We start from the raw sequence: 144,179 nt of genomic DNA on the forward strand, positions 1-144,179 counted from the left end.
TGCATTCTCCCCTATCACTTCTCTGGAGGAATACAATTGCCATGTCATAAGGGCACTTACATGGCATGTGGAGAGGCCCATGGGTGAGAAATTGAAGACTTTGGCTGGCAACAAAATACAGTAAGCTGCCTACTACATAAGCAAGTTTGGAAATGAAACTTGTAACCTTTGGTTGGTTACAGCCCTGAACAACAGCTGAGCTACAACCATGTGAGAAACCCTGCATTGGAATCAAATAGAAAGTGCTCCCAGATTCCTAGTAAAGAAAGAGTACAATGACATGTTTGATTCTTTGAACTGCAAAGGTTGTCACACAGCCACAGTAATTAACATTCTTCCTTTCACACAAAAATAACTGAGCCAATATTATAGTTTTAGCTAACATTAAACAAGGGGTTCATGACTATTTAACAAGGAAATCTGTTCTAAAATCTGAGAACAGTAAGACTTTTTAAAGTAGTACATGTGAAATTGTGTCATGACAGACATAATAAACACCTACTGCTAAAATAATAAAAACGCAGGGTTCTGAAGATTCAATGCCTATTCTCATGTGTCTAGAGAAACCCTCTAACACAAAAGGAAAAGAATAAAAAAATGCAAATTCTCTTCACTTCTAAATTCTAATACATGTTGTCAAAAATGTTTAAATTTCACACAGCAATTCTTTTAAAGCTTAATGGGTATAGCTTCTAAACAGTCCTTTTGAATTTGGAAGCAAGAATAGGGCTTCTATTGAGGTTGAGTGCTATTTATGATTATGGGATCTATAAATTTTTATTATATGTAGTAATAACATCATTAATCTCATTTTGGAACTCCTGACATTGTACTTTAGAAAGCAAGGATGGACCTATTGAAGATGAGGGAACTAACAGAATATACTTTCGATCTGAACTACAGTAGCCCTGAAATAGATTTAATTAGTGAACTATAACACTCATATCACAACATTATTGGGGGCGAAATTTATCTTCTTCTTATGTTGAGCCAAGAGATTACAAAAGAGGAGCAATGGTCCCTCTTCGAAAGAGCAATAATAAATCGCCTTGTAAGTTGGCAGCTAGCCTGTCTTAGGATCTGGATCTCTCATCAGGGAGACGTAATTTTGGTCTTACATGCTATTCTCAGTAAGAAAAGAGAGACTATTAGAAGGGATGCTGAAATTGTCTTCCTACACAAGCATGTTATTCCTGACAAACAGACTTTCTACCTCTTTCTTCTCTGGAGAATCAGTGATTTATCTGGTGAACAAATTTCAAAAGAAAGAACTATTGTATTAGTTACTTTTATGATGTCTTGACAAAATATCTGATAAAAACAACTTTGGAGAAGTAAGATTCATTTTGATTCATGCTTTTATAAAGTCTCGATCTATTATAGTCGGGAGAACATAGCTGTTGCAGTATGAGGTAGAGATGCAAAAGCAGGAGGCAGTATGGTTCAACCACCATATATCTATAATCTACAAGGGTTACTCTAGTAATATCAGGTATCCTGCTTATAAGACATTTACATTATGATTCATAACTGTAGCAAAATTACAGTTATGAAGTAATAATTTTATGGTTGGGGGTCACCACAACATGAAGAATATTAAAGAGCCACAGCATTAGGAAGGGTAAAAACCACTGTCTTAAAGGATGTGTAGTTTTCTGAACTAGTAACACTAGCTGAGAAACAAGTATTTAAAACATACCAACACTCTTCATAGACACTGACTCTTGTTTCCAGGGACGGGGTGTATTTTCTCTCAACATTCATGTGCCATTATGCCTTACCTGGATGGGGACATCTAATTCTGTGGTCCATTTACTAAGCTAATTTGGCTTTTACAATGTACTTTGATCCAATTAAAAACCCAATACTTTTATTTTCTACATACATTACTCTCTTGCTTATCTCTGAGTTTATTTAGAATCTAGAAGAGAAGAAATGCATTACAGCCCCTCAGGGAAATTCATGCTTCCATCAAAATTCAAATAACTGAAAGGATTTGCTCTGAAATGTTCAAAGGTAATGATGCAAAATATCATTTTAATTGTACACTTTTATCATGATCAACTTGATAAGTGATTCAAGCATTAAGAGAATGCTCCTTGAAGCATGGTTTTTGTAGCAAGAATAACATGGGCAAAGCTGTAATTAATGACGCTATCTATCCTGTGCTCAAAAGTCAGGCATATATGGCTTCTAATCCTAGTTTTAGAAAATTGTTTAATCTTATTGAAGCCTGTTTGTTCTTGTTTCTTCAACTTTATCTGCATAATGAGAAAAAGCAGCTGCTCTGGAGGGCTAATGAGTAGATAAATAGGATAATATAAGCAAAGTCAGGTCCAGTGTCTAATATTAGTGAGCACCCAAATGATGAAAGCTGGTATTATTAGAACATGAAGTTTATCTTGCTACATGGCATAATAATTCATTAGTCACAAAACCTTACACCAGCTTTTACCCAGAGGGTTTTTAACATTATACATTTCTTGAAGCTATAATTTTCTGAAGATATTTTCACTCTCATGAACAATTTCATTTCTATCTAGGTTATGATTAGTGAGTATGTTACTTTTGGCAAGTGTCAAGGCATGTTCTTTCCCTCTACTTTAAATTCATGATGTGCCATTTCAAGCTAATTCAAACATTTAGTCAGCCTCCACCACTTAATTTGTATGGATTTTGGATCTAGGAGGCAAATGGGGTCAAGGAATGGGAGACCTTATGGATGTCACCATAAAAAGTCTTTTAATGTGTTTAATATTAGGTTTGCTTGTAGAATGCCCATGGTGCACTTTAATGAATTCTAGTTTGTTGCCTTAGAAAAAGCTTACTATTTTAAAAATCCTAATCCCTGAGGATTTGGGGAAGAAGATTTCTTGGTTAAATTATCTTATTAACTGACCTGTCGGTCATTGAGAAACCTGCTTTGAAAATGAAATGTTTATGATTTTGAACTTCTAAAATGGCTTTCTCTCCTCCTCAGTTTAGATCTACTTTTGTTAAGGTATTGAAGGATCCATATTCTGTATTTTGTGCCCAAGGGGATTCTTGTTCACTCAACTTTTCTGAGTGGCTCATATGTATTGCATAAGAAACTTTACTGGGCTCATACGTTTTCATTTTCCAGTGTTGCAGACTGAAATTTTTAGATTGTTCTCACCTTAGCACCTGTTCTCTTCCTTCCCATAGATCTCCATGTCTTTCTGTTATGGTCCACAAATCTTTAAGCAGCACAAATAACTCCTAAGACTAGGTCATATTTCACAGCTTTCCAGGGTCCCAAATATAAACTGAATTTATTATAGAAACTACATATGAAATTATATAGTGATAGAAAGTTGTACATTCAGTGTAACTATTTCAAAATGGCACCTGATAACAATCAAATATGGACAATATTTTAATTGAGCATCTTTTTGCATTATTTTTAATTTCAAAAGCTACTATGTAGACTATAACTATAGATTCATTATTAATAAATGGACATTCTTAAGAAAACTAAAGGGAGCCATTGGAGGTAGCTTCAAAGGAAAGAGAATAGTAGAGCACAGATGACATGAAAACGGCAAACTGAATAATGAGGCAGAAATCATTAAGTGAGATGGAAACAGAAAGACAGGAAAGAGAAAGAAATACAAGAAGGGATAATTGAAACAAGATTTTTTAAAGCCATATTGGAAAATACTATCTTAGAAGCCACTGCATGTGTGTGTTTATATGTGTGTGTGAGAGAGAGGACAGAGACAGAGATTGTGTGTGTGTGTGTGTGTGTGTGTGTGTGTGTGTGTGTGTGTGTGTGTCGAGAGAGACAGAGAGACAGTGTTGGGCCTCATAAGGCCTGGGCATGAGGCCAAGTGTAACTTCTTGAGCCTAGCTTGAATTTGGCGAACTGTCTTGGGACACGACTTCTACATATGAGTGACTCAGCTCAACCCGACCTAGAATTGCCTCTGCCTAGTAACTGCTGAGATGGCATCATCTCATTGACCTGCTCTCCTCACCCCATCCCTTGTCACCCCAACCTATATAAGTCCACTCCTGACGCAATAAAATGAGTTCCTGCTTTAACAAGACTCCTGGCTCAGTGTACTTCTCTCTAGTGAACAGGGGAGGTCTGGGCCATCAACACTCACCATCCCGCTCAGCACCAGGGAGAGACCAGCTGGATTGGTCCTGCCTTAGCCCTACCTGTCAGTCAGCCTGACAAGACAGAGAGACAGCAAGACAGAGACAGAAAGACAGGGAGAGAGAGTTTTAATGGAGTTATCTTGCAACAGGGAAACAATACCCCAACTAGACTCTCCATACAAATTTTTATTTGTTATTCTCAGTCCCAGGAATGTATTACCTCTTCTTGAATTGTTTACCAATAGTCCCATAGACCCATAAGCATTACATGCTATTGTAATAATCTTTGTTTCCCTCTATAATTTTATGACTATAACCCTATTCATGAAGACACCTTACACTTGAGCTAAACGACACAGAGAAATCAAAGTGTTACTGACCTGAAAACTCCACCCTTACTGACTAGCTTTCATAGTGCTAGAAGATTCTGTACATACTTCAAGGGAGAAAAGCAATCAACTCTACTATCCAATTGTAAACTCTATGAGCAATGATAATGACCACCCTGGCAAGATATGCCCTCTAGTACACTAGTGGCATGAATGTTATTGGAAAAACCAAACACATTCTGATTGGATTAAAGCCCTGTTCTATAATATGAAACTCATACCTGGTAATTCCTATTGGACCATGAACCTGTGGGGGTTCTATTACTATTACTCTGCTAAAGGGACATGGTATTAAACTATCCCCTGAATAAATACCTTTACACACATCGATCTTAGCCATCATCAGTGAAACTTCTTTTTGCAGTAGATGACGAGCCCCATCACTGGTAAACATGAGGAAAATAAAAGACTGTGGAATATTCAGACCAAAGGGGACATCTATATCTCTTTGTTCTAATGTTTAGGGATCATCATGGGAAGTGGGGAGATTGTAAGAGTCAGAGGTAGTGGAAGACTGCTTTGGAAACTGTTTTCCCTGCATGACAGGGTCATTTTACACATGGACTCACAGTTACTATGACTGTGTGTACAAGATTTGCACAAGATCAAGCCAACTACAGTGCCAACAGGGATAGATGAGGGAATTACAAAGTCCTACCACTAGCTGAAGAATTATTGACAATTGATGGCTTCTTTAAGGGGATGGGAAGTTCCAGATTGCTTGGGAAATAGTACCTTTGATGGGCAGCCTATTCTCCAGTGGATGGTCCTATGCACATAATGGCAGCATGGAATGGACTCAATAGAAACATGAAATTGGGAGAGTAAATCAATGAGGCAAATATAGAAGGATTTGGGGGGGGTAAATTTGATCAAATACATTATATATGCTGGTATGCATTTCTCAGACAGTAAATAAAAATATAAAACAATAAGTAGGCATTCTTGCTTTAAAGAAAGAAAACCAAGTGAAAGATATCCTCATTAACCATTAAGCCAAATATATGAGAGGAAGTACATTTGAATATTATAATCTCTCCCTTTCTTAAACTCTTTGATACATTTTAACATAGAACTGATTTTTATATTTCTTTGATAAAATAAACAAAATCCTTTCAAACTCCAATAACAATTCATTGCAGTAGATAAACATATTCATTGATAAGAAATAACTTTGAGAGAATAAGGATATAGTCAACATTTAAAGGAAGCTTTTGTCTCTGGTTTATCCTCCTCCTCTCTCTCTCTCTCTCTCTCTCTCTCTCTCTCTCTCTCTCTCTCTCTCCTCCCTCCTCCTCCATCTCTTTCTTCCTCTTCTTTCTTTTACATAAATAGAGCTGAGAATGCTTACATAATGGTTTGCCTTATCGATAAGAGCTAAAATAATGTCTGGTCTGTCATGTGATAACAGATTTTTAAAAATGGTACATGTACATATACATACAATTTATAATACTATTTTGCAATTAAAGGGATGAAACTCATTTGTGACAATATGGCTTAGGACTAGATTATGTTAAGCAAAATAAGCCAGACACATAAAGACTATTATTACAAAATCTCATGCATATCTGAAATATTTAAAAAATGATATGAAAATTTAATGGTGGTGAGCAGAGGCCTTTAGAGAATAAAGAGAAGATCTGGGGAAACTTAAGTGGCATTTAAATATAAATAAGAAGTTCTAGGGAGATACTTTATAGTACTCCCACATATTTCAAAAAGCTAGAAGAAAAGTAGTGTTTTAATTCTTTTTTTCCATAAGAAGTGATATATTTGAAGAGTCGTAAGTTCAATCTGATTGTGTGTGAATAGAAATACCACATGATATCTCCTTAATATATAAACTTTCGTGATTTTGCATATGAGTTAAAAATAACTCTCACTGGGGCCTACAGAGATGGCTGGTGTTAAGAGTACAGGCTGCTCTTCTGGAGGATAGAGGTTCAATTCCCATTCTACAAAGTGGCTCACAACCATAAAATACAACACGTAGAAAATAATAAACTTAAAAATAACTTTAATTAATAAAATGAATGTAAAGTCACAGGTAGCAATAACAGGGGGATGCTCATCTTTCAAGTTCTGCTTTTTTGGTTTTGTTTGTTTGTTTGTTTACCAACTAGGTCATCTAGATACCAAGAACAGCAGGCTGTGTATAGAATACAGCTAACAATGAGAAAGAGTCTTCAGTGTGATCTTAATATTCCACTTACTGTGAGGATGCAAGCAGATAATAAACCCTCAGTTTATTTCCACTAGTTGAGGTAAAGATGTAGTTTGTTACTCATTGGGTTAAAATTAAAGAAGGAAGTGTGTGATGTCATTGGCACAGTAGCTGACATACAGTAATTGCTCAAGAAACATCATGTCTCAACATCATAGAAGGAAATGAACACTACTTACACAGTAAGAATTGTAACACGAATCTTAATTGGTATTATAATAAAAACCCATAGCCAGATATTGGGGTAAATGCTGAACGATCAGAGAGACAAAGGAACAAGCCACAGCCACCACCTCTTACCTCACCAACTCCTCAGCCTAAAAAGGCTTTCTAGCCAAAAGCCTCTAGCCGAAAGGGGTTCCTCAGCCGAAAAGGCTTCAGTCAAAAAAAAACTCTAGCTGAAAGGGATGCTTCTGCCAAAAAGCCTTTAGTTCCTGTCTCCTCACACCTTCTATACCTTTCCCCACCCAGCCATCACTTCCTGAGATTAAAGGTGTGTGTGCTTGCCAGTACTGTGATTAAAGGTGTGTGCCTTCACTGCCTCGCTCTGTTTTCTATCCTAGACTGAGTCAATCTCATGTAGTCCAGGATGGCTTTGAATCCACAGAGATCCAGAGGGATCTCTGCCTCATGAGTGCTAGGGTTAAAGGTGTATGCCACCGTGCCTAGTCTCTATGTTTCATCTAGTGGCTTGTTCTGTTCTCTGATCTTCAGGCAAATTTATTAGGGTACACAATATATCACCACAAATGATTTCTGATAAATACATTGAAAAAAAAAACTACATGGGTTGTCTAGTTTACCCATGCCTAGTAATGTTTTTCCTGGTTTAATTTACACTTAGCCTCTGTCTACTCAGAAAGCTCGAATATGTACAATGAATTTTTCCTTATATTTCATTTCCTATTACATTCTGTGGCTAACACAGCAGGTCTTTAATCTAAGATTTTCATGCTTCAAGCAATTTAATGTATTAGTTGAGACAAGATTTAAAAAAACAAAAACTAATGCTGCAACACAAACAAGCTTTAGATCAAGGTTTTCATTTCACACAATATGGGGATATTTTTTCATCAGACTGTTTTCAACCGAAAGTAAACTCCAAAGCATACTGGCTTATTGTCAAGCTCCTTTAACAGATTAATACAAATTCAATCTGTGCTCTGTTTCTGAAGCTAATCAAAGGTTCTCTCATTTTTCAACCAGTGCTTTAAATTTTTCTTTTCTTTCTTTTCTTTTTTTATTTTTAACTATGTTTTACTTTGCAAGATCTTGGGTCCCATGTGTTTTTTTTTCTTCATCTAATCCAAGTTTTCCTTCGTCCACGTGGATCTGCCATCTCCTTTTAACTTCAGCATTTCTTGTCTCTTCAAAGGAGAATCATTTCGCTTCAAAAAAGAAGCTTTTCTGTGTATTTTTTTTTAATTGTTCAATGCTGAGCACACCACTCTTGTCACTGTTCCCAGAAGATTCCTTCACTTCCCTGTTCTCTGACTTCAGAACACAAGCAATTACTTGGTGTAGTATTCAGCTATCATTGTAAGCTTTTAACACCGTAGACATGGATCCTTTCTTCTCTAATTTCTTTGACTTTTTTTTTTCAATCTCCCACTAATTGTCTTCACTTTATATTTCTGGGAACTTCATTTGGACTTCCAATTATGCTCTTAGTTTATGGGGTCTAGTATTGTTGGCTAGATTCAAGTTTGCCTGATTATTTGAATATAATGACCTCATCTGTAGAATCACAGCCTGTCTTGGGTGACACAGATATCTGGTAATGATGAGGAAGCAGCTGAAACTTTCAGGATAGCTAGGCATTGCTCATGGCTGCCCAACTCTGGACTTCCAGTTATGTTAAGAAACAAAACCCTTAAAGGCTTTGGCTATACATTTGCAAGTTGGATATTCCTCCTTCACCAGAAGGCATTGTTATCCTCTCTTTTAACAAATGTCAAAGTGACTCTGAGAAGCTGGTGTGCCCAAGGGAAGAAATCTGCTATGTGGCACAGTGGTGAGGCTCATTAATAACTGCAAAGCCTGACTGCCATATAAGCCTCTATTTAGTTTTCCAGATGATAATTTTGGCAGCAACAAAACTCTACACACAAGTTGAGACATTTTGTAGATAGTAGTCCTTCTTTCTGCTCTATTTTAAGTTGTTTCTTGATTTTTTTTTTTTTTTTTTTTTTTAGTAACTTGGCTAAGTAGGGAGTGATGGCAATGACTTTGTTTCTCTTTGTTTGTTGTTGACCCGAACTAAAATAAAGACAATGCAGAATCCCAGTCGCCTAAAGTCATGCTGCTTATTCTGGAACCTGCCCATAAGTGAATATTTTGAAACAAAAGGTGGACATAACTACTGCAGATAAGGCATGCTATACAAAATACTGTGAACTAATTGTCTGCAGCCCAAACGTTGATTTTTCCCTCTTAAAATTCTGCCCCAATTCCAGTCTTCTGAAAAACAATTAACCTGTCAGGCATAGGCCTTCTCATTCAGAATTTGGACCATATCCTGCCATTGATATTTATTTTAATCTCCTATTGATTTCTGTGGGAATTCTTCACGGATACAACCTTAAAGGAATTTCTGCAAAGAAGGTTCCCGCTTTCATCTCTTTGTGTTTGATTTTTATGAAGTTGAGGTCATGACGCCGTGTATCTAAAAATAGCTTCACAGACTCAACCTCTGATGAAGTCTTCTATTTCTGCATGCAGGCTGCAAGGTCAATGAGAGGGCTAAAGTCTCACAGGGAACAACTGCATGGTAAATAATGTTTACTCTCATGGTTTTGGTCAGTTTTCTCAAAAAAAAAATGGAAGAAAAAAACTACTTGTGTATCTTTTGGAAATGTGACTTTAACTTTATTATCAAATGGCTACCAACCACTAGATTTGATTATAAAATGTCTATCTGGGCTGTGAATAAAATATAAGGTCTAAATTAGTACAGTCACTTAAAGTTATAGTGTTTCCACCTGTGTAATTATGATCTTGAACTTTTTGTTGTTGTTTTGGAAGATGTCAAGTTTTTTTTTCAAAAAGCAGGCTAGATACAATTAACCACCTTAAACTTCTGTAGCTCAGGAGAATTCTCTTCCACTCCATCTACTCTCAGTATCTTAGAATCTTGGGCTCTCACTGCAGGTTTTTGTTTGTTTATTTTGACTTGAGATTAGGTCTTATTACATAGCCTTGGCTGGCCTGGCGCTAACTACATAGACCAAGCTGAACTCAAACCTAGATAGATCTGCTTGTCAATGTCTCTTGAATGTTTGGGATTAAAAGTGTGTACCACCATGCCTGGCTGGTTTTGTATGTGTATTTTCCTTATCCCCTTTCCAAGTGTTTCTGGATTGAAGAGTCAAGTTGACAAATCAAGAATAAAAAAATAAATATCAAAAAGGCAAAGGAGAAATGTACACACACACACACACACACACACACACACACACACACACACACACATATATATATATACATACAAGTAGTGTTCCTCTGAAGAACAAATTCTCCTGTCTGTTATAAATGCTACAGATCAACCTTATGCCTGTATATTTAACTACCTAAATTGATTGTATACATGGTGTGGCAGAAGTAGAATTCAGTGTCTTACTGATTGCTCTTGCACCAGAGTCCCCACTGATGACTGACAAGTCTCTGGTCGTCTTCTCTACCTATGTCAGAATTTCATCATCGAGTAGACAGTGATCTGGAGCTCCCCATTGGAGCAGCAGAGACTGCAACAAGCATGCATCACCTCCTGCAGTGATCTTGCTTCCTTGTCATTCACTATAATTATTTTCAATCCTATCTCCAGGCCAGCATCTACTTTCTGGAGATCTCAAGACAGGCCTTCAGAGGGTAGTTCTCCTGAGAGGATTACAAAAGCCTTTTTTTTCCTATTCAGGTTGTCCTACTTTCTTATATGGAGATGTATTGCAGGTTTCCATATGCATTATGAGCTATGTGAGCCCGTTTTCTATTTCTAGCCTATGTCTAGTTGTTGTTGTTGTGGTGGTGGTGGTGGTGGTGGTGGTAGGAAAAAGCTAAGGAAAATAAGTGCAAAACTCATAATGAGATTTTGACCTACTTACTAATTACCTCAAAGTCCAAGTAAGAAATAAAACATGGCACATGTCAGAAAGAATGACATAGATTACTGATACTCTTAAATAACTACAAATGAAGCAAATGCTGAGGTCTAGTCCAGATGCCTTTTATTTGTCAATCTGGACATAGAGAAACCCTGTCTCAAAAGGACCAAAAAAAAAAAAAAAAGCTCATGGAAGTGGTAGGTCTCTGTACCTGAGGTAATTTTTATCTAGGTGGTGTTATTGTGCATATGTTAAACATAATAGGAACTATCATAGGTTTCATGATACTGCTAGCATAGTGGTCTGTGTGATGTTCTGAGCATTCATGAGATAGACTTTTCCCTGAAGAATGGCAGGAAAGACCAAACTGGAAAGTTGGTATAGTCTTGTGGCTCCACAATGAAGGTGTACTATTTTCCCTACCAAACGAAGAATAAACCTCTGCTGCTGTCAGCTTTGGAAAACAGAAGTAAAAGCATTTGTCAAATCAGTGCCTACTTACCAAGTTCTGCATTTTGTAGCAATGAAAAAACTACATTTTGTGCAAAATTGTGATATTAAGTTCCCACTTACTTAAACTTTTGAGAGTATATTCCATTCTGTATGCTGAATTTGACTTTTGATATAGCCAAGCTGACTATTTGACTATTAAATGGATAGGTGTTTCTACTCATACATTTTTAAGTCTTTAATGATACTGAAAACTTCTATGACATGAACAGCCATCTGGTCCTGCTTTTCAGGAACTTTCACATGAGCCAGAGGTGGTGGTCCATTCCTGAAATACCAGCCCCCGATAGGCTACCCAGGAAACACAAGACCAACCTGGGATGTACAGCGTAATCCTGTGACAAAAACAAAAGGAAACATGACAAAATTTGGTTCCCTACTCAACTCTCATCACAGAAGCTTTTTCTTTAAGTAGATGGGAATTAACACAGAGACCCACAACTCGACAATGTTCAGAGAATGAGAGACTTTTGAATACTCAGTCCTAAATGGGTTGTCTTCATCAAAACCTTCCCTTCAAGGCTCAGGGGTCTATGTGGAAGAAAGATTGTAAGATCCAGAGGTAATAGATGATTCCAAAGGAATGATGTCTTCCAGACATAACAGGACTAATGCACATATAAACTTACAAATGCACAAAACCTGTACACGTTCCAGCCAGATGGGGTCCTAGCACTGAGAGGAAGAAGTGGACATGGTGTCACACGCTTCACTAAGAAGCTATTTGTAATTGCTACCTTCAAAGGAAAAAAATCAATTTTATCCCATGGAGTGTCATTGGGTATAACAATCACACTCCGAGGCAGGCTCTGTGTCCAGAACTAGTTGGCAAACAAAACACATTTCATGTTTTATTTTGCATTTTTCTGTGTGTAGGCCTCTGTTATGCTTTGTCATTTTTTTGGTCCTATTGTTTTTTTGTTTGATTTGATTTTTGTTTTGGGGGGATTTTCTTGGGAGAGAGAGAGAAAAAAAACATGAAGTTGAGTGGGTAGGAATGTGGGGAGACTCTGGAAGGAGTTGGGGGGGACATGATCCAAACATATTGCATGAAAAAAAAGTTAAATAAAAAAGCAGAAAAAAAAAACAACAGAACAAACAAATTAATACAGAAAGTTCCATTGATACTGAACAGAAACGCATTTCAGCATTTTACAAATACAGCATTCCCTTTTCTTACCATGTAACTGTCAAGGAGCCAAGGTCTTTATCTGTTGTTCAAAAAAACTATAGTTGTTTATTATCATCATCATCATCATCATCATCATCATCATCATCATCATCATTTGTGGTAGATATGTCTTGCAAAGTTGACTCAACATTGATTCAGCAAGTATTGAACTATCCTTGAAGAAATATGAGCATATTTACAAATATCTTACTTAGATTATAATATTAAATCTAAAATTTCAAGCACCGTGGTAGTGTCTGTTTTCTTTGTTCATAGAAGAAAAAAATGTAACAAAATAAAAAATGGTTGAAATGTTAAGTGAGGGGGTTGGGGAGATTTTTCAGGGAATAAATGGTTTGCTGCCCAGCTCAAAGACTTGAACTTAAATACCAGCATCCAAATAAAAAGACTGGCATGGTGGCATAACCCTGTAACCTCAGTGCTGGTAGAGAAAAGGGAATCCGGGGAGCTTGTTGAAAAACCAATATAGCCTAAGCAGTGAGCTCCAGGCTGGAGAGATATATAAGCTGAAGAAAGCAGCATAGGAAGACACTTGGTATCAGCTTCTGTCTTCCACACACAAAGCTACATGCACCCACCTCTGACACACATTTGTGAACACATGCATATAACACACACACACACACACACACACACACACACACACACACACACCCTTTAAATGCTAAATAACTTAACTAAGGATGCCCATTTACAGGCTGCAGATTTGTGGTTTAAAGCTCACACAATTTGCCCCAGTATTGGAGTGTCTTACATAAAACTAGATTGCCTCCTGCCATTTCTATCCACTGTCAGCTCATATGAAATTTGCGATTTTGCAGCACATATATTTTGGATTTCCTCTAGAGTCCTGGATCACAATTCTCTTCCTAAGCTATGTCATAGGAACTACAATGTCATTTTCTTCAAGGTTAGTCATAGAAATGCTAATGTGAGAGTAAAGCAAAATACTTTCCTTATTCCAGGGAATCCTGCCCCATACCTGGGAGACAGGAGCTCTGTACAGAGAGGTCAAGAAGGACCTGAGTAGAATTGTCTTGTTGCTATTGAGTTTCTCCATGAAATACATTCTGCAATGAATTCTCCATAATAAATCCTTAGGGTAAAGTTCTAAGAGCTTCTAAGGACTGAATATATAGCAGGACCTGGAGGATGGAGCACAGGATTGGTTTGTAAGCCTTGCTCATCTCCTCTGGTACTTCATCCTATATAACTTCCCATTGCATTCTGCTGTAATATCATAAATAATAACCTGTAAATGTCTGCCCCTGAGGTTCCACCAGTCACTTGAGAAAATGCATCAAATATGTACTGGCAGTTGTGGCAATTTCAAATTATAGTTGGTATTCAGAAGTATTTTAAAAGCACCCCAAAGCTTGTGACTGTCATTTGGGTAGGGGAAGCTGGCTTCTTCCAGACCGAGTCTACATCTTTGATATCTAATGCTGTTCCTGGGTGGATAATGTCCAAATCGAGTTCTATTATAGACCCATAAGCTGTGTTGTGGATGCTTAGTAGTAGAAACTGATATTGACTTTGACATTGGTTTTCATAGACATACAATCCTGAAACTAGGAGGCAAGTCCAGGAAATGTCTTTGTAAATTCCACCAGTATAGAATTTAGAGTTAGAAATATATCTAGAAAGTAGGAAATTTATATATATATATATATATATATATATATATATATATATGAATATAGAGACCAACTGCTTTCAGTAACTGGGGGAATACTCATATGCTTGATTGTAGCCTTTTAGTCAAACAAAATGCCCGGCCTGCACTGGGCCCACTCTTGGTAGACTTAAAGTCATTTGAATTCCATACCTCAGGAATTCATTGAAAGAATGAATTGGATAACAGTATTGTCAGACAAATAAGGGTCCAGATTCCAAGAATGTACACTGCAGTCTTCTGAAACAGCATTATCGGAAATTTCCCAGGCATGAAATCAATAGCAAGTATATGATCCTCTCTGACCTTCTGAACTCTTCAGTACCCCAGATGTATCTTAAAAGACCCCAGATCTAACCCTGTGTTACTCCAGATTTCAAGATTGGGGATCTTTAAGTTGTATGATAAGAAAACACTTGTTCTTCTTATAACATGATCAAAGTCTGGACCCAAATGTTTTTGTAGAAAAGCAAGGTACATTCTTGGCCTCCAAGTTACTTTCTTGGTGTTTCAGGAGCTCAAGGTAATAATGAAAGCCAAGTCTACTCTCTTGGACTCTACTGTCTCGGGAGTCTGCACGCTTTGATTGTTATAAACATGTAGCTATACACGCTTCTGCAGAAATGTGAAGTAGGGGGCCAGAGATATAGTTCAGTACATCAGGACACTTGCTGCTAAGACTGATGACCCCAGTTTAATAACCAGAACCCTCATTGTGAAAGGATAGAACCAGCTCGTACAAGTTGTTCTCTAATTCTCTGACCCTCAAATACACACACACACACACACACACACACACACACACACACACACACACACACACACACTACATAAATAAATATTTTAAAATGAAATGATGATGTGCAGTAAGCTGACTATCAGGAATCAGTTTTAGGTGTGTTAAGGTTGTCCTTTTGCCGTAAGGACTTTGTTAATACTTTTTGCAAGGTTATTCTTTAAAGTAACCATAGAGCCTTTGAGAACTTCTCATAGAAGGATTCTTAGACCATTATTAAGCAGCTATTGAAATCTTTTGTATGTCTCTAGTCTCCTTCCCTACAGAAGGCTCTGGGAATTTAATGAGAGGTTACAGGATTATTGTGTCTCAAGCAGATATATCACCTGACCTGTCCTTTCTCAGATGTACAAATCAAAAGTCAGGCAGTAATGGGCTCACCATCTGTTTTCACCACAGGAATCCCACGTTATCTAACTAGCACCAATAGATCTTACAGACCTCTTTGATTATCACATGGTGCCTGATGCCAATCATTGCAATCACATGCATCTTACTCCTGATGATTGAGTGTGATCACTTGGTTTCTGTCACCCCAGGAACTTCCATTACCCATTGAAATTAGGGAGTATTTTCACTTGCAACATCTTCCTGCAGCTTTGACTGCAATCAGTCAGGAGAGGTCACTGCTTTCAGCAGTATAGTTACCATGGCAGTGATGGATGGATGCTCTTTCTTCATAACTTTCTCGGGATCAAAGTGCAGTGAGGAGAAGCCAGCCACCCATGTTCAATATACTCTGTTTTACCTACTGATGTTTTGGGGCTCCTTTACTGATGTAACTCCAAATGGTTTGTCTTCTCAGTGTGATTTAGCAAGAGCTGATTGACACCAAACAAATATAATTATTTCCAGCTGTTGAGGTCATGTCAGATCTAGAATTCTGGCACTCATATGGATAAATTTAACCCAATCTAAATCCATGCTTTTCCCTCTTTGCCAGATAAATTTCCCTCAAGTCCTGATAAATTCCCCAAGTTTTTTGCTGGTATGAATTTGAAAGCCGTTTTAATTTCTTTGGTGGGTAAGTCACATCCTTCTAGTCATTACTGTAAGTTCTCCTCCCCATCTTCACTCCTACTCCTAGGCAATGACTGGATATAATATAGTTGTAGATCTCTTTCAGCTTGGTGTGATAGGATTAACTGCTTCCTACTGAAATGAAATCCCCTGCAGCCAGTGGGATTCTGCATCTTTAAGCAAGATATAAGAGCCTCATATAAAGTGGAAATGTTTTTTCTTTCAACTAATAGGGGAAGTTCATTGGGGTTAGGCAACCTGAACTGCTTTTATCTCTAGATACTTCCCTTTTCAAGTCTAGTTAGAAGTTCTATTATTATTAGCTATTGACCTAATATTCCCACAACCATTTTGTTAAATCCATAAATTCAACATTTGTGCAAATTGGCAGTAAAAATTATATATAGTGTATTGTAGTGTGTATGTGCAAGAAATAAAAACCTGCAGAACCCTAGTTCACACAATTTCTTACATATGTAGAATTGTGAGCCTCAGAGTCATATAATCACACAAAGCAGGCATGCCACAACTCACATCATCAAAACATTTCTATTTTCCCCCTTTTTTTTCACAGTGATATCTATATTCTAAAACTATTTCACCTCAAGGCTCTAGGAAAGACATCAATTGTAACAAACACAGGTAAAGTGGGAGAAATAAAGTATGTCTCCTCAGACTGTTTATATATGCCATGTGGACGTGTTGGATAACATGCCTTAGCAATCATGGATTCTGCTTAACTTGTCTTGTGCATTTGAACCATCACTCTGCAATAGGAATTTCTGATTTTTCTCTGGATCCTTTACTTTGTTTTGGCTGAGTTAGGATAAGTTCTTTTAAGGCAGGCATGTGGCTTTACAACTCTTCACTGTTGTCCTTCTATACCCTGGTTCTCAAAATCTATGGGTAAAGTAAGTGAGAAAAACTACTGCTTAGAAATATACACTGTAGCAATGAAAACCAGAAAGAGCCTGGATGGTCTATTAGTGAATAACTTCCAATCTTACAATGTAAAATCTCTTGGTATAGCATCATCCAAGTTAACTATCCCTTGGTACAATTTTGGTAGGCTTATTTTCCTTTGCATCTTATGGTCTAAGAGTCTTCTTAGTGGCCAAAGCTTAGATGTGATTGAAAAAGAAGGAAATAAGTTTATTTTTAATCTAAATGTTCCAACTGCTTACTCTATGTAAATGAAGTCACCCTTTCTGGGATGCTTTCAGCAAATGAGAAGGTGATTGCATACAAGAGACCTATTAAGATGGAAGTGCTAAGAATATGTATATCCTGATTCTGGCCTTGGCCAGCCATATATCCTCCTCATAATGCACAGTGTGCACACTCCTGGCAGAGTAGGAAGTGCGGTACTTTCTTAATAGCTGCATTTTGTGCCAAAGTTAAACTCCAGTGAGTTAGGTCGAATCATGTGGTTGTACTTTATTTTTCCCACATTTGCCAAGATCTACATACTCTTGAACAAAAGGACCTCTAAGGCCTACTCCTTTTTTCTTATCCAAATCTTAAGCCCAAGTCTCTAAAGTGACATAATAGTGAAGTGCAAAGCCACACTTGCTTAGACCAGAAACAGAAAGGATGCTTCCTCTGCAGGTAAGCTGCTACGGCCTTTGCAAACGTGACCAATTACTGCCTTGGCATCCAGACAATTCAAAACCTTGTCTTCCCTCAGATAAAGAGGAGTGAGAAAAGAAATGGGTTTCTCTCCGCAGGTTCAGCACAGCTCAGTTCACAAGACACATTATCTCTATCCTGAGTGCAGGAAGCCAGAGACTTACAGTAATTAACATGATTTGGTTTGGATAGTGTCTCCTTTCTGCAACATTCCATACCCCCAAATAACAAAGGAGGTGTGGATTCAGGGATTCAGGATTCCAGTCATCAGCTCTTTTCTTCTATACTTGGACACATGTAAACAGGAGACAGAATAATTGAAGCGCATATAAAATACATTGATATGTATGTGGAAGTACAATATCAAAGCTTAAGACAAAAGTTAAATGCATGCAGTTCTTAAAACCAACATGCCTCTATTCTTCAAATTAACGTCATTGTTAGGTGGTTGGGGTATTTGGGAAGAAGACAATGCCTTGCTTTAGAATTTCTGTGAGAAAAAGATGCTATAATTACGATGGAAGAACAAGCGGTCAGTTTGAGATCTTGAAGAAGAATGGTAAAGAATGTTACATAACATGGAAGCAGAGTATCCTAATACGGGTACTTCCCAGCAGGTTACGGTCGGAGACATAGAGAAGCGATTCTGTCCATAGGTGAGACACTTGGGTCTTCACCATGGGAAACATGGTCCATCACTGCCTGGGGACTATCTCGGGAGACAGGGAGGGGAGGGGTGCAGCTTCTCATACTGAGGAATACCAGAGAAAAGTCTCAGGACTAAGGCCTCAGAAGACCGTATTTAGAAGACTTAGGCAGGCTGAGAACCCGTGCCACAAACCTGTAAACTTTCGGTAAAGTTACTCTGGATTAACTAATACCCTTGACCAAAAGAACACCACCTTAGAGGCTAACCAGTCCCTTTTGGTAACTTTTATAAAATTTCTGATGTCCATATAAGACTACAAATGTGTATTTTAATCTACAGAATAGAAGTAGTACTATCTCTTTATATATAACTCTTACTCGGTGTCTTAAGGTGTGTCCTCCTCCTTCATGGAAACACTTCAAAGGGAGGTAATGAAGACTGTGCTTGCGTTACACCTACATTGTTGTGCTGTCAGTCTGGCAATCTGCCATATTTCATGCCCGTTTCCTGGAAAGGGAGCATTGCATAATATTTATTGAAAGTTGATTAGGTCCCAGGCATTGTTTTAAGTGTGTAAATGTTTTAAATCACAAAATCCTAAAAATAATCCTGTCAAATCAACATTATTATTATTACTATGGTTTGTTTACAGAGGAGGAAATATGGGGTATAAGCACACACGCGCAAGCCCCCTTCTCTCTCTCTCTCTCTCTCTCTCTCTCTCTCTCTCTCTCTCTCTCTCTCTCTCTCTCTCTCTGTGTGTGTGTGTGTGTGTGTGTGTGTGTCTCAGCCTTTCTTTATGCATGAGACACAGAGACTCCGTCTTTCCCTGTGACTTAGAAAAGCCAGCCTTTCATGACTGTATTTGTGCAGACTGGCTCCTCTTTGGTCATTTGGTCCTCTCCATTACATTCTCTTTATATCAGAAAAGGTTATCAGTACTCACTCTCTTTTTACTGACTTTGGTTTTTTTTTTCCTTGGGGGGGGTGCATGCCTTTAATCCCAACATTTGGGAGGCAGAGCCAGGCAGATTTCTGTGAGTTCGAGGCCAGCCTGGTCTACAGAGTGAGTTCCAGGACAGGCTCCAAAAGCTACACAGAGAAATCTTGAAAAGAAAAAAAAAAAAAAAAAGAGAGTGAGAGAGTATCTGGAACAGAGGTGACCCAAGTTCATCCTCTCTGTAGAGAAACCCATTCCCTTCAGTCCAAGCTCAGATATCCAGTCTGAAAGATGTGTGTGTGTCTTCTTCTTTTTTTTCTTTTTGCTTCATTATTAAGAAATTTTCTATTCACTTTACATACCAACCACAGATCTCCTGCCTCTTCCTGCTACCCTGTCATCATAGAGCCTTCATCCAGTTACTGATGAAAGCAGATGCAGAGATCCAGGAATCCAATCAATGAAAGAGAGGAGGGATTCTGTGGGTAGGGGACATTGAGATCATGATGGGAAAACGTGCAGAGACAACCACCCACACTAGTGGAAACCCATGAACTGTGGACCAATAGCCAATAGGACTGGACTAGGCCCTCTGGATGTGTGTGTGTGTGTGTGTGTGTGTGTGTGTGTGTGTGTGTGTGTGTGTGTGTGTGTGTTAATGCAGCACCATTCCACAGCTTCTGGCCTGGACAGTTCCACTAGCCTTCTGCCTGTCCTGAGGCTCAGTAGAAAGCCTTAAGCAATACTTTTGTTCAGAAACTCACCAGACTGTGACCTTCCCAGCTTAAAAGATAACCAGTTGTTCCCTACAAGAGCATCCATGACTTTCAGGTGGCACCAAGAGTCCTGCACTTCCTGTCTCTAACTTCCTGCCTGCAGTCCCCACACTGTGGACACTGGCTTGACCTCAATGGCCGCTAACTTTCCACACCTTGTGTCTCTATTAGATCAAGCTTTTTTCCTTGGATAGCCCTTCCTCCCCCAATTGGTAGAACCTTCTTTATATGTTGTTTTCAAGACAATCTCACTATATAACCCAAGCTGGCTTTGTACTCAAAATTATTCTCCTGCCTCAGCCTCCTGAGTGCTGGGAATGAAGGCATATGCTCCCATACTTGTCTCCTTCCTTAGGACCTTTAGGACCTTCCATTCCCTCTGTCCATCACATTCGAGACAGAGTCTCATGTAGCCTAGGCTGGCCTCAAATTCACTATATATTCGAGGGTGACCCTGAACTTGTGATCCTCCTGTTTCTGCATCCTAAATGTTGGGATGCAGGTATGTGCTGTGGGAGATGGGTTTACATATTGCTGGGATCGAATCCAGAGCCTCCTGCACGTGAGGCAAGTGTTCCGCCAACCGAGCTACATCCCTGGCCCACCTTCCTTAGATCTTAATTTGAACAGTTGTTTGTGCACCTTTTCCAGGCATGGAGTTTTCTTTCTCTTGGCTCTGTGCTCCCTGGAGGAAGAACAAATAGTCATCGAGGTCCTTTGGCACCTGACAGGACTCTTGGTGGCACTCTGTCCTAGAGTGGGCTACAGATAGACAGAAGGGTCCTCCGCTCCGGTTAGAGGCTGTCCTTGGAGTCAGAGTAGGTTCAGAGGAAGTGGGCCTGAGCTGCTGCCCCAAAGGAGAAAGCACTCTTTCCTTTTCACTTCCTCCCTGGTCCTGGTGCCCATATAGCTGTTGAGACTATGGTATGTGCTAGCTGGCAGGTGGGATTCTTAGCTACTCTGAGTTGCAGGTACAGCTGGAGGCAGATGTACCTTTAAACGCAGCAGGTCCTGGACTCAGATGAGCTTAGCTACTTCAGAAGCTGTGGCAAGACACAGACCTGAACCACCACAGGGAGGGTTCTGCATCAGAAAAACTTCCTCGGAACCTCATCTGTCTGTTGGGCTGGGGCAGGGCCTTTGTGAAAGCAGGATATGCTCAGATCGCCTCTGGGCCCTTCCTTGAGTCCCGAGGCAGATTTACTTGAAGGCAAAGCTGCATCCTAGCTTCAGGCCTTCTGAGCTCCAGGCTCTTCTCAGGGCCTCATCTTGTGTTCCAGGACTCAGAGCCTGCCTAAACCATTATCCCAGCACCAGGGAAGCTGAGGCAGGAGATCAGTTCAAGACCATCTTCAACTACATGGTGAGTCCAAGGCTGGCTCTGGCTATATGAGACCTCATCTTTCTTTCATTCTGTGTGTCCGACTCCCTCCATGCCTCCATGGCGTCTCCCCTGCACCTCGATTTGGTTTTGGTTTTTAAACAAGCTCCACATTGGGTCTTTCTGTTCTGTGGCAATGATAAAAAAAAGTCAACGGAAGATTACACTCCTCCTCCAACGGATCTTAGAATGCATGCTGCTGATATCTTAGGGCATTGCGTTTAGATGGTCAGAGAGGTGGAGCATTTACCAAATTGCTCTGTTTCTTATAGATAAATCAATCCTCAGGATTATGACAAGTTTAGAGGATTCATGAGAAATAATTATTACAAATCCTTGCCTCCAAAGAAAGATAATTAGTGCAAGAAGTAATAACCTAATATAAAATGTCTTTAAACTACTACATAATTAAAAAAACATCACCAATAACATACATAGAATTACTCATTAGGTATCAAATGTCCTTTATATTTTTTAAATTGCATTTTTTTAGCTTCAACCAAACTACCTGTACTATATTGAACAGCGAAGTTGGAAGTTTACAAAAATCAAGCCTAATTTAAAATATATAAAATCATATCCACTAATCTATTTCTATAATCTAATAATAAAATGTTTAAACATTTTAGGAGATGTCAAGTATTTTCAAATTTCAAAATATATTTTTGCAAATATATTTTGAAATAACAAATACTGTCATTTCAATTCTGAATTTTTTTATTCTTCTCAGTTTAGACTAAGGAGACATTAAAATTAGTGATATTCTTGACTGTTTTTAACAAAGCAAGGAAGTTTTAAAAGTTTCTACAGTTGCCAGGTGGTGGTGGTGCACACCTTTATTCCCATCACTCGGGAGGCAGAGCCAGGTGGATCTCTATGAGTTCTAGACCAGCCTGGTCTACAGAGCGAGATCCAGGACAGGCTCCAAAGCTACACAGAGAAACCCTGTCTCAAACAAACAAACAAACAAAGCTTCTACAGTTAGAGAAGAGCAGCAACAGAGAATTTTAACTTTTGTTTTTGTTTTCTAACTAGTGACTAGATTCAAAGTTCTGTGCACTAAGGAGAAGGTAATATTCCAATAATGATTGGTAAAATTTTTCTTGGGAGGAATGAAGTAATAAATCGTTAAATACTGCAAAACTTACAAATTTAGAATACATAGACTGATTTGGTTTTTTAGCAATTTCATTCAGAGATCCTCTCAGAAATGTACATGAAAAACTGTATGATAGTGACCAAGTCTCCAGCTGCAAACGGCTGGCGGATCAGTGTACAGGCTGGATTCATTTTCACAACTGTCTTTAGTGTAGCTCAACTTTTCAAAATTGCTAGCAATTCTTCAGCTGCTCACCAATTATAAGCTGTAAATTATCATTTGTAAGGTATAATATGCTGCCATTGCCTTTTTTCTGTGCATGTGTGTACATGCATACAAGATCTCATTTAGCACAGGCTATCTTGAAAACTCACTATATAGCCAAGACTGACTTGTATTCCTAATCTTCCTGCCTCTACTTCCCCCATGCTGAGATTATAGACATGATCTAGCACACTCTGTCATACTTTGTTCTATTTCTAGTAAATATTTTGTTTTTCATTTCAATTTTACTACTCATCAGAATATTTTCTGATATTTAAGATAATAAATACACTTAAAATATGTTATTAATAATAACAATTTTTAGGAGGCAGATGCAGTTTAGAAGACTAGAATAACCGAAAATAACTCTCCAAATCCCAAGACAATGAGCCAGCCACACCAAGGAATGTTTACCAGTGTATCTAGACACAGTCAGCAGCCTCCACCTACTAGTGTTTGACAGCCACGGGTGAATACATGGGCCAATGGACAGAAGGAAATGAAACCTGAAAACCAGACAGATTTTATAACCCTTGCAAGCAAGAATGTGGGAAGGAATGCAAGGAGAAAGAACATCACTCCCGCATCCACTTTGATCATGCTGTAATTATTGCGGCCTGTGCCTCATATACTGTTTAGTTTATTTTTTATACCCAGAGGACAAAAAGAGATTTTGTAGTGTTATATTCTGTTCATAGAAGATATCAAAACCTCAGTAATTCATCTGCAAACTAGTGACATGTACAGAAAAGGCTAACTTGTTTTCTTCTTGATGATTCTTCTCAATAAAACTAAATTGACTCATCTATCTAACTGTCTGCATTGCTTAGCACTTCGGTATTCCAATCATTTCACATTCATTTTAGTTAGGTTTTCTTGGGGGTGAGAGATAACTTATATATTTCCTTTTGCCTTTATTAATTTGTAAAATATTATATAGTTCTGAAGCCAAGATAAAAATATAATTATATTTAGAGTACTTTTACCGCTAGCCCAGCCTCTGCTCCCTGATCACACCCTCTCCATAATGAGAGAACTCCATTTGCTTTTTCATTAGCCTCCCATTATTTCTTTCCGACAGTATGAGCAAGTATATGCATAAACACAGAGAGATGTGTCTATCTGCACATATACAACACGATTCTTTTGTGAACACTTGTGAAGCTTACATGCACCCTGTGGCTGTACATGGCACTCTATAAAGAGATACATTTCATTTCACTTTTATAACTGTGTGAATGCATCATAATGTACCCCATACATTTCCTAGTAGGGACATTTGAGTTGTTTCTGGTATTTGCTATTACAAATATTGCTGCAAGGAATGATCTATTAAGATACAACATTTTGTTAGTTTTCTGCTAGTTCTACACAACTTACTTTAAAGAGTAAAACCACAGCTATCATATAATCCATGCAGTTTGCAATTTATCTATGATGATGATCTTTTCACACCTAGAGGGGATATTTCATGATTCAACGCAGATCCGTCATGAGGAGCCTCACAAGACCTATCCTGAGTGGGAAAGCGGGAAAGTAAACGGAGTATGGAAAAGTAAGCAAGACTCTGTGTGATATTCGTCCCTGGATAATAAATCCTATGAAAGATGGATCATTGGTGGCAGGCTGAAGACGCGAGAGAGCCAATAATTGTTAAATAACAATTATTACAGCACAGATGCTGAAAGCCTGTCTGCCTCCTAAGAGCCATTGAGAAGCAGCCTGAGGTTTCTCGGATGTCATGAAAACTCTGCTGACGGAATGTGCTCGGGGAAGGTTGTAGGACAGAGTCTGCGAGATCCGGTGTATCATCACATTTCATTTTTACTCACTGTGTCCTGAAATAGATTTTTCAAGGAAAGTGGCATGAAATAGATGGCTCCATGTTTGTTGTGCTCTGAAAACCAAACTTTCATTTCGGGCTGCCTCCGAATTAAAGCAGCTAAGATTAAATAATGTACAATTTCATCTAACAATTAAGTTTTTTTTATTTATGTATTTATTTGTTTGTTTGTTTGGTTTGGTTTTTTTTCAAGACAGGGTTTCTTCGTGTAGTTTTGGTGCCTGTCCTGGATCTTGCTCTGTAGACCAGGCTGGCCTCGAACTCACAGAGATCCACCTGGCTCTGCCTCCAGAGTGATGGGATTAAAGGCATGCGCCACTGCCGCCTGGCCACAATTAGTTTTTTTAAAAGGTTAGGAAGCAGTCTAAGTTTGACTTACTACATCCTTTTGTTACCTTCTTTATTATTTTTTTAATTTAATTTAATTTTATTTTACAATACAATTCAGTTCTACATATCAGCCACGGATTCCTTTGTTCTCCCCCCTCCTGCCCCCTCCCCTTCCCCCCAGCCTACTCCCTATTCCCACCTCCTCCAGGGCAAAGCCTCCCCCAAGGACTGAGATCAACCTGGTAGACTCAGTCCAGGCAGGTCCAGTCTCCTCCTCCAAGGCCAAGCCAAGCAACCCTGTATAAGCCCCAGGTTTCTAACAGCCAACTCATGCAATGAGCACAGGACACAAGGCAAAGTGACAGCCTACCTTCTTTATTTTTAACGTAATCTGACCTCCCTGAGGACTAGCTTTCATGGTACCAAAAAGTACCCTGCAAGATTCCAAGGGAGAGAAGCAACCAATAGTCCTGTCTAACTATGATAGCTATGGACTAAATCAACCACCAGCATGATGTAATATGTCCAATGGTGCAACAGAAGCACACGTACTTTGGCGGCATGCAACAATTCTCTAACTGTACTTAAGACCCAGAGTAGGAGGGAAAGCATGCTTAGGACTGGGAATGTAGCACCCACACTACTGAAGTCATGGGGCTTTCAGGGAGAACCTGTAACTACCACTTCATTAAACTAGTATCATTCTTAATTGCGTTCTAAATATTTATTCTCAGACACACAGAAGAGTACAGGTCTTACCCTTTATCAGAGAAACATCTCCTTCCAACAGACAGAGACCATTACAGAAAACTGCAACCAATGTTAATGGAGCTAGTGTTGCATATCCTCAACCGACACACCCACAGCGCAACACCTACACCGGAGGCTCCACAGTAGAAGGGAGGGTGGGAAAAATTTAAAAGCCAGAGAAAAGCAAGTCTCCTGTGAGATTTCGTATTTTAGAAAATGTCAGAGAATCTATACCTTCTCTCTTGAAGTTTCATCAACGTGGCTGCTTAAACAAAACCCGGAAAAGGACAACACCAATTGATGTACTAACAGGGAAGGAGGGCTATCTCATGGGACCTCAATCCTAGACAGGAAACTAAAGCACCACAGGAATACCACAAGCAAGAGGGAACGTCTTCCTCAGAGTCCCCAGCTAGTTACCTACTACCAAGTGATCAGCCCTGATATTACATACATCCAAGTAACATTATACAAACTGAGAAGGTTGTATTTCTGCATTTAGGAGTGTGTGTGTGTGTGTGTGTAAAACAGTTAAAGAAATAGAGTTCATGAATTTGAGAGGGAGCAAAGAGCATGAAAGATAAATTGGAAAAGTCAGAGGGAAGAAAGGGAAGGGGGTAAATGATGCAATATTTAATTTCAAAAAATGAAAAGAGTAATTTCATAGGCTTGTCACCCAAGAGAAAATACGCTTTTCAAAACAGAAACATACTCTGAAGTGTGAGAAAGTGTGGAAAAATTTATAATTTTTTCAATTTATTCTCAAAAATTCTATTTATAAATTATTTATAAGCAAACCAGTCTGCTCACATACTGAATTATAAATTAATGCATTGAGTATGGATTCTGAAGCATTGGTGGCTAATGTCACAATGCTGCTGTAATTGTGACTCCAGTCACATTCTGAGTGATCTCTCACATGGTACTAACATTCTAGTTTGATACAATAGATACGTCACTGTGCTAGCTTATTTTATGTCACCTTGACACAAGCTATAATCATATAGTCTGAAAAGAAAGAAACTGAATTGAGAATTTGCCTCTTCAAGATCAGGCTGTAGACAAGTTTTTAGGGTACTTCCTTAGTTAATGATTGATGTGGGAGGGCCCAGCCCACTGTTGGTGGCACCATCTCTGGACTGGTAGTCCTGGTACTATAAGAAAGCAGGCTGAGCAAGCCATAAATCCCAGAAGTTGGAGACAGTGGTAGGTGGATCTCTAAGAATCTGAGGCTAGCCTGGTCTATACAGAAAGTTCCAAGCTAGCCAAAAATACATAGTGAGATAGTGAGACTGTCTCAAAAATAGATGATAGACAGAATAGATAGGATAGATAGATAGATAGATAGATAGATAGATAGATAGACAGATAGACAGATAGATAAATTTGTCCACTGTGAAGGGGGAAAAGTTATTAAGCTAGGAAATTGGAAGTGTTTAATCTTGCTTGCAGGATTATGATAAAGTAGGCACGGAACATCTTCAGAATTACTGATTTTCTTAAGAGATAGAAAATGCATCTTTGTCGGTTTCTATGTGAAAGGCACCGGACATTCTGGAGATTGCCTGTGTCTTAGTGTCTAAATGGAAATATAGTTAAATTGTCAATTGTGGTGGTTTATTCTCAAGTTAATGCCAAAATGTCCTTTTCTACTAAAATAGTTTCTTCTAAGAACCAACAAATTTTCAAAGATTAGCAACCAACTCTTCTGATTCTATGTCTTGGCCATTCATTAGATGGGCCTCTCCCATGGGAGAGACACAAATGGAAACCTATTTTTAGAAGAAATATAAGATGGGATCTGTTTGGAATTGGAAATTGACTTAAAAGGTCTGGGTGGGGTTATCTATTGGCATTAGAATGGCAGGAGAAGACAGGAAAGGCGAGGTACTTTTGCCATACCTCATCTTGGTCTTTCCTTCTTTATCCTAAAAGTACAATGCCCAGGCATGAAGAGCTATTCTGTTCTATATTAATATTCTTACCCTGCCTAGCATGGTCATAAAAAATTAAAGTAGAGTCCTGTCTTAGGGTTTCCATTGCTGCAACGAAACACCATGACCAAAGAACAGGTTGGAGAAGAAAGGGTTTTTTTAGCTTTACACTTCCACATTGCTGTTCATCACTGAAGGAAGTCAGGACAGGAACTCAAGCAGGGCAGGATCCTGGAGACAGGATCTAATAATGAAGAGGTCATGGAGAGGTGCTGCTTACTGGCTTGCTTCCCATGGATTGCTCAGTCTGCTTTCTTACAGAACCCAGGACTAGCCTCCCAGTGATGGCACCACCCACTATGGTCTGAGTCCTCCCCACATTGATCACTAAGTGAGAAAATGCCTTACAGGTGGTCTCATGGAGGCGTTTTCTCCGCTGAGGCTCCTTCCTATCTGATGACTCTAGCTTGTGTTTTTGTGACACACAAAACCAGCCAATACAAGTCCAATAGGTTCTGTGATACTATCCTCTTACCTGTCCCTGTGAGGAAACTTACAGGTGATGCACGCTAAGCCAGTGGTCCATGAACCTGAAGAAGATAGGATGTTACTGGAATTTACAGAAAAGATTCTGGAATTAAAATGTATGGTAGGTATCATCACTCTGAGGCTAGGTTCTTCACAAGTGCACATGTATGCAACCACATGCATATGTGCCTACACACACACCACCACCACCACCACCACCACCACCACGACACCCCAAAAGTCTCTGTTATTATTACCCTTTAGTGAAAACTTTTCTTATTTCTCTATCAGTAACCCTTGTTCTTAATGATAGGAAAATTTTACTTGTTCCATTTTATATCTTTATTTTCTGTAGGCCTGTCTATCTGTCTGTCTGTCTGTCTATCATTAATCTATCTACCTACGTATTTCTCTATCTCCCTCTATCTCTCAAAGTATAAAATGTCCAGAACTATGTCACTGTACTCTTGATCCTCAACCTTCAATGGATACTAGGAATTTAAAATATTAAAGAATTCGTTTTATACTACACTCCTTTCATAAAAATAGAAGATAGAGAGCTTTTAAAAAGGAAGTAAAAAAAAACCCATAGTGCTTTAATTAGGAAAGAAGAATATAATGGTGATAAAAAGGTATTTGCTAATATTAATTCATGTATTATGTTTAACTTTTTATGCTTGCATGGAGAATTTTTTAGAGATGCCATTTGAGAGTTTAATTTGTGACTCTATTCATGGACTCAGACTGTCTTACCAAATTGAAAGGCAAGCATCAGATACAAGCAATTCCTAGAAATATTCTCAAATCACAGAGAACTGAGTCCATCAGCACTGTTGAAAACAAAACACAGCCCTAGACTTTTAACTAGAGAAACATTTTGGAAAAGTAAACTGCATGTGACCTCAGCAGAGAATGACGAACACGAATTCTGTCTGCTTTGAAGGGATTTCATTTAATGTAGAAGTGAATTCCAAACTACATTTAATTCTGGATATGGTTTCAAGAGTCAGTTTCATTTCTCCCTATGTATTGTGTTATCCATGCAATAGTTCCTGGGTGTTTGCTATCATGAATTAATGGGACTGTTTTCATTTATTCTTTTCTAAGATAATTAGAAATCTGTAGTTACTGAATTAGAAAATTTTGGTTTAATATTTTACGTATCTCAACAGCTCCACTTCCATTCTACTGAGTGTTCTGAAGAGGCCACTTAGACTTTCAGGCCCTGATTGCTCGGGTAAGCTGGGAACACATCTCAACATGTTTGCCAGTGCATACTAACTTGTGTGTGTATGATTGTTTAAGGCATCAGACAATCAAAGAAATGTACTGAGAGAGAAGAAGGATTCTATGAGCAAGGGGCATCAAGATCATGATGGGGAAACCTACAGAGACAACCAAACCAAACTAGTGGGAACTCATGAACTTTAGATCAACAGCTGTGGAGCCTCCATGGGACTGGACTGGGCCCTCTGCATAAGCAAGACAGTTGTAGCTTGATCTGTTTAAGAGGTCCCCTGGCAGTAGGATCAAGATCCATCCCTGGTATATGAGCTAGCTTTTTGGAGCCTACTACAGTCTTGATGCAGGGGGGAGGAGCTTGTTCCTACCTCTACTGAATGTACCAGGTTCTGCTGACTCCCCATGGGAGGCCACGCCTTGTTGGAGGAGGGGATAGGGAGGAACTGGGGGGGAGGCTGGAGGAGCAGGAGGGGGGAAGAGAGAGGAATCTGTGGTTGGTATATAAAATGAATAAAAAATTCCTTAACTAAAAAAAAGAAGAAAGAAAATCAAGGCCAAAAGTTAACATGTACTTTTTTAGACCAAGTCTTATTATGTAATCCAGGCAGATCTAGAAATGGCAATCTGATCATTCTGTGTCAATCTCCTCAGTAGCTGGGACAGTAACATGAACTACCTCAGTTTCTGACATGAATAACGGCAAATCTTTGCACAAAAAGTAGAGTGACAGAACTGTCAACTCCCCTTGACATGGTTTAAAAAATCAATTCTGACCTCCGCCAGGATGAGAACACAGAGTTAAGACAATCCTACCTTTCAGCGTGCCTTTTCAATTAATTTAACAATCAACTCACTGAAATTTAATGCTGTGCAGAGCCAAGACTTCTGACCACAGCAGTTCAGTTTGTCCACTTCTTTTCTCGTGTCAATTATGTGCTCTTTTTGACATTTGTCCTCAAGAAACTTTAGCTTGTGTCATATCATATCTCTGTGATTGTCATCAAGGCTATGCGTTGGATAGATGTGACTGTGAGTGTCATTAAGGCAATGCAGTGGATGGATGTGACTGTGAGTGTCATTAAGGGGATGCAGTGGATGGATGTGACTGTGATTGTCATTAAGGGGATGCAGTGGATGGATGTGACTCCTCAGCTGATGGAAACAGTGTTTAAATCAAATATTGAGAGAATAACTCCAATGTCATATCCTCGGCAGCAAATGAATGTTTAACCATTTACAGTAGAAGACATTGCAGCTTTATCTGGTTTTATGATACTCACTGGTTAAACTCATCTCCAGGGTAAGATGGTGCACATCACAATGCTCAAAGTTTAAATATTTTGAGTCAGATATCACTTACAGTTCAAGCATTACAGACTGTAGCCCCAGTAAGCTGGCCATGCCCCAGCAGAACAGAAATCCAATATTTGAGCAGTGCAAATTGGTCTTGAAGGGTTTTGTAAGAAGAAAAAAATAATAAAATAGGGTAGATAGGGAAGGGGAGCTGGAAATAGGAAGAGTTTGGGAGAGAGGTAAATATGATCAAAACATATGCAAAACTATCTATCAAAGAATCAATTTCTTTGGCCAAACACCCTAATTGTCGTGCTAGAAACCCCATCCAATGGCTGAGGGAACCGGATGCAGAGATCCACGGCCAGACCCCAGGTGGAGCTCCAGGAGTCCAATTGGCAAGAAAGAGGAGGGTTTATATGAGCGAGAATTGTTGAGACCAAGGTTGGATAAAGCACAGGGACAAAGTGCCAAACGAATGGAAACACATGAACTATGAACCAATGGCTGAGGAGCCCCAACTGGATCAGGCTCTCTGGATAAGTAAGACAGTTGATTGTCTTGATCTGTTTGGGAGGCCCCCAGGCAGTGGAACCCGGTCCTGTGCTCAGTGCATGAGTTGGCTTTTTGAAACCTGGGGCTTAGGCAGGGACATTTGGCTCAGCCTGGGAGGAGGGGACTGGACCTGCCTGGACTGAATCTACTAGGTTGAACTCAATCCTCAGGGGAGTCTTTGCCCTGGAGGAGATGGGAATGGGGGGTAGGCTGGGGGGAAGGCGGGGGTCGGGGAGAGAACAGGGGAATCCGTGGCTGATATGTAAAATTAAACTAAATTATAAAATAAAAAAATAAAAGAATCAATTTCTTAAAGAGAGAAAAAAGTTTGTTTGTATTTTCAGTGTCTGTGACTCATAAGATTTAAACAAACAAGCAAACAAAAACTTTTACAATATACAATGTGTTAAAAACCAGACTAAAATTCTAATTATGTTTTAGAATGTTTACAACTATGTTTATGGAAAATATTGGCTTTTTTATTTCTAAAATGTTTGGTAGAATTTGCCAATGAGACATTTTAGCATAGGGTTCCAGTATGGAAATCTTTTGTTCCAGATTCAATATCATTAATAAATGTTTACCTCTTCCAATTTTTCGTTTTTTAAATCATTTTTATCATGTTTTGTCTCTTAAAGAATTTTACTATATCTTCCAAATTGTCACAATTTATTGAAACAAAATTCTTCATGGTATTTTGTTGCACAAATTTCTAAAGATCTTATAATAAAAATACTGGTGCTAGATATTGGGTAAATACTGGAAGATCAGAGAGACAAAGGAACAAGCCACTGCTACTTCTCACCTTGCCAACTCCTGGAATCCTCTGGAATGCCTCTGAGTCCTCAGCTGAAAAGCTCCAGCTGAAAAAGCTTCAGCTGAAAAGGGATTCAGTTGAAAGGGGCTTTAGTTCCTGTCTCCTCATGCCTTATATACCTTTCTCCATCCAGCCATAATACTTCCTTCCTAGTGCTTTAATTAAAGGCATGTGTGCTTCCCAAATACTGGTAGCAGAGACATGAGATCTCAAGTGCTGAGATTAAAGGCATGTGATTCTCAAGTACTGGGATTAAAGGTATGTGCCACCACTGCCTGGATCTGTATCTCTCCTAGACTGAATCAATATCATGTAATCCAGGGTGGCTTTTAACTCAAAGAGATCCAGACGGATCTCTGCCTCCCAAGTGCTAGGATTAAAGGTGTGTGCCACCACTGCCTGGCCTCTAGGTTTACTCTAGTGGCTTGTTCTCTTCTCTGATGTTCAGGCAAATTGTATTAGAGTACACAATATATCAGCACAGTATTTCTCTTTAATGGTTTAGTATTACCTACTGCTTCACAAACACAAACTTGAAATTTAAGACAAATATGTGAAACTTTGCTAAGGTTCTTGGGGTCAAAAACTCGAGTGAAATGGACAGCGTATACTTCTCTTAGTCATTTTGTCACATACTTCTGGTTATACATTTTGTCTCTGTTCAGAATGGAGACCTAAAGATACAAATTCTTGGTATGGGGATTATAGGGGTGTCCCAGAGGCAGACTGCCTCAGCATCCATAGTGATGTCCACTTGTTCATCCATGGCATTTGTAATGCAAGCCCTGTTTTTCACCTCCTGTTTAGTCTAGCTAAAGGTAGACTTAGCTACTAATACTTATAAAGAACCATGTTTTAATTTTATTAATATGGTCTGTGGCTCTCTATTCTTTTCTTCACTGATGTCTGTGTGGTATTATTTTCTTCTATTGTTTTTATGTTCACTTTGTGTTTCAATAACTTCTAAGCATAGAGTTCTACATGACTGATATTATAACATTCTGCTTTTCTGATATATACATCTGAAGCTACAAATTCTTCTTTAAGTACTATTTTATGTGTGTGTCCAAAATTTTATTGTGCTTTACTTTTGTGTTTATTCTCTTCAATATTCTTTCTGTTTTCCCTGGCTCTTACTCACTTAAGTCACTATAATATAAAAGTATGTTACCTAATTTCTAAATATTTGAAGATTTTATAGTGACCTTTCTGTCTAACATATAAAATCATTTAACTATGTGCTTTCTAGTTTCATAGTTGTTTATGTTTGCAAAGATAAAGTGGTGGTGGGAATAAAATATTCTAAATTCATTATTGAATTGGTTTAACTGAATGAAACCAACCTGTATAGTCTAGTTTAATATTATATGCACTCTGAAATATCGGAAATAATTCATGGCTTTTTAAGACCCATTAAAATGAGAATGAAAAGATGCATTTGTGTGGTGATATTTTATTTGTACTGAAGTGTGGTGATATTTTCTTCGTGCTTTAATAAATAAAGCTTGCCTGGAGATCAGAGGAATAGGAACAACCATTATAAGTAAACAAAGAAGTCAGGCAACAGTAGCACGTGCCTTTTATCCTATCACTTGGCAGGCAGGAATCTGTCTGGATCTCTGTGAGTTCAAGGCCACATGGGAATCAGAGCCAGGTGTGGTGGCACACGCCTTAAATTCCAACACTAGTTAACCATGGAGGTCTGGAGGTCTGTACAGACAGCAGGAAGTGACAGAGCTGGGCAGGAAGAGGAAGTGATGGAGCTGGACAGAGAGAGCAAATCAGATGGCAGAACAGCAAGGCATATAGGTGTGGGTAGACAGGAAGTGACTCACGTTTGGAAGCTGCGGAGTTGGTGAGGTAAGGTTAGCTGTGGCTTTCCCTATTTCCCTGATCTCTCTCAGGCTCTCACCTCTATCCGTGTTTTTTATTTAATAAGACCATTTAGAAACTCACCTACACATTTGTGTTTAATTGTCTTTGTCAGTCTCCATTAGAGTCTTCATTTAGTCAGCAACAAGGTCACTGTGGTGTAGTGATTAAGTGTCCTTAAGACTACTTTGATTGAGACTCTCTTTAATAGGACTTATTATATGTGATAACTTGTGAAGTTGCTTAGTTTCTCTGTACTCATGTTTCCTATACACAGCATAGGATATTCAAAGTAAGTACTCCAGAAAAAATATTTTGAAAATATCTGTTTATGTCACAAAGATACTTATCAAGGTATAAGTGATAGACAGCTATCTGCTCCATGTAGTCTCCTATCTGTGAATTTATGACAACCTGTTACCTGTATCCTACTAGTGCTTTGAGAAGAATTTTTATTACCTAAAATATTTATATTCTTGACATTTGTGAATTCTTTTAATACTTCATCTCATTTTTCTTTCAATTCTGAGACTCTGTACTCTTATTCTTTTGTTACTGACGATTACATATTACAATTGTTGTTCATTCTCTAAATGGAAACTTTTCCTTTTCTGGTTCATTAACTCCTTAGTGGTACCCACACCCCTTTTCTAACTCTTTGGTGCTTTTGAATAATTTGACTTCTAACATGTCAAATTTCTAAATTCAAGTACAGAGGACAGTGATGTCTAATGTCTAGACTGAATGGCCTACTTTTCAGAAGATTGCAATAATAAACAGTGAAAAGATGTTTAAAAAAAGAAGAAAACTTAGTGTGAGTGTACATGTATATTCCAAGGTTCTCGGCATGCTGAAAGGAGAAGAACGCCTAGATTCAGCTATTTGAGAATAGTGAAGGCAACATAGAAAGCTTCTAAGATAATGAGTGAAAGCAAGAAAGAAAGAAAGAAAGAAAGAAAGAAAGAAAGAAAGAAAGAAAGAAAGGAAGGAAGGAAGGGAGAGAGAGAGAAAGAGGAAAAAAGAAACAGTAATGATAATAATTAGGAAGCAAACTGACATATTCCTTGCACTCATATTGATTTTATGATACATATTTTCATGTATTCATTACTTATCATCAAAATAATGCTACACAGCAAATAACTATAAATCCTCAGTGAGGTATAACATTAAGCATTTATTGTTCACATTTGTTGGAGTTTCTTCCTGGCCCACCAAAGTGCCCACAATGACTTGGCTCTGCTCCGTCTTCAGGTAGGCTCCCCTGGCCATGTTCTCATAGCAGTAGCAAAGACCTGAGAAACAAGAACCCTAGTTACTTGAGGACTATTGTTTCTGTTTGCCAGTAACATGCCTACTAAGACCCCCACTGATCAAAGTAAATTACTTGATGGAATCAGGGTGAGAAGGATTCTCCATTCCATTTGAGAATACCCTGAAAGTCATATGAGGGCATGAAAACAGAGAAGATGAAGAACTAGAACCATTATTGCTGTCATTCTGCAATGGTCCAAAGAATCAAGCTCCAAGGTGGAGTGAGACAAGCTTTGAATTAGCTCTTTTTCTTTTATTTGTCTGAGGTTCTGTTAGCAAAAGGAAACACAACGTGAAATTTAATTTGAGGATGGAAAAAAACAAAATTAATTTCTTACTCATTTCAGTATGGATATTGAGATACTTATAACTCTTGTCAGTGGAGTGCACAAGCTAAAAGAATGGGCTCTATGATCAGAATTCCTGGTTTCCACTGAAGGCTCAGCTTATTCTCTATGTGACACTGAAATTTTAATTCAATCTTTTTAAGTTGGATTGGTTTATTTACAAACAGGATAATAGAGCAGCTGCTTGTGTAGACTGCAATATGTAGATGCATATTACTTCTGTGGATGTGGCATCATTGCAAACTAGAGATTAGGAAGCTTGTAAGTAAAAGACCATATTGTAAATACTTTAGATATTGACAGCCAACAAGCACTGTTACAATGTCTAATCCTACTGTTATGTAAAAACAGTCACAGACAGCAGGAAAATAAATTGACAGGACTGTGTCCCAATAAAACTTTATTTTGAAACTGTCAGTGGACTAGATTTAGTTCATAGTGTTAGCTATAGTTTTTGTTTTTTATTATCTCTAATTCCACTCTGGAGAACAGAAACCACATTCTTATTTTCTTTAGGTTTATTTTCTATTTCTTACACAAGTCTGGCATGAATTAGGTGCTCAATAATTGATATTGCAAAATATTTATGTTTCAAACCCTTAAAAATATCAAAGCATTAGTAAAATGCCTGCCTGTGTTTTGAGATCATGTTTGCATATTCTTGCTTTTCTGTCCATGGAGTCAGAAGAGTTACAGGAAATGCTAAATGAGTTAGAAAGGAACAGACTTCCTTTAGTACAGACCATCCTACTAAGCCGTTATATGTTTTCTCCCACCATAGGGATCAGTTATACTTCCTTTGCACCTTGCAGAAGTATATTAACTGTTCACAGTACCCACAGACCATTTCTAAAAATCTTCATTATCTCACCACGTTCTCCAGACGGGCATTACAAGTTTCCTTGTATGATCATTTTACTTTGAACCTAATGGAAGGGCGTGTTCAGTTTATGATACCCTAAGTGTTTGAGCTTGGACAATTCGTGTGACTCACTGAACTACTGATGAGGAAAGCAATGTCTAATGTTTGATGAAGAGGATATCCTGCCCTACCCTATCCCCATCCCTGCCTTCACACACCCATCACGAAACCCGGCTACTTCAAGAAACACACCCTGATGGGATTTAAGCTCCTGAGTTTCATCGTCTGCCTTGGAGCTCTATTAACTTCCACACTGGCACATTTCAGGGGGCACAGAAGAAAGCCCTCAGCCTTCTCATGTTTCACTCTTTACAGACAGAATAAGATAATGAAAGTGCCATAAAACAATCACATTAATCTAAGGTGGGAGATAATGGGAGTCAATACCAAACACCAAATTAATTTATTATTATTATGGCCAATAAGACTATGATTTTTAATTCCTTATAAATACTTGGTATATGTCCTTTTTGTAAAACACACATAGCTAAATTATGAGCAAACAGTCCTAGTCTAACAGTGTTGCGGTGTGTGTGTATGTGTGTGTGCATGCACAGATGCATGCATGTATGTGTATCTGTCTGTCTGCTTGTGCATGAGGGGGTGGGGAAGATCTAATATAAACACATTTAAAAACCACTGTATCTTAACTGAGGTCAATTTAGCACCACTTAACTGATATGAGCCATGTGGTAAAAATAACTGCTTGCCTTGTTTAAAGGCAGAACTTCCGGTGTTGGCTGCAGATGCAGATTCCACCTCTTGAAGCAATAACAGTGACCTGATAGCTGAGACATTAGGGATGGGTGTTGATGAAAAGATTTCCTTGAATTATTTTCATTAGGCTTCCTGTTTGCCTCATCAATGCTTGATGAGCTTGGGTGCCGGCACGGTAGAGCTTGCTTTGATGGAGCGTCTTGTAGATTTATTTCCTCTCAAACCTAATGATGTTTCACCTCTGTGATACAACAGACTGCAATTAGGAACAAAAAGGTTGGGATGTGCGTAATCACAAATGCCCCCAGAGACGTGGGTATGAGGCAAGCTTAGATAAGCTTGCGTCCATCTGTGGTCATTGTCTTCCAAGTTCACAGATGATGCCACCCTCCTCTGTAATGATATTCCTATCATCAGTGTTCCTCCGTTATGTTTGTCCCGATATGAGCACGGGCATTCATTTTCTGCTCTATGTTGGCAGTTTCTGTCTTCATTTTTTTTGTTGTTGCTGTTATTCAAGGTATGTTTTCTTGATTGGCCCCATCCCAACATCTGAGCAGTGTCATTTGTTATATATTTGGTTTCCTCAACTTTAGTGTTTTTGACATTTGGAGTTGGATAACCATGTGCTGGAAGGAGAGCGTGCTGTTGATGTTCTGCAGCATCCTTGACCTCTGCCAACAAGAAGTCAGCAGCACACCCCCACCTCTGATTTGCAGAAAAAATGTCCCTAGACTTTTCCAGAAGTTCTCTAACAGGAGTGGGAGTAGTACATCATCCTTGCTTGAAAACTTATTGCTGTATATCAATTTAATTTTTCTATCAATCATGTGCATAACCCTACCAATTTTGTCAAACTTTATATTTGTACCTGTAAGTAAGTCTTTCATTCAATACACAATTTTATAGGAAATACAATGGAGACTTAGCATGGAGAATTTAGCATCACTGTTTTTTGGAGATACCATCCCATGGAGCCTAGGCTGACTTCACCCACACTATGTAGACGAGGAGAATTGGACGGATTTGCAAAGTGTCTTTGATTCCCTGTTAGGATTACAGGCCAAGTAACACACCTGGTTTTATGCAGTGCTGATGACCAAACATAGTGTCTCACAAATGCTAAGCAAATACTTTCTCTACTTAGCTGTATCTACAGCTCTCCAAAGTTAAGAATTCAATTAGATGAAACAACACAAGACTCTGACAACAAAACTGGGGTCATCCCTAGCCTTCTGGATGCTTCTTCTCATCTGTCCCTGCTCCCATTGCTACATCAGAACAAAAAATGTACTCCATCTTCTGCTCTATGCTGCACAGGAAACCCCCCATTAAATAACTTGAGTAATTTAGTTGCCCTTGCAGTCACATGCACAATAATATTTTAAAGGTTTATCTGTAGCAAAACCTTTTGTAGCTTCACAGGATATAGAAGTGAACAGTCAGGTGGTCATCAGTGCTGTAGAGAACTTTCATCTGCAAAAAAAAAAAAAAAACATTTGAGAAGGGGCTATGATATTATGCATGGAGTTTAGGAGCAGTCTCTCAGTTACATTTAAGTAGAGACATCAAAAAGAAATTCATCTGGATCGTAGGAGCAAAATGTCCTAAATATGGGAGCCAACAAGTGCTGAGACAGGGAAGTGAGAGGCTGCTTGGCAAATTTGAGAACTAGCGAGGTAGGGGTGAAATGTTGTTTTTGAAGAACTGTACAGCAAGATGAAGGGGTATATGGGCATGTGGTGATGTTGGTTCACGGTGAAACAGAAGGGCATATTCAAATTCAAACACACAAAGATACAAAGCATTGGAAATACGGGGACTATTAGATACATAGAGGTCAAGGTCACCAGCATAGAGAATACAGGGAGTCAGTCAATCTAACAAACAGATACGTTACTTCTAACAAAAAGAGAGAGAAAGCAAGGCAGAAGGAAACTTGAAGTTTAAATGGTTAACAATTTAAAATCTGATTTCAACATGCGTAGTTCCTATGACCCCCTGTGGTAACATGGGCCATGGACATCATCACAGACCCCACCTGCAACAGGAACACAGACCCACACATGCCCTCAACAGCAGCTCAAGCCCCAGTGGCAGCACAGGGCACCCAGATCAGTATGGCTCCAGTGGCAGCATGGCCCTGGAACACCTACATGGTCTTATGTGTCTATCCAGACCCTGGGCATCTGCTCAGCCCCCAGGAGCAACAAGAGCCATGGACATCAACATGCTGAAATCCAAGGGCCCTGCTGAGCTGGCCCCACCCCTCATTGGCCTTAGGATAGTTGTCCCTACCTCAGCCCAGACACTGCAGCAGGAGAGCTGCCTCCCACCATTTTCCCACCATGATCAGAAAAGACAGCCTCACACCTTACCACAGGCATGGAAGAGCTGGCCCCGATGACATGGGGCTAGGAGAGCTGGCTCTGCCCCAGAGTGTTCCCAGTGGCCTGGACCTGTGTGGCTACCACACAGACCCAAATTCTGTGCCTTGGGTTGGCCCACCCTAACATCTACCCCATCTATGACATGCTAGAGTGAGAGAAGAAACTGGTCCTGCGGAACAGCAACCACAGGATCTCCATGACTCGGGGCAACAGAAGGATATACAAGAGAAGTTTTGGTGAGGATCCAGTGATGATGGTGTGCCAGAGGCCTTGAACCAGACCAATGACTCATTGCAATGAACATTTTGCAGGTGGTGTTGATTGGACAAAAGGGTATAAGATGTGACACACCACAGCTCCCAATGCCACTAGGATAACTGAAAAGATGTTGGAAAGACAGAGGAGTGAGGTGGTTTTGTTTGTTTTGTTTTTAATTAATTTGGGGGGCATGCTGCAGGAGTGAGGGTGGATATAGAAGAACTGAGAGGTGATGGGATTGAGGTGCATGATGTGAAATTCCCAAAGAATTAATAAAGATTTATGTTTTTAAAAATCCTGTTGAAATATATTCTTAAATGATTTGAACAGGATACAGGATATATCTGTATCCATGAAAATACATACTAACACATGTGATGGAAACAAGGATAAAATATTCAAAGCAGCAAGCAAACAAGGGCAGTTTACCTTTAGAGAGGTAAGAGTTGAGCGCTAACTGCTCAAGCTGCAATCAAAGCTAGAGGTGGCGGTGCTGGAGTTAAATGACAGCATGCACATTTGTCATTGAAGATAGCTTTCCAGAATAAGGAAGAAATAAGTATGTATTCAAGTAAAATGTAAGAACAACTTTTCACCGGCAGAACAAACTAAAGAACTATTCAATAGAGACTGGCAAAATGGTTCAGTGAGCAAAGACATTTACGGCTAAGAATGATGACTCTCTGAGTTCAAACCATCCTTAGACCAACCACAAGGTCTAAGGAAAGAACAACCTCCAGCAAGATGTCCTCTGACCTCCACACAAGGGCAATGGCATGCATGTGACCTACACTATCCCCACACAAACACCAATGAAACTATCGGTTAAACTAAAAGAAAAATTAAAGTGAGTCGATCAGGAAAAATGTTGACATAAGCTAAAAGTAAATGTAAGAAGGAACACATAGCATTACAAACAATAATTCCATCTTAGATCATGGACACTGGTTTACAAAGCAATTGTTATATTGTAGAGTTTTAAATATATAACACTAAAGTACTTTTTTAAAAGAAAAGGTGTAATAGTGGGGAAAAGCTAAGCAAAATCAAAGATATCAAATGTCTTTGCCTTCTCTATAAAAGGGTTAAAAAAACAAGTAAGATTTCTCTTTGGTTAGTCAAAAATGCATTTTTGTAATCTCTAAGTTACCTCAGAAACAATAAAGTACTATGAAGTTGTTTTTTACTTAATGAAAATACTGCAAATAGTCATGATTCCCATCTCTTCCTCATCATTCCATGATTTTCCAACAATAAAAGCGTTTCAAAGAAGATATGATCGTTTATTCCGAAACAAGTATACAATTGAATTTGATAAATTACAGGTCACTGCCAAGAGTGAAGCCATGCTGGAAGAGACAAAAATCATCTAACACCACTGAGGAAACATTCCTAGCCAGAAAACTTTAGTATGTTCAAGGTCAAACCAATCAACTACTTCATCTCACGATTAATGAATATTGGATCCTAGGCATCAAGAAACAAAATTAATATTCATTTAAGAGGCATTCATTCTAAAAATCACACCTCACCTCGTCATTACCATTAGAGTAAATCACTTAACAAATTCTGCTCTTTTCTATCACTGTACTAATTTTCAGGGAGAAAACAGTGAGGAGGGACTGGATTTAAAATATTTTTAAAATTTTTATTTTATTTTATTTTATTTGTCTTTATTGAGAAATTTTCTACTCACTCCTCATGCTATCCACAGACCCCCCTCCTCCCTCCTCCCTCCTCCCATCCCCCAGCCCTCTTTCCCAAGCCACCCCGCATCCCCACATCCCCCAAATCGAGGTCTCCCATGGGCAGTCAGCAGAGCCCAGCTCACTGAGCCTAGGCAGGTCCAAGCCCCTTCCCTCTGCACCAAGGCTGTGCAAGGTGTCATACCACAGGCACCGGATTCCCAGAAGCCTGCCCATGCACCAGGGACAGATCCCTATCCCCCTGCCTGGGTGGCCCCCAAACAGTTCAAGCCCAACAACCATCTTCCGTGTCCAGAGGGCCTAGTCCAGTCCCATTGGGGCTACACAGCCACCAGTCCACAGTTCATGGGTTTCCACTAGTGTGGTCCATCATCTCTACACGTCCTCCCATCATGATCTCGACGTCCCTTGTCTGCAGTATCTCCCTCTCTCTCAGCAATTGGATTCCCGGAACTCAGCCTGGTGCCTGGCCGTGGATCTCTGTATCTACCTTCATCTGTCACTGGACAAAGGCTCTATGATGACAGCTAGGTTATTTGCTAGGCGGGTCACCAGAGGTCCAGGCACCCTTTGGACCGCTGTCAGCAGACCAAGGTGGGGTCAACCTTGTGGATTCCTGAGAGCCTCCCCAGCACCCTGCCTCTTCCTATTCCCATGATGTCCTCATCTATCATGGTATCTTCCTCCCTGCCCTCCCACTCTGTCCCTGTTCCAGCTTGACCCTCCCATTTTCCTATGTTCTCATCCCCCACTCCTCGCCCTCTGTCACCCCCCATACCCAGTCCACTCATGTAGATCTCATCCACTTCTCCTTCACAGGGTCATCCATGTTATTTGTAATAGCAAGAACCTGGAAACAACCTAGATGCCCCTCAACTGAAGAATGGATAAAGAAAATGTGGCACATATACACAATGGAGTACTACTCAGTGGTAAAAAAACAATGATATCATGAAATTTGCAGGCAAATGGATGGATCTAGGAAATGTCATCTTGAGTGAGGTAACCCAGACTCAGAACAACAAACATAGTATGTACTCACTCATAAGTGGATACTAAATGGGAGGGAAGGGATTGCCAGACTGTAACCCACAACTCCAGAGAGGCTAACAGGACTTAAAATATTTTTATTACCCTGTTTCATACACCATACTAAAAAAGACCCCCTCAACTGTGTACTTGCCCCAAACTTTGATTACATCTCCTATGAAAATTCTTCTCACTTCCTTTGTGTTTTTTGTGACATAGACATGGTATCTACTCCTTAAAGTTCTGAGATTAGACACTGAGGTCTGCCATGGTACTTACATGGCATCTTGACTCTACATGAAGCTCTTTGGAGTATTAAATTGTTCTTCATATTCTCCTACCACCACTTTCATTTGTAGATGAATTAAGTTACTAAATGAATAAATGAACTGATAAATATGCCTACCCTCTGAGGTGGGAGCCAAGCTAAAGATTTAGCTTGAGACTAAACAAACATGTTTGTACCTGGTAAGAAGAAAACAGGGTTGGGGTGGTAACAATTATTACAAGAAAGCAGATGATCAATAAATAGAGTTCTCAATAATATGTTAGCAATGCAAGACCAGCAACACAAATCCAGATTTATGGATGCCATTCAAAAAGCAAGGTTCCCTTCTAGTTATAGAGAAATGTAGCATATGGTTTCAGACCCGTAATCTCTGACACCTGCATTAATAAGGTCACCTTTCGACACTTTGCTAACCTCTCATCTTAAGATGGTATTATTACAATCTCTGTTGCTTTTGTAAAAGAAGTCATTAAAATTTGGCAAGAAACTAGAAACAATGATGCTGGATTGTACCTCCTTCTAAAGTGCTGCTAAGCACCTTTGGTTTCTATGTTCAGCTGTTTATCGGTATCTAGGTAGTTATTTAATTACCTACTTGGTTTAATGAAGTCACTTATTACTGTCAAGGTAGCCATAATCAAAGGCATAATACAAATAAAGTATGAAAGAGATTAAAATTAATTCATCAGCCAATATGAGCGCTTATTACAAAGGAGACATTTAGTTGTTTGGGGTCTGGTTTTAAGATTAGCCTGATTGACTTTCTGGCTTGGAGTCAATAATCTATTATCTCGTCTTGAAATAAAATAAATCTAGCGAGAAAAAGTCATTGAAGCATTTGTTTTGCAGACACAATGAAGGGAGGGTGTATTTATTCACCCTTTAAAACACCTGGAAAAACAAATTACGGAGGCAAGCCAGAATGTGCTACATTGTTATTGCGTTCATTAAGCTTCATTCTGCACTAAATTTCTGTTCTGCTGTAGATTTTTAAAGACCAAGGTTTGGAGTTGTCTCATCATGTTATTTATCAGGGAAGTCATTTCCTTTACATTAGAACACATGGCAATTAAGCAGAAGGCTTAGAGAATGCTTACTTAAAAGTTTAAGAAGAAAAGGATTTCCCTTTAATTTTTCTCTACTTGTTTGTTTTCTTTTTGTTGTTGTTGTTGTTTGTTTTCAAAAGGAAATGAGAAATATAGACTGAAAATTATTAAAATGGTTCATAAAAGTTTTAGAACCACCAAACAAATATATATATGACCACAAAGCCAAATTACCTACAGGATAATCTATTATTATTATTATTATTATTATTATTACTATTATTATTATTATATTACACACATATATCTCAACCTAATAATAGAATGGTCTGAAAGAGGTTCTCCAAAGAATTATTATATTATTTGAATAGAACAGACCATTGCAATGGAAATACACTTGACATTGTAAAATATTAACCTATTCAAAAATATTGTTGTATTATTAAAGACAAAAATAAGAAGGGTTGTATTAGGTATTTTGGAACAATAATCCTTGGCTACAATCATTAATAAGGACAACATCAGGCCCAGGCTGAATAGATGTTACTTGGTGGATAATCTCAACTCCAGTTGCTAGGCAGATGTCCTTGTAGAATATTCTTACACATTTTGTACAAAGATACATTTATGCATGATCATGTCTCTGATAGTCTTTTATGATAATTAGTACCAAAATGTCATAAAGGAAAAAAAATCCCTCTGTTTATAACTTTGTTCCTTTTTTTTTTCTTTCTTCATTCTCCTCCTCTTGGCCCTTTCTTCTCATTTTCCTCCCTGTTTTTAGGTTTGATACCAGTGACTCCATTTTGATTCTGACCATTTCTACATTTCCTTCACATGTTAATAATTATGCATAAAGTAACTCCCAGAGATAAATCCTATGGCGATATTGATATACGGTGATGAAAACAAGGCCTAGAGAAAATAAGAAAAGTAGGCCAGCAAAATAGCTCAGGTACTACTAAAAGCGTTTCCCGCTGACTCTAGTAACCTAAACTCAATCCCCAGGACCCATATGGTAGAGAAAATAACTAAGTCCTACAGTTTGTCCTCTGACGTCTACCCACATGCCATGACAACCATGCCCACCCTTGTGTGTGTGTGTGTGTGTGTGTGTGTGTGTGTGTGTGTGTGTGTGTGTGTGCATACATGCTTGTGCATGCAGACACAAATCAATAAATGTAATTTAGATATTTTGTCGTTTTTTATAAAACATTTTCATACAATGTATTTTGATCATGTTCCCCCTCCCCCAAGATCCTCCAACCTGCATTCTCATTCAATTTATGTTTTTCCTTTTATCTTTCCTCTCAAAACCTCCCCCAAAACAGAAAAACAAAAATCAAAATAGACAAATGAAAAAAAATAAGAGAAAAAAAATACCCAAAAGAAACCAAAATCCCACAGAAAAACAGCAAAACATAGTTTGTGCCAGCAACCTACTCCTGGGCATGAGGCCTGCCTGCCCTGGAGTGTGGTTGGTAAGTTCAGTGACACTCCCTTAGAAAAACTGATTTTTTTCCTTTTGCCAAAAGATAATGTCTTAGTTAGAGGTGAGATCTTCTGTCCATTTTCCCTTCTCAGTGCTGGTTATCTGACTCCAGAGTATGAGCTATCAATATGCATATTATCTCTAGATATACATCAGTCTGTATCCATTAAAATTGTGATTTCCCCTTAATTTCATCATGAATCATCAATATTGGAGTTACTTAAGATGAAAAGAAATCAGAATTTTTATTTTTACAATTGAATCAAATGAGAATGTTCTATTCAGAATTTGAGAATCATACTTCACAATCTTCATAAAGGGCAAACAAAGTCTATCGCCTTTCATTAAGATAGGACCCTTTGTGGACTTCATAAATTATATCAGTGCAAAGGCTTGGAGAATGGGAGCTACTTTTGGACAGGAGTGTACTGTAGATATTCAGAGATTAGCCTCATCTCATCGTTCAGGAGACTGCTATCTGTGAGAGACTGAGACGGAGATACAAATGAAGCAGACCAGGTCCCAACAAAGTGAATGGAATAAAATTGTCCCTGTCACAATGCTTGAAGAATGTACTTCAACCTTAAAGCTTTGGAACACTGAAAGAATTCGTGTCGGTTATGGAGGATTGATGACTTTTGGTCCCTGTTAGTTAATAGAAGGCCATTCAATAACCTCCTGTTTTTGAGGTTGTGCAATCAGGTCAATACAATAGAGAACTGTGCAATCAATACAACTGTGCAAAAAAAAAAAAAGGATGAGTCTTCTTTTGAGTCACATTTTTTTACCTAATTGCATAATTTTTAAAATTAAATGGATTAGGGGTTAGGAACAGAGGGGAGATCGGGGAGAGACTGGGAGGAGAGGAGGAGGAAGGGGGAAACTGCAGCTGGAATATAAAATGAATAAATAAATAAATTTTAAATTAAATTCCTCGCAAAGTTTGAGTCACTTTCTGGGATTTCGATGAACTGGATTTTTTTGGTACAATATTCCTTGTGGTTTGCAGATTTAAATGAGGATAGGTCAAGGTGATTTTGGTAAAGACATGGATCAAATAAAATACAGTTGGTGCATCTGTCTCCGACCAGAGCTATTTATGGTGTTTTGGGTTTGCATCCATAGGTTATAGGCGCGACTGAATGCTTATTGTCTAGATGAGTTGGCCCACAAAGGGATAGGGTAAGTGAGTACAGGCAGTAGTGAGACCCTGCCATGACTACTAGGAAAGCAGTCAGAATTACTAATATGGGTCAAGGCATTTATGTGAACAACAATGAATTTGAAATGCCAAGACAGGGGGTACTGTAAGGTCACAGGTTTGAATGTTTCTGATGCAACCCAGAGTATATTAAATCACAAAAGGCAGGTGGTTTGAATTTTGAAAGCATAAGATGGTCTGCATATTTCAGCGTTTTCCCCTTGTTCATTTTCCTTGTTAAATGGGACATTTGACACAGCAGGACAGCATGTGCAGGCAAAGCACAAGCCGCACTCCACTGTTTTGGATTAACTTTGACAAAGCACACAGTTTCCCTCAGGACCCCACCCTGGCTCCTAGAAATACCAGGTCTGGAAACAGAGTATCACGAAGACACCTCTCACCTTAGCTAATTCAGTTCATTTTTAAAAATATTGCAGATCTTTGCATTATAATAAATAGACAGGTATTGATGAATTAAAAAAATCACAGAAATTCGATCTAGAAGCCAATGGAAATGCAGGTACAAGGGCAACGTTTATACAGGGAAAGGTGTATAGTAATTTCCAGCTGAAGAAATCTAGAAAGCTTTTAGAGTCAGTGAACTCAAGTAGGTTTAATTTATTTATATACTTACAATCAATTTAACTAATGAATATTTTGAATTTTCATGCTGTACAAATTATATTATAGGTGCTGCACTAATAAGTCACTCAATTATGTTGTAGAGGCAGACTTACAATAATAAATAATACATTAATATGAACTGATATGTTCTTTAAGGGAAAATAAATTGGCCGCATGAAATATAACAGAAAATGTAAACTGCAGTCTCAAAGAACCAAATATTTTTGCCTCCAATATATACCATCTTATATCTAAATAGTGAATAGATGAGTGAGGAGGAGTGGGGAGGGCAAAGATACTCATTTCTAGTAAATATCAAGGAATATCAAGCTCAGCTTTCCACAGCTGGTGGTGAAGCATGGAGTAGAGTCCATACATGAGAAATTTCCAATTCTATACCCAGGCCACGAGCCTGTACTATAATGTTCTTTAATAGTCTCTGGAGTTAGACGCTGGATTCAACAAAATTGCAAATAGCAAGTATATCACAGAAGTTCATAAGAATAGTCTAGGACAATGCAAAAAGCAAAGGTGCCGTGTGCAATCTGGAAAGGTAATTTGCAGTATAGCTGAGACTATAATCTGAGACAGTTAGTTTTTCTGCTTTTATAGTGTGCTGAATTATGGAGTCCTGGCATATTTGGAAATAGTTCTAAGGGTCTCAATTTTATAATGTGATCAAATGACCAAGCGCAGAACAGACAGGTAAGCCACAGTCATTACATAATAGGGGATAATTGAAGGCTTACTGCTTCTTGATATGATATATGACATACCAAATATTTTTATTTTAAATATTAGGACATATGATCTGATGTTTAGAGAAAAGTTCTTTCGAGGTGATACATAATATATCACTCTTTACCTCAGTTCAGCTAAGGGTGACAGTGAAAAACTTATTCCTGGTTTGAACTTAGAATTGTGAGTCATTCACAACAGTCTATTAGAGTCACAGAATGGAAGAAATTGCATAATGTTAATGTAACAAGTGAGAAATAACAGTGTCTGAAGAATCATCTCTTTTCAACCAAATATAAGAGCCCCTCTTTCAACATTAATAATAATCAAAAATTCAAACTGATTGTGTCACTTTATTTTCTATGCCTCTGAGAAATGGTGAAAATTATAGGCTGTATTATGATATAATTTATCTTTATTCGCTTCCATAAACAGATTTCCTCCAGAAAAAAAGACATCAATTAAGCATAGTGGAGAAATCTTAAGCGTTACAAACTGATTTATGATAAGTACTCTATGAACTGTTACAGGGAATATTGGCTGGTAAACAAAGGAAGTAAAAAAATAAAAGGCAACTTCATATTTCCTATTTTATCAGCCAATGAAAATATTTTCATCATAAAAACATACTTCAAAATTATAAATTCAGAAGTGAAAAAAAATAAAACTAAATTACATGAAAGTGAATGAAATGGTCCATGGAACTATTTAAATATTTTGCTTTTGAACTTTTAACTTTGCATATGTATGTAAATGACCATAACTTATTTTTATATTATTTATAATGTAGATAATCTCAAATGATGTATATCATTTTGATCAAACTATCTGGGGACCGTCAAGTGTCCAAAAGATTAGTAGCTACTGAGTTGTGGGGCTTCCTTGTATAATTTAGACATGACCCATTATCAGATACATTGTTTGCAAGTATTTCCTCCTATTCCATGGGCTGATTGACTCTTTTGCTGTGCACAGTGTTTTAAGGTTGATACAATCCCGCTTGATTATTTTTCCTTTGGGTGGGCTGTGCTTATTGTTATATCTAAAATTCATTCTCAAGAGCAATTTATTTTAGTAATTAGGCTTTCAGTTTTTTTTTTATTTTAATTCACTGTCAGTTGATTTTTATGGGTGGTAACTAACTTGAGTTGATATTTTGCCAGAAAAGAACTGTATCGATGTACAGAAATAAATGACCAACAAATTTATGAAAAGATACTCAAACTCGCCAACCATCAGGGAAATAGAAATTAAAACTACAGTGAGATATAATCGAACACATGTTAATGTGTTTAGTGTGAAAAGGATGTTTTAAAATGTGAGTGCTGGTGAGGATGTGGAGAAATCAAAGGCCCTCTACACTGTTGGTTGAGTTGTAAAACGGAACAGTAAAGCAGAGGTTTTTCAAAACATTACAAATGGAGCTGAGGGATTTAGCTCAGTGATAGCGTGCTTGTCTGGCAAGTCCCTGAACTGCTAAACAAACAAATAAAGTATCTACCCCAAGTTCTAGAAATCCCATTCTATGTATTCAAAAGTATTAAAATTATCATAAAAGAAGTTTACATTACACTCTTTATTTAGTCACTCTTCCCAATAGCTGAAATATGAAACAGACTAGATGTCTAATGGAAAAAAAATGAGTATATTCAGATGCAGAAATATTGTACAGCCCCACGAAAGAAGGAGGTTCCCCAATATTCAGCAGCATGAATGAAATTGAAGGTAATCGCATAATCTGAAGTAAGTTGGTCGTAGAAAGTGAAACATTGTTTGAGCCCATTTACATTGTCTCAATAACCCACAGATTTACATGAATAGAGAATACTGTAATAGTTTCCAGAGTAGAGAAAATGAAATGCTGCTATTCAGTGGGTACAAGTTTTCAGTTTTGCTATATGAATAAAGTGTAGAGACTTGTTGTCCAACCCAGTGCCTGCAGTTTACAGTACAGTACTGCATACTTGGAAATCCTTTAAGCAAGTTGGCATCATATTATGCTCCTATCATGTAGACGCACATAAAAAGGAAACTAGTGCTATTATGTCCATTACTTCAGTCCTAGTGACAAATGTCACAAATCCAATGGAATATGAACTGTGCATCTGACATACACAAAGCTCTCCATATTTGAATTCTACTTCAATGAAATTGTTATTAAAATGAAGTTGTTGATAGAGCCAACTGTCTTGAGGAATATTTATCACCAGGTTTAAATATTGCAGTGTTTTAGAACTCAAATGAATTGGGTAAAATTTTCTGGTATTGTTTGCAAAAAGTTATAAATAGCATGTGTATAAATAATACATATACTTTTTATTTTAGTTTTTGTATATTTTACCTAAAAATAAAATTACATTACTTTCCTTCTTCCATTTTTTCTCAGCCCATCTCAAGTCTCTCCCTCTAACTCCTTGTATGTCTCTCCCAACTCTCACATTAATAGCCTCATTTCGTTATTCTTATATTAATAGCCTTTTATTATTATTAATTATTTTATATACATGTGTATATATAGACGCATAAATATGTAAATACATGAAACCCAAAACAATGAAACTGCTAGAAGAAAACACAGACAGTACCCTATAAGATACAGGTGTAGGAAAGAACTGTCTGAATAGGACTCCTTTTGTCCAAGAATTAAGACTAACAACTGACAAAGTAGGATTCATGAAACTAAAATGCTTCCATATGTGTTGATATTTTATTTGTGCTGAGATGTGATTTTATTTGTATGTTAGTTAATAAAGTTTGCCTGGAGATCAGAGGTCATATAGCCAGCCATAAACAGAAGTCAGGCGGCAGTAGCACACACCCTTAATCCGATCACATGGCAGGCAGAGTCTCTGTGTGGTCAAAGACACAGCCAAGCATGGTGACACACACCTTTAATCCCAGTATCAACCATAGAGACTTGGAGGTCTGTATAGGCAGGAAGCGATGAGGAAGTGATGTGGCTGATCTTAGAGCCAATGAGAAAGCAGAATAGCAAGGCAATAAAAGCATAGGTTAGACAGGAAGAATCTCTCTTTTGGGAAGCATGGGCAAGGTGGTAAATTAAGGTTAGTCAGTTGCTCTTCGCTATATCTCTAATCTCTTCAGCTATTACCCCTGTATTTGGCTCTGTGTTTCTTATTTAATAAGAGTGTTTAGAAATTCATCTACATCCATACAGCTAAGTAGACAGTTGAATGAAGAAGAACCTCATGGAATGAGATAAAAATCTTTGTTGGCTACACATCTGAGAGGACTGATATCCATAATATACAAAGTTCTCAAAAGAAAAAAAAATCAAGGGAGCAAATGAGCCAACCAAAAGATGGACTAGAGGTCTAAACAGAGAGTTCTCAATAGAAGCAGTTTAAAAAATGGCTAAGAAATGCCTCAAGAAGTGTTCATCATCCTTAGCAGTCAGGAAATATATGTACATTTAAACTTTTAAAATGTTAGGAGCCTTTAAATTACATTTGTTTAGCTACAGTATTAGGCTGCTATTAATACACACAAATATATAAAAATTACATTTTAATCCCAACAGTAATTAATTGTGATTTTTTTATCCAACTGAGAAAATGAACCTTCATTAAAACTATCTCTGAAAAGTGTTTGATTTGTGTCATGTTCTTTCTTTTTTGATTAATTTATTTATTTTACATCCTGAGGGAAGTTTCCCCTTTCTGCCCTCCTCCCAGTCCCTCCTACCACCTCCCCTCCCATCCACCCCATCCACTTCTCCTCTGTTTCTCTGCAGAAAAAGGCAGGCCTCCTATGGATATCAACCAAACATGTCATATCAAGTTGCAGTGAGACTAGGTACCTCCCTCATACTAAGTCTGGAAAAGGCAACCCGAAAAGGGTCCCAAGAGCAGGCAAAAAAGTCAGCAATAGACCGTGCTTCCACTGTTAGGAGGCCCACAGGAAGACCAAGCTATATAACTATAACATATGTGCAGAGGGCCTAGGTCAGTCCCACACAGGCTCCCTGGTTGTTGTTTCAGTCTCTGTGAGCCCCTTAGTTGATTAGTTGATTATGTTGGGTTTCTTGTGATGTCCTTGACCCCTCTGGCTCCTACCACCCTTCCTCTCTTCAGCAGAATTCCCCAAGCTCAGCCTAATATTTGACTGTGGGTCTCTGCATCTTTTTCCGTCAGTTGCTGGATGAAACCTCTCTAGTGACAATTGGGCTAGGTACCAATCCATGAGTACAGCAGAATATCGTTAGGTGTCATTACATTGATTTTTTTTCTCCAGTTTGTGTTTGGTTCTATCCTAGGTCTCTGGGATGTCCAGACTCTAGGTCCTGGCATTCCAGGCACTGTCAGAGGTAAGATCACTGTCACAGCATGGTTCTGAGGCTGGAGTAGTCATAGGTTTGCCACTCCCACAATCTCTGCACCATCCATACTCCAGCACATTCCATAGGCAGAACAGACTGTAGGTTTAAGGCTGTATGGCTGGGTTAGTGTCCTAATCCCTCCACTCAACATCTTTCCTGTATCATGTTCTCAGAAGCAGTATTTTTGTTGTTCAGGAATGAACTTTTGATGAATATCCCTTCCCACAGAGGAAGACTGCCCTGTATTAAAATTAAAACAATGGAATGAAGCAGAAAGCTACCAGTAATGACTAATAATTCCTATCATTTCTACATTTTATATATGTTAAATTGGGGTAGTGATGAGTACTGATAAATATTTAAATGTTTGTGGCATTGAAGAAGAAATAGCTGATGGAATGCAATTGAGAATTAAATGAGATTTTATATGTAGATATATGTATATGTATATATATTACATAAAGTACTAAAGAAATGATCACAATCCTTTTCCCTAATTTGCTTTAATTGCTTTTATGGCAGGTATGTTTGATTTAATGGCTTGAAGGAATGCATATGTGAGGTAGATCTTGAGAGAGTGAAGGAACATTTTCTGTTGGTTTTACTAATAGGATTTTTGTCTATCTCACTCGACTTGAAAAAAATCATAAATTTATATATACAGATATAAACATATCGGGCTCGATCTTAATCTGCAAAGCCCATGCAAAAATGAAAAAAAGAAAGATCAACTCAAAAGAGAAAAGCTAAAGTAACACATAACCAGAATAACAAAAATTTTGTTCAGCAAAAGCAATAGTCCTATCTTTTTACAATGCTTTCCACTTTTTAAAACATGTAACCAAACATGTATCATTCAGTGTCCCCATGAAAGATCTCTATGAGATCTGTGAGCCTGTCTCCACTCAAATGTACCAAAAAAAAAAAAAAAAAAGAGGTGTGATTGGCATTTGGATTCCCCTAAGACTTTTTTTTTCTTTTTCTTTTTTAAAATTTTTTTATTCATTTTGCATACCAACCACAGATCCACCTCGCATCCCTCCTCCCACTCCCCACCCCACTCTTCATCCCCTCTTCCAACGGAGTAAGTTCCCTAAGGTGGGGGGGGGACAACTAAACCGGGTACATTCAGTTGAGGCAGGACCAAGTTCTTCCCTGCTTTGTCAGGGATGAGCAAGGTGTCCAACCCTAGGTAATAGGATCCAGAAAGGAATAGATCCTGATCACACAGGCAGAGGCCTCTCAAACAGACCCAGCTACACAACTGTCTTCCTATGCAGAGGGTCCCATGCAAGTTCCACAGCTGTGAGTCGGAAGTGTGTGAGTTCCTTGGAACTTGTTTCAGTTGTCTCTGTAGATTTCCCCATCACGATCTTGACACACACACACACACACACACACACACACACACACACACACCGCCCCCGCTTGCTCATATAATTCCTCTTCCCTTTCTTGGACAGGACTCTCAGAGCTCAGCCTGGTGCTTGGTTATGGATCTCTACATCTGCTTCCATCAGTTACTGGATGAGGCTCTATGATGACAGGGTATTCACTAATCTAATTACCAGGGTAGGTCAGTTCAGGCACCCTCACCACTGTTGCTAGTAGTCTAATCTGGAGTCTTTCTTATGGATTCCTGGGAATTTCCCTAGCACCAGGTTTCTCCCTTACCCCATGTCTTCCTCTATGAAGATGTCTCTTTCATTGCTCTCCCACACCACCTCTTCCCCAGCTCAACCATCCCCTACCCTCTATGGCTCTTGTCAGCCCCAGTTTACTCAACAGGATCTCCTCTGTTTCCCCTTTCCAAGGTGATCTGTACATCCCTCTTAGGGTCCTCCTTGTTAGCTAGCTTCTCTGGAGCTGTGTGTTGTAGTCTGATTAGCCTTTGCTTTACATCTAGTATCCACTTATGAGTGAGTACATACCATGTTTGTCCTTCTGAGTCTGGGTTACCTCACTCAGGATGGTATTTTCTAGTTCCATCCATTTGCCTGAAAATTTCATAATGTCATTGTTTTTCATTGCTGAGTAGTACTCCATTGTGTATATGTACCTCATTTTCTTTATCCATTTTTTGTTTGAGGGTCATCCAGGTTGCTTCCAGATTCTGACTATTACAAATAATGCTGCTATAAACACAGTTGAGCAAGTGTCTTTGTGGTATGCATGAGCATCTCTTAGGTATATGCCCAAGAGTGGTATCATTGGGTCTTGAGATAGATTGATTCCCTGTTTTCTGAGAAATGGCCATACTCATTTCCAAAGTAACTGTACAAGTTTGCACTCCCACAAACAATGGAGGACTGTTCCCCTTGTTCCACATCCTCTCCAACATAAGCTGTCATCAGTGTTTTTGTTCTTAGCCATTCTGACAGGTATAAGATATCTCAGAGTCATTTTGATTTGCATTTTTCTGATGACTAAGGATGTTGAGCAATTCCCTAAATGTCCTTTGGTCATTTGGGATTCTTCTTTTGAGAATTCTCTGTTTAGCTCTATAGCCCATTTTTAATTGAATTGTTTGGTATTTTGCTGTCTAGTTTCTTGAGTTCTTTATATACTTTGGAGATAAGACCTCTGTCAGATATGGGGTTGAAGGTTTTTTCCCATTGTAGACCATCATTTTGTTTTATTTACTGTGTCCTTTGCCTTACAGAAGCTTCTCATTTTCAGGAGGTACTGTTTATTAATTGTTGCTCTCAGTGTTTGCGTTACTGGTGTTATATTTAGGAAATGGCCTCCTGTGCCAAGGCTTTCTGGGCTACTTCCATTCTCCTCTATCAGGTTCAGTGCTGCTGGATTTATCTTGAGATCTTTGATCCACTTGGATTTGAGTTTTGTGTATGGTTATAGATATAAATCTATTTGCAATCTTCTACACGTTGACATCCAGTTATGCCAGCACCATTTGTTAAAAATGCTTTCCATTTTTCCATTGTACAGTTTTGACTTTTTGTCAAAAATCAGGTGTTCATAGGTGTGTGGGTTAATGTCCAGGTCTTCAGTTTGATTACATTGGTCCACATGTTAAGTCTTATGCCAATACCAAGCTGTTTTTATTACTATAACTCTATAGCAGAGCTTAAAGTCAGGGGTGATGATACCTCCAGAAGTTGCTTTATTGTAAAGAATTGTTTTAGATATCCTTGGTTTTCTGTTTTTCTATATGAAGTTGAGTATTGTTTTTTGATGTCTGTGAAGAATTGTGTTGGAATTTTGATGGGGATTGCATTGAATCTGTAGATTGCTTTTGGTAAGATTGCCATTTTTATTATGTTGGTTCTACTTACCCATGAGCATAGGAGATCTTTCCATTTTCTGATATCTTCTTCAATTTCTTTCCTCAAGGACTTAAAGTTCTTGCCATACAGGTCTTTCAATTGTTTGGTTAGAGTTACCCCAAGGTTTTTTATATTATTTGTGGCTATTATGAAGAGTGATGTTTCTCTAATTTCTTTCTTGTCTCATTTATCATTTGTGTATAGGAGAGTTAATGATTTTTTTAAGTTAATCTTGTATCCTGCCACATTACTGAAGGTTTTTATCAGTTGTAGGAGTTCTCTGGTAGAATTTTTGGGGTCACTTATGTAGACTATCCTATCATCTACAAATAGCAAAAGTTTCACTTCTTCCTTTTCAATTTCTATCCCCTTGATCTCCTTTTGTTGTCTTATTGATCTAGCTAGAACTTCAAGTACTATATTGAATAAATATGGGGAGATTGTACAGCCTTGTCTTGTTCCTGATTTTAGTGGAATTGCTTTGTGTTTCTCTTCATTTAATTTGATGTTGGCTGTCGGCTTGCTGTAAATCGCTTTTATTATGTTTAGGTATATTCCTTGTACTCCTGATGTCTCCAGGACCTTTATCATGAAGGGGTGTTAGATTTTGTCAAAGGTTTTTTCAACATCTAATGAGATGATCATGTGGATTTTTTTTCTTTCAGTTTGTTTATATGGTGTATTACATTGACAGATTTTTGTATGTTGAACCATCTCTGCATCTCTGGGATGAAGCTTACTTGATCATGATGGATGGTTTTTTGATGTGTTCTTGGATTCAGTTTGCCAGTATTTTATTGAGTATTTTTGCATCAATGTTCTTGAGGGAGATTAGTGTATAATTCTTTTTCTTTGTTGCATCTTTGTGTGGTTTGGGTAATGTGGTTTGGGTATCAGGGTAATAGCCTCATAGGAAGAGTTTGGCAATGTTCCATCTGTTTCTATCATGTGGAACAATTTGAAAAGTATTGGTATTAGCTCTTCTTTGAAATTATAGTAGAATTCTGCACTGAAATCATCTGGCCCCGGGCTTTTTTTGATTGGGAGACTTTTAATGACTGTTTCTATTTCCATAGGTGTTATAGTCTATTTAAATTGTTTATCTAGTCTTGACTTAATTTGGGTATATGGTACCTATCCAGAAAATTGTCCATTTCTTTTAGATTGTCCAATTTTGTGGAGTACAGGTATTTGAAGTATGACCTGATGATTCTCTGGATTTCCTCATTGTCAGTTGGTATGTCTCTTTTCATTTCTTATGTTGTTAATTTGCATATTCTCTCTCTGGCTTTTAGTTAGTTTGGATAAGGGTTTGTGAATCTCGTTGATTTTTCTCAAGAAACAACTCTTTGTTTTATTGATTCTTTGTACTGTTCTCTTTATTTCTATTATATTGATTTCAGCCCTCAATTTGATTATTTCCTGGCATCTACTCCTCCTGGGTGAGTTTGCTTCTTTTTCTTCTAGTGCTTTCAGGTGTGCTATTAAGTTGCTAGTGTGAGATTTCTCCAACTTCTTTATGTGGGCATTTAGTGCTATGAAATTTCCTCTTCATACTGCTTTCATAGTGTCCCATAAGTTTGGGTATATTGTACATTCATTTTCATTGAATTCTAGGGAGTCTTTAATTTAATTTCTTTCTTTGTTTCTTCTTTGACCCAGTGGTGATTCAGTTGAGCATTGTTCAGTTTCCATGAGTTTATAGACTTTCTGTAATTTGTGTTGTTGTTGAATTCTAACTTTTAAGGTATGATGGTCTGATAAAATACAGGAGATTATTTCAATATTTTTGTATCTGTTGAGATTTGCTTTGTGATCGAGTATGTGGTAAGTTTTAGCAAAGGTTCCAAGGGGTACTGAGAAGAAGGTATATTTTCTTGTGTTTTGGTGGACTGTTCGATATATGTCTATTAAGTCCATTTCAGTCATAACATGTTAGTTCCCTTATTTCTCTGTTAAGTTTCTGTCTGGCAGACCTGTCCATTGGTGAGAGTGGGGAGTTGAAGTCTCCCACAATTAGTGTGTGGGGTTTCATATGGGATTTAGACTTTAGTAATGTGAGTACCCTTGTATTTGGGACATAAATGTTCAGAATTGAGACTTCATCTTGATGGATTTTTCCTGTGATGGATATGTACTATCCTTCTTGATCTTTTTTGATTAATTTTAGTTTGAAGTCTATTTTGTTAGATATTAGAATAGCTACACCAACTTGCTTCTTAGTCCACTTGACAGGAAAGACTTTTCCCAGCCCTTTACTCTGAGGTAATGTTTGTCTTTGAAGTTGAAGTGTGTTTCTTGTATGCAACAGAAAGATGGATTCTGTTTTCATATCTATTCTGTTAGCCTGTGTCTTTTTATAGGTGAATTGAGTCCATTCTGGATATTAATGACCAGTGATTGTTAATTTCTGTTATTTTTTGGTGGTAGTCTTATGTGTTTCCCTTCTTTGGTTGTTGGTGTGGGATTATCTATTCTTGTGTTTTTATGGGTGCATCTATCTTTCTTGGGTTTGGATTTTCCTCTTAGTGCTTTCTGCAGGACTAGATTTGTGGATAGGTATTGTTTAAATCTGGTTTTATCTTGGAATATTTTGTTTAGTCCGTCTATGGCGATTGAGAGTTTTGCTGGGTGTAATAGTCTGGGCTAGCAACCATGGTCCCTTAGTGTCTGCATAATGTCTGTCCAGGACCTTCTGGCTTTCAGAGTCTCTTCCAAAGTCAGGTGTTATTCTGATGGGTCTGCCTTTATATGTTACTTGACCCTTTTCTTTTGCAGCTCTTAGTATTTTTTATTCTGTATGTTTAGTGGTTTGATTATTATGTGGCGAGGGGATTTTTGGGGGAGTCTAGTCTGTTTGGTGTTTTATAGGCTTCTTGTATCTTCATAGGCATTTCCTTCTTTAAGTTGGGAAAGTTTTCTTCTATGATCTTGTTGAATATTTTTTCTGTGCCTTTGAGTTGGTATTCTTCTCCTTCTTCTATCCCTATTATTCTTAAGTTTGGCCTTTTTTCATGGTGTCCCAGATTTCCTGGACATTTTGTGTTATGACTTTTTTGGCTTTAGTATTTTCTTTGACTGATGAATCTATTTCCTCTATTGTATCCTCCATTCCAAAGATTCTCTCTTCCATCTCTTGTATTCTATTGGTTATGCTTGCATGTGTAGTTCCTGTTCATTTATGCTGGTTGTGGTGGTGCACGCCGGTAGGATTTGGTGAAGGGGGCGGAGGCAGGAGGATCATGAGTTTGAGGCCAGCCTGGGCTACAGATTTTCTATTTCCAATATTCCCTTCATTTGTGTCTTTGTTGTTTTTATTTCAATTTTCAGGTCTTGAACTGTTTCCTTCACCTATTTAACTACTTTGTCTTGATTTTCTTGGCTTTCTTTAAGGGATTTATTGGTTTCTTCCATTTTTTTTCTCAGTTTCTTTAAGGGAATTTTGTATTTCCTCTTTAAAGGCCTCTATCATTTTCTTAAAGTCATTTTTAAGGTCATTTTCTTCTGCTTCTTCTATGTTGGGGTGTTCGGGTCTTGCTGATTTAGAACCACTAGGTTCCAGTGGTGCCATATTGCTCTTTATGTTGTTGAATGTATTCTTGCCCTGGTGTCTACCCATCTCTTCCTCCAATTGATGCAAATGGTGTCTGTGGTCCAGTTGGAGCTCTTGGTCCAATTGGAGCTGACAGAGTCTGTGTCTCAGGTAGCAGCTGCGGTCTCAGAGGATGTGTGGGTTTGGGGGTTGGATTGGGGCTTATATGTTACAGGGTCTGGTGAAGGGGCAGGTGGTCAGGCCTACTCCTACAGGAGTTCTTCCTGCTGACCTGCAACTGGGGCTGCAGAGGGTAGGGTATGGGGGCACCGATTATTCCCCTGGGCCTAAAGCTCCCCTAAGACCTTGATACTCGAAGAGAAGTGAATTCAGGACTCTTATTTTTCCATTCCTGGCCTCTCTATTAATATTAATATTTTATAGAAATTTACATAAATAACACTAGCAAAAAACAAACAGAAAAGAACTTCTGAGCACTTACTAATCAAGCCAGAAAATGCATTATCTTCATCAGACTTAATAATTGAGGATTCCAAGCAGTAGATCATATTATTAACAAATGAGACATTCCTATCTCATTGGAGAAAAGAATGAATAGTGAGCAAATAAATTTATTTGAAAATTTAAAGTCAGAAATTTAGCAATTTGAGAAATCCTCTTTAATGACTATGTTCTGCTTTCGGTTTCTCCTTGCTTCTAATTTTCAAATCTAATTTTTTAGTATTTCCCCTTTTATATTCATACAAAGGAGAAGGAAAAGAAAGCAGATTTAGGTAATGAAGAGGAAATAAAATATATTGTGTACATTTTTCTGGGCCTCGTTTTCTTTGTAAATCAATAGAAGGAGGCAGTCTGTTTTCACTATCTGAGCACAAGTTGCTGAAAGTCAGTGTGTGCATCATGTCATCAACATAAAACCTAGTGACAAGGATGCTATTTTCAGCCTAATTGACCAATGTACTGTTCCTGCTCTCTATTTCTCTATAAATATACATACTAAGTAGTCACAACTTTAAAATCGTAGGTTTTTTTACTCTATTTCTCCTTCCAAGGCTTTCTTAAGTACACAATTCTCTCTGCATTTTAAGTTCATACTCCCCCAAATACAACCTATTTGTAACAAGAAATAATTACTTGCAGTTGGTGAATTTCACTATTGCTAATTCAGTCAAAAACTGCTGTATGTATTTGTGAATATGCCAATAATTAATATCTACCAATGATTCATTCTGAAAACTAAAGGTAGTACTTAGTATGAACTAGTAGGTGTTCTAACAAGGGATGAGAAGGTACATACCTTGTGTCACAGTTAACCTACTAAGCCAGCACACCACAAGGATGCAGCCTGCTTACAAAACATACAACACCTGCATATGCTTCCTCCTCTCGGGTCTGGAGAAAGACAAATATTTCCAAATGCTTTGAGTTTTGTGAAGGGGAGAGAAAACCTTGTCAGTAAATTCAGAGACTAGTGAAAGCAATTAGTCACAAATTGTAACTCTGCAATGGGGCACAGGAGACTGGCAACAGCTTATACAGACATTCCATGAGCATCTTGCTGATAACCCGTCAAGCTTTGCTGGTCACATTGCTATTTAAAATAAATCTGCTCCTAGTGTTGATTCAGATCTCTTTAAAAAAAAAAAAAGACAATTCTTTATGACATCAAATCATCTTTATTTTTAAAACAAAATTTGCTGTTGTAATTTCTCCTTTAGCAATGGGAGCAGAGATAACACTGGAAATCTTTTCCAGAGAAATGAGATTTCCGCTTATTGTGAAGATGAAAACACTATCTCTTAGTTATGCTGAAGAGGGGAAAAAAGTCAGTGACTTGATTGTTTCTTGATTTTAGGTGTGCCTTCTAAATTGGATGACATTCACAGACACTCAGGATGTAAGACAAGGGCTTTCTCTAAACAGTCCCCAAATAGTAAAATAATATAGACCTCAGAAGATACAGTTGGCCCTTCTTGGCTAAGAGATCTACAAACAACATTTATAAATGAGAACAACATTTATAAAAGAGAACACTTATAAAAGAGAATGAACAACCTTTAAAATGGCTCCTTATTGCTCGTAACAACCATCAGCTAATAAACTTACCCCAAAGAACTAACTGAACTTTACTTTTCTAAGATAGAATATGAACACTAAATGTGCATTTTCATTTTAAAATAATATGGAAGTCATTTCTGCAGAAGAAAGGAACTTTATTCCATAATGTGAAGTAGGCAATGGCAGTAATGAAATACCTTGGCTTTAAATTAGTGAATGGCACAAGGATTACTTCCTAAGCAGATAGTTCTAGTTTCTAGTTTTCATAAGATATATATATATATATATATATATATATATATATATATATATATGTGTGTGTGTGTGTGTGTGTATACACTTGTATCATATATAATGTTCACATATGATTTATATATCTTACACACACACTATATATGTATATAGATATATTCAGAGAAATTAACAACAGTTCAAACATATAAATTGTTTTCCAAAAGGAACAGTGACTTCTGTATTAACTGACAGAACTGAACAATGGAAACTTGTTTTTAAAATGTCTCTTTTTGACCATCACACACATGAGCTCACAGCAGCGGTGCCTAACAGCACAAACTCAAGCCAGTTAAAATTCCAACATGGATGGAGGAGGGTATTCCCAGGCTCACCCTTAGCCAGGAAGCTATTGGCAGTTGATGGATGCTGGGAAGGGAGGCCAACAGTATGTTGTCTGTGGTTGATATATTGTGTACCTAAATAAACTTATCTGGGGGTCAGAGAACAGAACAGCCACTAGATTAGACATAAAGACCAGAAAATGATGGCACATATGCCTTTAATCCTATCACTTGAGAGGCAGAGATCTGTCTGGATCTCTGTGAGTTCAAGGCCACAAAGGGAACAGAGCCAGGAGTGGTGGCACACACTTTAATCCCAGCACTTGAGATCTCATGTCTTTGCTTGGAAAGGACGCGCACCTTTAATCCCAGGAAGTGATGGCAGGAAACAGAAAGGTACATAAGTCATGAGGACCAGGAACTAGAGGCTTTTAAGCAGTTCAGCTGAGACCCTTGGAGGTGAGGACTCAGAGGCTTCCAGTCTGATGAAACAGGATCAGCTGGGGAGTTAGTAAGGTGAAGCTGGCTGTGGCTTGTTCTGTTTCTCTGATCTCTTAGTTTTCACCACAATATCTGGCTCTGGGTTTTTTATTAATAAGACATTTTAAGATTCGTGTTACAGTTGTCCATATCCCAGTGAATGGCTCCACACCTGCATGCATATGGGCAGTACTAATTGGACTCAGTGAGTTACATGAAAAGGAAAGTACCTGAAATTGGGAGGGGAATATGGAAGGGTGTTAGGGGAGGGGGTTGGATATGATCAAGATACATTGTATACATGTGTTAAAATTTCAAAGAATAAATTTATTTTTTTTAAATGTCTCTTGGGTCTGGGGTTGTCAATCTGTGATACTAGCATCTACTTTGCTAAGGGCCCTGGATTGAATTCTTAGCAATACACACACAATAATTTATTTAAATATCTGCAGTATGCATATGTGTGTTATGTAGTATATGTATATATGTGAATACATAGATATGCGGGTATGCTCCCCTGTCTATGAATGGTGTGGGTGCCAGAGGAGGACTTGGGATGTTTAAGCCTCTCCAGCTTAATATTTTTTTTTTTTAATTTTTTTTTTTTTTTAAGATTTATTTATTTGTTATGTATACAGCATGCATGACTGCAGGCCAGAAGAGGGCACCAGACCCCACCACAGATGGTTGTGAGCCACCATGTGGCCGCCGGGAACTGAACCCAGGACCTCCGGAAGAGCAGCCAGCGCTCCCAACCTCTGAGCCATCTCTCCAGCCCCAGCTTAATATTTTTGAAATCAGGTTTTTCATCAGGAGTTCACTATTTTGACTAAGCTGGCTTGCCAGTGAACACCCAAGATCTACTTGCCACGTCTCCCTGTCCCATGCCCAGTGATGGATTACAGACATTTGCCACTGGATAAGCTTTGATGTGAGTGCAGGGGATGTACACGCAAATCCTCTTGTTTGTACCTCAAGCATTTTACCCAATGAGCCATCTCCCAGCCCTCAAAATAATCTTATTTTTGAAGGGCAATCTGCAGACCTACTGCATTGCCATAAGTCTAACTGCATGTGCATAACACAGATTCATCCTGAGAAGTAAATAAAATGCATGTGGAAAATATTTGAGTCACGTCTAGCTTCATAGGCTCATGGTAATTCAAGGACTGATGAAAATACTAACTTGGATTTATCTAAGGTTATTTTCTTTAATATGCAACAAAGCAGCAAATCAATGGCTCTAAATGACGAACATGAGATCAAGAATGCACAGGGATGTGATTAGAGTCATCAGGATCCTAGCAGCCTTCAAGAAATGAGGGATCTATTATCAGAGAATCACCAAAGTATCTGCTGAGCCACAAGGACTGTAGTGTAGTGTGCAGCACATCCACATTCGTAGATCTACCTCAACCCCACTGAAGAAACTTGGAACTGTTCCTTTCTTAACATTCTAACGCATAGCGCTTCAATTCCCCCAGTACAATTGGGCAGGCTTAATATTTCACTGTATAGCACTGATGGCTACTTCAAATGCTGCATAATATAATGTGATCACATGCCTCTAACAGATAAATCAGGAACAACAATTTCATGAGTCTGTCAACTGCTTTAGTCACCGTCATTTCAGGAAATGTATGTTTTTATTTAGTAACCCATGGAATTTTTCAGCTGAAAGTAACTGGACTTTTTCTAATACTGCTAATAGACACTATGAGTTATGGTATTTATATTTTCCTGATTTTTTAATATAACAGAATAATTGAAAGAATTCAATCCATCTATCTATCCATTCATGTTCATATGAACATTACATATCTAGTATAATATAGTTAAAGAAAAGCATTTGTATCTGAATTTCCTTGAAGAAATGTTAATAAAAAACATAAGGTTCTCATACAATATCAGGGAAAAATACAAGTTAGAATGTGACTGGGAAGAAATAAGTGTCCTGGTTTGTGTCTCATTTAATGGGAAAGATGTCTAACAGGCAGCCCCCAATTTCCCATGTAATCACGGCCCAGGCAAAAACCAAGGACATTGTTTTTCTCTTCTCAGGATTTGGAAAACATGCCTGGGTTTTCAAACCATCCAATTTTTCTATTCTGGAAATTTCAGGTAAATGCAATCATCAGGGTGTGCAAATCACCACTTTTCTCTTTTGTATTCTCTCTCACCACTTCCCTAACCTCGGTTCCTTGTCTCTGCACTTCCCCCACTAGTGTGTAGGAGTAATGTTTTATTTCCTACAGGATGTCTCACAATGGAGCCCAAGTTCACCTAGAATTTAAGATCATCTGGCCTCAGACTCACAGGTGTTGATCACTATAGATATGTGCCATCCCACCTAGAAATGGTAAACTGTCTTTGTGCATTTTAATTTTTCATGTTGATGTGACTGTGTGAGGGATCTATGGGGAGAGGAGGAGACAGGAGCAGGAAGGCAATGGTATACTGAGAAGATGATGATTTGCTTCAGGCAAGACTTTTAAGTGAATTAGTACTTAGTGTAAATATTGTCTTTTTACTCACAGACATGTTTCACTCTATATTTTTAAAACGACAATGTTTTCACAAGTTTTTTTAAATGACACTAGTTTTGGTAGTACATTAAGGACACCAAAGCAATTCTCCATTTCAAACTGAGAAGCATGTATTTGAGCATGCTCTGGGTTCAGATGAGTCCTGAAGGACTAGCATGTCCTATTGCCTGAGGAATCTTCCAGGTCTTTCTCTATTAAAGATCTTTAGATCAGTAGACACTTCTTGCCCTCTCAGTCTCTTCATTAAAATGTTGAGTGCAGTTGGAGAAGGCATCATTATAAGGTCAAAGTTGTAACTTCTGAAACCATTCTGCTTCCCATTAGAGAGCAATGTCAGCCTCACATAGTTACCTATTTAATATTTCAGGTAGGAAAAATTCCCAAGGGTCAATGAGTTAATACTTCTGAAGCTACAGTTCAAGAATTTGGGACAGACATTGATGTCATTGCCCTCTATGGGCACACAGCAGAGGTAATTCAATCTGAAGCCACGGGTGAAACTGAGGGGGCTGACCCTTTACATCTTAAACATGCTATTGAAGACATTGGTCTTCTTCAACCAGTCCAGCTGCACCTGGGCATGCCACAGCTGGGTCTCCATGCTACTCAGTCAAATAGTTGCATTTGTTTCTACTTCAATGTGCTGTGGTCCCTCTGGTTCTGCCTCTCCTGTTGGTAAGGCTGCAGTAACTGCTGGGACTGTCTTGAAATATGTTGATGCTATTTCATGTTTATCATCTCCATACTCCAGCTTATAGACCATCCTCTGCTTTTCTAGCTTTATCAGCACTTTCACATCATCCTTACCTGCCAGTATCTTGGTTTCCACATTCTAACTACATTGCATTAATTTTTTTAATTAAATTTTTTCATTTATTTTACATCCTGGTCACAGTTTCTCCTCACTCTTCCTCTCCCCCCCCACACCTCCCTGCCCCCCCCATTGATGCCTCCTCTGTTTCTGTTCAGGAAGGGACAGGCTTCCTATGCGTGTCAACTAAGCATGACATGACATATCAAGTTGAGGGAGGACTAAGCTCCTTCCTTTGGATTAAGGCTAGCCAAGGCAACCCAGTATGAGGAATAGGTCCCAAAAGCCAGCTCAATCATTAGGGACAGGCTCTGATCCCACATCTAGGAGTGACAAAAATAGACCACAACTATCACACTGTTGCTACACAACTGCTGCACAACTGTCACACATATGTAGAGGGTCTAGGTTCATCCCATGCAGGCTCCCTAGCTGTTGTTGGTCCAGTGTCTGTGAGCTCCTATGAGCCCAAGTTAGTTGTACAGATTATGATTGACACCCCTGGGTCATACAATCTTTCCTCCCTCTCTTCAACAAGATTCCCAGAGCTCAGCCCATTCCTTGGCTATGGATCACTCATTGCATTAATTTCTATAAAAACAGTTGGACATCTAACTACCTTGAAAGATTGATACATACACCCACCACCACCAACAACAAAAATCAACTAAAGAAAGAGGTCTTGAATTTGAAAGACCCAAGGAAAATACTTGGGAGGGGCTGGATGGAAGAAAGGGGAAGATGATATTATATTCTATTATAATCTTAAAAGTTATTTTTTAAGAAATGGTCTCCCATTCTTGTCTCACATAAGGTGTAGTCTACATCTTCTTAGACGGAGAAGACCTAAAGAATGTCTGCAGCAGTCTTGTGAATGCTACTGAATGTCCTCGTGGAGACAACCTCTCCCCAAAGGGTGAAGTTGTTGGCACTTTCCTTGGACATCCTGTAATTGCCAGAGGAAGAGTCTGCTGCAGACAACAGCCCATAGCTTTTCACTATTTGTCATCGCTAAGGAGGAGCCAGTGACCTCCGTGGCTCGTCCTGGCTCCTCCTCCAGACAGCCAAGCATCTCCTGGACAGATAATAGGCACATATGAAAACATAGAGTAGCATTTAATTTATATATCTAAGTACAATCTTAAATAAAATGCGAGTCAAATAATGTTTCTGAATTAAATATTACATGAACTATTTAGGAATTGTGAGTGGGAAGGAGATAATTTAACAGCAAAAAATCATCTGTGTGATTAATCACTCACTCAGCTAAATGAGAACAGATATGCTACCACGTGGTTAGTAAGAAAAAAACATTTGGTAAAATTCAACACTGATTTATGATAAGGAATTTTAACAAAATACGCAAAGGGAATTTTGTTCCCATAGTATAAACTATTTGTAAAATAAATGATAAATATTCAGAGTATTATTTTTTCTCTGATTATGATCAATTCAGAAATATGTTATCATTGCTCATTACTGAATATCCTAGATAAGGACTGAGGACCAAGTACTCAATAGAAATGTAGTTTCATTTGAATATTATTTGGAGAGGAAGTGGTTAATACCTTTATTTTTAGTGACATTGTCATTACCAAAGAAATCCTATAAGATCTTTGTGTATTTTTCAACAAATCAAATTTCAAATTAAGTCATTATAATCACCTACTTCCATTTTTTCAATTTTCGAGTAAAAGATAGAGATACAAAGGTCAAAGATCATGTTTAACTTTGGGTTTATGAAGTTTCCTCTTTTTATATTTTTAGGAAAAATATGTATTATAATGGCTTTTACATCCTCAACAATCAGGGACTAATACAGTGATTTATTACTTAAAGACAAGTTCAGTGAATGAGGTGACTTCTCCAAGTTACTGTTCTGGGACCTTGTATTCTGTTTGTACAGAACAATGGAGCCCTGATGAGCTAAAGCTTACCTCAAATTTGAAACTATAAAACCAGGTATGAAAGAAACAAAAACAGCTTGAGTTAAGGAGAAAATACTAGGAAAGAGAAGGCTCTATGGAAATAATCCTGAAGTTCTGGAAAGAGACCTTTATAGTAGCCCATGTGTGAGGCAAAATAACTTAACTCCATGAAAAAACCTCAACAAGATTAGGCCAGAGAGCAGGGTGTGGTAGCACAGAGGAGGCTGAAGCAGGTGGATGACTGTGAGTTCTAGGCCAGCCTGATCTCCACATAAAGTTCCAAGACAGCCCGGGCTCTATATATAGAGACTCTTGTCTCAAAAAGGGGGTAGAATAGTTGATACCCAGGCTGGAAATAGTACACATTCCACACAGCCCCAGTGAACCTCATAACGGATGAAATTTTAAGTATAATACTCAGAATGAGTCTTGCCTTAACAATAGTTATGCTTAAACACTGCTATGTTCTAACTGAAATATCAGTTTCTGATAGCTCAGGTGTATCTCACACAAAATATTTTTAAATTACCATTAAAGAAGGTACCTTTTTATTTGTTTCATTTTATTTTTTTTAACTTTAGTAATTTTGTTCATAAATACTATATTTACATTATTTCCATCCTTTCTTCAACTCCCTCCAACTCCTCTGGTGGCCCCTTCACTTCCTCTCAAATTTATGACCTCTTTATCTTTACTTACTATTGATAGATATATTAATAATATATGATACATATTTACACACATATATATGTGTATATATATATATATATATAACTTGATGATTTCATTTAGTGTTTCTTACGTGTGTGTGTGTGTGTGTGTGTGTGTGTGTGTGTATAAATATAGGGATTACCGCATCGGGGGGCTTGTCCTGGATAAGGCTGATTCTCCCTCTCTCAGCAATCATTAATTGCCTATAGCTTTTCATCTAAAGATGGGTGCCTGTGAAATTCCCCCAACCACATCGACATATCAACTAGTGTTGTCGTTGTGCTGATATTGTTGAGATTTTTACAGATGCAACTTCCCTGTCATATATAGAAGACACTATCTCACGGTAGGCATTTGGGTCCTCTGACTTTTACCTTCTTTCAATCTCCTCTTCCATGATGTTCCCTGAGCCCTAGGTGTGGGAGTTATACTGTAGATGTGTCAACTGGGGTTCATCAACCCCCATCAGTTGTTCTCTAAATTTGACCAGTAATAGGTTCTGTAATGGTCTGTTGGCTGCAAAAATAAGGTTCTTTGGTGAGGGGTGAGAGCTGTACTTATCTGTGGGTATAAGGACAAGTATTTAGTATATAATTAGAAATTTTAATGGCTAGGAAAGTGGCACTAGTAAGCTCTTTTCTGGAGTCGGTGACATCACTGGCCATGAGTAGTAAGTGGTTAGGTTTACTATGTCAAGCATGATATCTCTCCTGTTGAATGGGCCTTAAGTCCAACAAGACAGTTGTTGATTACCACCAAGACATTGAGTTCTACTGTTGCACCTTTGAGGGTATATTGCCATGATGGTCATGTTTGTGATTCATAATTGACAGTTGGATAGGACTATTGATAGCTTTTCACCCTTGCTAGCTTGCACTCTACCTTTGGATACGATGAGAGTTAGTCATCAGGTAGGAGGCTTCCCTATCAGTTCCAGCTGAATCCCTCCACATCTGGTGTTGGAAGTATGTGGTGTCTTCAGCGATAGAGTCTTCTCTTCAAGTCCTGGGAGACAGCCAAGGGCAATGGCAATAGCAGATATTGTTCGGGAGTCTCTTGGATTCCTCCGACCAGCCTCTCAGAGAAGAGATCCCATGCCTAGCACTGGAGATTTTGTTAGTCTATGTCTCTTGGCAACAATCTAATGCACTATTGTTACAACTGTAATAACTTCAGTATGCGTGTGTGTGTGTGTGTGTGTGTGTGTGTGTGTGTGTGTGTGTTTGTATGTATGTGTATATGTGCATATAGTGTATTTTAAGTAAACACAAAATGGTATGTATCCCTACTGCTTTTTCAAACATCCTTAGCATTATTTATTTCTTCTCCTTCACTCTCCCTCTGTCCCTCTTGTCCTCTGCGTCCCTTAATCAGTGAAGTACCCCCTCAACATTGTCCCCCCTTTCCCCATTATGGGCTGGGTTACCTCAGTCAGTATAATCTTTTCAAGTTCCAATCAATTATCTACAAATTTCAGTCTTTCTTTGCTTTTCTTTACAGACAAATAAATTTCCATTGTGTATTACATTTTCATTATCCAATCATCAACTGAAGGCCATTGAGATTGTTTCTATTCTATTTATTCTGTTCTATTTATTCTATTTCTATTTATTGTTTCTATATATTTGATCCTAGATACTTTGAGTAGAGCAGCAAGGGATATGGCTGAGCAAATATCTTTGGCATAGGATGTCAAGTCTTTTGGGCATATGCCAAGGAGTGGTATAGCTGGGTCATATGGGAGATCTACTTTTAGCTTTCTGAGAGTTTGTCACATTGATTTCCAGAGTAGTTCATGCAAGCCCCCCAGTGGTGGATGACAATTCTCTTTTCCCCACACCCTTGTCAGCATTTCTGACATTTTTCTTTTCTTGATTTTGGCCATCTTGACTAGGTAAGATGAAATCTCAAAGTAGTTTTAGTTTACATCTGCAACCCAAAATGCAGATGTTAAGTAGGTTGAGGGGACACCAAGCATAGGCAATGCTAAACAGCCTTCAGCAGGCCACTCTGAGTGACTCTGAGCATCTTCTTTGAGCTAGCAAGAGTGATGCCAAGAGGAAGTATGGGGAATAGGCCCACACTGCACATGTACTTTTTGTTTCCAAGCTCTATAATCAAGTTAGGAGAAAGATTATGTACTTCTTTCTTTGCAAAAAGAGAATAATAAAGTCTATAAGCATGACTGCAATAGTGAGCTTTTGCTCTTCACAGCCTTCTATAGACTGTCCTCACCCACCTTCAGCAACTGGCCTCTCTGATGCCACCACTGATCTACTTGCTGGCTATCTCCCACAAGTGCCTCTTAGGACATGAACATTTTGCTCAAAGGTTCCATAATACATGGAATTATGTAGAAAGGTATGCCTGCTAAATTCACTTTAAAGGCAATATTTTCCCAAAGCCAAAGGTTGTTCTCTGTTTCTATGCCCTATCCTAAAGCGTATTTGGCTATATTTTCCAAACAGAAAGGATGACAGATCTAGTTTGCCTGAGATATAGGGATTGTAGAATACAGGGGCTATGTTAAGACAGATAGCACCAGGTAAATCAGGACAAATTGGTCATCTTCAGTGTCATGAAAGGACAATAGAAACATGACTAGGCCTCAAGTTTGAATATGAACTCCTACCTAATTATCATTATAAGGAAGAAATTCACTAAAAACTAAGAATTACTTTAAAAAAAATATACTCTAGTCCTTATGAAGTCATGAGTTAAAGCTTAAGAAAATTTAGTTCAAAATTGTTTTCCATTTTTATTGCTCGAGAATTTCACACACTCATATACTGTTTTAGTCAACCCCATTGCCTAGTCCCTTCCTTCCAATTCCTCCCCTACCCCTCTGCCTCTATTCTCTCCAAACACGTTTTTTTTTAACCCACTGATTCTTTTTGGTGCTGCCCATATGGGGCTGTCTATTGGAACAGGAGAGTCTCTAAGGGGCCACGTCCTTGAAGAATGCTGACCCCTCCACTCCCAGCAATCACCATTTTCCACCTTCCAAATCCATGCTGGGATTTTCTCTGGCTTTATCATTCATTTCATTCTGTGTGAGAGGAGCCCTTTGTGAAGCCTTGATTTCTTCAGTCTACAGAGCCTTGAAAGCTCATTCCCTCCTGGAATGAATCATATTCCCCCAGAGATTCAGAATTTCTGTTTGTTGAGTTCCAAAGCTGTTCTGAGGCACTATATAGAGAATCTGGGGATCCACGTGATTACACACGTAATATGGATGATGGAACAGAGCCATGCATCACACACGTACAATTTAGCAAACAAGATAAGCTTCAGACTCAAAAACAATTATCTGAAGAGAAACCATATTCCCAGAACCCATGAAGTTTGTTGATAAGTATCATAGCAGTATCTCACACTTCGTGAAGACAAGAATTGTGGCCAAGTCCTCTTTCTCATATCTTCCTGAAGGAAGGTACATGGAGAAAAGCTCAGCGTTAGTTTTCCTAGGAGAGAATCCAAGCCTTCCAATAAACTCCACAGAACCCATGATCTGTGTACTTGAACCTCATTGGGAGCAATCTCTGAGCAAGAGGCAAGTTTTGGCAGACACAGTTCCTGAGTGAAAACTCACACAGGTACTGTCTTCCCTCTCAGAGAGAAAGAAGACATTACTGTTGAGCAAAAGAGGGAGGGAGGAGAAAAATAAAGAAATTTGCAAAGAAGCAGTCCAGCTTCTTTTCATCTGAAGTGCCTTGATTTCTATCCATTACATTAAAAGTTGCTTAATATCCCTTTTCTTCTGAGCCCAATGTTCCTGGCATCCCTGTAGGGTTAGCATGCACGTTTTTGTTGTAATGTGCTTTCAAAGCCCCATACTGCAATGGCTGGTGCATCATCCCATGCTGCTATTGCCTGGGCCTAACACAGCTGTCTGAGGGATGATTACGCTACTCAAGTGCAATTCACCATCTATATTTAATTTGAGAACACAGAGCAGGGCCTGACTTGAGAGGCACCGCGCAGATGCAAAGCTAATGTTTTCTCCTTCATAGCCCCTTCCTTGAGCCAGCGTGCAGAATAGTTTCCGTTACAACTGATGTATCACTGCCAACCTAAGCCTGGCACTAGTCACTTAAAACTTAATCCTCGCTGTAGCTCTATTCCAGGAAGGTCTGGCTTCTACGATCTTGGCTATTAAAAAAGCGGTTCTACTGTGGATAAGACTGTCAGCATCGTCAGTAGCCGAAATCCAAACATTACATGGCTTTGGAATTAAAACCACCTACTTGGGCTTTTGTACAGAAGAAACCAACTGCAGAACTCTGGTTTCACTTCAGTGAAATGTCCTCAGGAACACTGAAGGTAAAGCCGAGGCCTTCACTTAGCCCAGCACAATGCTACTGGCTGGCCACATTGGTCTCTGATTTCCTTCCGGCTACACCTCAAGGTCTCTTGCCCCAGATGTGGGAAATCCAGGCAGTTTCCTGTACTGAATATTCTCTTCAAAAAGCAGTCATGCTCACTCAGGATTTATCACTGTGAGGTTTACCACTTACAAAAAGCACAGAAGAACCCAGATAGAAAAGATACAAAACATTTTAGAAACCTCAAGCAAAACTAGCCCAAATTGTCGTTTGAGGGAACCAAGAGGACATCTTAAGGGTCGGGTCATGAGTGTTCCACATCCCCTCTATCTTCATTACAACACAGTTGATAATTAAAAGCCACATATACATTTCTAGTCATGGTAGCCAGCATATGCAAGGCTAAGGTGAGAAGATTTTGAGTTTGAGACAAGATACTTTGAGAAAACCTATCTCAAACCAATTGTAAATATTCCAGGTGTATATGGTGCTTTCATATTTCCCTATGCTGTCATACTATCATGACAGTAAACATAACTAATCTATGAAATGCTTTACCATATGAATGATGCGGAGAGAGGTGGGGGAGAAGGACTTAGGATGTACTCTGAGTGAATTTCAGGAAAACAACATAGTATTATTTACTGGTCACTTGGTTCACATTAGCTCTCCAGAACTAATGTATCTCACACAACTCAGCTTCATACCCTTTGGTGGACAAAACAACCATCTTCTACTCTGTTTCTGTGAACTTGACACTTTTAGATTTCACATATGCATGAGATCACACAGTACTTGTCTTTGTATATGTGGGTTGTTTCACTTGGCTTAATGCCCTTAAGGTTCATCCATGTTGCTCCAAATAATATTTCCTTCTCATGATTTAATAACATACCATTGGATATATATATATAATATATGTATATAATATTTTTATATATCCATCTGATGACAGATATTTAGGTTCTCTTTCTCACTGTTTCTCCTTCTGCTGTGTGTGTGTGCGTGTGTGTGTGTGTGTGTATGTGTGTGTGTGCACGCATGCTGTGGTTACAAACATGTGCCATAATCCCATCATTGTAAATAGTGCCAATGAAGATGAGAATGCAAATATCTTTCTGAGATACTTGTTTAATTTCCTTGGGTAGATACATACACAGAAGAAAGATTTCTGGGTTGTCTGTAGTTCTTTTTTATTTTTTCTTTATTAGTTCTGTTTTGGGGAAGTAGCTTCTGGTTTATATTGCTTCCTATAGCACAATAGCAATTTGCACATGCACCAACAATATTGTAAAGTTATTGCCACGGGCTTTTTTCCCCCACATCCTTGATACTTGCTGCTTCTTCTCTTCCTAATAATAACCATTCAAGCAGATGTGAAGTCATAATTCACTGTGATATCAATTTGCATTCCCCTTGTGCTCAAGTGTGCTTTTCTGTTGCTATGATAAAACAAGCCAAAAGCAACTTAGGGAGGAAATGGTTTATTTGGCTTAAACTTCCAGGTTACAATCTATCACGGAGGAAAGTCAGGGCAAGAACTCAAAGCAAGAGCTTGAAGGAGAAGCCATGGAGTAGCATTATTCAAGGTCTAGCTCCCAGGCTAGCGTTCAGCTATCTTTCTTAGACAGTCCAGGCCAAAAATAAGCTCTTTCTTCCCCAAGTTGCTTTTGTCATAGTGTTTTTATCACAGCAACATAAAAGTAACTAATATAACCCCTTTTTAGATAAGTGCCTTGCAATATTTTTTACCCATTCCATAGGTTGTCTCTCTGCTATGCAATTCTATTCTTCTGTTTTTGCCTCATTACCAATATATGAAAACATTGTCTTTTACTTACTGAATATGATAATAAATGTCAAGCTGTCATAGGTGACCTTTATTGTATTTAGGTAAATTCTTTATATGCATCTATTTTGTTGAGGATTTTAGTAATGTGTGGATGTCAAATTTTATCAAATGTTTTGTCTCTATTGATAAAATGCATGTGATATTTTTATTGATTATATATATTTTGGTAAGAAAATGGTAAAGTGAGAAGGGCTTTTATCTCAATGGGAGAGTGCTTGTCCCACTGTACTAACAGAAATAAAGAGAGGAAGACCAAGACACAGAGGGAGAGACTAAAGTATTATACTTTTAGTGACCACATTCAGTGTTGCAGAGTACATGAGCTGAAAGCAGTAAATTCCCGGGAATGGGCTTCCAACCCTGCAGACTTGCAATAATTCGTTTCTTATGTGTTTGTATGTCTTAAGAATTAAAAGATAAAAATAAACTTTCTATCAGACAGGCCACTGAGAGGAAGGAAATGGTAATTTGACAGGAAATAGAGCAGAGACACAGACTTAGCATTAAGTTCTTTTTCTTGTATGACTGGCAAGCATGTCATCTGGGTCACTACACAGTTGGGGATGGCCGGTCCCACTGACCTAGAAAGCAAGTATCTGGAACATAGGAGATACTCAAATATAGTAAATTAAGTATAATGCACTTACCTTCGTCTTTATAGGTAAAATATAGCAGGAGGAGGAAATGTAGGCAAGTTTAATCTATTTTTCTCATGACACATTATGAAAGATAATTGTTTTTAAATAAATATTACATGCAAACACTTCTTTCTTGCTGCAACTCAAGAATCCTCAAATGTATAAATCCGTGAAGTAACCATGTAAATGTGCCTATTTTATAATTTCTAGATAAGCAAAATTTATTTTATTTTTTTACAAGTCTCAACTTAATGAGTATTTATTCTAATTTCTCCAGAAACCCATTAAGGGTTCCTCTATTTTCAAATGAGTTAGATACACTATGAGTGAAAATTAGACCATTCCTACATCACATATTTAGTGATCATTTGAACATCTACAGTGAGTCTAAATCACTTTTGGATACAACTGTGGAGTTGCTTTCTGGACATGTTCTTACGAAGAGTTTATTTCTCATACTCATCCTTTATGAAAATTCAAAGGTGCATTTTATTCACCCTCTTAACTCTGATAAACTGCTGTGAATTGTCTTCCCGTACAACCTGAGTGTCTGACGTATTTAATAGCCACGTTGTTTGAGTTTCCTCAGGGCACACTCAGGGAACGTGTGTGTTCAACAGTCCTACAGTAAGAATATAAAAGTGGTTGAAAATAGCACAACCTACAGTTTTACACATGACCATACAGGCCTTAGAGCATGCTTTCTCTTCTGGTCCAAAATCTAAGCATTGTTTGACAGATATATGTTCTGTTTTAATGTTTGAGTTGTCTTAAATATTTATAATTCAGTATTAATCAAGTTTTATAAGTTTTTTCTTTAAATTCAGCAGAATACAAAGATAAGAAGTAGAGAAAAACAAAAGGAAAGCTGATTCTCATTGGCTGCCTATTTGTGTGACACTGTAGTAACAGCCTGCTGCTTTCAGAAAATTAATGTAAAACAGCCTTGCCAGACCCTGGGAGTAGCTCTGTTGATGGCATTCTGCCCTCAGGGTGAATTCCAGAATATCATAAATATGGCAAGCAAGAAGATTGGATGCACTCCCCCAAAATCCAAAGATTGTTAAAATGTGGGCTAAAATCGCGTGCGCGCGCGCGCACACACACACACGTCACACAAACCAAACTACATTCTCTGGCAATCCTCCTAGAATAAAATTCTATACCATGACCACAGCCAAAACACAAAGTAACTCAATACTCAAGGGAGTTGTATTTTTAAAAATTACCAAACGTGACAATGGCATTGAAGAATGAGTACCCAGGCATCTTATCAGCCAAGGTGCTGCAGATTACCAACAGTGAAGGATGGGATCAGTCCACACAAATCATCCTTGCAAGTTATCAGCTTTGAAAACATGTCCAGTGCACAGACCATGTTGTTTCAGAATTTTTAAGCTACTGGTTTTTGTATCATGCCAGCTTTTCGAGGTATATCCAACGCATCAAAGTTGTGTATATACATTGTTTATTTCAGTGTGAGGGTTTGATATAGGTACACATTGCATCATGATTACCATAGTTAATTCAATTAGTATAGCCCCCACTGTACATAGTTACCACATATGTTAAAAAGACTTAATATTTGCTCTCATCCGTTTTTGATACAAAGTACATTGCTACCAACTAGACTGACTATAGTGCATATTAAAGACACAGAATTTGCATATCAGAAAACTCAAAGTAAATCTACTTTTGAAATTGTAATAATGGATTTCCACAATGGAGGTGCAGTCAATGAGTAACACTGCCAGTTACCTTAGCTCACTAAAACTTATAGGAAGTATCATAGACAGGAAGGACTTACATTGACTTTTCCTGTCTCCCACCTGATGTACTTTTAACAAATCATATGCTTAACAAATATGCATTTGCAGGTAATATGAACTGCAAATATCTTTAAAAACCAGAGGGATAATTTTTCCCAAAGTGTGCAGAACACTCCATAATGTTATTCATGACTAACAGCAATGTTCTGGAATCAGAGTCTCTGGCTTCAAATCCAACTTTGAGTCTTGTTAGCTCTATTATTTGAGGAAGAGGTGAGAATTTTGATTTCTTCATCTCAAAAAGTACTAATCACAAAGAATATTGAGAAGATTGCCATGAAATTAAAATAAACACAGATTCAAATGATTTCCTATGAAAAATATTTAAAATCATTTGATTTTACATATAAAATTTATAAATATAGTTAATACATCAGTTTGCTAATTTCAGTCCCCTCATTTCTAATAAATATGTAAATGATATTTTCTACTAATCATAATTTTTTGAAAGATCTTATCCATAATTGAGTTTTATCATTAAATATACTTATAAGCAAATTTGAAAATTATTTTATAACAAAATTATTGTTTTTAAACATGAGATATAGGAATATTTCAATGTAAATGATACATCAATAATTATAGATTTTTAACATAGTATTTTTATTGATTATTTGGGAATTTCACATCATGCACCCCAATCACAGTCACCTCCCAGGCCTCCAAGATCTGCCCCCTGCCCTGGTACCCTGCCCCCCCCATTTAAAATGGGGATTTCTCACAATATAGATGACCAAAGATGATCAGGTGGATGGGAAATACATATATACACAGAAATGCATGACTCAATAAGTGATGACCTGGGTACCAGGAGTAAGAAGAAGGGTTAATGGGAAAAGGCCCTCCTTACCTTTAGATGAGAGCAGTTCGGTAGACAAGGATGCCATTTATTATAAACAGGAAAAAAAATGGACTGAAAGAAGAGTTCACCCTGAGTCTGAAGCTTGTGAAATACAAGAAGATCAGGTGAGGAGTCAAAATGTGATGAGCTGCCCAGAAGACACAACTGAGGTAGACGTGAATATCAACAGTATATGCATGCAACCTGACAGAATAAGCAAAATTATCAAGGAAGAGAAACAACCAGGGAAGGGGTCAATTGGCTAAAATCTAAGTAGCCAAAGTTAAATATGAGGCTGCTATAAATATATAGAAAAGATTTCAAGTAGCCATGACAGTGCCAATGCTTCAAAGGAAGGAAGTGATTAAAAAAAAAATCTTCCACTGTTCATAAACGTAAGTAACATAAAAACTAATTAGAGATTTGATAACATGATATTCCTACTTCCCTTAGCACAAGGACAATTTCAACTAGGTTATCGATTGAAGGAAAGACTGACGCAATTCAGAGAATAAATGGATTACAAAAAATGTACAAACATCTGTTGGCAGCCACTGGCAGCATAGATGTGAGGGAACTAGGAAAAGAGAAAGTGACAGGTAACAAGTTATGGTACAGAGAAGTAAGTTTTGTTTGCTTTCTGTTTTTCTTATTTTTATTTTTGAAATGATTATTCTATCACTTTCCTCTCCATTTTCTTCCCCCCCAAACCCTCTCATATATCCCCACCTCTCTTTCAGATTTGTGGCCTCCTTTTCCATTCAATGTTATTGCATATATATATAAATATGTATATGCATACATATTCTTATATACAGAAATACAGCCTGCTCAGTCTGTACAGTGTTAACTTGTGTGTGGTGTGTGCCTCTGTGTGTGTGTGTGTGTGTGTGTGTGTGTGTGTGTGTGTGTGTGTGTGTGTTTTCAGACCATTTGGCGTCCTCATCCCTGGAGAAGACTATTTCTCCCACTCCCAGTGTTCCTTCGCTGCCTGCTGCTCCTTGTGTAGGGTTGAGACCTCCTGTGCTTTTCCCTGCCCACGTTACAGTGTCTAGTTGTTTTCTTTTAAGATAAGAGATACAAACATACCTTGGGCTCTAATGTTTTCAAGCAAATCATACTGAAAAAATTATAGTTTTAACATCATCTGATAAGATAGAGAAAACAAAACCACATTACTCAGATCCCCCGTGGCTTTTTAACCCAAGCTTTTAAACTCCCCTAAGACAGAAACTGATTTTTCCTTCTCTTCTACCATCTTGATTTAGTGAGGCATTTTCTCCCGACAGTTCACTGTCAGAATTGTTGCCAGGAGAGGATGAAGAAGCAAGTTCCTCTGATTTACATGCAGCTGTACTCTAGCAAATAGCTTCCTTCTACTTCTTTTGGAGCTGTGAAATATCCAAAAGTGATCTAATAAAATCCAAGAATTAAATGGATTTTAAATTAATGGAAGCTTGTTTGAAAGGACATTACAAGAATCATGTAATGATACTTACGAATAGCAAGGCACCAACCTACCAAATTCCCATTACCTAATTTTCTTAGTCCTCTGGGATTTGAAGGAATTATCAAGAACTCAAAAAAAAAAAAATCACCACATTGAAAAAACATTTTGCCATTACTGTTTTAGTTAACTAAATCCACAGTTTATACAGTTTTCATTATGTTTTATCTTTCTTTCTGTTAATTAAGCTATCCAATACAGCATATGCTTAAGTAAAGGTTGTTTGTAACAGTGTGTTAACCTTTCCTTGTTTTGGGTCCCTTTGACAGTGTTGAGGAACCTTATAGATCACATTCAGTTGAGATGTGGTCTGATGTTTTTCTCATGATTGTAAGGGTGAAGACTTGAATTGAAATACACCAGAAGTAAGATAACATTCCATCACACCATACCACTTGTACATACTGTCAACGTGGCTTCCCAACACCTGTCTGAGGTAGTATTCATGAGATTTCATCCCTCCCACATTACTCCTTTCCCCAAACTACACTGTACAATCTTTATATGAAAGCAACTCTATTCATCCTCTAGGTGAGGAGCAGGACGTTGTATTCTGATTCATTGGTATATGGCTATAAAATTCTGAAAAAAATCTTTTGCTGCTATTTCTTTACCCACTTACCATTTATTTGCAATAATGTGGAGTTATGAATATTTGTATGCTACCTTGGCTTATAGGCTCATGTATTTTATTGTCTTGGTTATTCAACTTCATCTGATTTTGCCATTAGGAGTTCCTGAATTCAGAACTTTTGTTCTTCTGCCATAACTGCATAACGTAGAAACTTATTTCCTGTGTGGTTTAAGTTTGCTCTTATTTTGTGCCACAATAAGGAATTCTAGACTTACTTTATTTCATGCCTCAGTTCTGTAATCAGCATGTTCCAAGGAACCTGGATTTCTCCTCTTTCTGTTTCTCTCTGTCTCTCTCGAAGAAAGGTATTAAAACTAAAATTTAGGTATGAGGTACGTTTGCTACTAGAGTTACTCTTTCTAGGCCCTGTCAGTGGAAAGAACAAAGATATAGATGTATGTATGCATAATAACTGATCTTTGTATACATATGTAAAAATATGTCTGCTTGTAAATTTCTGTATCTATATTAATCCAAAAAATTATTTCATATTGATCTATGCAACTCAAATCCCTTAAACACAGATCATTCACTCTGCTCTTCATGACTATCAGTGACTCTCAACTCCAAAAATGGCACATCAGTCTTCCACCATTATCCATCCATTCATTTAGTTTTTAGTTTCTGTATAATATTCTCAGCAACGTCTTCCTCATCCCATGGGAAACAGTATTATCATGAATGTACTTGTGTGAAATTGTTTTCCCCTTTAATGCTGCAGACTCATTTCCAAAGTTACTAGGGGAACACTTTCTGTTCCCTCACTTTAATATGTTTCATGCAATTTGTAATACAGTTACATAGTTTTGTCATATCCTATCAAATTTCATTCTGAAATTATCCAAATTCCTGAAATTTGTTGTTAAAAAAAAGTGGATGTTAAGGTTCACTTTATATGCACCAAATGGTATGATTTCTAACAAATACATTACCATGTGCCCCCAATTAAGCTTTCATGTAGAATTATTTAATAACATTTAAAAATCTAAGGCCTCATCAACTTTCATCTTCTTCCTGTTAATCTCTAATGACAGTGACTTTTTTTTAACCGTCTCAATAGTTTTGCCCTTTTCAGAATGCCACACAACTGGAGGTGTATATTAGATGTCTTTTTAGATTGGTTTCTTTTACTGACAATATGAATTTAAGAATTAGTCATGACTTTTCATGGCTTAACAGTATTTTTCTTTGGTGATTGTTGGTTTGAGACATAATCTTACCGGGTGCCAAAAGCCGCCTTTAAATTCTTTATGAAGCCCAGGCTGGCCTAAAACTTACAGTGACCTTCTCAAATGCTGGAATTACATGGGCCACTACCAAGCCCAGTTTTTTCATGTCCCTCATAATGAACAGTTTGGTTCATCGGTTTTGACAATTATGAATTAAGCTATGTACGACTGTACATACAGACTTCTATAAAAACATGCAGTTTCATATCTGTCAGCTAATTACCAAAAGATATGATTTCTGGATACATGATAAAACTATGTTTAGCTTTGTAGAAAATGACAAAACACATCTTCATAGAGCTTATCCCACTTCGTGTTGCTACCAGCAATAAACAGCAGTGGCTGCAGCTTCCTGGGGACAGGTGCGTGGTGACGTCTTCTTGTGTGTCTACATCAGCACCTCTGTAATGAGACGTGATGCTCAGCATCTTTTCCTGTGCTTGTTTTTCAGCTGCATTTTCTTGACGTATCCTTTCAGACAACCTGCCCATTTCTTAATTGAGTTGTTTGTTTTCATTTTGTTCGGGTTTTAGGAGTTCTTTGTGTCCTTTGGAGGCGAGTGTTTAATCAGATATTTCACAAATATTTTCTCCCAATCTTGGCTTGTCTTTTCTCCATTCTATTATTTTCTCTCACAGAGAAATAGCTTTCTTCCTCTCTTTCCTTTTCATTCTTCTGAAGTCCAACAAAAGACATCCTTTTCTTTCATGGATCATGATTTTGCTCTTATATCTAACAACCGCAAATCCAATGTTGTGTAGAGCATTTCCTGTATGTGATTGTAGAATTGTATTGTCTTTCTTCTTAAATTAGGGTCTGAGATATATTTTTGCTTATTGGTAGAATGTGGTTGGCCTGTGTTGCACTTCTTTTTGCTATTAGATGTTCATTTTTCCTAGCACCATCTGTCAAAATTTTAATCTCTATGAAGCTGTCAAGGATCACATGATTCTGTTTCCACTGATAACTGTCAGTTATTTCATTTGTGCTAACTGTCATGCTCTCCAGTACTTCATCTTATGGCATGGAACTGAGTAATATGAGCATTTCAGCTTTTTATTTCCTGTGGACTTGTGATGGATACTCTGGATATCTTCAGTTTTCATATACTCCTTAATATCAGTCTGTTGGTCTGTCAACATCTATAAAGTCACTTGTGATTGTGTTTAGAACTGTACTGAATTTTTTCACCCATTTCATGAGAAGTCACAACTTAACAGCTGAACTTTCTCAAGTTGTGTACAAGGACTAGCTTTCTATTTACTTAAAGGTCTTTAACTTCCATCATCGGAATTTTGTAACTTCCTACACAAAGAAATGTGTTCTGGCAGATTTATTTCCATGCACCTCAGTTTAAAAAGTGCTATATTAAAGTCTACTGTAATTTTCAAATTTTTAATTCCTGTGTAGTGCTAGCATATAGAAAAATCTTTTGTGCTTCTTGTATCCTATGTCATTACTATACCTAATAGTTGGAAGAAAATTTACTTGTCAGTTCTTTTGTATTTTCTGTGAAGATAACCATAACTTCTGTGAATTAAAGTAGGTTTCTTTGCTTACCCAAAATGAATGGTATCTGAAAACCATGACTGAAAAACTGTGATCTTCCAACCCATGAAAAAAATTCAGTTATAGGGGACAGTAGAACAGATATAACATGAAATGAGGGGAAGGAATATACTTAAGCTATTGGCAGCTGATGGATACTGAGGGTACAAATGTCATTCTCCCCTGGGAATGTGGCTGCTGGTAAATGTCCTCACACCCATGTGCATATGTGTATTCTTTGGTGTTTGAGTAGAATATCCTGTAGATTTCTGTTGGGCCCATTTGATGCATGATATCATTTAATTCCTATGTTTTGCTGTTTATTTTTGCTCAGGTGACCTTTTGGAGTCAATAGTAAGGTATTGAAATAACTATTATTGGATTAGGTTCTATGTCTTGAATTCCAGTACTATGCTTTTTGTAAAATTAGTGTGACAGTTCGGTGTGCAAATGTTTAGAATTGTAGTATCTTCCTGGTAAATTGTTTGTTTATTAGAATGAAATATATCTTTATCTCTTCTGATTAATTTTAATTCAAAGTCTATTCTGTCAGAAATTAGTGCAATAATGCCTGCTTGTTTCCTGGTCCTATTTGCTTGGAATACTTCACTCGAAGTTGGTACAAAAATCTTATCACTATCTGTAGGACATGAACCTCTTTCTCCTTTCTCTTCCTCCCAAACCCTACTATGTATTTGCTCACCACAATGAAACCTATAATTTGCACATAGTGGTGCTCAGGGCAGGCATGTATGTGTCCGTTTCTGGCTGCTCTGTTTTAATGGAGCCAAGCAGGCCCATGGCTTCTTCCTGCCTGCCTGGAGCAAACTGTTCTATTTTGCTTTTAATTTGTTTTGTTTTCTTTCAATATTTCCTTGCTTTCAGTTTTCTCTTTAGGGCTGGTTTGGTGGACATGAATTCTTTTACCTTGAACATTATTTCATAGAGGTTTTTTTCTTTCTCTTTCAGTTATTGTACATAATTTCTCTGTGTGAAGTAGTCTAGTTCGACACCTCTGGCATTTTGAAACTTGAGTACATTGCTCCAGACTCTTCTAGCTTTTAACACTTCCATTGAGAAGTCCTCTGTCATTCTGATAGGTTTTCCTTTGTATGTGGCCTATGCTTTGTTTCTTGCGGCTTCCCATATCTTCCTCTTGTTCTGTATGTTTAGTGTTTAAACTATAATATGCCACAGAGAGTTTCTTTTCTGGCCATGCTTATTTGATGCTGTGTGCCTCTTATACCTGTATGACTATGTCTTTTCCTAATCTTGGGAAGTTTTTTCTATGATCCTGTTGAAGATCTGGTCTCGGCCATTGACCTGATAGTCTTCTGTTCTGATTTGGAGATTTTTGTCTTTTCACGGTGTCTCAGAGTTCCTGCATATTGCTTTCATGGGGTTAATTTTTGTTTGTTTGTTTTTCCTCAGGTGGTCCAATTCCTCTACTTCAACAATACTGATATTTGAGTTTCTACTTGACTTTTTTCTATGGGTAAGTCTTTCCCTGGGCTTTTAAATTGGGTTGTTGAGTTTTCAATTCCATTTTCATTTTCAGGTTCAGTTCCTTCAGTATTTCCATCTCATTATTAAACTCACTTTTTATATCCTGAATTGTCATATACCACGTCATTCAGCGTTATGGTGCTTTTTTGAACTTCACTCTGAAGATTATTTCTATCCTAAGCTTATTGCTGTGTTTGTTCCTGTCTTCTTTTTTTGTTTGTTTGTTTGGTTGGTTGTTGGTTGGTTGGTTGGTGGGTGGGTGGGTGGGTTGGTTTTTATTGCAACAGGGTTTCTTTGTGTAGCCTTGGCTGTCCTGAAACTAGGTCTGTAGATCAGGATGGCCTCGAACTCACAGAGCTCTGTCTGTCTGCCTCCCAAGTGCTGGGTTTAAAGGTATATGTCACCACTGCCCAGCTTGGTCCTCTCTTATTTAAACTCCTTAAATTATCTGGTCATGTTTATGATTGCTTTGCCTTATTCTATGTCCTGGGGTTCACTTAGGTAGTTCTCGATAGAGAATATCCCAGTGGGTTTAGTGGATTTTGTTTTTTTCTCTTGAGGATGGGTGGGTATTATCTTGACCTTTCCTAATGTTTTTTTTGTTTTGTTTTGTTTCGTTTTGTTTTGTGTGTGTGTGTGTGTGTGTGTGTGTGTGTGTGTGTGTGTGTGTGTGTGTGTGTGATATGACCAGGGCATGTGGGTTTCCTTTATTGGTTATGTGTCTGGCTTGAAGGTCTAACCTGGGACAGTTGAGGGTAAATTTGGTCTTTTGTTATTGCTGTCATCCAAGCCTGGTTAATTTCAGATTAGATATGAAGAGCTGGTAGATCAGACCTTCATTTGGTTGATTTTGGCTGTTTATTGGAAGTACAGTGATGATTCCAACTTAGTAGTAACCAAGAAAGAATGAGATTGTGACTCAAGACTCTGTGTGGGCTGATGTACAGGCTTAGATACCTGAACTAGACCTGGTAGTATGAATATGGTGCAGATTAGTGGGAATCTGGGGCACAGGCCAGGGTGGGCTGCTGCACAGGCTGCAGTGTCCAAGCAACAACAAAGTGTTGGGACAGCACAAGTGGGCAGGAGTCTGGATCATTCACCAGGTTTAGCTGATATGCAAGCTGCAGGACCCCAGCTAGGCCTGGGAGTGTGATGGTGTGGGTGAGCCGGGATCTCCCCAACTGACAATTGAGCTTTAAACAAATTCATCTAAATGCACAGGAAAATGTAGGGTTTTAAAATACATATAGTCATTGAAGAGCAGGACAGTTTGGGTACAGAACTAATGCCAAAGACAAAACAAGAAAAAGAATACATTCAGCAGTTATACTGGTTTATATCTGTAACTTGACACAAATGTAGACCTATCTGGGAAAAAGAACTCTCAAATGAAGAATTGCCTCCATCAGACTGGCCTGTAGGCAAGTGTGTAGGACATTTTTTTTTTTTTTTTTTTTTTTTTTTTTTTTTTGGTTTCTCGAGACAGGGTTTCTCTGTGTAGCTTTGCGCCTCTCCTGGAACTCACTTGGTAGCCCAGGCTGGCCTCGAACTCACAGAGATCCGCCTGGCTCTGCCTCCCGAGTGCTGGGATTAAAGGCGTGCGCCACCACCGCCCGGCATGTAGGACATTTTTGTGACTGATGATTGATATGGGAGGTCCCAGCTCACTGAGCACTGCCACCCTGGACAGGTGGTCCTGGGTCGTATAAGAAATCAGACTCAATAAGCCGTGGGACACAAGCCAGTAAGCAGAACTCCCCCCTGGTTTCTGCTTTGGTCTTGCCTCGGACTTCTTTTCACGATGGACTATAAGCTGTAAAATGAAATAAATCTTTTCCTCCCCAAGTTGATTTTGGCGGTGTTTTATCAGCAGTACAGAAAGCGAAGTAAGACAGTCATGAACATAGAAACTTCCTAAAAAACATGGGCTTGGTCTCATCTGTTCATACAATAGACTGAAATAATGATTAACTGAAAGTTTAATGCTTGAGGTTTCTCTAATGCTATTTACTATTGATATGTTATAGAAATAGTGTTAGCAAATAAATATCACTTTTCAATGTTTTACCTTTCTGTAAACCCTTGCACTCATTTTTGAGGTTGATTAGGATAAGTAAAAAACAGGAAACTGAACATGGGCTTTAAATTAATGTAGCCTGTTCTATTAAGGGAACATTATGTGGGCAATATCAAATCCCCAACAATTCTCTGTTATCTCTTACAGATACAAAGGAAAAGAACCCCCAGTGTTTCCACACCGAAGGTCCTGGGGATAGTCCATCACTGTTTTGTTGTTGCTCAGTATTTTATGTTATCACCAGACTTCCTAACAGTAGTCCCCGAAAGATGAAAGTGGACTCTCACTGAGAATTCCACATAAATGGATTAATTTGTGTCACCATTTTTGGCAAGTTGCCATGGATACGGCAATCTGAAGGTCTCGGTGCCTCTGTGAGTTGATTGACGGTCCATTCACAGCACAAGGCTTTACGAACCAGGGACATGAAAGGGCTCTCATTAGTGGACAAGGGCTTTACACGCATGTTGGTGTGGTGCTGTACAGAGTGAATGTTACCTTTCTGTAAATCTGACCTTTATATTAATATCACTAATGAAATTCAGAATTATAGCTTGAAAACAATTTTTTAAATGCAGCCGTGATATTTATTTGATATCTACTCTTTGCTTTCATGCAAATATGGAGAAAAGACAGTAGGGTGAATGAACAAGCAGAGGAGAGTGTGTATTAGAAATCCTGTTTTTTTCCATAAAAATGTCATAGCCTAAGTTATTTGTCAGGATGAACTTGAGCACTGTGATATATTTAGATTAACAAAGGGAATGATTCCCGTCGATTACATGAAATGGATAAAACATGGACCTGCCTCAACTGAATGTACCAGGCTCTGCCAACTCCCCATGGGAGATCTTGCCTTGGAGGGAGTGGAAGTAGGGGTGGTTTGGAGGGGAGGGCTGGGGGGTGGGAGGAGGGAGGATGGGGGAATCTGTGGTTGATATGTAAAATGAATGGAAAATCTCTTAGTAAAAAAAAAATAATAGATAAAGCAAGCAGGTTTCGTACTCAGTTTTATTTCTGAAGCACCACCCTAGAAATTTACATAGTCACATTACCAAGTATGCAAAGTTGTACATTTATTTCTCTGTACCTAAGCTTAGGTCATGTGTCTCTATTGATTCTTGGTAATAAAATAACTTCCTCTCACATTTTCAAAGTAAATTCTATCAACTCGAATTCAATATGCCAGGATATTTATCAGTCACTATACGATGCTTCCCATGTACCACTTCCATTTCTTTCCTCATTGGGGTTCTGGAGTTGGTTTGTCCTTCCCTGTTATCAAAGGGAAGGGGACAGGCTTGTGATGCCCCTGGCTCCACGGACATCTGCAAACCGGTCTCCCTGCTGGAAGCACTGTCTCCTGTCCTGTTACGTCATCTGCTGATTACTGTTGTCACACAGCCACTTGTAGGCACTGGCACTATCTACTTCTCAGACTCCACGCCAGCATCTTTCACACATTTCTTGTGGTGTTCAGGAATGTTTCCCAACTTTTGCCATGCCACACGGAGAAGCCTGAGGCTACATGAAGTTGCCTATAGACCTGACCACATAAATAACCCAACACATAGACACTTCATCCAACTTAACTGTATCTTGACTGAAGTCTTAACTGTTCATATGTGTCTCAACAAAATGAGTAAATTACATGAGTAGTTCACTTTGATAATCTGTAGCTACACATCTCCACTTACTTCTATTCAAAGGGCCAGAAATAACTCCTTCGGAGCTTTGGGCTCAACATTCTTGCTGTTTTCTTCGAATCAGAATTAAAAGTCTTCATTTAACACATAACCCACTTACAGTATGAGCTAATCCACCAATTGACAAAGGAAGTAAGATGGAGACTGCTGTCCTCTCCCCCACCCCTCTTTTTTTTCAATTAAATTGGGCAGAAAAGACAAGTCAAAATTAACACTCGGAACTGGTGACTTAGAAATATTTCACGTGGATTAAAAATTTAGCACCTAAATGAATCAGGACACTAATGAACCACAGAATGCAGGGATATTTACACACTTTTGCACAGGTGCATCCTAAAGGAACATATTCTCAGTAGTAAACTGATTCATGTATCCGATCTCCATGGAATTGTATAAAAATAATATGAGTTACAAATGGGAATAAACCATATGGATGAAGTGTGAAGCTGGATGAGGTAGTACTATAACATAAAGCATTGCATAAAGGATTTACATTTTATCTTTTTGTGTGTCACAATCTATAATTTAGCCAAGCTCATTATCTTGTGGCACTTGGAAAGTTACTTGGAAAGAGAGAAGAAAGCTGGTGAAGAGTCTAGACAATGTGATGAGAAGGAAGGATAACTCATTAGGGAAAGCTAATTCCTAAGACAGAACTTCATACGGCAAAGTGTGCACTGCCACATTAGCATGCAGATTGGTTACTGGGTAGAACAGAATGTATAGAACTAAGAGTTTAGTTACGTTTGGTTGGTATCTATTGCAAAGGCATCTTTAGGTTTTAATCTTTCTGCCTCTATTTGGGTAATAAATTTTAGCACCAGATCTATTTCAGTTTATTTACATCTGTGTTTAATACTCAATGATAATTAATTTTGAGATATATTTTGATCAGAAGTAATTTTAAAACCCTATGTATTCATTTTTCTATGAAGGCTTCTATTGCAAATCCTGAAAGAAAGTGCCAGGAAGCAGTCAAAATTCCCAAACTTTGAGCTTTTTAAAGGATAATGAAGAAAAATGAGCAACTGTTGAGAAATGGTAAGTATTTATAAAATTTGATTTATAAGGATTAGCACTGTTAATGGTGAACTGGTGTGTGCAAGCTGTTGCTTGGGCCTGATTAAAAAAAATATGCAATTTGAGAAAAGGCACAAATAAGCAAGTTGTTCTTAAACTGAGCAGGGCTTTGCATCAGCTTATGAATACCCTTGGGTGTCTTAAAAAAAAACTTAGTTTATTTTTTATATTTGTGAGACCTTTTGATATTAACTTAATAAAATTAATAATAAAGAATTTCAAATGCTCTGCAAATAACAAAGGTATAGAAAAGAGATGCTTGCAGCCACCTCAAAACTAACAACAGTGAAGAAAAGAGAAATGCCGAATGGGGGAATTATGACATTAGCTTCTTTTTATTAAAAAAAAATTTTTCTATTCATTTTACATACCAAAGATCCCCCTCTTCCCTCTTCCCTCCTGCTGTCCCTCCAGTCTCTTCCTCCCAACCAAGCCCCCATTCCCTCCTGCAAGAAGGTAAGGCCTCCCATGGAGAGGTACATTTAGTAGAGGCAGACATTAGCTTTTAAGTCAAGGCCATGTGTGGGGATGGGTACTGGCTTCTATGGAGTTTTCCTCTGTTTCCATGTATTCCTCACCAAGGCCTTAGAACTCCGGATTTCATAGCTTTTTGTTCTATTCCAGCTGCGACATCTTGCTTATTTCTTAGCGGTATAAAAAAGACAAACACAAAAAAAGTCAGCAAATATGTTAATACTGCATATAATAACGTGGTAATCCATTTTCTTTTGAGACAGGGTCTCGTGTGATACAGATTTGCCTTCAACTCTGTTGCAAGATGACCTTGAAATCCCTGATTCTTATGTCTCCTGTGTGCTAAAGTTACAGACCTGCATCACCTTGCCTGGCTTTATGCATTGCTTGGCATCAAATCCAGGGCTTCATGCCTGCTAGGCAAATGCCCTCCCAAGTGAACTACATCTCCAACTTACACATGTTTAACCTTTGATTGATGACCAAACAGTCCACTACATACTTTATGTACTTAATCTCATTCAGACTTTGCAGCATGTGTTTACGTTGGCATTGTTAGCATAGTTTTACAAATAAGTAAACTGAAGCATAGAGAACTTAAGCAATTTTCCCTGTATCTAAGTACTAGCAAATGTCACTGTAAGGACATGAGTCCAATTTTGGTTATACTTACCATTTCAGACAATATTTTTTTAAGGACTTAGATCCTTTTTTATTTTATTAATATCATGTGTTACTACTCTTTTGATAAAGAAGTCTCCAAATAGTTTACTTAGACAAAATTAAATTTGCAAGTTTATTTGCCATTAATCAACATCAAAAGACAGCAAGGAGAAATGTATTTAAAGGAATCAACTATCTAGGAGCAGAAATACATGAGTAGAATGTTTGGACTGAGAGTGAGATAGATGAGAGAAACATCTGCTGGGACAGGACTATACTCCAGACTTCCCATTAGGATAAAGACTGCTCATACCAAGATAGCAGATTAGTAGAATAACTTCATGATCTAGCTGTCAACTCTTATTACAATTTCCTATTTCTAGTGAATTCAGAGTTACACGTAGCTTGCCTTCCAAGTTGTTTTCCAAAGCATTGATTCGAAAATGGAAGACAGATTTTTTTTCTTTTTAGTTCTACAAACAGTGTGAATATTCATGTGTGGATGTGGTAGAATTGGACTGAAGATGTAAGAATAACAGAAAAGTATCATATTTTAATCATAACAATCTCATTTATAACAAGTATTTCCAATTCATAAATATTTTCCAGGATTGTGAGTGCCACAATGAGTTTTCTATGCTGAATACACACGACAAAATCTGAACATGACAAATATATACCTCACAATAATAGAATTATCTTTCCCAACAATGAAATCCTAGAGATGATACCAATAAAGTTTGAAAACAGTAAGGATCATAATTATGGCCACTCTTTAAGTACTCCACATATGCTAGCCAACTCAAAACATGAAAAATGAAAAGTTGTAACAATATTTAGAGGGAGACATAAATAGTATCATTATTTGAATGTTACGTTATTTTCTGCCAGGAAAAATCAAGAGAATTGATAGAGAAAGTTACATACTGAACTAGAGATTAGTGAGCAATAAATATTTTCGTGGAGGTAAATAGTTTAATGAAAATGTCCAGAAACTTGCTTTTGAAACATGACAAAATCCCCATAAAGTATTATCTTCCTGCTTTCAGGCTGCTGTCATAAAATGTCCAATACAAGGTCTCTAGTGGTTTAGACCGCTGTGATAAAACACCATGACCAAAAGCAACTTGGGGAGGAAAGGTTTATTTCATTTTACAGCTCATAGTCCATCATCCAGAGAAAGTCAAGGCATTAATCTAGGGGCAGGAGATGATACAGAAGGCATGGAGGAGTGCTGTTTATTGTCTTGCTCCTGGTGTCTTGCACAGCCTGCTTTCTTATAGCACTCAGGACTACCTGCCCAGTGTTGGCACCACCCCTGTGGGATGGGCTCAGCCATATCAATCATCAATCAAGAAAATGCACCACAAGTTTGCCCACAAGTAAGTTTGGTGGAGCATTTTCTCAGTTGGGGTTCCCTCTTTTAAAACGACTCTAGCTTTTTCACGTTGACATAAAAATAGCCAGCACACAAAGTTATTTAGAAACAACCAAAATTTATTGAGGAAAGTTCTGGAGACTAGAGAGTTCAAGATTTGAATTGCTAGTTGACTCAGTGTTTTGTGGTAGCCAGATGCTCAGTGGTGTCCTTTCATTGCCAATGAGGTGTAAAGCTCCCACAATTCTCTGTTTTAATGTTGTTGATTCTACTCTCAAAGTCCCTCATTAACTACTTACCTTTCAAAGTTTTACATGTCACACTGAGACACTGGGGGTTAGATTTCTATATGGTAGTTGAAACCATAGACATTCAGACCACAATGAGTTGCAAGGAGAGACATGAAAATACTTAGGTAGGAACATCTAAGGATGACATGGAGAATAGTGAGTTTATGGAGAAATGACAGAATGAATAAATTAAAAATATCATGTTCGTGAGTAAAAATTGTAAATAATCTGAAATTCTATTATCTCATACCCAATAACTCTATAATTATAATGTAGTTTTAGTTCAATAACTGGCTCAGGAATATTTTTTAAAAACAATAACAATTTAAATAATTTGGTATGGCTAATATTAAGATTAGTAGAAGAAATAATTGGACATACATCTATTTGAATAACTATACAAGATACTGGTAATAAAACAGTGAACAGCAAAGACACAGTCATGAGTGAATATTTTATTTATAGTATAAAAGACTAAAATTTTCAAAGTGCCCAAATTTAAAAACTATATGATGCGATTATTCACATGTCAATGTGAGACCAAATATAATTAAATAATTAAATAACTGCCTTGAAGAATAGCCACAGCCAATCACATACATCTAGAAAGATGGGAAATCTGGGGCTGGAGAGATGGCTCAGTGGTTAAGACCAATTGTTGCTCTGTCAGAGGACTTGGGCTCAGTTCCTAACATGAACAAGAAGGCTAATGCCATCTGTAATATTAATTCTAGAGGATCCAACAACCCCTTCTGGCCACACATGGTGCACAGATTATATTTGCAAGCAAAGTCTCATACACATGAAATAAAGACAGATAAATCCATTTTTTGAAAGATGGGAAATCTATATGCAATAACAATTAGAGTAGTAAAAGGTATTGACAATAGTTTCTTCTTTAGTCTGCATGCATTATCTAAAATTTCTGTGACAAACAAAATTTTCTCAGAAAAACTTGTTTTTTAAATTAGGGGCAATAGCTTAAACTTTTGTGCATTGTTTTAGATTGTTCTTAGTATAGTTAAGTCACAATTTAAATGTTTCTGCTCTGTGTTTTATATTTGAAAATTTATTCAATAAATGAATGTAAAGGAACTTAAAACATGATTCTCCATACTTCATAATTTTGTAGCTTTGTCCTTCATTCACAAACATTTTAAGTGTTCAGAATATCTGCAGTCTTTATCTAATCATATTTTACATAAAATTGCAATAAAATAAATAAAATTGTTTATTTGCTGTTCAGAAAATACATATAACTTATTGGTGTTCCTCCAAAAATCATTTCTGACACAGTTTGCTACATAGAAGAATTATGTCAGTTTGGCCTCTAAAATGATGGTACTTTTCATTTTTGCTTTATGCCTGTGCAGGTACCCATGTGTGCCTGTACACATGGAAGGAAGAAGACTACCACATATGTCATTCAAGTGACATCCAGCTTTCTTATTTCTTGAGAAAGGTTCTGTCCTTGACCTGGGACTCTCCAAGTAGGCTAGGTTGCCTGGCCAGCTAGCCCTAGGAATCTGCCTGTCTCTGTCTCCACAGCATTGAGTCTACAATCACACAAAGGACTGGACATGGGATCTGAAGAGCAAATGCAGGTCCTCGTGCTTGGCATGAAAACATTTTACCCATTTGTCATCTCTCTAACCTCATATGTTTAATTTCTCACAAATGCTTATTAACATCCTGCTTACTGAGCCACAAATAAAATCACATAGAAATAGCATTTACCTGAATTTCAGCAAGTTTCCGGAATATATCAAGAGGAATAAGTTCTTTTGTTAAGTATACTAAGCAGAAAATTATTAATTTCTAGTATCTTTTCCGTAGAAAACATGCACTCCTCCTTTTCCTTCTTAAAAATACAGATAAATGAACATATTAATATGTTAGATATGAAGAAAATGTTTAATAACTGTTTTCAGACAAATGAATATATTTCGTGTTGTCATTAATTAACCTTAAAATGCACATGACTATCAACACTTTTTAAACAATTCACTTAATACAGTAAAACATCTTAACTCAGGAAAAAAAAATATATATATATATTTTTTTTTCTAGTCATTGCTTTCTGATGCCTGGTAAAGATGTAGAAAAATGATCATTCTTAAAGATAATAAACTAATTAGATTTTTATGTTATACTAATGTTCTTTTAAATATAATCTCCTATCAAACAGTTCATGATGATTCACACACAAAAAAAAATATTCAAGGGTAAAAATCTATGATATCATGGACTCTAAACCAATTTCAGCTTTAGAAATGCATAAATACATCTAAGTTCTATTTCAAGGACTCATCTTGAGAGTAATTGGCAAGTGTTATGAAACAGTCAATTAGAAGTTTCCATGAGCAACTTGGAGCCAAAGCACTGTGGTCTTGGCTCAATGAAGCCGCAGTGGAATGTCCAGTCCAATCCATCATGTGCACAGTCCATTTTATGTTACATGACACTTGTATACTTCATCAAGGGAAGTGCTAATCAACAAGAAATCACTTGTATTTCAACATTCACAGCTTAGGAGGGACAAATCAGTAGTGGTTCTTCTAAATAATCTCCAGGACAGAAAAAAAAAAAAAGGAAGCCAGAATAAGGAATACAAACTTGTTGCCCCACTAATGACCTTTATTTCAAGCTACGGTTACATTCTGATGTAGATGTTGGAGATGGTTCAGTTTCTATGTGACTTTAATCCAAACCAGTTCCTAAAATTGGGTATTTAAAAAAAAAGGAAGGGAAAGAAAAGAATTTTAGATGCTGAGGAACAAAAGGAGAAGTAAGATATGATGTGTGCTACTGCTGAACATGACTCGCTAGAGAGACTGACAAGGTTTGGGTTTTATACTCCTGTGAGAACATAAAGATGAGGAAAAGACTATGTTTACATCCAAAGCCAAATATATTCAATTTACCTGTTCAGTAACAAGTTTGAAAAAGTAGCAAATATTTCAAAGAAAAAGAGTTCTTTAATGGGAAACTCTGACTTCCAAGCACTATTTTTAAGGTCTGAAACAAAGTATGTCTTTTATTTATGGTATATTGTATGTTAGGGATGGGTAGTCTCACATGCTATGGCACCCTCATAGAGACTGAAGGACACTTTTGGTTCTTTCCTTCCACTAGGTGATTTTCCAGGATCAAGCTCAGCTTGTCAAGCTCGGCAGTATGTGGTTTGATCGATTATCAATCAAATAAAATGTATCTTTAAAGATCTTGTGACTAACTGAAGCAGAAGATCTGGTAAAATAATGTTGTGAACAAAGGATTTATCTGGAGTGTGTTGCTAAAGTTACTTTAAATCAATGGTATGCGAGCCAGCTAGCCTAACTATAGCTTGTGCTATATCCTGAAAAGGAGAAAACTCAATACCAACCCTTCAACCACAAAGTCTCATACAGGGTATGAAGATGACAGCCTCTCATATGTATTTTTTTTCAGTAAAATTGGGTCTACTACAATTGCATTCTCTTTTTTTCCCTAAAATATCTGACGGGGGAAAAAAAAAAGGAATGGGAACAGGAGAAGAGAGTCTAGTATTATCCATTTTAATTACCACAGACATAAAGGTAAGTGAGAAGGGAAAACTGTATATATATTCCCATCTTGATTTTCAAAAAAGGAAAGGCTTATTATCAGTTGATTTGTGAAACATCAGATGTAAAGACTTCTTGGAGAAGTCACAATTTCTCTTTCTATCAGACATTATGAAACATTACCTGTGAAAGATAATGTAGGGCCTCACAAGAATATATATGTATATGTATATATATAATATGTAAATATATAAACTATATATTTACTATATATACTTATATCTAATATATAGTAATATATATTACTATAAGTATAATTATACACTATTTATATTTATTATACATATTAAATGAAATTTTATAAGACTAAAAGAAATTAAATATAGGGAGAGGGTGCCTACAAGAAGGATCCTATGCATTGATTTTGATGAAGGGACAAACAAGTGTGATAATACTGTACAGAAAGTTTGAGAATTATTGAAGGACAGTGAGCAGCTTCTTGTCATGTAATATAAATAAGCAATATTAGTGTTTGTAGAAACTTGAGTAATCAATACATTATCTTCAAACAGTGGAGGAATGTTTTCTGGGCACTATTGTACAGTCCTAGGTACTTTCCATGTCTTAATATATTTATTCTTCTGAAGAATCCATCAGTCCTCAAAAGTTGACAAGAAAACAGTGCTGAGTTCACTATCTTAGTATGTAACATAGGAACTTCACTATGTGGACATCTATAAAATGGTGCGATTTAATTTTCTAACTTTTCATCAACCACGTGAACTACTTCCTAAAACCTCTTGCTTCTACTTATACTCTTGGTTGGAGGAAATTTTCTCGCTTCAGGATTAGGTGCACATTTTGCAACCATGTCATAATTGACCTAAAGCGTTACTTAGGACATTAGGTGTTAACCTCTGCCCCCAGGGTCTCCAATGTATGAAGCACTTGTGTTAAAACTCTCAGTACATTTAAGGTGAAAATAAATGTTAACCTGTTTTCTTAATTATATAGGAGACAGGATTATTTTCCTTTGTTTTCATGATTATGAATATTTGTTGTTGCATCTAACCAGAAGAGCTTTCTTAGAAATAGCTTATTAGATAGGCATGATGGCACATGCCTGTAACCCTGCCACTTTAAAAATGAAGGCAGCATGATCAAGGTTCCAGGACAACCTCAGCCACATGATTCAGGCAAGCCTATGCTACATGAGACCCCCATCTCACAGAGGGAGGGAGGGAAAGAGAGAGAGAGAGAGATTTATTATTTGTTAATGATATTCACAAGCTAAGATTTTTTTAAAATTTCCCTTAAGAAAGCTTTCACCAGTAATACAAGATCATTTAAATATAATTTGACCAGAGTTCTGATTAAAATACATACTTCCTCTATATTATATAGTAATCAAGGATAATCAGACACATATTTTATCTTATAATCATGCTTGAGAAAAGCATTCTACAAAGTAACTCTTGGTAAGAGTTACGTAAGCTTGGCTTCCTCAGCCACTCTGTTTAAGTGAAATCATGGGGCTTAGGGCTCCCTGTCCACTTAGGTAATAGCTCCTGTGTTTACTTCTTCAAGTCACCCTGTACTACACATTTAGTTTTTCTAGATAAGAAACCCTCTGGCAGCTCAGCACTGGGATTGGGTTAAGTGGATAATCTAAAACACTGGATGCTCTCCTAAGTTTTATCTCAACAATCGGCACCTCTGGAGTTTACTATATTGGGCTAGAAATCTTAGAAGGAGACATGTTCTCACAATATTTTTCAGCATAATTCATTTCTTGTTCTAGCCAAAAATAATGTAAAAGAGACGTGTCAACACATTGAGGATTGCCCTTGGGTTAGAAAAGAAAAAGAGGTGGAAGGAAAAAATAAGAGTCTTTGAAAACTCACAAAGTTCCATTCTGACTTGCGGTTAAACACAGCAACCACGAAGCCATGACCAAAGTGGGAACTACGGGGGACATTCACCCCTTGTTTTAATATATTATTCTGTGGTTCTCATTCACACAGGAGCCATCCATTCAGTTTTCTCTGCCTCTGGCAAAGTCATCTCAACTAAAATGGTTAAGTTGATGATGGAAAGATAAGCGTTCCAAGAGGGCAGCCTATAATAAGAAACACAATAACAGGAAATAGGTGGTGGCCACACAGGCATTAAAATGTGCCTGAAGTGTGAACTTGGGAGGGGAGTGAAAAGAAAGCAATGGCTGAGACCAAAAAGACAGCGGGTCTTTCACTGGGAAGAAGCAATGTGTATGTGTTTGACATACATTGGTTTTTCACGGTCTTCACCAATCTGCTGTCCAGGAGACAAAGAGAATAAAAAGGGGGAAAAGATAGGGAGACAGACAGAGACAGAGAAAGACAAAAAGAGACAGAGACACAGAGAGAGATATTAAAAAACAAAAAAGGGGGGGAACACCTGGACTTGGATTGAGAGTCTATTTTGCACACCTGAAGATAATTCAACATTTCCAAATGCATTTTAAATGTTTAATGTGTTAATACAAGAGATATTTAGTTTTTTTGGATTCCAAAAAAGTAAATCACAATTTAATTATCTTAGCCACATTTGATATAATTAAATACTTGTTCAAAGTGAACTAGAGTTTCAGAAAATCCAACCAGCTGTATTACCTAAGTAACTCATTCCAGGCAACCCAGCTTAAATGAAACCACAGTACACAGGGCATGCATGAGAAGATAGAAGTGTGCCAACTAGAGTCTGTCTCCTAAAGGTATCCTTTTGTAGAAAATATTAACCCACAGAGGGGCCAATGCAAAATTCATACATTAAAAAAAACTACCATTTACTTTGTTAAAAAGAGTCAACATCACCTGCCATTACTGGTGGCTCCTTCATTGAGTCCTTCCTGTCCTCTGTGTACTTTTCTAAATTTACAGTCTGTCCTCAGAAAAGAACTTCTCATAGTACAGAAATATCCAAGAACTTAATTGTGATTTTCAGAGTAGATTTTGGAATCCCCTTAAGAGAAAAAAAAAAAAAGCATATAATATCCCAAGGTGGAGAAGGTGTGTGAAATAACTTCAGAAGGTGACTAGTGGCCGTGCTATTTTGATATTTCTTCATCTTCCTCAAGTATGTCATAACTACAAGGTTGTGTCTAACCTTCTGATTTCCAAACAACTATTTTAACTTCGTTCAAGGGAAATCAAATAGCAGGAACAATTGGTGTCTGCTGAACTCGCTGGACCGTTTGTGAGACGCGGCGCTCATTATTGATGCTGGAACTGGTGTGGAATCGGAAACCTGTTTAGAAATGTTAGGAATTATTTCAGGAGGAACAAGACCTAATTTGGAATGAAGCAGTTTTCAAAAATCTGAGAAAGTAAAAAAAGCTCAAAAGCCAGGCTGGTGTCCGTGTCCATGGCTCTTTCTCTTCTCACTGAAGGAGACAAGCGAGAGTTCACTGGGAACAGTGAGGAAACCCTCCATCAGCTGCCTGCCTCGCTGTACTAGGGGGAGCACAAGAAGCATTGAAAGTCTGTTTATGGTTGAAATATTTCTTCCCAGGACCATTGCACATAGAACCACGATCGCATAGGAAGGTTGGCTGCCATTTCCTGACTTTTGAACTTTTTTTTTTAACTCCCTCTTTTTACAAATTAGCTCTTCAATAGTTCTATATCATATTGATCATATTCAGCCCCTTCCCCAAAGTTCTGCAAAACCTACCCCCTTCTCTGTGAACCTAACTTTACTTTCTTTTTGTTTTATTTTCAGAAAAAAAGAAAATTTGTTTTACTATTTTCTATAGTAATTTAGACTATTGCATTTACAATTTTCACTGTATTTAAAGTCTAATCATATTTCCCTTTTCCTTTCTTACTCCAACCTCTCCTGTATCCCTTCCACCCATGCCCTTAAATGCCCCCCATTTTCTCTCAAATTGATGGTTTCTTTTTTCATTATTGTTGTTGTTGTTGTTATATGTATATATACATAAATATATCAATACAACCTACTAAGCCATTTCGTGTGGCTTGTTTGTATCTGACCTCAGGGCTGATGACTTTCAATTGTATAATCACTTAGAGAACTCATCCCTGAGAGAGACTAATTCTCCCTTCCTCAACAGTCATTAGTTTCCAGTAGTTCTTAATCTAGGGATGTGACTCCCTGAGATTTCCAACTTATATGTTGCATATCTATTGGTATTTTCATTATTCAGGGCTTGTTTAGGAAGCTGTGTTATCAAGGTATCAAGGGTGTAGCTTCCCATTCATTTCTAGAACACACAATCTCACAGCAGACTTCCTAGCCCTCTGGGTTTTACAATCATCCCACACCCTTTTTCTCTACATTCCCTGAATTTTAGGTGCAGGAATTGTGTTGTGGATGTAACTATTCAGGCTGAGGTCCCCACAATTAGATGATATATGTATTATGGCTAGTTGTGGTTTTCAATGGTTTCAGAATTTGACAAGGAGAAGCTTCTTTGATGCATGTGGAAGCTACATTTATCTGTAGGGGTGAGAATAAATTTGAGAATACAGTTAGGAATGATGCTGATCTAGTAGCAGTAGACTTTCCTGTAAGTCCATGACCTCACTTGCCACACATAGTTGACTAGGCTTCTAGTACTAGTGATTATTTCCCTCTTACTGAGTGGACTTTAAATCTATTTAGGCAACTATAGGTGACAGTCAAGATATGCATGCCAATATTGCACTAAAGGGATATATTGTCATGTTGGTCAGTATTGTGCTTCATAGACATCATATCTGGATAGGACTATTGATTACTTCTTATCCTTGATAATTTTTCCAGAACTGGCACTATGAAAGCTAGATTACAGAATGGAGACTTCTAAGTTTGATCCATCTCAAATTTTCCAAGTGTCAGAAGTGTGTAGTGTGTTCCACAACAGGAATTTACCTTAAAACTCTGAAAGGCAACTAAGGGCAGTATAATAGCGTTATCATTTTTGGAGTCACTTGAACTACTGTGACCAACAACTCAAAAGGATGTTTCCAATGTCAGCTACTAGGATTTTTGTTCGATTATCTTTGGCTTTTGTGAAGAACATTTTCAGCCCATTTGATATGTAGGCTACTGGAGGAGAAAAGTGACTATCAATTTTGAATTATTTTGAGTGCTATGTGAGTTGGAAACAATAATAAAAACCAAAGATTAAAAATAAAGAAAAATACTGAAGAAAGTAAGAAAGTTCAGTGTAAGGCACTTTCTTCAAAGTGTTCAGATCCCTAACACAATTAACAGCAGTAGCAACTAGGATTTAGGGTTCTAGATAGTCCAGGCTGCCATCATGCCAAGATAATGGAAGAGGATATGATTGTGTGGTAAATGTAATCTGGGCCACACATAAGAACAGATCAAGCTGGATTGTGTTAGCAGTCTTTCCAAGCCACACTGGGAAATGAGGCATCCACTGCTTCCTGAATCTAACAGTTTGGGGATTCCCAGATAAAAAAGATGTGTCATTACAGTCTTGTGGTGTAGACAGAGGAGGCCATGACTCAGGCAAAGCAATCTTTGGATTTTCCCCCTGCTGAATTTGAAGAACCTCTGGGAAGGCTTCCTGGATGCTATATCAGATGCTCCCCTCTCTGAGCATCTGGAGTCGTCTCGCTTCCCTAAGGAGACCCTGAAAGATGAAGTCAAACAAGCACACTGCACCAAAGGGACATGAAAAAGACCATGAAGGCAAAGTGCAGGCATTATGATAAACAGACAAAATTCAAACAATTGCTTCCATTACTGTTGTTATAAAAGGCTATGGGTAGAAATGCAGGATATTAGGAATGCTGTTTGAATGTTATCTGGCAGTCATTAAACATTGAGTGTACAGAGCTTGATTGCTTTCTATTAGTAGACTCATCCCCTCATTTTGGCAAGTTGCAAACATTTCAAGACAGTAAGATAAGTAAGAGCAAGTCCTGAGAAAACGGTATTTCAGTAGAGATCCTTGTCAATAGCAATTCAGAATGCATGGTGGTGTTTACAGACATTCCACCCAGACCATGCATGATCAGTTCAGAAATGACTGATGGCTTACCTTTATAGTGACTGGATCATACTAAATAGCATGCTTATGTAGCAAAGGAGAGGGGGGAGTTTTGCCAAGCATACAGAAAATAATGCCTGGGATTGCTAGTGTTACAGAAGAAGAAAAAGTCCTCAGTCTCTGTATGCATCTCAGTTACTATCTGAAATATTCGAGGAATAAAAAGAAAAACTAAACTCTCAAATAGGCTACCTTCTATAATTTTATAAACTTTTTGATACACAGTTATTGTGAAACTGAGTAGGAGGTGGAAATTTAAAATTGTTCTACCAAATAGGAAAATTAAGTTGGGTAGGGAAATGAATATAAAGAATGAAAGATTTCTCCCTCAACTCTTTGTGCTATATATTTGACATAAATGAAGCTTTGCAAGAATTTATATCTGGGGACTTTCCCCAAGAAAAAAATTGTCCAATGCTTTCTGTAAAGGCAGGAACTGAGTTAATCCTAAATTGTCCTAATGCCATGTGCCAGGGCCTCTGGACCTTTCTACTCACTTTGTATCCCTACCTGCTGTTGTTCTCTCAACCAAAGATAGCTTCTAGAAGTACCATTCCTGCAGGTTCCAACTCCATGAGTATTGGTAATATAGTAGTAACTGGTATGCTTCTCAGACACCCTACTTTCCTCTAAATAAGGGTAGGTAAGGTCTCAGTTCAAAGAAATCATTCCATTATGGTGGATTATTGGTGAAATTATTAAGGCCACTCCACGTAGATAAAAGGAGATTTATTTAATGGCGTAACTTACAAATTAAGGGATAGGTAGGTCGCGGAGTCTGGGGAAGGTGTATCGCAGTCCAGCGGTGTTCTCTGGAGCTCTGCTTGGTACACCTCTCTAGTCCAGGGTCCCGCAACAGAGAGAGCGCCAGCCGATCCAGATCTCGGGTCCCCAGGCGCCTCCTTTCGCCCCGCCTTGTAGGCGTGACAGTTGCCGAAGTCTCAATGGGGGTTGGAACTTACAGATCAAAGCTGGAATGGCTACCCACTACATCTCCCCCTTTTTGTCTAAATAAGAAAGTTCTAACCTAATACAAGACTATATACAAAGGAATGGTTATCAAATATAGTCCAGGAATAATGAGGGATAATGACCTAGATAAGATGGAACTACAACCAATGCAAACAATATCAAGCAAGAAACACATACTATTATCCAGAGAAGTATAGAGCATAGGTAAATGGCATGTTACAAAGATCATTCCAAAAGGTGTCCTATCCTAAAGAACCTGAATCTAATACTTAATATGTTCTATCTACTAGGTTGTAACTATAACTGCTAGTCTTCAATCCCATCAAAGACCTGAGAAGGAATATAATGGTACCTGAGAAATGGTAGATGGATGCAAGCAACTTTCGGGAATCTTGCGAGAGTAGACGGAGACAGCTGGCAGCCTGGACAGTCACCTAATGTTTCTCAGCATTGTTGGTGCATTCAAATTGGCTACAGGCCTAAAGTATCTGACAGACCATTTTCAGAAGCAGGAATTCTGAAAGACCATCTTACCCTGTCTTGGCAGAGTACAGTGGTCGCTTTCCTTGTGTCCCGCTTGTCCAGAAAGGATAGCATTGCATTAGTACTGTCAGCCGTCGAGGCAAGGGCAGTTCTTTGCCCAGTAGGCCATTTTGTGCCAAGAAGACAAACTTCCAAATGGAAATGTCTTAGAAGCCCAACATTCTCTCGGGATCAAATTGGTGCAGCCAGGAGCAATTATGTCTCACATCAACAGAATTCTAAGTTATTTAAATGCCATATTCTCTAGGTCTATGAAGTGTTTGAAGATTACCTGTCCATCTGACCTATGTATCTGTAAATCTGGATAACCTAACTAACGTAACTATAGAGATGACAAGCATAGGTGACTATAAATCTATAAGTCTTATCTACCGAAATAACCTAAGGACTAAGGCTTCACGTAAACAAGGTAAACAGTCTATAAGCAAGTGTATGGTAAAGAACGATGACTTCAAAATTGTGACAATACACAAGATGTTATAACAGAGGTAGGAGTATATAGTGCAATATGCAATATGACAATAATCTTAAATATATATCGATATTTATAACAGAGGTAGGAGTATGTAGTGTGATATGCAATATGACAATAATCTTAAATACATATCAATATACCGAATATCCTAAACAGAAGTAGAACCTACATAAAGTATGACAGATATAAATTTACATTTGTATCAATATACAAGTATTTCAAATAAGAGTAGAAATATATGTACATTATAACAAATATAGTTCTGTATTTGTATCAATATACAAATTATCTTAGACAGGAATATAAAAATAGTTTACATTTGTATCAACATATAAGAATCCATAACAGTGCAAATTACAGTGCAAATTATTTAAGGCTGCTATTTTACTAAATTTGTTTACTAGTATACATAATAATCTACCATAATACCTTATACCTATCCATTCCATTTCTTCTTTTCATTTTTTTTTTTTTTTTTTTTTTTAGAATACTGAGTTTAATATTTCCTTCCACCCCCAACCCTATAACCATCATCCATAACCCTGAGAATTATGAAACCTAAGGGAGAAGGGGCGTCGTTTTCTTAGAATTAGTTCCTGCTGTTTAGGGGGTGATGTTATCTCTGTTGGGTACTGTGAGAAAGCTCAGATAGTTAAATCTCAGTTAGACTAACTGTAGGTTCTGCAGCAAGTCTTAGAGTAATGGGTAAGATTGTCTGAAATTCTGGTAAGAAGTGTCGTATGATGATGATTACCATGGCATCATTCTGGATTGGGTAGAGTTGTTGTTGGGGCCCCGTCTTCCTTCTGGAGACTTCTGAGATTGCTATTAGAAAAACTTATTTGTTATCAAAATGGAAGGTTTGGATTTAAAGAGGACATAGCATGTAAGAAAGGATTCTGAGAAATCAAGAGTAAGCATGGAGAGAGTTAGACTCTAGAAGACAATGGTCCTTTTTTATTGGTTTCCTTCTGTCCCACACCAGAGGGCTCTTCAGATATGGGACTGAAGAATCTCTCAAACTTCCTTTTAGCAATATGCTTGGGTTTAGAGAAGGAGTGAGCCAATTCCATCTCCAAAGTCAGCTTGGCTTATAATTGAATTGGAACCACAGCTTTTCTAGATTGATAGAGAGATAGATATTAGACAGTGAGATTTTACCGTGTGTAGATTGGTACCAATAGATTCTTTCTTTCTGCTGTAAACATCCGGATATCCAAGGCCTTATGACTTCTGTAAGATGGATATTTCCATCATCCTGGAAAGACAAAAACAGAACCCTACCCCAACCTTTGATTGTTAAATTTTTCTTACAACTTGTAGAGATGTCACATTGGTGGATGATCTTTTACTTCTCCTCATCAAGGGGTTTTTCCTGTTCGAATCGAATTTTTATTAATTTTGTTGGTATCCATAGCTTTTCTTCTCCTGCAGAAACAAAGGCAAAACCCCTTCCCCAACGTAGAACATATCCAGGTTTCCATTCTGAGGTCAGCACATCCTTGAAATAAACTGGTTGGTTTAGCTCAGGAGTTTTGTCTGTCGTCCAATGTCTCTCTGCAGCTGTTGTTCCTTTCTCATCAGCATTGAGAAAATTCAAGGTTAATAAAGCACTATGCAATCTATTTCTAGGAGTCATTGTTACCCATTGCTGTTTATTTAGCATATCTTTTAAAGTTCGATTGGATCTTTCTATGACTGCTTGGCCTGTGGGATTGTGTGGTATACCTGTAACATGCTTTATATTGTAATAGGCAAAGAATTGTCTCATTTTATTGGAGACATATGCTGGGGCATTGTCTGTCTTAATTTGTACAGGTATTCCCATGATGGCCATAACTTCTAATAGGTGTGTAATCACAGAATCAGCCTTTTCAGAACTCATAGGAGTTGCCCACTGAAATCCTGAATAGGTGTCAATGGTATGATGTACATACTTTAATCTTCCAAATTCTGCAAAATGAAACACATCCATCTGCCAAATTTCATTTCTTTGTATACCTTTTGGATTGCTCCCTGCAGGTAATGGAAGTTGGTTATAGATGGAACAAGTAGGACATTTTTTCACAATATCCTTAGCCTGTTGCCAAGTGATGGAGAAATCCTTCTTCAAACCTTTGCTATTTACATGGCATTTCTTATGAAATTCTGAAGCTTCTAGCACATTACCTATTAGTAACTGATCAATCTCATCATTACCTTGTGCTAGAGGTCCTGGCAGACCTGTATGGGATCTGATATGTGTTATATATATAGGATGTTCCCTTTTTCTGATGATTTCCTGCAATTGTATGAATAATGAAGTTAATTCTGTATTATCAGGAATAAATTCAGCAGTTTCAATATGTAAAACAACTCTCTCTGCATATTGAGAGTCAGTGACTATATTGAGGGGTTCTGTGAAGTCCATCAGTACCATAAGAATGGCATACAGTTCTGCCTTTTGTACAGAGCTGTATGGACTTTGTTCCACTTTACTTAAGTCTCCTGATTTATATCCTGCTTTCCCTGATTTATTTGCATCAGTATAGAATGTGAGGACTCCAGAAATTGGCTTTTGTCGTACAATGTGAGGAAGGACCCATTCAGTCTTCTTTATGAATTCTATTCTCTTGCTTTTGGGATAGTGGTTGTTAATCTCTCCCAAAAAGTTACTGCAGGCTCTCTGCCAGTATTCATTATCTTTCCATAGTGATGAAATTTCTTCATTAGTTAAAGGTACTACAATTTCTGCTGGGTCCATTCCTGTCAACTGGCGAAGTCTTAGTTTACCTTTTTGAATCAAATCAGAGATCTTTTCTATATAAGTCTTTAATTTCTTATTTGGTTTACGTGGTAGGAATATCCATTCCAATATAATATCTTCCCTCTGCATCAAAATACCTGTTGGGGAATGTCTGGAGGGGAATATGACAAGAATGCATTTAAGTTCTGGATCCACACGATCCACATGTGCTTCTCGAATTGTCTTTTCTACTAGAGCCAATTCCTTCTCAGCTTCGGCTGATAATTCTCTTGGACTATTTAATTCTTTGTCCCCTTCTAGGGTATTAGCCAAATTTTGTAGTCCATCTTTGGGTATTCCCATGATGCCCAGTAAGTTGGAAATGCTTCCTAATAACTTTTGAAAATCATTAAGAGTCTTCAACCGATCTCTCCTTAGCTGTACCTTTTGGGGTCTAATTTTTTGTAGCTCTATCTTATATCCTAAGTAGTTAATAGAATCTCCTCTTTGTATTTTTTCAGGAGCAATTTGCAGTCCCCAGCGAGGCAAAACTTTTTTTACTTCTTCAAACATGCTTTCTAATGTATCTAACTTTGGATCAGCTAATAGGATATCATCCATATAGTGATAAATTATGGATTGTGGAAACTTTACATGAATTATCTCCAATGGTTTCTGCACAAAGTATTGGCACAAGGTAGGGCTGTTTAACATTCCCTGTGGGAGGACCTTCCATTGATATCTCTTGACTGGCTGAGAATTGTTATAATTAGGTACTGTGAAGGCAAATTTTTCTCTATCATTTTCTTGTAAGGGTATGGTAAAGAAACAGTCTTTTAAGTCAATGACTATTATAGGCCATTCTTTAGGTAGCAGAGAGGGCAAGGGCATCCCAGTCTGTAGGGAGCCCATTGGCTGAATTACTTTATTAATAGCTCTCAGATCTGTCAGCATTCTCCAATTACCAGACTTTTTTTTAATAACAAATACAGGAGAATTCCAAGGGCTGGTAGATTCTTCAATGTGTTGAGCATTTAACTGCTCTTGAACCAGCTGTTCTAAAGCTTGTAGCTTGTCTTTTGTCAAAGGCCATTGTCCAACCCAGACAGGTTTATTAGTTAGCCATTTTAAAGGTAAGGCAGTTGGTACTTCTGAGGGTTCAATAGCAGTTGTGCTCTGTTTGTGAATAGCCTGAATGGTTGGTGCCTGATTTTTATAGCATGTGATGATATTATTCCTAGAAACATGCATTTGTCTGTATTCTTTTTCTGAAAGTGTAGGAATTTTAATCTGGGTATTCCACTGTTGTAACAGATCTCGGCCCCAAAGATTTACTGCTACATTTGCTACATATGGCTTCAGCCTTCCTCTCTGTCCTTCTGGCCCTATGCAATCAACCCATCTCGAACTCTGTTTTATCTGAGATAGGGTGCCAATCCCTAAAAGTTGGACATCTACCTCTTGAAGAGGCCAATTTGGATGCCATGATTTTGGTGTAATTATAGTCACATCTGCACCTGTGTCTACCAGTCCCTCCATAACCAGGCCATTAATTCGAATTCTAAGCTTTGGTCTTTGATCATTTATGGAAGTCTGCCAAAATATTTGTTTTATAGTGTTCTTTGTAAACTGTGATCCATCCATCAAAGCTGTTTTATCATCCATTGCAGTATCGGTTTTTACATTAAGCATTGGTTTATTCAGTTGTCTTGGAGAGGAATTTCTTCCACAGTGGCTGGGAATGTTCGTACTACATTGGATTTGGGGGCCTGCAAGAGGCCCCCTGAGGCGTTTCCCGCCAGTAAAGGGTTACCTCGTATATCTATTTTTGATCTGCACTCACTGGTCCAATGTCGGCCTTTGCCACACCTTCTACATAATCCGGGAGGTGGTTGGGGTCTCCTGTTTAGGCTATTCCTAAAAGGAATATTACTCCTAGGAGTACCCCACGTACAGTTTTTACTTATATGACCTGGTGTACCACATGTAAAACATTTGGTAACACGGGGCCTTCTTTCACCTCTGGGATTTGTCTCTCCTATCCAAGCCTCATTACTGTAGTTACGAGACTCAACACCATTAGTATACTGAATCCATTCTTCCAAAGGAGCTGATCTGATCTTTAATGGTGTAAGTATTCTTCTGCATTCTGCATTAGCATTGTCGAATGCCAAGGACTCAGTTAATACTTTTCTTAATTCTTTATCTGATACAGCTCTTGTTATAGCTGTGTTCAGTCTTTGTAAAAAATCAGTGAAGGGTTCGTGTGGTCCCTGAAATATCTTTGTGTATACCTCAGTTGGTTTTCCAGGTTCTGGAATTTTTTCCCAAGCATTTAGAGCTGCTGTACGGCATAGGGATATTGTATGCTCATCATAAATGGCTTGTACATTCCTGTCAGCAAAACATCCCTCACCAAGTATTTGATCTTGGGAGATCACGAAACCTCTGAGTTTACCTTGTTGTTCTAAAATTTTTGCCTCTTCTCTCAACCAGCTTTTCCACTGTAGCTGCTGGCTATATTCTAGAACAGCTGAAATTAACTGATGCCAGTCATCTGGGATGATTCTATGTGAGGTAGACCACGAATTTAACATCTGTTTTACGTACGTGGAGTGTATCCCATATGTAACTACTGCTTCCTTTATATTTTTAAAGTCCCTTGTGGAAATTGGTTGTAATGTATATGTAGTATATGGCTCGGGGTGTGTGTCATCCGCTGGCTTCTCATGGATGATAACAGGATAAGCCATTGTGTGAGAGCCATTTGGAGATGTTACAACCTCTATGGTCTTGCCCTTCTGCTTATTAGGTCCCTTGTCATGTTTACTGAGAGTTTCTTCTAAGGCCTGCAAACGAGCACCTAGGGTCTGTTCTATGGAGTGAGCCTCCTCTCTGGCAAGGGACTCCAGATTCCTCATGGAATCATAGAAGTTTTTATGTTCCTCAGAAACACATGATTCCATGGACCTTATCTTATCAATTAATGATAATCTTTCTTCCTTATATAGTGTCTGGATAGTTAGTGTTCTGTCCATTAAATATTCACATTTATTATCAATAAGATCAATTTTTGGTACAAGCCTGTTTTGTAAATCCTGATCAGCAGATTCCAGAGAAAGAATCTTTCTCTCTAAGGTCTCATTGCTATCCCTTAAAGCAGATTCCAGAGATAGAATCTTTTTCTGTAAGCCTTCATTGCTCTCGCTTAAAGCCTGTATCAGTCCCAATAATGACTCATCTTTGTTCTTGTTATTAAACCAGTGTTTGAACACTGTGTGGATTATTACAATGAATGCCAAAATGGTACAGGCCAGATATGCCTTAGGAAGGTCGTATATTTCCAGTAAGATGTCATTCATCATACAAGCAAAAAGGTTTTCGAATTCTTGTGAGGTAATGTTGTCAGCCATATTACAAGAATTACTCAAAATTTGTTAGTCAATTTTAAGGTGTAAAATTATCAGGTGCCTTTGCTTACCTTTCGTGGTTTTTGGGGGGTGTAGTAGTACTTCTCAGCCAGCAGGTGGCATTGGTACAGCTCCAAAGCAGGGCCTGCTGGTGATCGTGGCTGACTGCAGCTCGCTGGAGTCAAGATGGCGGGAGCCGGAGCCGGCGCCGGCACTCGGGAAGCCGGGGAGTGCCTCTTTCGCTGGTCTCGGGGCTAAGCTAGGGAACTGAGACCGGACTAGCTGCTCCCTCTTTAGGGAATGGAACCCTGTAGGCGTTCCCTGGTTATATGGAACTTTGCAGGCGGGTTTAGGTACCCGCTAGCCGGGGAAGAGGCTGAGGGTGGGAGCCACCCAGGCCTTTGGAATTTGCCCCACGTGAGCGCCAGATATTGGTGAAATTATTAAGGCCACTCCACGTAGATAAAAGGAGATTTATTTAATGGCGTAACTTACAAATTAAGGGATAGGTAGGTCGCGGAGTCTGGGGAAGGTGTATCGCAGTCCAGCGGTGTTCTCTGGAGCTCTGCTTGGTACACCTCTCTAGTCCAGGGTCCCGCAACAGAGAGAGCGCCAGCCGATCCAGATCTCGGGTCCCCAGGCGCCTCCTTTCGCCCCGCCTTGTAGGCGTGACAGTTGCGGAAGTCTCAATGGGGGTTGGAACTTACAGATCAAAGCTGGAATGGCTACCCACTACAGTGGATGCTGGAAGTGAGGTATTTAACGAAGAGTTCTCACCCTTCTCAAATCACATCAAAGCTAGCACACACCTGCCCCCACTATAAAATATTAGTTCTGATTACCTCACTCATGAAACCTGTATATCAATAATCCAGGTTCATACCAAGCACATAAGCAAAGTGCCCACAGTATCTGCAGTCCACCAAGACATCTTCCAGCTGCCAGAAATAATGCTTCTTTTCCCTATAGCATAAAGAAGATTCAGTTCCAGAATCACTGTCAGTGAATATTCAAACATTATGCAAATGAGAAAAAAATTTATTCTCAGCTTTGCTCCTTCATCAAAAACCATGACAACAACCACAAGAATTTTCCATAATTCTGCCTACAAAGCTCTCCAGAAATAGTGTCTATTAAGTTGGACTTCAGAGTGTAACATTAGAAAGATCAGGTCTTTTTAAAACCACAAAGAGAATAGAGTTGCAGAGCCTGGCATTGCCAGGGCAAGACTCCAGACTCCCTGCAGGGTCCGACCCTGTGGTAGTAGCTCTTCTCCTTTTCCGTGTTGGCTCTGAACCACAAGACCTTTGCTGCACACATAATGTTTACCACTCTCCACCCCCCAACCCATTATTCCTGATTGAAACTGCTCTAGAGGCAGGTGTGGGAAATGAAATATTATTGAAATATAAATTGAGGCTAGCCATTAGATTTCAAGCTAAATCTTTAAGCCAGGTTGTAAATCATTCGGACTTCATACAGTTTCAGAGACTATCTGTTTTTCTTAAGAGAGAAAGAAAACACCTGGCACATTATTTGGAGAATTCATAAAGAAAGAAGTAAAGGAAATTATCCTTGACTGGCTGCAAAGATAAGTGGTTTCATATATATTTTTTTATGTAAGAAATTTTTTATTCATTTTACATACCAACCACAGATCCCTGTCTCATCCCTCCTCCTGCTTCCCCCTCCAGCCTTCCCCCACCCACCCACCCCCATTCCCTCCATGGGGAGTCAGCAAAGCCTGGTACATTCTGTTGAGGCAAGACCAAGCCCGTACACACACATATCAAGGCTGAGCAAGGCATCCCACCATAGGTAGTGGGCTCCAAAAGCCTGCTCATGAACCAGGGATAGATCTTGATTCCACTTCCAGGGGCCCCTCAAACAGACCAAGCTACACAACTGTCTCCCATATGCAGAGGGCCTAGTCCTGTCCCATGCAGGTTCCACAGCTGTTGTTCTATAGTTAATGAGCTTGGTTCAGTTGTCTCTGTAGATTGCCCCCTTCATGACCTTGACCCTTCCTTGCTCAGGGAACCCCTCTTTCCTCTCTTCAACTAGACTCCTGGAGGTCAGTATGTGGATTTCTGCATTTGCTTCCATCAGTTACTGGATAAAGGCTCTAGCTTTTCTGGAGCTGTGGGTTGTAGTCTGATTATCCTTTGCTTTACATCTAGTATCCACTTATGGGTGAATACATACCATGTTTGGCTTTCTAAATCTGGCTTACCTCACTCAGGATGGTATTTTCTAGTTCCATCCACTTGTCTGCAAATTTCATGTCATTGTTTTTCAGAGCTGAGTAATACTCCATTGTGTATATGTACCACATTTTCTTTATCCATTCTTTGGTTGAGGGGCATCTAAGTTGTTTCCAGGTTCTGGCTATTACAAATAATGCTGCTATGAACATAGTTGAGTATGTGTCCTTGTGGTATGATTGAGAAACCCTTGGGTATATGTCCAAGAGTGGTATAGCTGGGTCTTGAGGTAGGTTGATTCAAGTGGTTATATATTTTGACTGTGGAATATAAGTATTCATGTGAATCCTGAATGGCAACTGTACCTTTCTCCCTACCCTCTTCTAGCAATCTCTTCTCTCTCTCTCTCTCTCTCTCTCTCTCTCTCTCTCTCTCTCTCTCTCTCTCTCTGTGTGTGTGTGTGTGTGTGTGTGTGTGTGTGTCTGTGTCTCTGTGTCTCTATTTCTGCTTTTCCTTGTGTCTCTCTTACTGTCTCTCCCTATGTCTCTCTGACTGTCTCTGTATCTCCCTGTGTGTCTCTCTATCTCTCCCTGTATCTGTCTCTGTCTCTGTCATTGTCTCTCTCTCACTTACCTATCTCTTTTGTCTTCCCTTCCTCTCCCTCTCTATCACACTCTTTTTATTTATTTCATATCTTTTCTTAAATTGGGAAGGTATCAAATAGAGATTGTGGTGCTTCTTTGATTTAATATGAAAGGAAATGGGGGAAAATAATAGAGAATTTCTTGGATAGTTGTGCCAAACAAAGGCGAACCATAGAATATCAGTGACCTTTCCAATAAGATAAAAATTGAATCTAAATATAGAGAAGTAGCTTTAGAACAAGTGAAAATCTGACTCGATTACCCATTTCTTCTTCAAGTGTGGACTTTCTAACAAGCCAAATCAGTGAAACAAGATGCACCTGCACACCCCATATCAGCTACAGCAAGTCTTGCAACAATTATAAAGGCAGCTACGGTGGTTCGTGATTACTGTTCATCTTCTCTAGTCTGCAGAATTAAGATTAGTAAAGAAGATAGAGGAATCTTAGTGTCTTTCAAATTGTGCCCTAATAAAAACAAAGCAGTTTCAGAGTCCAGGAGGGCAGAGTTCCTGCCCCTGACCCTCAGTCCTGTCTCCATCACGTCAACAGTGATTTCAGCCTATTTTGTATTCAGTGTACCAGCTCCTTGAACAGTGTCCAGCATGTAGTTCATACTCAGTAACTACTTGTTTAACAACAGGGGGGAAGTGAGTATTTCTTAAAAATTGAGATGCTACTTATATTATATATTTTAAAGAGGTGCTGCCTAGTTAAAAATGAAAGAGAAAAAGAAAGAAAACCAGCAAGGATCAAACACTCTAATCTATTTCTACACCCTGCGGAGTAAGTAATATCAGGAAGCAGCCGCGTGTTCATCTGCTCTGCTCGCCTGGTACTCAGGAGTTTCCAGGGCATTTGCTGTCCAGCCTGCTTCCTCTGTAGGTGTACAGGTCATACAATTAAGAAGAAGCTGCTTCCTTTTTCTCTTGAGAAAGCTCTCCTCTTGCCTTTATCTTCCAAACTCTGACTCATGCACTTTGTAATGGAAATTGGTCAGTGGTATGTTAAATGAGCAGGGAATGAAAGTAGCTAAATACAGATGTTTTGATGTATGGCAGGTTGAGGAACGCACTCCATGAGCCTTTAGTTTAAATGCAACTCATCCTGAAACACTAAAGCTATGATTGGCAGCTTCAGCCTCTCTTACCTCTCAGGTCTGGCAATTGTAGGCCTAATAGACTAAATCTCTTAAAGGAGCCTGGTAGGGACCTTTCCATTTGGTTCAAACAGGAATACCAGAAAACCAGGAAGCGGTGGGTACTAGAGAGATACGTAGTTCAGGTTACAAATTCCAGGGACATAAACGCATTGGATAATACTCAGAAGAAGAAAAAAATCATCGTAAATTATTTTTTATCCAATGAAATCATGTTCAAACACTTTTTATTGGCGTTCAGCTTTCAGTTTGAAACCCAGTCTGCTGTGGGCGCTCTATTTTTCCTTCTTCTATCCCATTCTACCTTGAAGTCACTCTCGTCCTGATTAGGAATTCTGATTAAATCATCTTACAGCAATTGCCACTGTGGTAGTCTATTATTACACAATTATCTTCAGGTACTGGGTGTGTAATGAATAGCCCAGAATGAATTGCTTTTCCTTGATTACACCTCATAATATTATTATCTCATGGTTACAATCATACCATTGTAGTTACCAGTAAACAATATGATGGCTAAGAGATCACATAAGTGTAGTGAATTTCTTAAACCTTGACATGTAGCATGCCTTGCCAATACTAGGTGCTTTAAATTTACTGTTATTTCTCTATAGGTATAATATTTTAAAAAAAAAAAAAACTGTTCACTGATGCAAGAAATACTAGTTTTAAATACTTATCTCCATATTCCTTAAAAATAAATAAAGCAGCCCATTCTAAAGCTTAAATAATACAAAATAAAAATAATTTAACTATACAAATGAACCTGGGAGGAGTACATTTTGGTATTTTAGGGTATGGGAAAATATATTCGGGTCCAGGTATGTACTTAAGCAGTGTTTTCATTAACGTACTCTTGTTCATGGATTGTATATCTTGGCTAAACAACTTGTGAGAAAAGGAAACTACACTTTGCTTCTGGATCCAATTTTCCAGTGTACTGCGTGAGTACAAAGTAAATCAGTGATGACCTCCCCAGTGCCAAGTAATGAAAATCACCTAGTAAGGTTAGAGGCTCTGTGTGTGTGTGTGTGTGTGTGTGTGTGTTTCTCTACTTCTCTCCCTCCCTCCGCAAGTGACTATGGCCTTTGCAAGCTATTTTCTATATTTCATTAAATATCAATGGAGATGCCATAATATAGTAATAATAATAATAATAATAATATATTAACAACATAATCACTACTGTTAGTTATAACAGGTACAAAGCAGGAGCAAAGCAGAGGCTCCTGTGCTAGATTTCAAAGAATCCAGATAAGAGCAGACTCCAGGAAACCAGGACACTTACCTACTGGAAACTAATCTACTTATCTCCCTTTACTTGGCTTACATATGATTGAATTACTTGAAAGAACTATAAAACTGTTTTCAATGGCATGTTGATCAAATAACCATGCATCAAGCAGACTCCTTCTAAGTGCTATGACTGTCATAGTGAACAAGGGAGTGCGCCCTGTACTCAGAAAACAAAGGTTGTGGTGTGGATGAAGTGACACTATGAGGAGAAGGGATCAGGGTTGAGAGTGACTGGACAATTCCAATAAAAGAAACAAGTTATCCGATGCTGATTCCAAAACTAGTAAGGAGTATGGAGGGACAGGAAGAAGAATAGTCCAGAGGAAAGCAATGATGTCAGAGAAAGCTATGGTGAAGAAAAAGTAACAGAATAAAAAGCAGTTTACAGCTGGGTGGTGGTGGTGCATGCCTTTAATCCCAGCACTCGGGAAGCAGATGCAGGTGGATCTCTGTGTGTTCAAGGCCAGCCTTGTCTACAGAGTGAGTTCCAGGACGGCCAAGGCAACACAGAGAAACCTTGTCTTGAAAAACCAAAAAAAAAAAAAAAAAAAAAAAAAAAAGCAGTTTCCATAGCTATAGCTAGAATTTTGTGTGTGTGTGTGTTTAATACAGTTTATTTGAGAAATGTATCTCTTCATGATAAATGCACTTACCAAAAAGTTACAAAAGAGACGGGATTCACCTCAAAATAATGCAAAGTGTACATGATAAGTCAATATCTAGCAATAGACCAAGCAAAATCACTCCAAACACTTTCTAAGATCTGAAACAAGACAAGGACACCTGCCTTCGACAATTTTTAAAAATATTTTTGAGAATTTCATGCATAAATCCATCATTTCTAGTTCTCCCTTGTCATCCCCCCCCCCCCCGATCCCTTCCACATACCCTCAAATACATGACCTCTTCTTTAGTTATTTATCTGTTTAGTTAGTTATATTCAACTTAACATTGGAATCTCAGCCGGAGTAGTAAAGCAAGAGAGAGAAAGAAAAGGTATCCAAGTTGGAAAGTGGAAGTCCTACTTCCACAGTTGTGGATGCCATGATCATGTAACTATAGAAAAACCTAAAACATCCTCTAGAGGCATTACACGCTAGCAAGTTTGCAGCATGTAAAGTCAGCATGTGTCTATCATTGGACTTACTCTAAACCAATAGCCTATTACCTCATATGGAAATCAATTTAACCAAACAGGCTTATCTACAATGAAAGCTAAACATAATGATGTCAGAAATAGAAGAAAACACTAAAAATCAGAAAAGCATCCCATGTCCATGCCCTAGAAAGCTAATATTATTAAATGTTCATTTTACCCAAAGCAATCTACAGATTTAGTGCAATTTCTATCAAAATACCAATGACAAACTAGTAAACATGGTACTAGGATATATATGAAACCAGCAAACAAGAAGAAAGCCAAAGTAATACTTAGAAAAAGAAGAAAGCAGGAAGCATTACATTACTCGATTTCAATGGATACTATAAAGCTATAGTAATGAAAACAATATTAAATTTGTATTAAAACAGAAACATAGACCAATGGAAAAGAATAGAGAAAGTAGACATAAAGACATGTTTCCCACATGAACTGTGAACCAATAGCTGAGGAACCCCCATGGAACCCGACTAGGCCCTCTGGATAAGTGAGACAGTTGTTTAGCTTGAACTATTTAGGAGGCCCCCAGGCAGTGGAACCGGGACCTGTCCTTGGTGCATGAGTTGGCTTTTTGGAACCTGGGCCTACGCTCAGACACTTTGCTCAGCCTTGGTACAGGGAGGAGGGGACTCAACCTGCCTCAACGGAATCTACCAGGCTGGGCTGAATCCCTAGGGGAGACCTTGCCTTGGAGGAGGTGGGAATGGAGCAGGGGGGGGGTTGATTGGGAGGGAAGGCTGGGGGGGTGGGAGGAGAGAGGACAGGGGAATCCATGGTTGATATATAAAATGTATAGAAAATCTCTTAACAAAAAGAAAGAAGACATGTTTTCACAGCCAAATAATTGTCAAAAATGCACTAAAAATATAGATTGGTAGAGGATAACCTTTTTAATTAACAGAGCTGGGGGAAACTAATGTTCACATGCAGAAGATTGAAGCCAGATCCTTGTCTCTTACCAAATACAAAAATCAACTCACATGGATTAACATTTTAAATTTAAGACATGAAACAATCAGTAACATGTACACTTCAGGATAGATAGAGGGAGGATAACATAGGAAGCGCTGGACCTTCTGAGTTTGTCTATCCTAGTATATCCTAGTATATTCAAGTTCTCCGAGAATATAACCCAGGTTGTGTGACTTATAAACAACAGAAATTTGAGGCAAGAGAGGTGGCTCAGCAGTTAAGTAAACTTGTTTTCGTGGAGGACCTGGGTTCGGTTCCCAGTCTCACACGGTGGTGCACAAGCCCTGTAACTCTTCAGTTCTAGAAGATAGAGGTTCCCTCTTCTGAACTTCAAGGGTACAAAGTCCACAAAAGAGAAACGTATTTCTCACAGTTAGCCCAGGAAATTCATGATCAAGATGGCAATACTTTCAATGTCAGCATAAGGCTGGATGTCTGACTCATAAAAATGTCTTCCTACTGCACCCTCACCTACAGAAAGGGCATGCCAGCTCTGGGAAGCCTCTTCTCTAAGGATACTAGTCTGGCTCATGAGGTCAGAGGCTATACATATTAACGCTATGACATTAAATTTCAATATATAAAATCTAGTGCAACACAAAGAAATAAACATTAATCACAAATATCTGCATGCATATAATACTTTTCTTTTTTTAATTCCTTAGGCTGAATATAATGGGAGAGGGAAGAGTTAATGAGGCCCAACCCTCCCAGAGGAGCTATGGACAGCTACTAGCTACTGGGAGAAAGGGAATAATTTTATTGAGTGGTGTAGCCACTGATAAGTTGTTATACAACCCTATATCCAGACTCATGAAAGGGATCATAATTCGTTTCAGTGACCCATTTAACAAATAATGTGACTATAGAAAGAGGACTTATGGGGAAAGAAGAAAGGGAGGATTAACATGATCAAATACTTTATATAAAGAAATTAAATTGTTAAGTAATACACAAAAAAATGAAACTCTTATCAATATCTGATAGTGCTTTTGGAACAAGTCAATACAGCACATTCGATAACCCTCACATAAGTAAGATAAAGTGAGTTCTACACAAGTGCTAAAATATTAACTCAACGACCCCAAAGATTCCACCAAGGAACTGATACAGCTTATAAACACCTTCAGCAACATAGCAGGATACAAGATCAACTCAAAAAAATCAGTAGCCCTCCTATATACAATGGACAAAGAAGTGGAGAAGGAAATCAGAGATACATCTCCCTTTACTATAGCCACAAATGGCATAAAATACCTTGGGGTAACACTAACCAAGCAAGTGAAGGACCTATATGACAAGAACTTTAAGTCCCTGAAAAAAGAAATTGAAGAAGATGTCAGAAAATGGAAAGATCTCCCATGCTCATGGATAGGCAGGACTAACATAGTAAAAATGGCAATCTTACCAAAAGCAATCTACAGACTCAATGCAATCCCCATCAAAATACCAACACAATTCTTCACAGACCTGGAAAGAATAATACTCAACTTCATATGGAAAAACAAAAAACCCAGGATAGCCAAAGGAATCCTGTACAATAACACAACTTCTGGAGGCATCACGATCCCTGACTTCAAGCTCTACTATAGAGCTACAGTAATAAAAACAGCTTGGTACTGGCATAGAAACCGACATGTGGACCAATGGAATCGAATTGAAGACCCTGACATTAATCCACACACCTATGAACATATAATTTTTGACAAAGAAGCCAAAAGTGCACAATGAAAAAAAGAAAGCATCTTCAACAAATGGTGCTGGCAAAACTGGATATCAACATGTAGAAGGCTGCAAATAGATCCATATCTATCACCGTGCACAAAACTTAAGTCCAAGTGGATCAAGGACCTCAACATAAATCCAGCTACTCTGAACCTGCTAGAAGAGAAAGTAGGAAGTAGTCTTGAACGCATTGGCATTGGAGACTACTTCCTAAATAGAACACCAGTAGCACAGACTCTGAGAGAAACAATCAATCAATGGGACCTTTTGAAACTGAGAAGCTTTTGTAGAGCAAAGGATACGGTCAACAAGGCAAAGCGACAGCCTACAGAATGGGAAAAGATCTTCACCAACCCCACATCTGACAGAGGACTGATATCCAGAATATATAAGGAACTCAAGAAATTAGACATCAAAATGCCCAACAGTCCAATTAAGAAATGGGCTATAGAACTAAACAGAGAATTCTCAACAGAGGAAACTCAAATGGCCGAAAGACATTTAAGGAATTGCTCATCATCCCTAATCATCAGGGAAATGCAAATCAAAACAACTCTGAGATACCACCTTACGCCTGTCAGAATGGCTAAGATCAAAAACACTGAAGACACCTTATGCTGGAGAGGATGTGGAGCTAGGGGAACTCTCCTCCACTGCTGGTGGGAATGCAAGCTTGTACAACCACTTTGGAAATCAATATGGCGCTTTCTTAGAAAATTGGGAATCAATCTCCCCCAAGATCCAGCTATACCACTCTTGGGCATATACCCAAGAAATGCTCAACCACACCATAAGAGCACTTGTTCAGCTATGTTCATATCAGCATTGTTTGTAATAGCCAGAACATGGAAACAACCCAGATGCCCTTCAACTGAAGAATGGATAAACAAAATGTGGTACATATACACAATGGAATACTACTCAGCAGAAAAAAACAATGGCATCATGAGGTTTGCAGACAAATGGATGGATCTAGAAAAAATCATCCTGAGTGAGGTAACCCAGACTCAGAAAGACAAACATGGTATGTACTCACTCATAGCAGGATACTAGACATGAAACAAGGATGAATTGTCTGCTACTCACATCACCAGGGAGGCTACCCGGAAAACAGGACCCCAAGAAAGACACAGGGATCGCCCAATGACAGAGAAATGGAATGAGATCTACATGAACAGCCTGGACATGAGTGGGGGTAATGAAAGGCGAGGGTCGAGGGAAAGAGAGCTTGGGGGAGCGGGAGATCCCAGCTGGATCAACAACAGAGAGGGAGAACAAGGAATAGGAGACCATGGTAAATGAAGACCACATGAGAACAGGAAGAAGCAAAGTGCTAGAGAGGCCCACAGAAATCCACAAAGATACCCACACAACAGACTGCTGGCAATGGTCGAGAGACAGCCCGAACTGACCTACTCTGGTGATGGGATGGCCAAACACCCTAATTGTTGTGCTGGAGGCCTCATCCAACTACTGAGGGATCTGGATGCAGAGATCCATGACTAGGCCCTGGGTGGATCTCTGGGAGTCCAATTAACGAGAATGAGGAGGGTTTATGTGAGCGAGAATTGTTGAGACCAAGGTTGGATGAAGCACAGGGACAGATGGCCAAATGAATGGAAACACATGAACTATGAACCAGTGACTGAGGGGTCCACACTGGATCAGGCCCTCCGAATGGGTGAGACAGTTGATTGGCTTGATCTGTTTGGGAGGCATCCAGGCAGTGGGACCAGATCTTGTGCTCATTGCATGAGTTGGCTGTTTGAAACCTGGGGCCTATGCAGGATTGTTTGCCTCGGCCTGGGAGGAGGGGACTAGACCTACCTGGACTGAGTCTACCAGGTTGACCTCAGTCTGTGGGGAAGGCTTTGCCCTGGAGGAGATGGGAATGGGGGGGGCCGTTGGGGGGAAGGTGAGGGGGACGGGAGGGGGGAGAACAAGGGAATCCGTGACTGATATGTAGAACTGAATTGTATTGCAAAATAAATTAAAAAAAAAAAAATATTAACTCAAAAACAGATTACGGAAATTTAAAGATGTGAAACAGAGTAACAACCAGTCAAAGTATAAAAAGCTCAACAAATAAAATGTAAAAGTAGGAATAAATAGTAATAGGAGTACTATTTTACAAATAGACAACAGATTTGAGGGAATTAAACTATTTTTATAAAGCCAACTCTAGAAAGATAAACTACCAGAGCCTTGGTCTGTGTTTGACTTTCCCAGCAGGTGAGGGAGAGGATTGTTTGAGGGCTGTTAGATTAGATTAGATTGGGTAGATTGGACCCAATGCCTTCCTCTCAGTTAGCTCTTGTCAACTTCTCCCTACAATATAGATACCAGGGGATGTACTGATTGGTCCAGCCAGAACTGGGTAAGGTCTGGGATTCTGCTCTTGGGAAAGCTTTGCGGCAGCTGCTAGTCTGAGAACAAGGTTCTCTTTCCTTTTACACAAACTCCCTCCAACTCTTCAGCGATTTCCACTGCCTAGTTAAATACAAGCTTCACAGCAGCCCACACAGAGCAAACCTTTGGGAAGGGGGGAATTAGATTGACTTCAAAGCAGCACCCAAAGAGAGACGGGACTTTGTCTTAAAGTGCAAAGCATACTATATGAAGCTGAAAACGAGAGGTTTGTAGCCTTGTTCAGTTAAATGGCTTGTCTGATGAAAAATAACCACCGAATCTTCCAGAAAAGAAAAGCAAAACTGCACTTCTGATTTAAACTTAATTCTCTTAACTTCCAGAGTCCATTTCAGAGAAATAGCATGAAGAAAGTTCAGACCCGAAGCTCTCTTCATCTTCTCTCCTAAGTGCTTTTGCAGCCCCAGTTTATTACCTAAATGTGTATACTGTAGATATTTATATTATCTACAGGAGTTTTCCTACTGTATGATCTGTGATGATTAAAATTCCACTTAGAGATGTTTTCATGTAGTATCAAAAGTATTTGGTTTATATTTTCCAGCCAGTGGCATTTTCAGACTTCTTCAGATTTGAAATACCAACTTAACATTTGTTAGACCACATCATCCTTTAGATGTAAAACCAACTGCCAAGCTTTAATCTGGTATTAATGTACAGCTGTGTGTGTTCTTAGGAGGTAAGCAATTGTATAGTAAAGTTCTAAGGCACATTGAATTTGAGTTAATGAAGCATATATGTCTCCTCAAATAATAGAAAAATCTAATATCAATCTAAGGATTACATGCAAACACTTTAAATAATTGTAGCAAAAATAAGTTGTATACCTGCTAAAATATTGCTGATTGACCTGTTCTCATAAACTTTATGAAAAGGATGTTTTGTATTGCTCTGCTGTCAGATCAAGCTTGTATTTTAACCAGGGAAAAAGGATAACTCCATACACTGGTTTTTCCAGTGAACCTCAACAGTATCCAAACTCCAAGGAATATCAGAGAGTGCAATGGATTTAACATTTTCTGTAAGAAAAAGACACACTTACTAATCACTTGTATGTCCCTTGGTGTCTCAGCAAGCATTAGAAGCTGCTTAATTTTTCAGTCAAGTAACTAGGAACCGATTATATTAAAGATTCTAGAAATGAGAAATTAAGAATGTTTTCCACTGTAAGTGGTTGTAAAATGTAGATTGTTCACTGATGTTCATTAATCCATAATGATTTTTTTCCCCTTCTTCCAAAAAGTAGCATTTGTCTCAAAGAGATTCTTTGGGCAATGAAATCAAAGATGTGATAGACAGTGCCACCACCCAAAGTTAGATAGGTAGTTCATAAAATCACCAGAACTCTCCTCTCTTCCATCTTAGACAGCAGTTTGTCCCATGTAGCCATAGGATTTGGTCCTGCCCACTCATGTTCTGTGGTTGGGAGGGATATCTTGTCACCTAGTTTTGTAGAAAACATCCTTCTCTAAGTCTGTTTTAACTCCCCTTTCCTCTCCATTTTATAAGGGAATTTGGGGACTCTCCAAAACTATACCATTGACATTGTTTTTTGTTGCTTTTAAGTATATTCCTTAAAAGGTTATAAACCAAGAAGTAACTCTCCTATAATTTCTTATATTTGATTTTAGAGAAGTTAAATATGTCCAGTGTGATTACTTATTCAAGAAATAACTCTTCAAGACATTCTGCTCAACCAGGCATGGTGGCCATGAGTTCGAGGACAACCTGGGTTATAGAGAGATTTCCAGATTTGTCTCTGCTAGAGTGAGAGTGCTGCAGATAGGAGAGAGAGAGAGAGAGGGGGCGGGGGGGGGGGGGGGGGGGGGGGGGGACCAAAAACAATAAGAAAACACCACTCTTCTTATCTATTTCATTGCTTCCAGCCTTGATTTTCTTAAACTCTTTCAACTTTCATTCACATCTGAAAGTAGAGAAAATGTTCCTTGATGCTGAGTTTAGCAATAATTTTTGGCTATCACACCAAAATCTCGAACAACCAATGGAAAAATAAATAAGCAATAACTAAAAGTTTCTATGCAGGTGCTCAACAAAATAAAAAGAAGTCTTATATTATTGAAGAAAATGCTTACAAATTACAAAATACTTACAAAAAGTAACATTCCAAACATAAAGAATTCATGAAACTCTGCTGTGAGATGTTCTGTATGTTAAATGTGTTGCTCTGATTGGCTAATAAATAAAACACTGATTGGCCAGTAGCCAGGGAAGTAGAAGGCTGAGTCAGAGAGACGTGGCCAGCCACCATAATGAGAAGCAGATGTTAAGATACCGGTAAGCTATGAGCCACATGGCAATTTATAGATTAATAGATATGGGTTTATTTAAGATATAAGAACAGTTCGCAAGAAGCCTGCCACGGCCATATAGTTTGTAAGCAATGTAAGTCTCTGTGTGTTTACTTGGTTGGGTTTGAGCAGCTGCGGGACTGACAGATGAGAGAGATTTGTCCTGACCATGGGCCAGGCAGGACTGGAGGAAACTATAGCTACAAAACTCAACAGCAAAAATACAAACTACCTGATTAAAACAGGAAAATATTCTAGGTAAACATGTCTTCAAAGAGGTTGCACAAAAGGTCAGCGGGTAGAAACCACCATGAGGTTTCACCTCATTGTTAGGAAGGCTATAATAAAAAAGATATAAGATAACAGAAGTTGAAAGCATGCAAATATTTTACATCAAAAGCTATCATTTATATTAATGACATAATCAAGCTGTGAGAATCAAAGAAAGGGAAATTTGTCATTGAAAGAATAGCAAAATAAAGTCAAAGCATAAAATCAAAGTGCATTGCTTGCATGGTAGAAAGATAAAGCTCCAGGGTGATAGAAAGGCCACCTACAGAAGATGAAGGTAAGATGGAGTAAGGGGAGGTAGGAATTTAGAAGCTAACAAAATAAATATATCTTCAGAAGAAATTTATAACTCAAAGCATTGGGGAAAAGATTTGAGATGCATACTTGAAGAATTAACAAAGCAAAAAATTAGTAAGTAACTACCAAATAAAAAGTATTTATAAACAAGACTCAAACATTGATCACAGACACTGCGTACCTCAGTTGTGAATGATTTTCAGAGAGTTATAATGTTAGAATGGAAAATGCATTAAATAAACTTGGCTATAGCTAAAATGAGAGTTTGGATGAGTACACATTGCGTATTGCATAGAAAGTTGAGGCTGGAGGGACAAAACCCAAATCCAACAGTGGAGAATCAATGTGAGGCCTGAGGTTTGTGAGTAAAGATAAGAAAAACTAGAGAGGAGACCTAGAAAGGGTAAAGAAGGAAGGACAGAGGGTCATGAAAGGGTCCCTGCGACACGAAAGAGGAAAAGAGGTTGGTGAGGAAAACTACAAGTCAGGCCCAGAAGGATGGAAAGCATGACAAAGGAGTAGAATCCTGTAAAACATTCTGCTAGAAAACGCCACAATGATAGCTATCACCTTGTCTGTTTTAAAATAATAAAATTAAATCAAAAAATAAGCAAAAGGTGAGGCATATTACTAGCTCAACTAAGTACACGTCTGCAAACCTTTCTTTAATTTGTTCTAGCAGTACTTCAAGTTCTAGAACAGTAAAGATTCGAGGAAAACCCTCTGCTCATGTCCTGTCAGCCCCTTTTCTGTGGGAACAAACAGAAATTGTATATATCCTCTGATGGTCAACTTTAAGTGTCAACTTGACTAGGCTACAGTCCCCCGCTACTGACTTAAACATTAATTCCAGATATTGTGAAGATATTTTTTCATAATATATATATATATATATATATATATATATATATTAGTTAACTGAATAAGAGACATGACCTGGGTGATCTATGTGGACCTGATTCCATCTGCTGAAAGACTTAAGAGTAGAACTGACTCTTCCTTGAGAAAGCAGTAACTACAGCCTTAGCTCCTGCCTCAGAGTTCATACTAGAAGCCACTCCAGCAGAGTTCTGACTTGCTTACTCAGCCCCCACAGACATGTAATTATTTGCGATTTATATCTCCTAGAGGCTCTAAGAGATTAAACCATGACCAAGATCTATACAATGCCAGGCACACAATATAAAAACAAAGCTGGACTGGAGTGATAAAATGTGAGTCAGGGAAAGATGTTGCTGTTTTATATTGGGTGGCCAGGAAAAGCTCACTGATAAGATGCTGTGGTTGACTGATTGTCTCACTAGTATAATTCTTCATCCCTCCATTATCCCAACCTTTTACCGTGTGACTTTGCAATACCTTTTACTAAACAGCAAGATCAATTTTCCCAGCCCTTGACTGGGAGGAGAAAGATCTGTTTTTCCAGTCATCTCCACCTGACTGGCTTTGTTGTGATCTTTTCCTCTTTTGATCATTGTTGTTTTTGCCAATGAGAAATTAAAAGATGAGCAGAAGCTTGGGTAAGACCTGTCATAACATCACATGCCTCCTGTTATTTGGTCACAAAGATACACCAGGACTTAAAGAAGCTTCAGAGCTACTAGTCCTAATTATCTGGCACATGGTTATAGATTAACTAACAGCCACATGACTCTTGGACTTAAGAGTCTGACCATTCAAGATAAACAAGAAGAGCCTAGCTGACCTGTAGCTGAAAAGAAGACATATGGGGAGCCAAGTGTGTCAAAGAGCAAGTCCTGCTCAGATTGGATGATGCTCATATGTTACATGCATCTTTGTTGCTGGAATGCCACTGGTGTTTGTTATTGCTTGAAACTCAGCATTACAGAAGCCATCAGTAACTGTCTGGTTCAAAATTTGAATAGGCTTGATGGAGGCAGAAAATAAGGCCATGATAAAGCAACAGCATTCCAAACAGCAAAAACAGCCAAGGGTAAGGCTTTAATGCAAGAATCTGCATGGCATGACAAGAGTCAGCATACAGACCTGTGTGGTAGGATTACCAAGGGAAAAGTATCAGGAGAAAAGGCATGTCAAGTAACAAATAGCCAAAATTTATACAGCTTTATAATACGAGGTAAGGCTTAGTAAGACAGGAAATTGGTAGATGGTTTAAACGAATTCTTGTTCGGACCTGACTTCCAGTTTTAAAAATAACCCTCAGCTGTGGAATGGAGAATGGACTTGTGGTTTGGGTTTGAAATACCTCCTTTTGGTTTATGTGTTCAAATGTCTAGTCTCCAACTTGAAATGACTTCTGGAGAGATGAGACCATTAGAAGATGGGGCATTATGGAAGGAAGTGGATTGTTTCAGAAAGGAATTAAAACTAAAACATGCAACCTAGAGCACTCTTTAAGTATTTATCCATTGAAGACAAACTCCAAAGATATTTCCAGCAACAAATACTAACTGTTTGTGCTACTAACACAACAGGTTGCCCACAAAGACACTTTGACTCTTTGCCTGAAAATTTCCAAAGCTAAAAATTGTGATATCTCTTACAAAGACCTTTCTGATTCCCTCTGGGATTGGCTATCCAAAGCATCCATCAAATCTGCTTCTCTGTTTGTCTGTTGGCTGCCCATGATGAATATGTTATTTCACATGCTTTGCCAGCCAACAGGAAAATGGCTTATGTGGCCTCAGAGTTCTCTTTTAGAAAAAAAACAGGGCAAGACCTAAACTCACAGGTGATCAGTATCAATCTCAGGCAGTATGCAACAGCAGCAAGCAGGACTCTGACTCTTTTTGTTTGTTTGTGTGTTGTTGTTTATTATTATTTTATACTGATTAATTCTATTATTTGACAATTTCACACATGCATATTATATATTCTGTTTATTCTCTGTGGTTGATATATTGTACACCCCAATAAAACTTATCTGGGATCAGAAAACAAAACAGCCACTAGATTAGACATAGAGGCCAGAAAAGGGTGACACACAAACACACCTTTAATACTATCACTAGGGAGGCAGAGATCTGTCTGGATCTCTGTGAGTTCAAGGCCACACTGGGGAATAGAGCCAGGAGTGGTGGCACACACCTTTAATCCCAGCACTTGAGATCTTATGTCTTTGCTTCAGAAGGACACACCTTTGATGGCAGGAAGTGATGGCAGGAAGCAGAAAGGTATGTAAGGTGTGAAGACCAGGGACTAGAGGCTTTTAAGTAGTTCAACTGAGACCCTCACGGGTGAGGACTCAGAGGCTTTCAGTCTGAGGATTCATGGAAACAGGATGGGCTGAGAAGTTGGCAAGGTGAGGTTGGCTGTGGCTTATTCTGTTTCTCTGATCTTTCAGCTTTCATCCCAATATCTGGCTCCGAGTTTATTTTTTAATTAATAAGACCTTTTAAGATTTGTGTTACACCTCTCTCTCTCTCTCTCTCTCTCTCTCTTCCCCTTCCCCTCTGTCTCTCTCTCCCTCTATCTTTCTCTCTGCCTTCCCGCTCTTATCAACCACTTTCTCCCTTCCAGTCCCTTTCCTAGATCCATACTCTATTACTGAAATGGAGAATTCATCCCAGAATCCAAAATATGGGAACAGCTAAGTTTTGAATTTGGTGTGTCAACTTAAATATTACTACAACCAATCATTTTAAATGTCTCGAAAATGTGCTTTCACCTCAATGAACCATTCCTAAAATAAAGACATGATAAAAAAAAATTGTGCATGGCCAGGCTTTATTTTGCTGTTGGTTTTGGATTTTGTATCTTAGACCTCACTAAATCTGGTGCTCACACTGTTGGCAAGGCTGACTGGCAAACAAATTTAGGAATCCACTAGTCTTACAACCCTCACACAGAGATCCGCTGTGGTTACAGCCTGGGCATGTGGGTGATAGGAATGCAAACTCAGGTCTCATAACCCCATGGCAGGTATTTTTCCAACTGAGCCACTGTCTTAGCTACTTTTCTGTAGATATGATGAAACACCAAAGCCAAGGCCACTTATCAAAGGAAGTGTTCAGTGGGCTTATGGTTCCAGAGAGTTGAAGTCCATCACCACGGTGCAAAGGTATGGTGACAGAAAAGGCTCACGTTTAAAATCACAAGAAGGTGGCAGAGAGCACATCAGGGGTGGCAGGAGGCTTTGGAAGCCTCAAAGCTTGCCCCCGGCAATACCTCCTCCCAAAAGATCATACCTCCGAATCCTTCTCAAACAGTTCCACCAACTAGGCACCAAGTATTAAAACAATATGAGCCCATGGAGTTCATTCTCATTCAAACCACCACAGCCATCTCTGGAGCCCACAAATCATTCTTTACCAAAGCCTTAATTGGAAATCCAATAGAAATAATTTCAAAATAAGGAAGTTTCCTTAAGGATATGTTTCTTTGTTCTTAGATACTATGGTATAGTGTCCCGATAACAACACTCAAGAAAAGAGACCTCTCATGTTTTAAATAATTTAACTGACCAAAACTGATTGCAAAATGTTCTTAGGAGCAAACATTGCATAATTTCCAGGGAAAACAAACTAACAAGGTCATCCAGAGTGTGTGGCTGAAGAATTCGAAGGAACATACAACGTGAGTGAGTGAAAGTGTAGCAGGAACCTACTTAACAATTCTGTGGCCACACAATAGTAGCCTTCATTAACTAAGAATAGAGTCTATTGTGAAGTGAATGAGAAACATATTCACACAAGCTCTTATTTTAACTGTACTTAATACTTGCACAAATAACAAAAAATGTGTCTTTCAAAGAATGGAGTCCTTTTGTGTTATATTGTAAATACTACTTGACAAGGTTCCATCAAACATGTTCAGGTATTAGAGCTAGTTAGTTCTTTGGCAGCAATTACTAAGTTGTTTTTTTTTTTCTAATTCTTAGAATCATCAAACACTTCAATGTTTGCTTACCCGTTCTCTAAAAATACCAGTTATATTCAATTCTAATAATGGACCAGCAGTTGACATCATGGGATTTCACTATATTTTCTTATTTCAGCCCATTACTTAGGTATTTAAGAATGCATATACTCATAATCACACTAATGTTATAATGCTATAACATTATAGGAACAGTAATAGGAAATTAGGAGGAATGGGTTTATGGCAGACAATATCTTTTTTTAATTTTATAATTAATTTAATTTTACATATCAGCCACGGATTCCCCTCTCCTCCCTCTTGCCCCCCCCTCCCCCCAACCCACCCCCATTCCCACCTCCTCCAGGGCAAGGACTCCCCTGGGGATTCAGCTCAGCCTGGTAGATTCAGTTGAAGCAGGTCCAGTCCCCTCCTCCCTTCACCCAGGCTGAGCAAAGTATCCCAGCATAGGCCCCAGACTCCAAAAAGCCAGGTCATGTACTAAGGATAGGTCCCAGTCCCACAGCCTGGGTGTGGGGGGAGAGCTTAGGGGAGCGGGAGATCCCAGCTGGATCAAGAACAGAGAGGGAGAACAAGGCAGACAATATTTTTAAAAAGGTAGTGGATATAGTTTTCATCTTTGTAGCATTAGTCATTCCAGTATTAGCTAAATGAGTTACATTATTGTTTTAATAGAGTTCCCAGAAAGAATATCAGTCTCACAGAAACTATACAAAGCACAATATTTTTAAAAGTAAATGTAGACTATCATCCACTTATGAAGCATTAGAATGAATAATTTCTAAAAAAAAAAAAAAATAAGTATCACAGAAACAAGAATTTTCTAACAAGGTCAGCTCAATCTCTTCTTTCTCCCTTCTTAACTTTGAAGTTAAAGAACGAATTTATTATTTCTTTGACAACTACCCAGCTGTGCCACTGATGCCCAACGTGGGTGACACAGAATAAGCATGGCAGTGTTCAAATGATAATTACATTGCAGACACTGAAATTTGAATTTGAAACAATTTTCATACGTTAGGAAATATTCTTGTATTCTTTTTCAATGACTTGAAATATAAAAACTATCCATACCAATGGGTAATATATAAATAAGGTGGGAGTCTGTTTTCATACAGGCCATTTTACAAACCACGTGTGGAAGCCCAGTCTGTTGGAGGGAGACTACTCCTTCAAGCTTCACATTTCTTAGTTATAAAATGAAGAACTAGAAAAGCCTCCGTCACTTTTTGTACCTAGCAGTTTTGTATCAATTTGTATCTGTTTCCACAATCACCATCCAAATGGTTGATATGTTAATAACTTCTATTGTTAAGATATGAAACGGTGTTTTGTTACTTGCAAAACTCTTTTGTACCTTGAACTATTCAGTTGTCCCCCTTTTCTATGAGCTGATGTGACTTTGCCAACTTTTTGGATAAGAACAGGAAGGACTTGTGGTTTTATGAAATGTTCCAAAGGTCATTCAACTAACAATAGCAAACTCTGATCTAGAATGCAGATCATCAGACGAAATCAAGTTCACTGAAAATTTGTAAAAATTTGAAAAAAATTATCATGGAAAAAAACTGTTTAAAATATTCAATACTCGTGTTCTCAATATTTTGATCTCCCTGGGAAATGAGTAGGAAAGCTTTCAAAGGAAATTACACTTGTCTCATCCTTCCCAAGATGCAGGCTATAATTCTGAGAAGAAGCTAATGATGTCTAAGGAAAGAAGGGGGAAATTAAGTGGAATAGGTAATAGAACATCTGTGTCTTTTCTACATATCTTGTAAAATTGAGAAACTAGTAGCTGACACTTACATTTCAAGGTAATGAGCATCGCATTTAATTTTACATCCTCATAAATGCATTGCCTGTTTCCAACTTGTCTACCCACATAATAGGCTATATTCTTTATGTAAAGACAGCATCACCACTAAACCGAAGTATCACATCTTAAAGAGACTTTTTAGTGAGTCAACTAAAGAATATCCCAACTTTGGGCCTTTTCTTCTTCATCTCTGATCAATTAATGACCTTCAAAAAAAGTAATTCTGTTTTCTTAGTTGAATAAACAAGTTTATTTGTAAATTTATTCAACATACATAATTGACCTAAAAACTTCAATAGGATACTTTTAAAAATCACTTGAAGGCCATCTCTATAAAAAGGATTTTGCCAGGACAGCAACCAGGTGTAACCTAACCCATCTTTATTGGCAGAGGTTTAATAAGCTGAAGCTGTACTCTTTACCCCATGTTTAAACTCCACAAGGAAAAAGCAAACCTTGTACTGTTTTTCCCCGTAAAGATTAAAAAATAAACAAAACCAAACTCAATCTAGGTATAAGACTAAACAACACAATGAAAAGCTGCACTAACTAGATTAGTAACAGGTGATGCTGGTGTGAATAGCTTGTTATTTTACTCTAGAGCCCTTATAAATAAAATCCCCATTAGTGGATGTGTTATCAGGTAGAGGGTTAGCCAACATGTGGTAGAATGAGGACTTATGCAAGGTTTAATACGCATAGCATTTTTCTGCTTTGCTAAACAAATGCAGTCTAGTCAGGGAAAAAAGTAATTCTTTGTCAGATTTGCTTTAACCACTAAATTCTAAAGAGAAATTTACAAAGTATCTTAGTTAGCTGGAGTTTAAACCTATAAGAAATGTAAGCAAAACACACCAATTATACTTTTTAAACATTTTTGACAGTTTCATACATGAGTACTGTACCTACATCATTTCCATATCTCCCTCTCCTCTTTAATTATTATTGTCAGCACACCACACACTCACATACACACACACACACACACACACACACACACACACACACACACACACACATCTATATAGTATACATATGTGCGTGTGTAAGTAAAACCTGCTAGGTCAATTTAATTTTTACTTGTATGCATATGTGCTTAGGGCTAAATACTTTGTAACTGATAGCTTGTTGGGGGAAACCAAAACATTGTAATGTCCTCATGTTATGAAAAGTGGGTCATGTCACTTCTGCAGGACTATGGACTATAGGACTATTCTGAAAATTTTAAGATCAACTACTGCCTTGTGGTTTTATAGGCCCTATGCATATGACAGTGAGTAAAACACAACTTACTCTCTAGAGCTTGCATTTTGTTGGGAAAGACAGATATATAAATAAATAAATACATGGTTTCTCAAAGAGTTAATAAGGGATATGATATCTTAGTTAGGATTTCTATTGCTGCAGTGAAACACCATGACCAAAAAGCAAGTCGGTTTTATTTGGCTTACACTTCCACATCATAGTTTATCTTCAAAGGAAGTGAGTACAGGAACTCAAACAGGGCAGAAACCTGTAGGTAGGAGCTGATACAGAGGCCATGGAGGGGTGCTGCTTACGAGCTTGCTTCCCATGGCTTGCTCAGCCTGCTTTCTCATAGAACCTAGGACTGCCAGCCCTCCCACAACAATCAGTAATTAAGAAAATGCTACAGCTGGATGTTATGGGGGCATTTTCTCAATTTAGGTTCTCTTTAAGATGAGTCTATCTTAACAAGTTGATGAGTCAAGTTGACATAAAACTAGCCAGGACAATGTGGGGAAAAAAGCAAAATGAAATGAGAAACATGTTAAATTAAGGAAGTCCTGGGTAGTGAAATTAAGCAAAAACACACACAAAGGCCGTGAGGTACACTGTTTAGTAGACTCAAGGCACAGCACCAGAGCCCAAATAGGTGAAGATGTAGAGCAAAAAGGTAAGTAACAAGGACCTGAGGTCAAAAACAGTATTCATCCTATCTGAGAAGCAAAGCCTTGAAACTGAAGTCTTCTTTGCAAAGTAGTGTCATCACCTGGCTTAACTCTTAACAGGATCGTTCTGATTATGAAGAACACGGCATGAAAGGGCAAGGTCAGATGCAGCGATTGGAAAAGAAAAAAAAAAAAAAGCAACAATTACAAATGTCCCGGCGAGAATTTATGGTGAGCTGGGAAAGAAAGCTGCAGTACTGGAAATAATAAACGATAATCAGACTCTTCAAGACAGATGTCAAAGGAATACCTGCCAGAATTTCCTGTTAGTTTGGCAATGGGAAGCGAGGGGAGTCAAAAACAACCCAGAATTCTGGCCTGATGAACCAGAAGATGAATGTGCCTTCACTAAGATGAGAGGAGGGAAAGTCTATCAGATTGGTGAAGCAGGTGAATGTGTAAATCAAGAGTTTCCTTCTGGATACGTCAAAGTTAGGACTCCTCTTATCCGTCTAGACAACTGTCATGTAGAAAGTTGGATGTGTGACATCTAAGTTCAGCAGAGGGTGGAGATGTAAATTGGCCTTTGAAGGGGGGAGTTCGCCTAAGAAGTAAAAATGGCTGGAGAAAACAATATGGCAATTAACTCCCAGGGATTCCACAAATGATGAGAAGGTTAAAAGAGCTGGTAAGACCGAAAGAAAATGGTTAGTGGAGGAGATGGAAGACCAGGAGAAAGAAATGTTCTGGAAACCAACTGAAAGAATAAATTGAGAAAGGGTCCAAGATCTGTCAGATGAAGTTTGAAGGTTAAGGTGAGCAAAACCAAAAAAAAAAAGTGAGAACTAACAAAATGAGAAAGCAGAAACATCAATCACGGAAGCGGCGGTGCACAAGCCTCTGATCCCTTGAGTGACGGAGGTGGCAAGACCCTTGTTGAAGCTGGAGTCAGTTGAGGGGAGAAGAAGAAAGGAAAAGGACGGCTTGGGTAGAGTGAACACTTGCAAAGAGTTTTCATGCGAAAAGGGCAGAGAACTGGGCTGGGGGTGGAAGGGTTTGTGGAACTGAGGTATAATAAAATGACAGTGAGGGGAAGTGGTTCATGGAGGAACATGAAGAATCGATTTCGGCGAAGGGATCCTGGAGCGGACCGTAGCAGATGGGAAACAGTGCACAGCAATAGGGCTGCCTTTGCTAAGTTAATAGTCCAGTCATGATGATAAGGAAGATAAAGGATGATGGACAGGTGTAGAGCATTATTTTTAGATGTGTTACATTTGTTTATGCTGTGGAACATTTGCTTTAATGATGCCAAAATGTGTTGCATTCTTTTATGTTGTATTTGGTTAACTCTGTGAAGCTGTGTTACTGTGCCGGTCTAAAAATACCTGAGGGTCTAATAAAGAGCTGAATGGCTAATGGTGAGGCAGGAGAAAGGATAGACGGGGCTGGCAGGCAGAGAGAATAAATAGAAATATGGGGGGGAAAGACAAAAGAGCAAGAGAACAAGGAGAGGAGGATGCCGGGGACCAGCCACACAGCCACACAGCCAGTCTTGGAGTAAGAGTGAAAACAAGATATACAGAAGCAAGAAAAGGTAAAAGCCCAGAGGCAAAAGGTAAATGGGATAATTTAAGAAAAGCTGGCAAGAAACAAGCCAAACTAAGGCTGGGCATTTATAATTAATAAGCCTCCATGTGTGATTTATTTGGGAGCTGGGTGGCAGGGCCCCCAAAAGAGCAAAACCAAACAACAACAAGTACGCATATGTAATGATAAGAATGTGTGGACAGTCTTTTCTGACTGCTTCAGGGAAATGAGAAGCAAGACCATCAATTGAAACTCATTAGAGAGAAGTCTGAGAGTTTGGGGAAAACAGTACAATAATGACTTAAAATAATGCGGAAGGGGAACTAAGAAATATACTTCCTGAAAATTCTGAGTACACTTGGGATTACTTATCATTAATATTTTAAATTTTAGTCATGATCACATACTTACTTTCTCCCAGCACGGTCACCTCCTTATGTATAATGTGTCCAAAGAGCTGGGAGTGGGGGCATATGCTTATAATCCCAGTACTAGAGGGTTGAGGCAGGAGGACTGAAAATTCAGGGTAGCTTGAACTATTCAGCAAGATGACACCTCAAAAAAGGGACAGTCAGATAATAAAGTTTAGAAAGGGCTGGGAGTTTTTTTAGGAGCTCACTGTGGACGTAATAGGATCAGATTACTGTAAGGACAAAGTAGCTGGTGTCTTTGCCATGTAGAGAAATGAAAAGGTGAGAAAAACAAGATGTGGCATTCACAGAATGAGATCGCTGAGGTTAGGTGATGAGGGTGATGCAGCTATTGGTAATAAATCCTCAGCCAGGATCTGAGTGGGTGTGGGTGATTGAGAAAGGGTGGAGAAATAGCGTTGGAGATCAAGACACTGAAAGTCCACTTCCCTTCAGCGGTATAGGCCTGGCAGAGATGAGATATCACCAGGAAGAGGAGTAATCTATGGAATTCCTTTATTATCCTGAAAAAAATCAATGAAACCTAGCTGAGAACACTGGTGTGTGGAGCTCTTCTCCTGTCACCTAGTAGCAGATTCAAACACATGTGACCCTGTGGACATCTTTGGTATCTATGACAATGGAAGTGAACCTAGAATAAAATTAGAAAAATATACTGTTTCGAACGGTATATGACAATTTTGAATTTTTAAGATGGACAGTTAGCTATGGCCTTGGATTCATTTGATGCTCCTCTAGGGAAATCCATGTGTGCACTGTGGTCATCCAGAATGTTGAAACAGTGTCAACTTTCCCTCCACTTCCAAACCAGCTACTTACCTTAATTCCTTCAGAAAAATGAAGTGAAACTAAGTATTGCTTCTTCTCTGGAAACTTTCATTCATGAAACTCCAAGTTAGGCAGGAAATAGAATGGGTGTTAGAAATTGTACTCTATACTTTAGATAATGGGCAAAAAGTTACTCCTGTACAACCGAACTCTTGGGGAGTATAACCTACTAAAGGTCAGAACTAAGGGCACTTTGAGTGTTCTTTATTTCCTCCTAGTGGGGCAAAATAACAAAAACCTATAATTTTAACTATGGTAGTATGTCAATTATGGTGGACACACTAAGAGATACAAATTTTTTATCCTGAAGTATTTCTCACAATTTTATTATTATAAATGTCATAAAGAGAAATACTTACCTGTCTTAGGCTTAGGCTTACATTGCTTTAGATAAATTTTGCAAGTGAAACAGATTAGCCATTTTAATGAAGCTCTTTCACTGTCAGATAGATACATCATAGATGGATATATGATAGATAGATGATAGATAGATAGATAGATAGATAGATAGATAGATAGATAATGTACATATGACCAAATTAGATTTCCAGTCAGATTGGAGAATCAATAATATCTCATCAGCAACGTACTGTCTATGTTCCTTTACTGTGCTGATATAACCTTACCACAGTGAAATATATCTCATGGTCTTAAGAGTACAGAACTTCACAAAGGAAACAGAAGGGTGGAGTGGAGGAGAAAACCGGATACAGTGAGTGGGAAGTTACAGGACGTCTGTCAAGGTTTGACCTTGCTGATATTTACTTTGAGTTGAAGTTAGATACATAGAGATGTCATACTAGAATTGATTCCAACCAAAGGAAGAAACACATTTGCAATGGAAAAAATTATAAGAAAAAGATACTTGAGTACTTCCTTCATATAATACTTGGAGGAAGACTGCAGGAACAAGTAAAGAATTTGATTCTATAGCCTGGATTCCTCGTAAGAAAGACAAAGTAAGAGAGTTTGAAAGCCCTAAAAACGTAATTATCTAGGCAATAACTAATTGTCCCAATGAGGCAGAAAAAATGAGGGTAAATGAAGAAATAAATGAGTTCGATAAAGTGTTCTGAGTGAATTAAGATGGTAATAGATGAGGACAGCAGCAGGAAGAACGAGCGCAGAGCCAAGGACAGATGTGAAGATGCTGGCACAGATAAATCAGGAGAGCAGAACCCTTAAGTCATGAAAATGGGGAAAAATGGCTCTGCTTCAGACCCATCTTAGAATGTTAACAGAAAATGGAAAGAAAAGAAATGCCTATTAGGTTTTTATCTTTCACTCACATGCTGTCTCGCTTGGAAAGTGATGTTCAGACTCTTAAAAAAGTAATATAAATAAGTTGTCCAGTAATGAATATCAAAAAACATAGTGGGAAAGATGTTGAAGGAAAGGCTATTTTTAAATTTCCATTCACAGGTTACTTACTATCTGGAAAGAGGAACTATGCCTGTATATTGAAGAGTGGTCACACCTTAACAAAGAGGTCAAGTTCTGCTGGCGGGGGCAGGGGGCTACTGGTATTACATATCTATGCATAAGATAATGTAAGGCTGTCTGCCAAAAATGTTTACTTTGAATCTAAATAAGGCTTTAAACACAAGTACAAATTAGTAGAAAGTGCTAAAACTGGATGAAGCAGTCTGACCCCAAATTAGGAATATTTTAAATTAAATAAAATGAAACGCCTTACTTCTCTCCCCAATCACTGCAATTAAGTTAATTCTAAAGGGTGGAGAAAGTGTTCTAGATAGAAAGTAGCATAACAACCAAAAGCAACACATCTGTTTAAATTGGATGCTGGTTCCCAAAGCAATCTTAGATGCAAGGTAGCATTGTAGAAACTCCAGAGGTCATCCGTCTACAGAAGCCACCACTCAGCTGGGGAAAGCAACTAGAGCTACTGCTTTGAGACTCTGTAACCTAACAGGACACACAATAAGCAGGGGAGTTCTTGATGAAGAGAGACGCTACTGACTTTTTCAAGGGAACCGCGTGTGCGAATCAATTGTAATTCCCATTCTTTAGCTTCCCTACAACCGAGGGGACAGCAGCCCCATGTTCCTCAAACAGGATGGACATGGAGAACCTTGTTCCCTGAAAGTGTTGTATCATGTGAAACCTGTATGCTTGCTCGCCATCATGTCCGCTCTCCCAACAGTGGCAGACACTGGAAGATCTCAAGACACAAAACTCCACTGTTCCCGTTTTAAAGTCAGTCCTATCAGGAAGTCTTTGGCACCTGCATCTGCAGGTAGACAGCGATATCTCACCTCTAGCTTGGGAGATGGAGCCATGGGAGATGAGTTTTCAGACAGCCAACTCCTAATCTACAAGGCATGGCCCTGATGAATTGGATTTGGTGCAGTTGGCAATACAAATCTAATCATGAGCTACAAGGAGAAAAGGGTCACGATTACACCACCACAATGCTTTCTTTAAGGTGGCAATGTGTATAATGTTGTGATACGGACTTGAAAGTGGAGTGACACTAACTGATGTGCCACTTTTCGCCCTTTCTTCTCTTGTAATCTCAGCCAAGCCACTTCCCCCTTTAAGCATCTTGGTTTGGGGATTTAGCTCAGTGGTAGAGTGCTTGCCTAGCAAGCACAAGGCCCTGGGTTCGGTCCTTAGCTCCGGAAGAACCAGATTCTTTCTGTTACTGTAGGTAATACTGTTATTTAGGGAGATTCGAATCTGTAGTTTCTCTTCAGTGTTGGGAATTGAACTCAGGACCTCTGGAAAAGCAGCCAGTGCTCTTAACCACTGAGCCATCTCTCCAGCCCCTTAACTGTTTTACTAATGTGAGATCTCATGTTAGAGAATGCTAGCGTGTTCTGAGCTCTTCCAGCAAGGCTGGTTCTCCATGAGGACCCGTGCTACAGTACAACATTGATCCTGTCACTCATTCTCCTCTTAGTTCTGGTTCTTGAGTCATTTACCAATCCAGAGAAAAGTGACTACAGCTTTCAACAAAAGCCAGTGGAATTCTTCCCTTGGCCACTGCACTCACTTCCTTTTTAACGCTATCTTCTCCACCTTACTATACTATCAGGAAAAATAACTCCATTTTAAAAGTTTTCTTTGTTAAAAGCTATATCTAGCATCAAGTCAGTTATCAGAAACTGGACTTTTCCAGTTGGTTCTATTTTCCTTTTTAAATAAGATATTTTTCATCGCTTGGCAAATAACGCTTATTTTAAATTAACTGACTCAAAAATGGGATCATTTGACTATAAAAACAAGGTTTTATAAAAGCTTAGTTATAACTGAACTTTGACAAGTGAATAGAAGATATCAGGGTAATATTTACAATAATTTTTAACTATGCTTCTGTTTAACCTTTTTCAAGAATTAATGATAATGCAGTATTTTTGACTATACATGTAATCTAGTACCCTCTGCTCTTATATATGTATAAAAAGTTTATCAGTTCTAAGAATGATGATATATACTTGGAGTCCTCAGTTTTAGGAGCCTGGTTAGAAGGATTGAGTTCAAGGTCTGCCCAAGCTCCATATTAAAACACTATCAATAAGTAAATATTAAATAAATAAATTCAGAACAAAACACAAGAGAATTGGTCAGAGTAATTACAAAATTAAAGCCAAAGTTGTTTTTTAGACATTATAAGAATATATCTTGATGTTTGGATTATGAACCAGGGATATGAAAACTAAAAAGTCTGGCATAGAGCTCAATGTTTATCATGAGTCACAACATCCCCCTCAAAAAAAATTACACAAAATCTAAATGGACTTCATATTGAAGCAAAAATGACAGCTTTTATCAGTATTTATTGGGTCTGTCCTCAGTCTGAGTACAGAAAACAAATGTTAATTTTGGCATAGTCATGTTACGTTTTATATTATTTGTGTGAACTTATGTCATCAAGTGCTCTGTGTGTGTGTGTTTGTGAGAGAGAGAGAGAGAGAGACAGAGACAGAGACAGAGACAGAGAAAGAGTAAAGAAAAATGTGTATGAACAAAACATATTCCAAGGAAGGGTCACACCACTGGAAATTAAAATAAAGGACTAGAGTTCCCTTTTGAATAAAAGTCTCAGCAAATTAGATCATATGAATAAGCCTAATTTAAAGATTAACAATGACTAAGAAGGCTCTGTTTTTGTTAGGTGAACAGAAACACTGAAGCATATTCATATAAAGGGATTTGATAAATTAATTAAAACAGATTGCAGGATTAAAAGTCCTCAAGACTGCTAAATTTCACAAACAGATTAAAATAGAATTTAACCTTTAAAGCCTAAACCATACCAGTTTTCAGCCCTGTTTTGATCAGATATTTCACTTTTCCTTAAATTAAATAATCAAACCTAAGAAGCAACTCCCTGCAGTTTCTACCACTTTTCATGCATTCTTAATGTGTTTGTGCTTTGGGTTTCACACAGGCTTACAGCATTAGGAGGTGCAGATCGGATATATTTTGTGAAATTACATATCTAGAGTCATTATTAGTGGGTTTGCTTTCATAGGGCTTATAAAGAAGTGACAGTGAGGAAGTATGGCATGTGGGCATCTTTCAGGATAACTCAGTGGACATCAGAATAGTCAATAAATAGCTCTGTCCCTGTTTCTTCATATATAAAAGTCACCCTCAATTTGTATAGATTTAATGAGTTGGTACATGGTATCAGTGCTGGGGTCAAGCATGGTGTGACATGACTATAATCTAAGGGAGAAGGCTGAGCGAGGCAAGAGTACTGTGGAACAATTTTTGTATACTGTAAACATATATTACTCTCATTGGCTAATGAAGCGCTGACTGGTCCATAGCAGGGCAGGAAGAGATTGGACTGGAAAGCCAGAGTAGGAGGACACTGGGAAGAAGGGCAGAGTCTGAGATGTCTGGAGTGAGACACAGATGAGTGAGGAGATGAACATGCCATATTGAAAGAAGGTACCACCACATGGCAGGAGGTAGATAAGAAATACGAGTTAATGCCGGGCGGTGGTGGCACACGCCTTTAATCCCAGCACTCGGGAGGCAGAGCCAGGTGGATCTCTGTGAGTTCAAGGCCAGCCTGGTCTCCAAAGCGAGTTCCAGGAAAGGCGCAAAGCTACACAGAGAAACCCTGTCTCGAAAAAAACCAAAAAAAAAAAAAAAAAAAAAAAAAAAAGAAATACGAGTTAATTTAAGTTGTAAGAGCTAGTTAGTAACAAGCATAAGCTATTGGTCGGGTTTTTATAATTAATAAGAAGTCTTTGTGTGGTTGTTTGGGAGCTGGTTGGTAGGATTAAAAAAAAACTCCACGTACACAAGAGGAGCTCAAGTTCAAAGCCAGCGACATGGTGAGACCCTGTCTTAAAAAAATGAAAAAGTAAATGCTCAGCACGTAGAAAGTACTCCACTGACGTTACGTAAAAGGAATGACATCAGTGCAGCACACCATAGTCACACACATGGGATTCTAGCTTCATGTGCAGGAAAAAGTTCAGGTTAATGTGCTGATTTGGCCAATGACTAATTGTGTGATTGTGACAGTTAAATTTTCTGAGTCTCGTTTTCTCATCTGTAAGATGGGAACGATCACACTGCCTTACATCTCCCTTAAGTTTTAATGTGAATCACGTGCCCATAGGAGTTATTTAATAGTAGCTGAAAACAACAAACAAAAAATTCTCATTTTGCAAAAAAAGGAAAAGGATATTATCAACTAAAATGATAACTAAGAAATATCAACTAAGATGATAACTAAGAAATATCAACTAGGATGATAACAAAGAAATTGCCTCATACCATAACTAGTCTTTGTCACAGCTTGTTACATCTACAAGGGAAAAAAATGGACCTCATGAAGAGTATTCAACCCAACCTTCTAAAAAACCAAGCCAATATTGCTGAATTGGCTTACTACATAATGCTGCCATGTATGATGTACTTGTCTGTGTTACATATGTTTAATAGCATGTGTATATGGGTGTATATACACATATTTGCACATGCATTTGAAGGCTAAAGGTTGACAGTGGGTGCCTTTTTTGTCAGTCTTCCACCATACTTTTTGAGACCGAGTCTCACAGATTCAGCTAGGCTACCTAGCCCATTCACAATGGGGATCCTCACATCTCACTCCTCTTTCCTACAGGGCCGGTGTTATAGACGTGCACAGCCATGCCCAGCTGTGCACATGAGCTCTAAGGATGCCATCCAGATGCTCATGCTTGAGCAGAAGGCACTTCACGAAGTGAGCCATTTCCTCAACCCCAGAGGGACTGATTTGATGTTTCAGCAGTAAACCCCAGAGGTTTAAAAAAAAAAAAAAAGTTAAGATTTTTGAACTACAGCATCCTAATAATCAAAGCATGGTGTTTGAAAACAGTAGCACTGCACCAACTCTGCCAAAAAGTTCATGCTGTAAAACATACCCTCAGGGAAATAGTTGGATCAGCTTCACACAGTTATACTAATCCGCTGAATCCAGTCACAATTGTTGAATAAACAATTTAACTTTACATTAGGCATGGGAGACAAGGGAGATAAAAGATACTTGGAAAGACTGTAAAGTTAGTTTTCATGACTATTGCAAGAAGGAGCCTAAGATATGTAGAGAATGCAGGTACTGTGAATGAAACCCAGAAAAACTTTAAAACTTCCTAATTCTGGGAAATGGTAAATTAATTGGGCCTTTTATCTTTACGTCTTTTGCTTGCCATGATATTTAGTACACTAAATTGTACTTATAATACTCTCCAAAATGGTTTGAGGATGTGGACCTAGAGAATTGCATTCTGACACAACTCCGAGCAAGTCCATATAAAGAATCACGTGGAGTTTATTTGATTACATTTTATGAATGTATGATTTGCCTGTGTACACTTGCTGTGGCATGGGTATGTGCATATGGAAATCAGAGGATTTGTGGGTCCCAGAGATGCCACTCAAATTGTCAGAGTTAGGGGCAAGTATTTTTACCTGCTGAACCATCTTACCAGCCTGATATTTATTTCTAATGTGCTTCAGTATCTGGAAAACAAAATGAAAGTCCAACCAGTCATAAACATAGAGTTCACCCTCAAGACACAATCAGAATTTGAGGTATCCAATAAAAAGAATCTGTGACTTGAGAGAATATATATACACATATATTTATATGTATATATGTATGTATGCATACATATATATATATATAAACAATTAAGAAATAGAGAAAATGGAGTTGAGAGAGAACAAAGGGGTGTGTGGGAAGGGCGGAGGAATGGAAGGGAAGGGAAGGGAAGAGAAGGCACAACATGATGTAATTATACTTCAATTTCAAAAATAAAATGTATTTTAAAAAAACTGATTTCCACATCAGTTCTAGATCATCAAAGTTTTCCTTCATTATTGTTAATGACAAATTAAATCCTTAGTATAAAGCTACTTAATATCATTTCCCTTTCTAAAGTTGGGCCCTGTTCCCTCTCTTACCTAGTGAAGGCTAAATTCCTTGGTTTATTATATATCACCCTCCACATCTCAGCTCCTATTTCCCATGATAACATTTGCTCTCATCCCAATTTTCTTCCAGTACTATTTATCCTTTTGGTATTACCTGCAGTTTCTCCTACCTTGGATTGCCTTATCTATCCCTGCCTCCTTCAAGGGTGACCTTTTCCTTTCTGCTGATACACAGACCTTTGCCTGCTTCCCCTCTCCCTGTGAATAGTCACCAACATAGTTACAGCGACAAGCTACTCTTGTTGTGTATTGGCAAATGCATCTTTCCTTACAAGCAAGCATAGGAAAGAGGTTAAAATAAGAGTTTCGAGAGGTAAACTCTTGGCTCATCGTTTGGGCTTCCTCTCCTCTACCTGTGTAACTTTTGTAACTGCAGTCAATTTATATGCTTTTTCAATTTCCTCTTTTGTAATAATAATACCTAACAGAACTGTCATCCATACAAAAGCTTGGCAAATAATAAGGATTACATTTATATATGTGATTTCTCATCACAAATAAAGAAATTAAGGCTGTTGATTAAACAAAAGCTAAATGCAAACCCAAACCACTTTGCTATTACATTATCCTGTCCCCAGGAATTCTCTAAATTCCTCAGATACCACTTACCACATTCTATCAGAATTATCTCTTCACTATAAGTACCCTGGGAATGTAATTTGGGTCTTATTTATTTCTGTGATGGGAGTTGTATAGTTCACTATTCTTCAGCACAATGTCTAACACAGTACGGATGCTCTGCGACTGTCTTGAAGAAATGACTACATTTCCATTGAGGATAAAGATTCCATATTGAAAAGGTTTTTCTTTTTATACAGTATTCAGGGATGTGCCAAAAGTTGAGTAAGTCATACAGATAGGCTTGACTTTTGGGACAGAATAGCATACTCCTAAATAACCAAGTTAAAAGCAAGTTTAAGCAGTATCCATACCTTCTAAATTTTGCCTTCTTTGTAGTTAGATATTCTTACCTTTTCCAAATACATAAATTATGAAATCTATGTGACTACAGCTTATAGATTACTGTCATTGGTAATGAGTATTCTGTTCTAGACCCTGTATTTCTCTAGCTACATATTCATAAGAATTAAGGATCTTATTACCTTCCCACTGTTCCTATACTAACTGCTCAGGACGACTTTCCAGATACACCCCTGCTCTAAAGGACCAAGCCTGCTTCTTTA

Source organism: Peromyscus californicus, unplaced genomic scaffold (genome assembly GCF_007827085.1).
Source record: "Peromyscus californicus insignis strain IS unplaced genomic scaffold, ASM782708v3 Scaffold_23__1_contigs__length_62951481, whole genome shotgun sequence".
Classification (NCBI taxonomy): domain Eukaryota; kingdom Metazoa; phylum Chordata; class Mammalia; order Rodentia; family Cricetidae; genus Peromyscus; species Peromyscus californicus.